Genomic DNA, 144,179 nt, shown 5'->3' with positions numbered 1-144,179 from the left:
ATGCTTCTAGTAAACGTTACTACTGTTTTTAAGCAGCATACACACATATCCTGTGAGGGCCTATGCACCAGTATTCAAACACTTGACTTTCTCAGAGATTCAGCATTGGTCTGTACGACATAAATTAAGGGCACCATTTAATAAAGCCTGGTCAGACTGGGTTTGCTTCCGTAAACCTACCTGTCTGCCTGAGATCGCAATGCCGCCCCCGGCTCATGGCATGCAAGTAGGGTCTGTCAATCACCCCGGGCAAACGTGTCCGGGTGATTTTAATCTGCCAGCTAAAAGCTGGCGTAAAGGTTTGGAAGCTTCTTAACTATGGGCTGCAGCGAAGGGCCTCCGAAGCAGCGTAATAAGATTTCACAGGCACAATACACATTTTGAGCTTGAATATTGGTGCACGTGCCCTCACCGCATATGTGTGTATGCCACTGAAAAACAGTAAGAACTTTTACTAGAAGCGTTTTTGCTAATGGAAGTATATCACAAAAATGCTTCTGTTTAGAATTGAAATGCACCTATGCACATTTCAATTTTGACTTTTTTATCCCTTTAATATATTCATGTTTACTGCGTTTGAGAGGATGGCATCAAGTAGGTAGAGGGGGGTGGGTTAGAGAGCTATTTGGGGGGGTTCAGTTCATGGAGGATTTTACAATGCAATGCAGATTATATATAAAAAATAACAGACTTTCTGCCAGTAATTAAGATGGGGATGACAATTGTGGGGTTGGGGAGGGAAGAGAGATGTTTGAGAGGTGTCAGGGAGGGATCAGGGGGTGGGATGTGTCAGATGGGAGGCTGATCTCTACACTAAAGCTAAAATTAACCCTACAAGCTCCCTAATTAACTCCTTCACTGCTGGGCAAAATACAAGTGTGGTGCGCAGCAGCACTTAGCGTCCTAATTACCAAAAAGCAATGCCAAAGCCATAAATGTCTGCTATTTCTGAATAAAGGGGATCCCAGAGAAGCATTTGCAACCATTTGTGTCAAAATTGCACAAGCTGTTTGCAAATAATTTCAGTAAGAAACCTAAAGTTTGTGAAAAAGTGAACGTTATTTTTTATTTGAGCGCATTTGGCAGTGAAATGGTGGCATGAAATATACCAAAATGGGCCTAATCAAAACTTTGGGTTGTCTACTAAAAATATATATACATGAAGGGTTATTCAGGGATTCCTGACATATATCAGTGTTGCAATGTAACTATCGCTAATTTTGAAAAAAAAAAATGCTTTGGAAATAGCAAAGTGCTACTTGTATTTATTGCCCTATAACTTTCAAAAAAGCAAAGAACATGTAAACATTGGGTATTTCTTAACTCAGGACAAAATTTAGAAACTATTTAGCATGGGTGTTTTTTGGTGGTTGTAGATGTGTAAAAGATTTTGGGTGTCAGTTAATAAAAAATATATTTTTTTCATCATATTTTATAATTTTTTTATAGTAAGTTATAAGATATGATGAAAATAATGGTATCTTTAGAAAGTCCATTTAATGGCGAGAGAAACATTATATAATATGTGTGGGTACAGTAAATAAGTAAGAGGAAAATTACAGCTAAACACAAATACTGCAGAAATTTAAAAATAACCCTGGTCGCAAACGGTAAAAAAATTGAAAAGTGCTGTGGTCACTAAGGGATTAAATAAGGTGAAAAGGAGATAACCCCTTTCCTGTTCTTTGTCAGCTAATTTACAGTATATACAAATGCCCATGTATGCATTGACCACAGTCGAAAATCCTTCTAGATGGGAATTCTAGGTATAAATATAAGTAGTTGAATTATAACATTCATTTTATTTCCAAAATGTTACCGTGCACCTTGGTTTGTGTAGCACTCTGCATAAGTGACATGAGGTGAAGATACAGATAATATATAAATAAATGAATGGCAATGTCTGGAAACATTTGCATTTGTGCAAGTTGTGTTGACGCAGAAAGAGATTTCATTGTATATTTCTGTAATTGTTTGTGACTGTGTATCAGAGCAAAGTATGATGCAGGCAAATGAGGTGATTTGTAGGGTAGTGGGTGTTAAGGGAATATGCCATTATTTCCTAGGTGCAAATATAATCTTAAAATGCTTTTTGGATTTTATTGTAGAAGGAACAGAATCTGCTGAGACAAATTGATACGGAAGAGAAAGAGGCAAAGAAACCAGAGCCCTTTATAAGGATACCTTCTCTGAAAAGGAAACAATCTGACAGAAGAGTGCTCCCCCCAAAACTGCAAGAACGGGGATCTGCAAAGAATATTCCCACGAGACCCCAGCTGGAGACCATATACTCCCCCTTTCTAAAGCCTGAAGACAACTCAGAGATTATTCATGTGTGGGACAACATAGACATAAAAACCAGCAACATAGATATGTCAAATGCGCAAGAAAATCACAGTAAAGTAGAGACACCAGCCTCCGAAACGCTTGTGGATCTTCTGATACCCTCATTAGAATCTACTTCTGCAACTTCAGATTTACCCCCTAAGACTACAGACCAAGCACCTGTCATCATTGTAACACAGTCTAAGCTGAGCCCAAATTTCCCAACTGCAGAAACGAGTGAAATCAACACATCCTTAACCGTTCAGCAGAAGACTCTTCCTCAATCTTCAAATGATCATCAGTCTCCTCCATCAACACCTTTAACTCCTACACTGTCTGAAGTGGGATCAAACATTGTTTTAGTAAGAAACTTCTATCTCTCTTTCCTATTTAGCTACTGTGACATACATATTAAAATCTAAAGTAAAACAATTACTGTGCACAGCTACCAAAGTACTATTTTGTGGCTGCAATTTCTTAAGGCCTTGAAAGCCCATAAAACCCTCTAGACCACTGGTCTTCAAACATGTCCTCAGGCCTCCCCAACAGGTCATGTTTTCAGGATTACCTTGGATAAGAGCAGGTAAAATAACCATGTTAACTAATGAGCTGATTATTTCACCTGTGCTCCAGTTCTGATATCCTCAAAATGTGGCCTGTTAGGGAGGTCTGAGGACAAGTTTGAAAACCAGTGCTCTATACCACTAAGAAGAAGGAGCAGGTAACACCTAGACACAAAGATTTTGACAGAAGTTGAAAAACCATAAGCCCAGCAAGTCTGCCCCAAAAAAGTACATTGTAAGCTGAGAGAGCTGCTATGTCATATAAACAGTAAAGTAGCATAACATACACTTAAAACCACAGAGTTTGGAGACTCACTGGGATTAAAAAGCAGCCCTTGAAAAATTTGAAGACCAGCAATGTTACTGTTTAGTTTTTTCTCTATTTATGTTAATCTATAGGGCATAATTTCTCTGAACGGGAACTTTGTCTATGGCAGAGGGTATTTACATTTAATGCTATATATAGCCATGTAGAAGGTAACATTTCATATGTTCATGCTAATAAAAAAATAACTTTATAAATTAGAACATATTGGGCTATATTACTTGTGGCAAGCTAACTGTAGTGCTCGTTACGGAAATAGCCTGTGTGCTACTAGTTAAAAGTAAATGCATTTGCTTGAGCACAATCAAATTTAATGCACATCCATTTAGTGTGACTTCAGAGCTCTGTTATGTGAGACAAATAAGTGGCACAAAAATGACATTTAACAGTACAGCTACACTCATGTTAACACTGTCTGATAAAAATTATTTAAAAATTGCATTAAAAAGTTATATGTACTCAAAGATATGGGGTCTCAAGTGTTAGAAAAAAACTAGATATACATACATATACATTTCTAAATATGTATATGTATTTATATATACGTATATGTATTTGCAGACATAAAAACACATAAATACATATGTACACACACACACACACACACATATATATGTGTGTGTGTGTGTGTGTGTGTGTGTATATAGCAATCCCACGTAGGGCTCCTCACTCATTTTTTTTAATGCAGCTGCCAAGGGTGCATTTAATGTAAACACAGTCCAGTTCAATAGAAAGCACTCACCGGGTCTTTGTAAATTATAAGCTGAATTTATTAGTAACGTTTCGGGGGTCTGTATGGTCTGAGGACGGGGCTAACACCCCCTAAACATTACTAATAAATTCAGCTTATAATTTACAAAGACCCAGTGAGTGCTTTCTATTGAACTGGACTATATGTGTATATATATATATATATATATATATATATATATATATATATATATATATAAGTATATATAGTGTTAGTCCAGAGATTTAGATATCAAAATAAAGGAAGGAATAAAGGATAAAGGAAGGAACTCTTCCGAAAGCTTGTCAACTTATAAATGTATAGTTAGTCCAATAAAAAAGTATCATTGCTCAATGCAATACTCTTGTTATTTTGATAGATAGATATGTATGTGTGTGTGTGTATATTGGAGCCCTTTGCAGTCAAGTAGCTAAAAACATAAAAATATCATATTCATGCAATATTCATATTTAATAAAGTGCTTTAATGTGTATGTACTGTAAATAGTTCACATTTCAATGTTCTTCACATAGGGGGATATGTTCTAAGTATTTTAAAATAGATTTTTCAATATATAGCTGTATATACCTATATATAATCATATATAAATATTTATTTAATAGTAAATAGGATATATTTCTATGTGAAGAACATTGGAATGTTAAATATTCATAATTCATGTCGGGTTTAGCGCACTTGAATAAACATGATCAAGTAAGCACCTGAGTATAGTTTGTGAGCTCCATTGAACTCTATGGGAGAATATGTTAACCCGGTTGTAATATTTGAAGTTACACTTTTACTTTCAACTCACAATGCGAACAAAACCCGACACAAGCAAAAAAATCTCCATCATGCGAAGTTACCGCGCAAGCAGGAGCACTAAATAGCACTCCCCTCATAATCTAACCCCTAATAGTTAAAGTAGGACTTCCTAGTGTGAACATAAAGTGCTGTATCTTGATAGAACTATTCATTTTTAAATGTAATCCTTCTTTTACTATGTGTTGAACCCCTGAAAAGGGGGGGTAACACACATAGTGAAATGTGCTGCTGTGCTATTAAGTCAGTCTCTCATACGTACATATTCTTCAGTTACCAGCCTTATCCTCGTCTGGATTGAGTTTAACTGTTTGCAGGGGCTAAACACAACACAATAGAAGTCAACGTAAATATGAAATGCTGTAAAAAAAAAAGTCAGATTGAATTAGAAGCCTTTTTTGGCATTCTATACACGTGTGATGTGTGGGAGGAGGATCTGCATTCACAGGGCACCAGCAGCAGATCACATGCATGGTAAAGGTTATCACTAAAAATTACATGCATGTCAAATTTAGCTTTTATGTCCCTTTAAAAATGTAACCTAAGAAAATAGCATTGTAAGAGTTAAAATGTGTCTTAGGGGATAGGAAAAAGCGCTGGATATTATTCAACACTATGGGGTATATTTATCATAGTGCGAGCGGGCATGATACAATGTAGCGTATCATGTCCGCTGTACATCGATAAATGCCGACAGCATACGCTGTCGGCATTTATCATTGCACAAGCAGTTCTTGTGAATTGCTGGTGCAATGCTGCCCCCTGCAGATTTTCGGCCAATGGGCCGCTAGCAACAATTTTATCTAAAAAGACAATCAGTGAATAGAATAGTCTTGCGCTCAAAAATCAAATAAACACATAAATGATTTCTTGCTTAAACAAAAATTGAGAGGATGAATGAATACAATTTAATTACTAAGTGTAAAATTTAAGAGGATGAATTAATACAATTTAATTACAAAAAAAAGATTAAAATACACTAATCCGTTCATGAACACATTATAAAACAAATCAAAACACAGATTTAAAATCAAACTAATACTCAAACAAATGCTCAGTTTCCACAGTACAATGGTGCATTATCCACACACAGGTGAATGTCCACAGACAGGTAAATGTCTCTGAGTCTGTTTTTAGGGGGAGCCAGATATTTTCAGATGTCCGTTAGATTTCCAATGGCACTGAAATCAATACAGACAAACACTTGATGATCAGCTCTATATGCTGCAACAGAAACCCATCGGCGTCCACTGTACAGCCGACCGGGTGTATTGGAAATCTAACGGACAACTGAAAATATCTGCCCCCCTTAAAAAGACTCAAAGACATTCACCTGTGTGTGGATAATGCACCATTGCACTGTGTAAACTATGAGCATTTGTTTGAGTATTAGTTTGATTTTAAATCTGTGTTTTGATTTGTTTTTAATGTGTTCATGAACGGATTAGTGTATATTAATCTTTTTTTTTAGTAATTAAATTGTATTAATTCATCCTCTTAAATTTTACACTATGTTTTAACTAGGAATCATTTATGTGTTTATTTGATTTTTGAGTGCAAGAGTATTCTATTCACTGAGTTAAAAAGTGAGCAGATACATAGATGCTACATCTAGTGTTATCTCAGCTAAATTTCCCATATGACTAATAAAGTATTCACTTTTCTTTAATTGTTTTATTATATAAATGTTCATATCTTAGATGATAGAATAAATACAAAAGCGCTGTTGAAATTTTTTAAAAAAACTTTGCCTTCAATTTGTGCCCATAAAAATATAAAGGTCATAGCTATAAGTTTAATGCAATATACTTATAGTTAAGTACTGACGATATAGTAGGCACTCCACGTCCCTTTAAATATCAAATAGATTTTTACTGAGCACATTGCTGAGTGGAGCAGGGCTCTTATATCTGAACACTGTGGTATGTTCTATTTCTGTTCAGGAGCATTCCTAAGCTTTAGTCACCTAGATCTCAAACGATAGTACAAGAAGTTAGTTTTAGTTATTCACACTGAGGCCAAGTTTCCATTAATGGTGTTAATCATTTCTGCTGGTAAAATGATGTCTGTTGATAAAACAACCATCTGGCAGTTTACAAATTGGTTGGATTCTTGTTTTGTGTAGCTGATTGAACTACTTATGTTTTACATTCTAGAGTGCATCATATGATAGACCAGTAAAGGGATTTCTGGAGACCAGACAACACCTGCTGCCTGGAGGGAAGGTTAGTACTCAGTTTGTGGCAACTTATATATTTACAACATGGGCAAACAGGTTGTCATTCCTGTATGTTATTTTTATTATACTTTTTTATAAAGCGCCATCATATTCTGCAGTGCTGTCCATGGGTACAATTGATATAAGTAAAACAATGATACAATACTTGTAAGAGACAAAACAAAATTTGAGAAACAAATACTTGAGGAATTTAGGGCCAGATTCTCCTGGGAACTTACAATCTTGTTATAGACACATTCTTCAAAGCTTTTATTTTCTTTCCATTTAATTAATATATTTAGGCCTAGATTACCAGTTAAGCACAAAAATATTAGCCCTATTCTGTGTTAACATCGCTCAGGAGCAGTGAATTGCGCTTCTATCTTTGCACTCATGTTATATATATAGTTATTGCTTGAGTGAAAGGCCCATATTTATCAAGGTCTGGTGGACCTGATCCGACACTGTGGATCAGATCCGCCAGACCTCGCTGAACACGGCGAGCAATACACTCGCCATATTCAGCATTGCACCAGCAGCTCACAAGAACTGCTGATGCAACGCCACCCCCTGCAGACTCATGACCAATGGGCCTCCAGCAGGGGGGTGTCAATCAACCCGATCGTACTCGATCGGGTTGATTTCCGGCGATGTCTGTCCGCCTGCTCAGAGCAGGCGGACAGGTTATGGAGCAGCGGTCTTTGTGACAGCTGCTTCATAACTTGTGTTTCTGGCGAGCCTGCAGGCTCGCCAGAAACACGAGGCATCAAGCTCCGTACGGAGCTTGATAAATATGCCCCATAGTCACAACAGACTTCTGTGGGGCGCACAATAGAATTAATGTCAGATATTTCTCAAATGCAAAGCCAAGGGCACGTAATTAGTAGAGTTTTTCTTGTCTTAAAAAGTGCTAACTTTTACAGCAGTATTTTGTATTGAGCAATTTATTGACCACTTGCCATACAAGTGCAATTAAATGACTAATAGCGCTCCCAGCCCTGTTCATTAAAAGTACAACGCACATTAAAAAGCATTTGGCCGCATTACGATGCTTGTAACTCCAGATGGTGCGTTATTCTTTGCTTGAGTTTGCGCACAAGATAATACCTTGTGCACTATTGATTGTGCTCCACTTGTTTTCTCGTCAAATGTTTAAGCATCACTTCCAGCATGAATATTTTATATTGCAAATTGGTTGTGTATCCAATTGTGGTTAAAAACGCATACAAGGCCATCCAACACCACCGCACTATCTGAGAATAGCAGGATTACCATGCTGTCTGTTTCCGATATTGTAAGCATAGCCGTAAATGTTATACGTAGCTTAATTATACAACGTCAGTAATATATCTAAAAAATATATATAGTAACATGTTATGCTGTAAAGAAGTGCTGCGATGGTAGTGAATCTGCAGACTATATGCAGTGGCCCCGTCTTGTTCCTAAATTCTGTTGAAGAATGAAATAACATTATTGTGTATTGGATAAAATATGATTCCTAAAAATAAAACCTTACAATGTGTCCCAAAGATAATGCCTAATGTGGTTTTTTTTGCAGGTGAATTCATCTGTTCTATGGCAGTCTTACTTTGTCACCCTGCACGGAGACACCCTGAGCTTTTACAATGCAACAAAGGATGAAGCCAAGGTATTTAACGTTTCCTCATGTTGCTGGGATGCGAGTAATCTCACATCGAGACCTCTATTCACAAATAAAATTTACCTTAGCTTTGGTGTTGATAACAAGTCTTTTAGTTTTTGTTACAATTTTACATTTTATAGTATTGTGAGACAATTTTGAGAGAAAAAATAAATTGTCTGTTTTTTTTTATTTAAAGGGACATGAAACCCATTATTCATGACTCAGATAGAGCAGGAAATATTAAACAACTTTCTAATTTACTTACATTATAGATTTTTCTTTGATCTGTTGGTATCTTTTGTTGAAAAGCAGGGACATATGCTGAGGAGCCAGCCCATTTCTGGAGCATTATATGGCAGCAGTTTTGCAAGTATGTTATTGATTTGCAAGAGCACTAGAGGGCAGCACTATTTCCTGCTATATAGTGCTCCAGATGCCTACCTAGGTTTCTCTTCAACATAGAATTTATTGGTAACAAAGCAAATGTTTGGGTTTCATATCCCTTTAAGCTTTCAAAAAGTCAGTGCCAAATGTGTGTTGATGCAAAAGGAATATACTACATGATATGAGGGAATAATGGCTTGAAATATAGGATTAGGCTTAGAATATATGGGCCCCGCTACTGATAGTGACAGGTGTCGAAGAACTATTGTGTTTTGAAGCCATCATACTCCAGCCGTTCATTAGATGGAGCTGCTATAAAAAAAAATTGTCATTGCAGATCCTTTGAAGCAATTTACATAGGGTCTAAACCTAATTATTTTTGTACAGCTCCAAGTGAATGTCGTCTCCTCTAATTTTACTTTTGGAGGCCCATTTATCAAGCTCTGCACGGAGCTTGAGGGCCGTGTTTCTGGCGAGTCTTCAGACTCGCCAGAAACACAAGTTATAACCCTGTCCGCCTGCTCTGATGAGGCGGACAGGAATCGCCACAATTCAACCCGATCGAGTACGATCGGGTTGATTGACACCTCCCTGCTTGATTGGCCGCGAATCTGCAGGGGACGGCGTTGCACCAGCAGAGCTTGTTAACTGCTGGTGCAATGCTGAATACGGAGAGCGTATTGCTCTCCGCATTCAGCGATGTCTGTCGGACCTGATCCGCACTGTCAGAACAGGTCCGACAGACACTTGATAATTCGGCCTCTTAATGTTGAATGTATTTAGGAAATATATATAAAGTTTGTGAGGTTACATACATCCCTCTTTCTCAGCAAAACTGACTCTTAAATCAGAGTCATACTTTGTTTTTATTTTTATACAAGCTGAATAAACCTGTTTTTCAATTTGATAGGATGAAAATCTGTGCATAGATATTAATAGGAAAATGTTGCACAAATAAAGAAAGCTAAAGTGATATTTTTATGCTATAATTTATTGATATTTCAGAATCAAACTGCAATACCATCCGTGAGTACCAATGATGCCACCTGTGAAAGAATGAAGGATTCCTTTAAAAATGCAAACAGTTTTATTTTGAGGTAATAATTTAAAAAGAGACTAAAATCTTAGCTCTTGCTGTATAACATTTGTTTCCTTACGTTTATGTCCCAGACGGCCTGCGGGTAACGTTGGGATGTATTATATCATGCTTGCATCAGTTCCAGAAATACATCAGTACAGACAGAAATCTTTGTTATTCATGAGGTTAAAAACATTTTTTTATTTTCTCTTACACGGTGACAGCAAATGAAGTAGAATATGGTTAATAATAATAGCAAAGAAAAAATGAGCTAGAAAAACTTTTTATTCCCACCAACTTTACTCCAGTTTTTTATTTATTTATTTTAAGCTCCTTTCAGAGGAAGCTAGTTTATCTGGATCTCTGCTTTATGTTCTGCACTTAGACTACACAGATAGGGGTCAATTTATGTAAGTGCGAGCGGACATGATCTGATATAGCATATGATGTCCGCTGCACATCGATAAATGCCGACAGCATACGCTGCAGGCATTTATCATTGCACCAGCTGTTCTTGTGAACTGCTGGTGCAATACCGCCCCCTGCAAATTTGCGGCCGATTACCAGGGGGTGTCAATCAACCCGATCATATTCGATCGGGCTGATTGCTGTCCGCCACCTCAGAGGTGGCGGATGAGTTAAGGAGCAGCGGTCTTAGGACCACTGCTCCTTAACTTCTGCTTCAGGCAGACCTGAAGCGGAGTGGGTTGGAAGCAGCATCCGCTGCTTCATAAATTGACCCCATAGTCTGTATTGGAGCCTTAGCTCTAGAGGCCCCTCTGTGCCATCCCTGAACTGTGAGGATCTGCTTTACTGACGCTCTACTCCGTCGTCCAAACTGCAACAGCCATACAATATCCCCCACCGAGCTACTTACACACTGTCACAGGAAACATGCCCTGCAGTTAAACTCCAGAGTCTGTAAATTGTTACCAATAATGATAGCTTGGCTAGGAGTGGGCTAAATTATTTAGTGGCTGCTAGGCATGAACTTTGCAATAGCCACCAGTTAGTAAACCAGCAGCTGCGTAATATTTGCTTCTTTTTTATAAATTGATATTGATGTAATACTATAGTAACCACTTTACTGCATGTACAGGCTAATTTGTATATTTTATCATACTGTTTTTGTGTTTATCGAACTCACAGACAAGCAGATTAAAAATAACAAAGTGCACTTAACATTTTTATCCAGTAGGTATTTGGAATTTCTGATATTAACACTTGTAGTTGTGTTAAACGGTCCAATACAAGACTGTAGTACTTGTTAGGTGGGAGGGGCTTTATAGAGCTCCTAGGGTTTGGGAATTTTTGCCTCCTCCTAGTAATAAGGAAGAATCCTCCTAGTAATAAGGAAGTAATGCCCAGGAGTAATGGATCATAGACTCTCACCACCTGTATGGAAAAAAACCTGTTTGTCAAACGCAATAGTGTTCTAGGGGGGAGCAAGGGGTACAAAACCCTAATCTTCTATTTTGCACCCCCATTGGGCTGAGAATTAGGGTAAAAAGGTAAAAAGGACTACTCCCTGCCCCAGTCCTTTTAGGAAACTTCCTGTCCCACAACTGCCTAATCAAAAGCCCAGACCACTTGTCTCTGCCCTCAGAACATCTGTGATTCTGCCTCCCCCTGCCCATGAAACACCTGTTACTATACCTTCACCCACACTGCCCCCACCAGTAGAATACCCATGACTCCACAAAGGGGTGTTAGTCCCCCCAATAATAAGGTTTCTGGAACTGCCACTGGTGAAACATCCATTACGTAACCATTCACTTCTCAATGCACAGAATGAGTTTCACTACGACGAATATCAGAATCGCAAAAACAGCTTCTAAACCTTACAGAAACAAGCAAAAAAAAACAAAAAAACTGTCATATAACATATGAAAAACAGGAAACTAGGAAACAAGACAGCCTTGTCAATTTTGGAATTGCGAGATATGACGGCAAGACAAGATACTTCACAAGTATGATGGACTGAGATGTAAGTGGAACATCTTCTAGAATTTCCCTGAATGTTCATGGCCAGTCCTTGGAGACACCTTTCCTCCTATCCATTGAGAATATTTTACCATAAGAAAACAGACATTCAAATTCATGTAATTATTGCTTTTCTGTGTTGCTAGTGGTTCTTATTTGATGTGTGAGGCTTTATATATTGGGCACGACACACTACTATAGATGATTATGGGAAGGACACCAACTAATGAAAGAGCTGCTCATTGAATTTCAAACATGATCTTCACGAGTGTATATGAATCTAGGCAACTTACTTTGCTCTGTTATTACTTATAGCCATCTAGTTTGCTTTCAGTAGTCAATGTTTCAATACACTACTGCTGTGGTCATTTTGTGAATAAACTGTGTGAATATACATTCATAAATTAATACAAATACATTATTACAATAGTAGGTCTTTGTCAATTGAGCCTTCTTTACTTTTGACTATGGAACTCTTTGCCCCCCCCTTGCCTCCCGTCATTTATAGTTTTTGGAGATGACATTAATCCTTGCCACTATATACCAGGAAATGAAAAGGCCAAAGCATGTGCTGAATAATCAAAGCATCTTTCCTGAGCAGTATTTAAAGCCTAACTACACCCATGTAAAACTGTGCACCCCAGGAACTTGCAACTCTTTAACATATACAACTACCTGCTTTGGAGTATTTTTGCCCCCCCCCCCCCTTCTGAATAACCTGCTTTATCACTGTTTGACCTTGGTTATATTGCCTCAATGATTTCATTTAATCAACAGGCATTTCCACTGTTCAAGGTATTGGTGCCCGAGAGCAACTCCCACCACTTTGGCTCCCACTTCTAGGGCTCTTTACCCTAGACAAATGGCATATTATTGCTACCAGTACTACAGTTGACACCCAGCCCAGACAAAATACCATTCTGTAAACAAAATTCCATGAGTGTGTCCAGTAAGTTTTATTAGTTTAACTACCAGCTGAGACCTCTGACCTTGAGAGACATGTTTTGTTTTTTAAAGAAGCGTTTGTTGAGGATTCTACTAGCCCGTAATGAGTGTTTAAGCATGATCCATGAAGGAAGTTGCGTAAGTCTGTCTTCCTTACCCTCAATCAAATAAAGGGAGTGATGTGCCTTAAATACAATCGTCAGGACATTCTAAGCCATATTAAGTAGAAGGAATGCCCCAACATTGACATTTTTTTAAAGTCATAGAAACTAACCCCTGTAGGTGATGCTGTTGGTGATGTATTATTTCAAAATTAAGCATTACCCCCTTGTTATCATCTTGGACCTTATAGATAATCTGACTGGAATATTTTCAGGAAAATGTCTTCAGCCAACAGGACCTACATGATAAACTCAAATTAATACATTCTGCAATTATTTCCATCCGTGTTGCTTCCAAATGATCTCTCAGTCCCTCTGCCAGAGGTTCTATCAGCACAAGCAAAGAGAGCATTATGGTTTAAGGCCTGATCAATAAATGGAGTATTCAAGAACAGGCTCATGCCTTTCGAATATAAGCCCCTATTTGGCTAAAACAGAATGCCAACAGATACCCTTTTGCTTCCTTGGAGCATTAAGATTTTCAATGATCATTCTCTCTCTTACAAGTCCATGTAGATGTCTTCCTGTCAATAACAATCCTCATTACGGTGCCATACAAATCCTTCCTTAATGTACTTACTAGGAAAGACTCATAATGCATAACTTGACATTGCACCCTCAGGTAAAAAACTGGTGACCATCTAACATGTTTCAAAGAAAGTAGCCTCAACTCTGCCTATAACAAATGGGTTCATACTATTACTGTGTTAAAGGGACAGTCAAGTCCAAATTTTTTTTTCATGATTTAAAAAGGGAATGTAATTTTAAACAACTTTCCAATTTACTTTTATCACCAATTTTACTTTGTTCTCTTCGTATTCTTAGTTGAAAGCTAATTGTAGGAGATTAATATGCTAATTTCTTAGACATTGAAGACTGCCTCTAATCTGAATGCATTTTGACCATTAGAGGGCATTAGTTCATGTATTTCATATAGATAACATTGAGCTCATGCACTGGAAGTTACCCTGGAGCCAGCACTGATTGGCTAAAATGCAGTGGGCAGTTTGCACCAAACCAAGTAATAATAGAGGTAAGACAAATGGTTACTCACAAACATGATGCACCCAATGGTGCTATTGAGACAGGCTGGAACTTCACAGTAGTCTAGCTTACTGGATGGGAACAAACTGTAGTCCAGAGCAGGAAGGTTCCAGAAGGATCACCACCAACACCTATATAGCGCTGCGGAATCTGTTGGCGCTCTACAAATACCTGATAATAATAATAATAATAATATAGGGATGTAAAGCAAACCACCATGGCCTAGTACAGTATAGTAAGGCAGAGTTGTGATATATAGTTACAAGATGGAAAGCACTTCCAGGTGCAATACAGGTAGACTGGGACTTCAGGTTGCACTTCAAGTCCCAAGGTATGGGGTGATACAATCCATACAGCAGCAAGTGTATATGATAAAAACAATTTCTTTATTTAAAAGCAACGTGTTTCTCAGCCTCTATAGGGTTGTTTCCTCAGGCTATTGTATTGGGTGCATCATGTTTGTGAGTAACCATTTGTCTTACCGCTATTATTACTTGGTTTGGTGGTACTAGGCCATTGTGGCACCTCTGTTTTTTCTTCCTTTTTCAATTTCACTGTTTCACTCTCCTAACTGAACTGTAACTTCTCGCAGCTGCATCTAACCATAACCACAATCTTCCCCCACTACTAAATCTAATGGCTGACCCATCATCCTCGCTGTTGTTATCCCCTACTGTAACCTATGCTCACCCCAGTAAATTGTATGGGGTATCCATACCCCCAACATGATCCCCTCCCTTCACAATCACCCCCTTTAAACCAAATTCCTCATATCAATAAACTGGCCCATAAATGGTTTCCTCTTCTATACGATCCCACCATCACAATGTACAATATAATACAATAAGACTTTGAGCTATTCTGTCCTTTTGTGTATCTATAGGACTTTTTTTTACATACCACAACTGTACAAAGTGTAAAGATTGTATAAGCAAAAACAAGTATCTCTCATTTCTACAGGTTATCAGATGGGTCCGAATTTTACTTATCCGCTCCTTCAATCCGAAAAATGGAAATATGGATACAAGCAATAGAGAAAAAGAGAGGTGGGTGTTTAGAATCTCATTAATTTGTCATTTAGAATAGTCTGGAAGTAAATAAAGATATGTTGGCCACACTGGTTTTTAAACAATTAATTTAGAATGTTTGCAAAACTGTTAATTTTGAAATCTTGGGCTTAATTTCAGAAAACAAAATATTCAAAATAGTGAAGAGTAAGAGAAAGCTGTCCATTCTCATAGATTAACATGAGAATCAACCTTGGAATGCTGATTCTTATAGAGTGATACTATGAGGATCAATATTTGAATGTTGTTGATTTTTACCTTTAACCGGATGTAACATTGAACATAATAATATTAACATTTGTTCTGTAGAATGCTTTCAATGAGAAAGAAATGTGAAGGGTAACACTGTCATTTTTAATATATATATATATATATATATATATATATATATATATATATATATATATATATATATATATATATATATATTAAATATATTTAAAATAAAAAAAAATATATATATATATATATATATATATATATATATATATATATATATATATATATATATATATATATATATATATATATATAGGTGAAACTCAAAAAATTAGAATATCATGCAAAAGTTAATTTATTTCACTAATGCAACTTAAAAGGTGAAACTAATATATGAGATAGACTCATTACATGCAAAGCAAGATAGTTCAAGCCGTGATTTGTCATAATTGTGATGATTATGGCTTACAGCTCATGAAAACCCCAAATCCACAGTCTCAGAAAATTAGAATATTGTGAAAAGGTGCAATATTCTAGGCTCAAAGTGTCCCACTCTAATCAGCTAATTAAGCCATAACACCTGCAAAGGGTTCCCGAGCCTTTAAATGGTCTCTCAGTCTGGTTCAGTACGAATCACAATCATGGGAAAGACTGCTGACCTGACAGTTGTGCAGAAAACCATCATTGACGCCCTCCATAAGGCGGAAAAGCCTCAAAAGGTAATTGCAAAAGAGGTTGGATGTTCCCAAAGTGCTGTATCAAAGCACATTAATAGAAAGTTATGTGGAAGGGAAAAGTGTGGAAGAGAAAGGTGCACAAGCAGCAGGGATGACCGCAGCCTGGAGAGGATTGTCAGGAAAAGGCCATTCAAAAGTGTTGGGGACTTTCACAAGAGCCACCACACACAGACGGATCATGGACATGGGCTTCAAATGTTGTATTCCTCTTGTCAAGCCACTCCTGAACAACAAACAACGTCAGAAGCGTTTTACCTGGGCTAAAGAAAAACAAACCTGGTCTGTTGCTCAGTGGTCCAAAGTCCTCTTTTCTGATGAGAGCAAATTTTGCATCTCATTTGGAAACCAAGGACCCAGAGTATGGAGGAAGAATGGAGAGGCACACACTGCAAGATGCTTGAAGTCCAGTGTGAAGTTTCCACAGTCTGTGTTGATTTGGGGAGCCTTGTCATCTTCTGGTGTTGGTGCACTGTGCTTCATTAAGTGCAGGGTCAACGCAGCCGTCTACCAGGAGATTTTGGAGCACTTCATGCTTCCTTCCTGTCAGGGTGCCAGGAATCAGACTGAGACGAGAAGTGCAAAAATAATCACACCTTTATTAATAGCAAAAAATAATAAAAAGTCCACAAGTCAAATAACAAGCCAGGAATCAAAACCAGAGCTGGTAGTCAGACAAGCCGGAATCAGGAACAAGGAGAACAGCAGATTAGGGGATCTGAATAAAGACATACTAGAAGTTAAATGGAGGAAATTCAATAGAGACTCTGAAGACTACAAGGGTACTTTAAATAAAGAGACAAGTGACACACAGGGTAACCACAGACCACTATTCAGAAATAAAAAACAAATAAATGAAACAGATCATTTAACACAGGCTGAACACAAAGAAACAGAAAACAGTTTGAATAATAAAATGGAAAATAGGAATCACAATAGACACCACAACCACAATAGATCTAATTATAGAGATAGATACCAAAGGTCTTATGACCAACACAGCCATAACCAACATTGGAATAAGGAACAAAATAGGGACCATAGACAGTATGAATATGGATATAACAATAGAACTAGAGAATATGGGTATAATGGGAGGCACACTAGAAACTATGGGTACCACCATGTAAACCACACACAAGACACTAGCAATGACACAATGAATTACAAAACAAATCGTGCACACAATTACACCCATCAAAAAGGTAATACTTATTGGAATAGAAATGATCAACATTGGAATAGAAGTGACCAATATAAAAATCACAACAGAGGACCACAGAATCACCTTTACTATAGAGGTCAAAACAGAGAACCCCATTTTCAAGATTCTAGACACTTTGACAAAAGAAGATTTGAGGATGATAGATATGATCATAATAATTATAATTCCACTTGGAGCAATCAATACACAGAAAACACTCACTGGGACACACCCAAAGAGCATTATAGGGAACCACATTCACCAAAAATGAAAGAATCACACATGGAGAAAAGACACGAGAAAAAACAAAGCACGACCAATCACTCACTAGAAAGAAATGCAGAATATAGAAATATAGAACATCCAAATAGATTTAGTGCACTAATTCAGGAAGATGACCATAGATCTCCCAGCACATCCAATAAAACACACAACACTGGACCTTCTTTTTTAGAAGAAGGCCCAAATCAAACCCTCGACCCACCGAAAGGAAAAAGACGATTAGAGGAAATAGAGGAAGGGGAGCTAGAACCAAAAAAAGCAATGAAAAAATCGAAATAGAATCCAAAGGTATTTTTAATCTAAGCAAACTTACATTAAATGATGAACAAAAATCAGTACTTAACAAAGGTCTATCATTTGCACCATCATGCAAAATCAATAAATTTGAGACAATAATAAATGTTAATCAATTCACAAGAAAATTAGCTCTCAAAAAATATTTTCTGAAGAATCCCTTAGAAACCACAACGAACTATACCTCAACCTACATCCACACCAATTTTAAACAAAAATCCACCTTCAATCCAACACATGAAAAAGGTAGTGCGATAGAAATATTTGAACAAAAAGTAAAAGAAGACATAGAAAAATTAGATGTGAAAAAGGACTTAAAATGGAACTTAAGTAAAAAAGAAAATGCAGTCCTAAAAGATCTCAAAGAGAACAAAAGCATCATCATAAAACAAGCAGACAAAGGAGGGGGGTGGTCATTATGGACACAGTAAATTACCTTAAAGAGGCCAACAGATTACTGGGCGACGAAGCAACATATAAAAAATTAATGAACAACCCCTTAGAACAAATGAAGAAAAATTTGGAAAAATTATTTTTTTCAGCAAAAGAGAAAGGGATAATAAATAGCCAAGAACTAAATTTTATACTTTTAGAACATCCAAGAACACCAGTTTTTTATTTTTTGCCCAAAATCCACAAGGATATCACAAATCCGCCCGGACGGCCAGTCATATCAGGAATAGACTCCCTAACTTCCAATCTATCACAATACACAGATTATTTTCTTCAGAAATACGTTAAAAATATAACATCACATCTTAAAGACACAAAACATTTTTTGAATTTGATAGAAAATATAGATTGGAAAGACAATTATATTTTAGTAACATGTGATGTGAGCTCGCTATACACATGCATAGAACACACCAAAGGACTAGAAGCCACCAATTCATTTTTAACTAGAGACACAGAAATTCCAAAACCACAACAGGAGTTCATAATTGATTGCATAGAATTCATATTAAGAAACAATTACTTTTCATTCAATGGAAATCATTATTTACAAAAAAGAGGTACAGCCATGGGCATGAGATTCGCACCCAGCTATGCAAATTTGTTTGTAGAATATTTTGAAGAAAAATTCATATCAGAAACCCCATGGGGTGCGAATCTCGTGCTCTACAAAAGATTCATAGACAACATTTTCATCATTTGGAAGGGTGCTGTAGAACTACTGGAACAATTTATATCAGATTTTAACACTAATGATTTTGGTTTAAAATTCACACATGAATTTAACAAAACAAAGATTAATTTTTTAGATATTGAAATAACAATAATAAACAATAGAATAACCACCACAACATTTTTCAAACAAGTAGATGCCAACAGTTATATAGATTACAAAAGCTGCCACCATAACAAATGGAAGAGAAACATACCCAAAGGCCAATTTTCAAGAATATGAAGAAATTGCACAGAATTATCAGACTATGATAAACAAGTTGAGATCTTACAGAATAGATTCATAGAAAAAGGTTATCACCATAAAACGCTAGCAGACACAAACAAACAAGTTAGACAAATAGATAGAAAGGTCCTTTTGAAGGATAAGAATAACAGTATAGACGATCAAGAAAAAGACCCTTATAAAATTCCTTTCATCACCACCTTCTCCAGCCAACATAAACAAATCGAAAATATAATAAAAAAAACACTGGCATATTGCCAGAAGTGACCCTATCATATGAAAAAGACTTCAACATCATCCAGACATTCTATTCAGGAAAGCCACGAACTTGAAAAACATTCTAGCTCCAAGCGAGTATAAACATAGAACAAATATAAGTCAACATAATCTTAAAAATGAAACATTATCAGGTTACTTCCCCTATCATGATTGCAAATCATGCAAATACAGTACTAAAACTAACTCAGTTAAATCTACCGTGACAAAAAAAGAAGTCAAAATAAATGATGTGATTAGGTGCACGGATAATAACATTATATATCTCATACAATGCTCATGTGAGCTTCAGTACTTAGGTCAAACAAGTAGAAAGTTGAAGGACAGAATGAGGGAACACATCCTCAGCATTGAAAAAGAGAAAGACAACACAAGACTTTTTGCACATTTTAAATTAGTACATAGAGGGAATCCAAAAGAAATGAAATTTTGGGGAATTAGAAAGGTAAAGTCTGATGGTAGAGGTGGAAATTGTGGTAAAAAACTTCTTCATCAAGAAGCAAAATTAATTTTTGAAATGGGCACTCTACATCCTAAAGGCCTAAATAGCGAGTTAGATTTAAATTCCATCCTATAATTAGAACCATACAGATGACCATATTCCGGTAACTTAGTAAAATTACTTTCACTAAACCGAAATATCCATGAAATATCCATGAGAAAATAAATAAGTTCACTTTTAAATCCATTTGACAAACAAGCCAATACAATTACAGCAAACATACCTAGGTATATAAACTAGACTCGTAGACACATTTTTTTAGACACAATAATCAACTGGAATAATTTTCATCGTAGGAAAAAACATTTCAATTATACTGACACAGAGAAGCTCAATGAAACATCTGCTCAAATAGTAGTTAGAACTTAAGATCTAATCTATAAAAAATTAAAGTGATTGACATGTATCAAACATGTATATCAGTAACTCCATCCAAAGCCCACTTCAAGTTCAAGTTGAAGTTATTCAACTTAGAAAAAGTTCACTATGTAAGCATGTGCACTGAAGGGTGACCTCACTTAATTAATTAAATTAAACTGAACATTTAATGCAATTTATAATTGAGACAAACATACTCCAAATATATATATATACTAAAACTAAAACTATAACTTTTTTTAAAAAAAGGGGACCAATTTGCGCAAAAAAACCTTCTCTTAAGAACAATGACCCATTAAAATTGATTCAACACCGGCGGAAATTTTTAGTCCTTTTTTAATAATCTTACTTCCATAATATTCAATTTTAAAATGTTTAACAATGTTGAAATTAGCCATATTTAAAGTGGTGATCTGACATTCACATGAACAACTTTAAAAATAAGCAAAGTCAAAATTGCGAATACTATACACCATGTTAAAAACATCCAGAACTTTATGAGTTAACCCCAATGGGGTATAAATAGAAGGCCAATCCATCACACAGGTATCTTGAAAAAGGCTGTATAGCCGAAACGCGTAGATACCAGAGTACCACAGATCGATTGTGTAAAGACCCAAAGGAGCGCTTCTGATCACTCATCTTAGGAAGTCATCTATCTTCACCTTTCAACAGAATTTTGCCTCCACCTGTCTGGCTAGGATTCACATTCAGCGGCATTTATTTAACCGCATCCACACATCTAGCCAAGAAAAGTTTGGTCACTGACCGAGAGGAGAGAGAGCGGAGAATAAAGGACGGCAAACACCACCACACTGGATCTCCATCGTGGAAATAACCTCCAAACCAAAGAGCGAAAACCAGTAGTCCAACTGTGAAGACTTCTGTTGGCGGCATATTGAACCGCAATAAATCATTGGAACCCAGCAACAAGAACTACAAGGATCCCCAAGCCGCAACATAGAAAGAAAGTTCGGTCACTAACCGACAGGAAACAAAATCACCCAAAGCGGCATTTACTTAACCGCAAAGAAAATCATCGACACCAAATTTCAGCAACCAAAAGGGTACACTAAGCTGCAACGGAGAAAGATTGCACGGTTACTGACCGATAAAGAAAAAAATCACCTAGAGCGGCGTTTATTTAACCGCACAACAACGGAAAATCCCAAACAGGTAACTGTCAGTCAAGCACCTAACGGGCCTGGCCAAACCACTTCATAATAGCGGTAAACAATCCGGCTAACTTTCAAACAACGGGGTTATCTGACCACTACAAATTCAGAACCGCTCTAAATAGAGCATTAGCTACTGAATACAGATACAAGGTATCTTAATAATATATCCACTATACGTTCAATAATAATATACACATATAGTGTTTGTAGTATAAAAGATACTTAAGGTCAATACCTCATATATATGCAAATGAAATCCAAACATATGCACAGTACAGCATATAACTATTGAACATTGTGTTTTAAAGAAAGTGTTTTTAATTTACTTTTACATTTGCGCATTTTATGAAAACATATATGTACATACGGCTAAAGTTAAACTGACACCGGTGTCTAATATTTAAAGTATTCATTTCAACTGTATGGAATTTTTATTTTTATTTGTATAATATGCTAAACCAACAATAAATCAACATATTTTCAAAATATAGTATTGTGGTAATTTGAAAAAGGAATATTATATCTAAGGTGTTACACAATTTTATGCTATTTTAATTTTAATTTTATCACCATCAATAACTCATACTGGGAATAGCATTTTTGCGCCACCTACCACATTTTTACAAGGAGAACAGCAGAATCAGGAACAAGCCAGGGATCAGGAACCAGGAAGAATGTCAGACAGCCAGGTAATACACAGGAGCTCTCACAAACTGGTCTGAGACAACGCAAGGACAAAGCATACTGAACAGAGGCCCTTTAAATAATAAGTGATGACATCACAATTCTGAGACTGCATCCTGTCTCACATGGATGATGTAAACCAGTCTGGCCATAAAAGGAAGTGCAGTAAGTGAGCAGCATCCCCCACAATGCACCAAGTCAGGAAGAGAGGTGAGTAAAATGGCTGCCAGCAGCACATGGCAAACAAGTCAGGAAAAAACCCTGACAGTACCCTCCCCTGAACGACCCCTCCCCCGCAGGAGGACAAAAGGCTTATTGGGGAAACGGGCATGGAAGGCACGGAGTAGGGAGCATGAACATCAGAGGAGGGAACCCATGAACGCTCCTCTGGACCGTAGCCCCTCCAATGAACCAAATACTGTACGCGGCCCCTGGACATACAAGAGTCAATAATACTGCTGACCTCATACTCCTCATGGCTGTCAACAAAGATAGGACGGGGACGAGGCAACACAGTGGTAAACCGATTACAATCCAATGGTTTCAAGAGGGAGACATGAAAAACATTGGAGATGCGCATTGCAGGAGGAAGGTCAAGAGCGTAGGCCACAGGATTGACCCGTCAGAGTATTCGAAAAGGACCAACATAACAGGGAGCCAGTTTATTGGAAGGCACCTACTCCAGTCTCAGACGCATCGACCTCAAGAACGAAAGGCAGGACAGGGTTAGGATGAGCCAGAACTGGAGCGGCAGCAAAGGCAGTCTTAAGACTATCAAAGGCCTCAATGGCAGTAGGTGACCAATGGAGTGGATCATTCTCTTTACTGGTCATGTCTGTGATAGGTTTGACCAAGGAAGAAAAGTTTTTAATACATTTTCTATAGTAATTGGCGAACCCCAAAAAACGTTGAATAGACCGAAGACCAACTGGGCGAGGCCACTGCAGAACTGCAGATAACTTGTCAGGATCCATGGAGAACCCTGCAACGGAGATAACATAACCTAGGAAGGTTACTTGAGTCTGATGGAACTCACATTTCTCAAGTTTACAAAACAGGCCGTTCTCACGTAGTCTCTGAAGAACCCGTGTAACATCAGAACGATGAGCCTCAAGTGTGGGTGAGTGTATGAGGATGTCGTCTAAGTACACCACAACACACTGTTGCAACATAACTCGTAGGACATCATTAATAAATTCCTGGAAAACAGCAGGAGCATTACATAGGCCAAAGGGCATTACAAGATACTCATAATGCCCGCTCCTGGTGTTAAATGCTGTTTTCCATTCGTGGCCCTCCTTGATCCTAACGAGATTGTACGCTCCTCTCAAATCAAGCTTAATAAAGACCGTAGCTCCCTTGAGGTGGTCAAAGAGTTCCGTAATGAGCGGAATAGGGTAAGCATTCTTAATGGTAAGACGATTAAGACCCCTATAATCGATGCATGGTCTTAACTCGCCACCCTTTTTCTTAACAAAGAAGAAGCCAGCCCCTGCAGGAGAGCAGGATTTGTGGATGATCCCCCGCAACAGAGCATCGGCAACATACTCCTCCATAGCACAATTCTCTGCAACAGACAGAGGGTAAATCCGGCCCCGAGGAGGAATGGCTCCGGGTTGCAGGTCTATGGCACAATCGTAAGACCGGTGAGGAGGCAACGTACCGGCACGCACCTTGTCAAAAACGTCTAGGAACTCTCGGTACTCCTCTGGCAATTGAGATACTGAAGAAGTGCACAAGACTTTAACTGGTTTCTGAAGACAAGTGGAAATACATTGCGGAGACCACGACAAAATTTCGGACCTGCGCCAGTCGACACTGGGATTGTGCTTTTGGAGCCAGGGATAACCCAGAACAACCGGAAAATGCGGAGAGTTTATCACCTGGAACTGGAGGGTTTCAAAATGGAGAGCCCCAACAGCCATGGACAACGGAGCAGTTTCGTGAGTAACGAGTGCGGGCTGAAGGGGCCTGCCATCAATGGCCTCAATAGCAAGCGGAACGGACCGAGGCAAAACAGGAATGGAGTGCTTCGATACAAAAGCACTGTCAATGAAATAGCCCGCAGCACCGGAGTCAACAAGAGCCTGGGTGACTATGAAGGAGTCCACCCAGGAAAGGACAACCGTGACCAAAGGTTTCTCCTTTAACGGTTCCGGGGACAAGGATAAACCACCTAAGGTCTGCCCCCGACAGGACCTTAGGTGTGAGCGTTTCCCGGCCGTGTAGGACAAGACTTCAAAAGGTGGCCCTGTAACCCACAATAGAGGCAGAGCCCCTCCCTCCTCCTAAAGGCCCTCTCCGCCGTGGAGAGATGTGTGAATCCCAACTGCATCGGCTCAGCAGTACCTGGTGACTCGGGACCAGGAGGCATGGGAGGAGAAGGAGGCATGGGTGGGAACGAACACGTAGGAGACAACGGTACAGGAGGCTTCCGCAAGCGCTCCTTGAAAGAAGGCCTCTCCCTTAGTCTGATGTAAATTAGGATCAAAAAAGCCTCGAGATCCTCTGGTAAATCTCTGGCAGCAACTTCGTCTTTAATCGCATCAGAGAGCCCATGAAAGAAGGTGGCAACAAGGGCTTCATTGTTCCAGCCTACCTCTGCTGCAAGCGTATGGAACTCAATGGCATACTGAGCAACCGATCTTGTACCTTACTGAATGGACATGAGTAGTTTAGCAGCAGAGGAGGAGCGAGCTGGAACATCAAATACCCTTCGAAAGGAGGCCACAAATTCAGGGTAATTTGAAATCATAGGTTTATTAGTCTCCCACAAGGGATTAGCCCAGGCAAGAGCAACGAGATGAGAAATCTCACCTTACCTCTGTCAGAGAGAAACGCCTGAGGTAACATCTCAAAGTAAATGCCCACCTGGTTCAAAAACCCTCTGCACTGATTAGGATCGCCTCCATATCGCTGAGGTAGAGGTGCAGAACCGGACATGCTCCTGGTAGGCATAGGTGCAGCAGCGGAAACAGGAGCAGCCATAACTTGCGGGACACTTTGGTCCAAATGTGCAGTGCGAGTCAGCAGGGTTTGCAGGTCTAGTGCAAATTGATCCAAGCGGTGATCCTGTTCATCCATCCTGGAAATTATGGCAGGTAAAAGTGGATTATTAGCACCATCAGGATTCATAGTCCTTGCGTAATGTCAGGGTGCCAGGAATCAGACTGAGACGAGAAGTCCAAAAATAATCACACCTTTATTAATAGCAAAAAATAATAAAAAGTCCACAAGTCAAATAACAAGCCAGGAATCCAAACCAGAGCTGGTAGTTAGACAAGCCAAGTCAGGAGCCAAAGCGAGTAGTCAGACGAGCCGGAATCAGGAACAAGGAGAACAGCAAATTCAGAACCGCTCTAAATAGAGCATTAGCTACTGAATACAGATACAAGGTATCTTAATAATATATCCACTATACGTTCAATAATAATATACACATATAGGCCTAGATTTAGAGTTCGGCGGTAGCCGTCAAAACCAGCGTTAGAGGCTCCTAACGCTGGTTTTGGCCGCCCGCTGGTATTTGGAGTCAGTGATTAAAGGGTCTAACGCTCACTTTACAGCCGCGACTTTTCCATACCGCAGATCAGCCATTTGCGTAGCCTATCTTTTCAATGGGATCTTTCTAACGCTGGTATTTAGAGTCGTTTCTGCAGTGAGCGTTAGAGCTCTAACGACAAGATTCCAGCCGCCTGAAAAAAGCAGGAGTTAAGAGCTTTCTGGCTAACGCCGGTTCATAAAGCTCTTAACTACTGTACCCTAAACTACACTAACACCCATAAACTACCTATGTACCCCTAAACCGAGGTCCCCCCACATCGCCGCCACTCGATTAAAATTTTTAACCCCTAATCTGCCGACCGCCACCTACGTTATACTTATGTACCCCTAATCTGCTGCCCCTAACCCCGCCGACCCCTATATTATATTTATTAACCCCTAACTTGCCCCCCACAACGTCGCCGCAAGCTACTTAAAATAATTAACCCCTAATCTTCCGACCGCAAATCGCCGCCACTTACGTTATCCCTATGTACCCCTAATCTTCTGCCCCTAACATCGCCGACCCCTATGTTATATTTATTAACCCCTAATCTGCCCCCCACAACGTCGCCGACACCTACCTACACTTATTAACCCCTAATCTGCCGACCGGACCTGAGCGCTACTATAATAAAGTTATTAACCCCTAATCCGCCTCACTAACCCTATCATAAATAGTATTAACCCCTAATCTGCCCTCCCTAACATCGCCGACACCTACCTTCAATTATTAACCCCTAATCTGCCGACCGGAGCTCACCGCTATTCTAATAAATGTATTAACCCCTAAAGCTAAGTCTAACCCTAACACTAACACCCCCCTAAGTTAAATATAATTTTTATCTAACGAAATAAATTAACTCTTATTAAATAAATGATTCCTATTTAAAGCTAAATACTTACCTGTAAAATAAATCCTAATATAGCTACAATATAAATTACATTTATATTATAGCTATTTTAGGATTAATATTTATTTTACAGGTAACTTTGTATTTATTTTAACCAGGTACAATAGCTATTAAATAGTTAAGAACTATTTAATAGTTACCTAGTTAAAATAATTACAAATTTACCTGTAAAATAAATCCTAACCTAAGATATAATTAAACCTAACACTACCCTATCAATAAAATAATTAAATAAACTACCTACAATTACCTACAATTAACCTAACACTACACTATCAATAAATTAATTAAACACAATTGCTACAAATAAATACAATTAAATAAACTATCTAAAGTACAAAAAATAAAAAAGAACTAAGTTACAGAAAATAAAAAAATATTTACAAACATAAGAAAAATATTACAACAATTTTAAACTAATTACACCTACTCTAAGCCCCCTAATAAAATAACAAAGACCCCCAAAATAAAAAATTCCCTACCCTATTCTAAAATACAAAAATTACAAGCTCTTTTACCTTACCAGCCCTGAACAGGGCCCTTTGCGGGGCATGCCCCAAGAATTTCAGCTCTTTTGCCTGTAAAAAAAAACATACAATACCCCCCCCCAACATTACAACCCACCACCCACATACCCCTAATCTAACCCAAACCCCCTTAAATAAACCTAACACTAATCCCCTGAAGATCTTCCTACCTTGTCTTCACCATCCAGGTATCACCGATCCGTCCTGGCTCCAAGATCTTCATCCAACCCAAGCGGGGGTTGGCGATCCATAATCCAGTGCTCCGAAGTCTTCCTCCTATCCGGCAAGAAGAGGACATCCGGACCGGCAAACATCTTCTCCAAGCGGCATCTTCTATGTTCTTCCATCCGATGACGACCGGCTCCATCTTGAAGACCTCCAGCGCGGATCCATCCTCTTCTTCCGACGACTAGACGACGAATGACGGTTCCTTTAAGGGACGTCATCCAAGATGGCGTCCCTCGAATTCCGATTGGATGATAGGATTCTATCAGCCAATCGGAATTAAGGTAGGAATTTTCTGATTGGCTGATGGAATCAGCCAATCAGAATCAAGTTCAATCCGATTGGCTGATCCAATCAGCCAATCAGATTGAGCTTGCATTCTATTGGCTGTTCCGATCAGCCAATAGAATGCGAGCTCAATCTGATTGGCTGATTGGATCAGCCAATCGGATTGAACTTGATTCTGATTGGCTGATTCCATCAGCCAATCAGAAAATTCCTACCTTAATTCCGATTGGCTGATAGAATCCTATCAGCCAATCGGAATTCGAGGGACGCCATCTTGGATGACGTCCCTTAAAGGAACCGTCATTCGTCGTCTAGTCGTCGGAAGAAGAGGATGGATCCGCGCTGGAGGTCTTCAAGATGGAGCCGGTCGTCATCGGATGGAAGAACATAGAAGATGCCGCTTGGAGAAGATGTTTGCCGGTCCGGATGTCCTCTTCTTGCCGGATAGGAGGAAGACTTTGGAGCACCGGATTATGGATCGCCAACCCCCGCTTGGGTTGGATGAAGATCTTGGAGCCAGGACGGATCGGTGATACCTGGATGGTGAAGACAAGGTAGGAAGATCTTCAGGGGATTAGTGTTAGGTTTATTTAAGGGGGTTTGGGTTAGATTAGGGGTATGTGGGTGGTGGGTTGTAATGTTGGGGGGGGGGGGTATTGTATGTTTTTTTTTACAGGCAAAAGAGCTGAAATTCTTGGGGCATGCCCCGCAAAGGGCCCTGTTCAGGGCTGGTAAGGTAAAAGAGCTTGTAATTTTTGTATTTTAGAATAGGGTAGGGAATTTTTTATTTTGGGGGTCTTTGTTATTTTATTAGGGGGCTTAGAGTAGGTGTAATTAGTTTAAAATTGTTGTAATATTTTTCTTATGTTTGTAAATATTTTTTTATTTTCTGTAACTTAGTTCTTTTTTATTTTTTGTACTTTAGATAGTTTATTTAATTGTATTTATTTGTAGCAATTGTGTTTAATTAATTTATTGATAGTGTAGTGTTAGGTTAATTGTAGGTAATTGTAGGTAGTTTATTTAATTATTTTATTGATAGGGTAGTGTTAGGTTTAATTATAACTTAGGTTAGGATTTATTTTACAGGTAAATTTGTAATTATTTTAACTAGGTAACTATTAAATAGTTCTTAACTATTTAATAGCTATTGTACCTGGTTAAAATAAATACAAAGTTACCTGTAAAATAAATATTAATCCTAAAATAGCTATAATATAAATGTAATTTATATAGTAGCTATATTAGGATTTATTTTACAGGTAAGTATTTAGCTTTAAATAGGAATCATTTATTTAATAAGAGTTAATTTATTTCGTTAGATAAAAATTATATTTAACTTAGGGGGGTGTTAGTGTTAGGGTTAGACTTAGCTTTAGGGGTTAATACATTTATTAGAATAGCGGTGAGCTCCGGTCGGCAGATTAGGGGTTAATAATTGAAGGTAGGTGTCGGCGATGTTAGGGAGGGCAGATTAGGGGTTAATACTATTTATGATAGGGTTAGTGAGGCGGATTAGGGGTTAATAACTTTATTATAGTAGCGCTCAGGTCCGCTCGGCAGATTAGGGGTTAATAAGTGTAGGTAGGTGTCGGCGACGTTGTGGGGGGCAGATTAGGGGTTAATAAATATAACATAGGGGTCGGCGATGTTAGGGCAGCAGATTAGGGGTACATAGGGATAACGTAGGTGGCGGCGGTTTACGGAGCGGCAGATTAGGGGTTAAAAGTGTAATGCAGGGGTCAGCGATAGCGGGGGGCGGCAGATTAGGGGTTAATAAGTGTAAGGCTAGGGGTGTTTAGACTCGGGGTACATGTTAGAGTGTTAGGTGCAGACGTAGGAAGTGTTTCCCCATAGGAAACAATGGGGCTGCGTTAGGAGCTGAACGCTGCTTTTTTGCAGGTGTTAGGTTTTTTTTCAGCTCAAACAGCCCCATTGTTTCCTATGGGAGAATCGTGCACGAGCACGTTTTTGAGGCCGGCCGCGTCCGTAAGCAACTCTGGTATCGAGAGTTGTATTTGCGGTAAAAATGCTCTACGCTCCTTTTTTGGAGCCTAACGCAGCATTTGTTTGAACTCTCGATACCAGAGTTAAATTTATGGTGCGGCCAGAAAAAAACCCGCGGAGCGTTAACAGCCCTTTTACCGCCAAACTCCAAATCTAGCCGATAGTGTTTGAAGTATAAAAGATACTTAAGGTCAATACCTCATATATATGCAAATGAAATCCAAACATATGCACAGTACAGCATATAACTATTGAACATTGTGTTTTAAAGAAAGTGTTTTTAATTTACTTTTACATTTGCGCATTTTATGAAAATATATATTTACATACGTCTAAAGTTAAACTGACACCGGTGTCTAATATTTAAAGTATTCATTTCAACTGTATGGAATTTTTATTTTTATTTGTATAATATGCTAAACCAACAATAAATCAACATATTTTAAAAATATAGTATTGTGGTAATTTGAAAAAGGAATATTATATCTAAGGTGTTACACAATTTTATGCTATTTTAATTTTAATTTTATCACCATCAATAACTCATACTGGGAACAGCATTTTTGCGCCACCTACCACATTTTTACAAGGAGAACAGCAGAGTCAGGAACAAGCCAGGGATCAGGAACCAGGAAGGACGTCAGACAGCCAGGTAATACACAGGAACTCTCACAAACTGGTCTGAGACAACGCAAGGACAAAGCATACTGAACAGAGGCCCTTTAAATAATAAGTGATGATCACAATTCTGAGACTGCATCCTGTCTCACATGGATGATGTAAACCAGTCTGGCCATAAAAGGAAGTGCAGGAAGTGAGCAGCATCCCCCACAATGCACCAAGTCAGGAAGAGAGGTGAGTAAAATTGCTGCCAGCAGCACATGGCAAACAAGTCAGGAAAAAACCCTGACACTTCCGCATACGAGCTCTATGGGGATGCTGACTTTATTTTCCAGCAGGACTTGGCACCTGCCCACACTGCCAAAAGCACCAAAACCTGGTTCAATGACTGTGGGATTACTGTGCTTGATTGACCAGCAAACTAGTCTGACCTGAACCCCATAGAGAATCTATGGGGCATTGCCAAGAGAAAGATGAGAGACATGAGACCGAACAATGCAGAAGAGCTGAAGGCCGCTATTGAAGCATCCTGGTCTTCCATAACACCTCAGCAGTGCCACAGGCTTATAGCTTTCATGCTACGCCCCATTGAGGCAGTAATTGCTGCAAAAGGGGCACAAACCAAGTACTGAGTACATACAGTATTCATGCTTATACTTTTTCAGAGGTCCGATATTGTTCTATGTACAATCCTTGTTTTATTGATTGCATGTAATATTCTAATTTTCTGAGATTGTGGATTTGGGGTTTTCATGAGCTGTAAGCCATAATAATCACAATTATGACAAATCACGGCTTGAACTATCTTGCTTTGCATGTAATTAGTCTATCTCATGTATTAGTTTCACTTCTTAAGTTGCATTAGTGAAATAAATTAACTTTTGCACGATATTCTAATTTTTCGAGTTTTACCTATATATATATATATATATGTACAGGGCTCAAAGTTTCCACTCGTCCTTTGACTTGTAATACCAGATTGCGTGCTAACCTTAGTAAGAACCTGCAGTGATAATTGTAAACAATGGAGATTGAAAGGGATAATGTATAGTGTTGTAACTTTTTGAGTGGTTCCATTTTTTTCAGAGATAAAATGAATTGTAAATTTAAATTTATTTTTTTTTACAGAATCTCCTGATCCACAGAAGAAGGAGCCATCAGCTTATACTTCCATTCATGAGATTCCAATGTAAATAGTCTAATTATATTATAATCTTAAATGTAATTTAAATTAACTCTATTACCCTGAACCTACCCATTACCATTATTAATTATTGTTGTCTTAGTGTAAAAAGAAATAATAATAATTTAAAAATCTATATAATATCCCTATGTATAGTATGCATCTGAGTGAGTGCTGGCTATAATGTGTGTTGCATTTGATATATTTGATCGTCTATACCCATTGGACCTTGGGATTAACTTCCTGACTCAGGCCAGCTTTCTGTGAGTGCCCAGCGAGTACCTAGAGCTGGGAGTTTTGTCAGTGGCATAGAGTGTGTACTTATTTTGGTCTTTGATATCAATCCACTTTTGGGTATGTTTAGGAAAAATACATATTTCTGTAAAACCCTTGTTTGTTACTCAGTGTGTTTGGTTGTATTGCTGATAAGCAGGGGCATTGACATAGCACCTGGGCCTATCACCATTGCAACAAATACTGTAACTGTTCAGTAAATACTGTTAGCCTATTATAGGCAGGGATAGGCACAGACAAAGGCTGTGGAGGACACCAAGGTACATTTGAAATGTAAAACATTATTTTATAGTGCTTGGTGTTATTATACTGATGCAGATACCTCTGATCCTATAACCAGCCATCCTCTGGCTATACCCATGAGCCAGTGTCACTACTGTGTCATTATATAGTGCTGGGTGTTATTATACTGATGCAGATACCACTGATCCTATAACCAGCCCTCCTCTGGCTATACCCATGAGCCAGTGTCACTACTGTGTCTTTGTATAGTGCTTGGTGTTATTATACTGATGCAGATACCACTGATCCTATAACCAGCCCTCCTCTGGCTATACCCATGTGCCAGTGTCACTACTGTGTCTTTGTATAGTGCTTGGTGTTATTATACTGATGCAGATACCACTGATCCTATAACCAGCCATCCTCTGGCTATACCCATGTGCCAGTGTAACTACTGTATCATTATATAGTGCTTGGTATTATTATACTGATGCAGATACCACTGATCCTATAACCAGCCCTCCTCTGGCTATACCCATGTGCCAATCTCACTACTGTGTCATTATATAGTGCTGGGTGTTATTATACTGATGCAGATACCACTGATCCTATAACCAGCCCTCCTCTGGCTATACCCATGAGCCAGTGTCACTACTGTGTCATTATATAGTGCTGGGTGTTATTATACTGATGCAGATACCACTGATCCTATAACCAGCCCTCCTCTGGCTATACCCATGTGCCAGTGTCACTACTGTGTCTTTGTATAGTGCTTGGTGTTATTATACTGATGCAGATACCACTGATCCTATAACCAGCCCTCCTCTGGCTATAACCATGTGCCAGTGTCACTACTGTGTCTTTGTATAGTGCTTGGTGTTATTATACTGATGCAGATACCACTGATCCTATAACCAGCCATCCTCTGGCTATACCCATGTGCCAGTGTAACTACTGTATCATTATATAGTGCTTGGTATTATTATACTGATGCAGATACCACTGATCCTATAACCAGCCCTCCTCTGGCTATACCCATGTGCCAATCTCACTACTGTGTCATTATATAGTGCTTGGTGTTATTATACTGATGCAGATACCACTGATCCTATAACCAGCCATCCTCTGGCTATACCCATGTGCCAGTGTAACTACTGTATCATTATATAGTGCTGGGTGTTATTATACTGATGCAGATACCACTGATCCTATAACCAGCCCTCCTCTGGCTATACCCATGTGCCAGTGTCACTACTGTGTCATTATATAGTGCTGGGTGTTATTATACTGATGCAGATACCACTGATTCTATAACCAGCCCTCCTCTGGCTATACCCATGTGCCAGTGTCACTACTGTGTCATTATATAGTGCTTGGTGTTATTATACTGATGCAGATACCACTGATTCTGTAACCAGCCCTCCTCTGGCTATACCCATGAGCCAGTGTCACTACTGTGTCTTTGTATAGTGCTTGGTGTTATTATACTGATGCAGATACCACTGATTCTATAACCAGCCCTCCTCTGGCTATACCCATGTGCCAGTGTCACTACTGTGTCATTATATAGTGCTTGGTGTTGTTATACTGATGCAGATACCACTGATTCTGTAACCAGCCCTCCTCTGGCTATACCCATGTGACAGTGTCACTACTGTGTCATTATATAGTGCTGGGTGTGATTATACTGATGCAGATACCACTGATTCTATAACCAGCCCTCCTCTGGCTATACCCATGTGCCAATCTCACTACTGTGTCATTATATAGAGCTGGGTGTTATTATACTGATGCAGATACCACTGACCCTATAACCAGCCCTTGTCTGGCTATACGCATGTGCCAGTGTTACTACTGTGTCTTTGTATAGAGCTGGGTGTTATTATACTGATGCAGATACCACTGATTCTATAAACAGCCCTCCTCTGGCTATACCCATGTGCCAGTGTTACTACTGTGTCTTTGTATAGAGCTGGGTGTTATTATACAGATGCAGATACACATCCAGTATTTCACTCAGGCTTTATTTATTCCATAACTTATCACCCAATATCTCTAGCAGTCTCTTGACAAGCCACTAACTTTATTCACACTACATATATTTTTTATTCCTATTATTTAATCAGAAAGAAAAAATATACTCAGGTTGTGGCGGACACTGCAAGGGCTAACACCAGTGTCCGTGTATGGACACCTTGCCTATCCCTGATTATAGGCCACATTACAAGTGGCGTGCTATGTAGCGCTTTTGCTTATGTGCAAACACTAGTGAAACCCAACGCACGCTTACCTGAACTTCGGATGTCGCAAGTGTGCTAACTTCTTCTCCCCATAGACTTTAATAGAGAGCGCATAGAAAAAAAAATTCTTTTAATAATTATCATCTCTACCTTCTATCTTTCTTCCCTCCATCCTCTCTTTAATCTCTCTTTTTACCCTAATCTCTCAGGCCATATCTTCTCTTTACACTCTTATTTTCTCCTCTCTCATATCTATTTACTCTTTTTTTTTTTCCTCCCCTCTCTCGTAAAACTATATTCTTCTCCACTTTTACTTTTCCTCTCCAAACTCTCTCTCTCTGTCCCCTTTTACCCTCTCAGAAGTAACAGTCTAAGCACTATAGCCCTAGAGGAATAACATATCCTTGCCCTTTCTAGGATATATAATATCCCTTCAGATAATATTTATTATTAAAATGTGTGTTTGTCAATGCTGCAATAGGAGTGTACATTTTGCAAATGTGCTAACTTTGCTACTTACAACACGCCACCAGACTTTGGACCGCGAGTGAATGTGGATTCAGCATTCACTCACAAACTTTCACTCGCAACTATTAAATTCCCACTCGCCAATGGCTAGTAGAGAGTGGGACATTTTCAGCCTTGTGTGTATATATATACAGTATATATATATATATATAATTAAATAACCTAATCTGGGTGCCCACATAACATGAAAAAATATAGTACTTACTTCACAATTAAAGGCTGGAAGAAAGGAGATTTAATCTCCAGCAACATAAACCTTTTTTTAACTATAAGAGCAATATGAGAGATTAAGTAGGAACTGTATAGGTAGGTTGAACTTGATGTAATTCTGTCTTTTTTTTTTAACCTCATCTACTATGTTACTACATTAATTTTATCACAATATACCATCGACAAAATTCTCCCTTTATCCCATCACTTTTTCTTAAACTTTAAGTTCACCAATTTCTTTTTGTACACAAAGAACTGCACTTTGTAATAGGTATCACATTAAATATTTGGTCCCCCAGAAAACAACAGTAATAAAACATCATCCAATCCCACTGCAATAAGCCCCTTACCTATCTTACCACCACTGATACTACCAGTAAAAGTAACCTAGAGCCACAGTATGTAACCCTAATCATGGCCTCCCCACCTATAACCCAAGGCATCACAACCCAACATCACGCAAGGGATTAACCCTCGCTCAGAGCAACTACCTCATAACACTCTTAGGGACTCGCCTACATTCCCCTCCCAGTGCAAACATTGTTTAACAATTGACTCCCCTAGCACACAAGGAACCCCCTGCAACCTCTAGTCTCCCCAAAAAATCTCCCCCACAGTCTCTTTCAACAACAATAACACATTCCTCCCTAAAATGCCCTCTTCTTCTCTGTAAGATTTAGCTTAGCTCGGTTTTCTTCTTTTATATTTAATTTTTCAATTATTCATAAATAGTAAAATAGTCATAGTAAAATAATAATCGTAATATATATATATATATATATATATATATATATATATATATATATATATATATATATATATATATACATACAGTATATATACAGTATCTCACAAAAGTGAATACACCCCTCACATTTTTGGAAATATTTTATTATATCTTTTCATGTGACAACACTGAAGAAATCACACTTTGCTACAATGTAAAGTAGTGAGTGTACAGCCTGTATAACAGAGTAAAATTGCTGTCCCCTCAAAAAAACTCAAAACACAGCCATTAATGTCTAAACCATTGGCAACAAAAGTGAGTACACCGCTAAGTGGAAATGTCAATATTTTGTGTGGCCACCGTTATTTTCCAGCACTGACTTAACACTCTTGGGCATGGAATTCACCAGAGCTTCAAAGGTTGCCACTGGGGTCCTCTTCCACTCCTAAATGACAACATCACAGAGCTGGTGGATTTTAGAGACTTTGCGCTCCCCCACCTTCCATTTGAGGATGCCCCACAGATGCTCAATAGGGTTTAGGTCTGGAGACATGCTTGGCCAGTCCATCACCTTTACCCTCAGCTTCTTTAGCAAGGCAGTGGTTGTCTTTGAGGTGTGTTTGGGGCCGGCCCAGTCTCCAAAGGGAGGGGATCATACTCTGCTTCAGTATGTCACAGTACATGTTGGCATTCATGGTTCCCTCAATAAACTGACACTCCCACCACCATGCTTGACTGTAGGCAAGACACACTTGTCTTTGTACTCCTCACCTGGTTGCCACCACACACGCTTGACACCATCTGAACCAAATAAGTTTATCTTGGTCTCATCGGACCACAGGACATGGTTTTAGTAATCCATGTCCTTAGTCTGCTTGTCTTCAGCAAACTGTTTGCGGGTTTTCTTGTGCATCATCTTTAGAAGAGGCTTCCTTCTGGGACGACAGCCATGCAGACCAATTTGATGCAGTGTGCGGCATATGGTCTGACCACTGACATGCTGACCCCCCCACCCCTTAAACCTCTGCAGCAATGCAGAAAACCTCTGGATATGACACTGAGCATGTGCACTCAACTTCTTTGGTCGACCATGGCGAGGCCTGTTCTGAGTGGAACCTGTCCTGTGAAACCGCTGTATGGTCTTGCCCACCGTGCTGCAGCTCAGTTTCAGGGTCTTGGCAATCTTCTTATAACCTAGGCCATCTTTATGTAGAGCAACAATTCTTTTTTTCAGAGTTCTTTGCCATGATGTGCTATGTTGAACTTCCAGTGACCAGTATGAGAGAGTGTGAGAGAGATAACACCAAATTTGACACACCTGCTCCCCATTCACACCTGAGACCTTGTAACACTAATGAGTCACATGACACCGGGGAGGAAAAATGGCTAATTGGGCCCAATTTGGACATTTCCACTTAGGGGTGTACTCACTTTTGTTGCCAACGGTTTAGACATTAATGGCTGTGTGTTGAGTTATTTTGAGGGGACAGCAAATTTACACTGTTATATAGGCTGTACACACTCTACTTTACATTGTAGCAAAGTGTTATTTCTTTAGTGTTGTCACATAAAAAGATATAATAAAATATTTACAAAAATGTGAGGGGTGTACTCACTTTTGTGAGATACTATTTATATGTTACTGCACCTAAACAAAAGAAGAATTGTGTCATTCAGAAACTGCTGGGATTTTAATAAAACTGGTAATAAAAATCTTTTGCTCTCTCTCCCCCTCTCTTTTGCTCTCTCTCCCCCTCTCTTTTGTGCTCTCTCTTACTCCCCCTCTCTTTTGTGCTCTCTCCCCCTCTCTTTTGCACTCTCTCCCCCTCTCTTTTGCGCTTTCTCTTACTCCACCTCTCTTTTGCTCTCTCTTTCCCCCCTCTCTTTTGCTCTCTCTCTCGCCCCTCTCTTTTGCTCTCTCTCTCCCCCCTCTCTTTTCCTCTCTCTCCCCCTTTCTTTTGTGCTCTCACCCCCTCTCTTTTGCACTCTCTCTCGCTCCACCTTTCTTTTGCTCCCTCTCTCCCCCTCTCTTTTGCTTTCTGTCCCCCTCTCTTTTGCTCTCTCTCCCCCTCTCTTTTGTGCTCTATCTCCCGCTCTCTTTTTCACTCTCTCCCCCTCTCTTTTGTGCTCCTTCTCTCCCCCCCTTTTGTGCGCTCTCTCTCCCCTCTCTTTTGTGCTCTCTCTCTCCCCCTCTCTTTTACGCTCTCTCCCCCTCTCTTTTGCGCTCTCTCTCTCCCCCTCTCTTTTGCGCTCTCTCTCTCCCCCTCTCTTTTGCGCTCTCTCCACCCTCTCTTTTGTGCTCTCTCTCTCCCCCCTCTCCTTTGCTCTGTCTCTCTCCCCTTTTTTTGCTCTCTCTCTCCATCCCTCTCTTTTGCTCTTTCTCTCCATCCCTCTCTTTTGCTCTCTCTCTCCCCCCTCTCTTTTGCTCTCCCCCCCTCTCTTTTGCTCTGTCTCTCTCCCCTTTCTTTTGCTCTATCTCTCCATCCCTCTCTTTTGCTCTCTCTCTCCCCCTCTCTTTTGCTCTCTCTCCCCCTCTCTTTTGTGCTCTTTCCCCCTTCTCTTTTGCTCTCTCCCCCTCTCTTTTGCTCTATCTCTCCCCTTTTTTTGCTCTCTATCTCTCTCCATCCCTCTCTTTTGCTCTTTCTCTCCATCCCTCTCTTTTACTCTCTCTCTCCCCACTATCTCCCCCCTTCTCTTTTGCTCTGTCTCTCTCCCCTCTCTTTTGCTCTTTCTCTCTCCATTCCTCTCTTTTGCTCTCTCTATCCCCCCTCTCTTTTGCTCTCTCTCTCCCCCTCTCTTTTGCTCTCTCTCCCCCTCTCTTTTGTGCTCTTTCCCCCTTCTCTTTTGCTCTCTCTCCCCCTCTCTTTTGCTCTCTCTCCTCCTCTCTTTTGTGCTCTCTCCCCCCTATCTTTTGCTCTCTCTCCCCCTCTCTTTTGTGCTCTTTCTCCCTTCTCTTTTGCTCTCTCTCTCCCCCTCTCTTTTGCTCTCTCTCCCCCTCTCTTTTGTGCTCTCTCCCCCCTATCTTTTGCACTCTCTCTCTCCCCTTCTCTTTTGCGCTCTCTCTCCCCCTCTCTTTTGCGCTCTCTCTCTCCCCCCTCTCTTTTGTGCTCTCTTTCTCCCCCTCTCTTTTGCGCTCTCTCTCTCCCCCCTCAGTTTTGCTCTGTCTCTCTCCCCTTTTTTGCTCTCTCTCTCTCCATCCCTCTCTTTTGCTCTTTCTCTCTTTTACTCTCTCTCTCCCCACTATCTCCCCCCTTCTCTTTTGCTCTGTCTCTCTCCCCTCTCTTTTGCTCTTTCTCTCTCCATCCCTCTCTTTTGCTCTCTCTCTCCCCTCTCTCTTTTGCTCTCTCTCTCCCCCTCTCTTTTGCTTTCTCTCCCCCTCTCTTTAGTGCTCTTTCCCCCATCTCTTTTGCTCTCTCTCTCCCCCTCTCTTTTGCTCTCTTTCCCCCTCTCTTTTGTGCTCTTTCCCCCTCTCTTTTTGCGCTCTTTCTCGCTCCACCTCTCTTTTGCTCTCTCTCTCTCCCTCTCTTTTGCTTTCTCTCCCCCCTCTCTTTTGCTCTCTCTCCCCCTCTCTTTTGTGCTCTCTCTCCCCCTCTATTTTGCTTTCTCTCTCTCTTTTGCGCTCTCTCTCTCCTCCCCCTCTTTTGCGTGCTCTCTCTCCCCCTCTCTTTTGTGCTCTCTCCTCTCTTTTGCTCTCTCTCTCTCCCCCCTCTCTTTTGCACTCTCTCTCCATCCCTCTCTTTTGCTCTTTCTCTCCATCCCTCTCTTTTACTCTATCTCTCCCCACTATCTCCCCCCTTCTCTTTTGCTCTGTCTCTCTCCCCTCTCTTTTGCTCTTTCTCTCTCCATCCCTCTCTTTTGCTCTCTCTCTCCCCCTCTCTTTTGCTCTCTCTCCCCCCTCTCTTTTGCTCTCTCTCCCCCTCTCTTTTTCTCTCTCTCCCCCTCTCTATTGCTCTCTCTCCTCCCTCTCTTTTGCTCTCTCTCCCCCCCTCTCTTTTTCTCTCTCTTCCCTCTATTTTGCTCTTTCCCCTCTCTTTTACTCTCTCTCCCCCCCTCTCTTTTGCTCTCTCTCCATCCCTCTCTTTTGCTCTCTCTTTTACCCTCTCTATTGCTCTCTCTCCCCCCTCTCTACCCCCCTCTCTCTCCCCCCTCTCTATTGCTCTCTCTCCTCCCTCTCTTTTGCTCTCTCTCCCCCCTCTCTTTTTCTCTCTCTTCCCTCTATTTTGCTCTTTCCCCTCTCTTTTGCTCTCTCTCCCCCCTCTCTTTTGCTCTTTCCCTTCTCTTTTGCTCTCTCTCCATCCCTCTCTTTGGCTCTCTCTTTTCCCCTCTCTTTTGCTCATTCTCTCCTCCTCTCTATTGCTTTCTCTCCCCCTCTCTTTTGCTCTCTCTCCCCCTCTCTTTTTCTCTCTCTCCCCCTCTCTATTGCTCTCTCTCCTCCCTCTCTTTTGCTCTCTCTCCCCCCTCTCTTTTTCTCTCTCTTCCCTCTATTTTGCTCTTTCCCCTCTATTTTGCTCTTTCCCCTCTCTTTTGCTCTCTCTCCCCCCTCTATTTTGCTCTTTCCCCTCTCTTTTGCTCTCTCTCCCCCCCTCTCTTTTGCTCGCTCTCTTCCCCTCTCTTTTGCTCTCTTTCCCCCTCTTATTTTCTCTCTCCCCTCTCTTTTGCTCTCTCTCTCCCCCCTCTTTTTCTCTTCCCTCTATTTTGCTTTTCCCCTCTCTTTTGCTCTTTCCCCTCTATTTTGCTCTCTCTCCCCCCTCTCTTCTGCTCTTCCCCCACTCTTTAGCTCTTTCCTATCGCTTTTTGTCTCTTCCCCGCTCTTTCTATTTCTCTCCCCTCTCTCTCGCGCTGACCACGCCCCCCACCACACCCAACCATGCTCCCGACCATGCCCAGCCACGCCCACACTCCCGTCTGGTCACGCCCACACTCCTGCCTGGCCACGCCCACTTTTGCCCCACCGCCGCAAACAGCATGTCAGGTAAGGCCAGGTGTGTTTGTCCTTGTGCTATCTCTACTGCTCATGACAGCTTCGGACAAACACACTTGGCCTTTTATATTATAGGATGATCATTTAGAAGCCCATTGATCCCAGTGGAAACATATACAGTACCTACTATTTTGTATTCATTTTATAATGTTTTTTACAGTAGATAAAATAAAATTACTATTTTTGTTGTTATTTGTCTAGGAGGACTTTATCTTTTCTGCCAGAGACTAATGGTGACACCTTTATTGCCAGCAGAGGTGAGCTGCTAAGTCGCAAAATATGTGTCATTAAACCTGATGTATCATTCTGAGTATTTAAATAACAAAATGTATAATTTTGTCTTGGCAGCATTTGTAAGCTCAGAGAAAAGTGAATTGAACGAGGCCCATACCCCAGATATAATGGATGTGAATGATGGAAAAGATAAATCAAAAAAGGAGAAAAATGTGTTCAAAAAGCTTTTCCACAAGAAATAACACTACCTCATCACATGGGACCTGCTCTGTTTAAACAAATCTATTGTTATTGACATCTGCACAAACACTGAGGCACTTGTAAACTGTGACAATTCTAAAATTTTCTGTACAGAATTACATATGTTTTTAGGTTCATTGTTTTGCCAGTCTTACTTGTAGGCCTGCTCATACGACCAGCTAGGCCTTTACATATTAAAGGGATATTACAGTCTGTTTCATTGTTGTAATGACATAAAGCGCTTTAGAAGTGGGTTATACTTAATAGAAATAATTGCAATATGTATTATTCACCATTTTTAAAGGATTTTAATTTTATTTATTTTATTTTTTTTAGCATCATTTTTGAAAGATGCGTTATTTCCTGTCACAACCACACAAAGATGTTGTGGTTTCAACAGGAAGGCAAGCTTTTCTTTTGAAGTGTTGCTAGGAGACTTCTGCTCTAGTTGCAATCAGTTTATTGCCAATGCTCAGTAGACAACTTTTACTGCAAACATCATGTGACAGTAGAACATAAGTTTGATCATGGTAGCACTCTTATCTAATTGTAGGCAGGGCCTACACTGAGAATGTCTTAAGTTCTCTTTTAGCATTAAAAGAAGTAAGTTGTTTATTTTGAACGCAATCTGTTTCTTTTTATGTTTACTGATTTAGCTTTTTCTTTCTTTCTTTTTTTAAAGGGGCACTGTTTAATATCCCTTTAATTTCATCATGGATTTTAAAAAGTAAAAAAAAAAACTGTATGTGGACTGTAATTAATTTTTCCCTTCCCGATGTCTGTCACAGGTACCTCAAAAGCCATGCTTAATGACGAGGCAACATAACTTTTCAAAATCTAAATATTTACACATATTTATTTTGAATGAATTATTGTAAGATTTTATACAGATATGCATTGAGTGCAACTCAGGACACAATAGTAATTCTTTAATTAATTGTGTTCATCTGGCTGAGTGTTACAGCAATGCTCAGTGTTATTGTTAACATAAATTAATTATCTTGAAAAAAATGACTGTAAACATTAAATGCATTCCAGTAACAATATGTATAATTGTGAAAATATGAAGCAATATTTTATTTTAATAAACAGATTTTTAATAACACAATGTCATACTCTTATAATGTAAATCATGTTTATAAATGGAAATGTTTTAGTTATGTATATAAAAGGGATACATATGGATCATGTAAATACATTTGCAGCTTGTTAAGGTTTATTGAACTCTGCAAGTTTGCCTGGACAAACAATTATTTTGCATCTTAGTAAACCTTAAACATAAAGGGGCAAATTCAAAGGGTGACTGCCCCTATTGGGACATTCTCCAGCCAGCAACTGATATTAATGAAGCAGAGGGTTAAACCTCTGTTTCCTAACCCTCACTCACTGCCATCTCAGTGAGCATCTTCTAAATTAAAAAAAAATTTAAGCCATCTATGCAATCTATGTCATGCAGTACATAGCCCATAGTACCGTATACAGCTTCAGGAAGCTCCAGCAGTCTCGGCTGTCTAGTGACAGCTGACAGCTGCGATTTCTGAGCTGCAGGCATCGTCTTCATATGGTAATGGAGCATGGTCCGTGCCCTGTTTACCGTATGAAGGCAGATTGTTACAGACTGTGATACTGTGTGTGTCACCATCTGTAGTGATCATCTGCTGGTGCTAGTGGGAGGTATGGGCAGGAAGGCAGGAGACGGGTGGATGGCCTAGCTCGGGAGGGTGGTGGGAGCCCTAGTCAAAAAGGATGATCTTCCTGGAGTCATTCTGAAGTGATTGATAACTCCAAACTAGTCATCAGAAGCCATCCTGAAGTATGCTCACAGGCTGAAATATTCAAATAAAATTACTCTAGTCATTCACTGGCTGTTCATGCTTGTGCAGTAATCAGTAAGGTCATCTGCTAAACATTTTGAAGTCATCACCCAGAATTTTTTACCTTAGCTGATAACTTAACAAGTCTGATAATGTGCAAATTACTTTTAAAATAGTTTGCTGATCATCAAATGACACCAGGATGGTCTCTAACGTAATGCTGTCTTTTAAGGGGCGGGACCCTACCTACAGGAAAATTGTTTGGGAGGGAGGGATGTCTATGAAACATAATGTCAAAGGGAGAGGGAAGGATTGGGAGGGATCGGACCTACATTTCCTCATAAAAATATAGGGGGAGGGGGATTGGAGATCCTACACTATGAAACCCTAGTTTTGAAGGTAGAGGGAGGGATGTGGCCCACATGATCATAATAAACATAGTGGCCCTACAGTGATACAGGGGTAGGTGGAAAAGGTGAGAGGGGATCACTACAGCAAAAAAATATATCTATAAGATAATATGTTTCTGGGCAGGAGGCATATATAGCATCACAAGGAACCAGTAATAGTTATTCCTTGTCATGTTATTGCTTTGATCACATGTGGTAAAATATAACAAAAATGCAAAATAACAAAATGATTCATGCCTGACAACTGCCCAGTTGCAATTTTGCTTCCAGTCAGACATTATTACTCTGTAGCAGAAAAGCTTTTTTTCATTAACTCTTCTTCTCACATATAGTCGATGATTGGACCCAAAAATGTAAAACTTGGATTAGTCACCCCATAATACTCTTTTCTGCGTGAGCTTTAGCATATCTTAACATTTTCACCCTGTTCCCCTTCCAAAAAAGTGGTTTCTTGGCTGCTACCCTTCCACAAAGACCATTCCTGATCCAGCTTCTTTAGACTGTAGAAGGATCAACTTGACATCCCGATGAAGCTGCCAGATGCTGAGCCAGGTTCTTACTGGACTTCTTCAGATTCTGAAAGTTTTCATGGCCTTCCAGTCCTTTTTTGTCCTTGACCTCTCCTGATTCTTCAAATTTCTTTATAACAGCTTGAATACCACATCTTGAGTATCCAGTTTGTTTGCTGATTTTCCTTTGTGAGTGGCCTTGCTGATGCAAAAGGATGATTTTATGTCTGTCAAATTCTGTGATCTTAAATGTGATTAAACGTTGGACTTATTAGCAAGCTTTCAGTGAATTAAACTCATACCACATGTGTATGTAATGCTCAAGCATGTCTTGCACAAGCCTGGTGTAATAGACCTTTTTTACAGCGGTCATTTGGACATGAAATAGTAGGACAAATACAGGTGTTAGCAATGACATTAATTAGGGTTCCATTTCATTTAGGTCTACGAGAGCTAGGTTCCTGCTACCACTCAAGTGTAAATACTTGCCACTTTAGCCTATAGAAGCAGTTTTTTTCTGATTTTTTTAAAACTGCATCCAAATATCCTTTATTTTCTGGTTGTATTCTAATAAAGAGACTGAGAAATAATTATATATAATTATATATGGTCATTATACCATTGCTAAAACAACAAATCTAATGGTGGCCTAAGACTTTTGCACAGTACTGCATATATGTGCCCCATTAAGAGAAGCAAAAATAATAAAAAAATGAAAAAATAAGCTTTGTAATTTTTTTTTATTTGTAAATTTTTTATCATTTTCATTGGAATTATTTTAGGGAGAGAGAGCATAGACGTAATCTGTACTACCAGATTGTTGGTTTTCTTGTGACAATATGTATATTATAGATTTGGCAAACAAAAATGTCAAAAATATTTCATAATGTTGAGGAGGCATACAATATTGTTAATGATGCAGACTCTGATATTGATCCTTCTAAATCAGAATACCATCCTAATTCAGACAGAGAGGAAACAAGTGACACTGATACAGAGCCCCATATTTCCCCCCAAAAATCAAAGGCCCAATCTCTACAAGAGAGATCTCATTTTTATAGCCCTGAAATTCCTGATTTTACTAAGTCTGCTGGTATCGATGTAGAAATAACTAATTTTAAACCAGTAGACTTTTTCAAAATATTTTTGTCAGATTAGAAGAAATGGCTCGCCAAACTCATCTTTATGCAGAGCAGTGCTTGGTCCTGAAATACATACATAAGCCAAGCATCAAATTGTATTGGTCTACCCACCCTGTATTTTCCACACCTTTGTTCCCAGCAGCAATGTCCAGAGCAAGATCTGAAATCTTACACACTTTACGGATAACACACAGGCCCTAACTTTGTCTGACCCAAATTTTGACAGATTATATAAAATAAGACCACTAATTGATTATTTTAACAAAGTATTTGCTGAAGTGTATAGCCCATCTAAACATATTTGTATTGACGAGTACCTAATGCTTTTCAAAGGTAGATTACAATTTAAACAATAAATCCCCTCTCAAAGAGCACGTTTTGATATTAAAGTTTATAAATTGTGTGAGAGTTCCGCAGGCTACATACAAAATATTAGAATATATGAAGGGAAAGACTGCCAATTAGATCCACTTGGCAGCCCACCTTACCTTACAACAAGTAAGCAAATTGTCAGAGACCTCATTCAACCCTTGTTAGGATATGGGTACCATCTTTATGTTGATAATTATTATACTAGTATCCCCATTTTCAAAATGTTATATTGCTTTGACACCATAACGGCCTGCGGAACAATCCAAAAAACTTGTAAAGATTTCCCACAGCAATAAGTCTTCAAAAAGTAAAAGGCCGGAGAAACAGCAGCGCTGCGGAGTGAAGAACTCCTAGCAGTTAAATTTAGTGACCAAAAAAATGTGTATATATTAACTATACAAAATGAGGGAACCAATGCAGTTACTTCCAGAGGTGAAAGGAGACAAAGGCAAAAACCAATTTGCATTGTAGAGTACAACAAACACATGGGTGGATAAGACCTCTCTAAGCAGATGATGGTGCCTTATTTTGCGGCAAGAAAAATAGATATGAAAAGCTTGTTGTCTATATGATTCAGATGACACTTTTTAATTTGTATATTTTGTATAAAACCTCTGCATCTGGCAAAAAGCTCCCCTTCCTAAATTACTAAATAGAGGTGATTGCAGCCTTTTATTAGAAAATAGAGAAAGGCCCCAAAACATTCAGTCTGAGAACATAGCGAGACTAACTGGCCGACATTTCCCCAGTTCTATCCCCCTACAGCAAAGAAGGCCTAGTGCAAAAAATGCAGCAAATTTTGCTTAAAAAGGGGAGTGAGGAAAAATTCAAATTTTGGCTGTATATCATGCCAATCAAAACCTGGTTTATGCACCAAAAATTGCTTTGAAATTTATCATACAATTTAAAAATACTGGTAAAAATGTTGGGTATAAATAATTTGTCAATCTCAAAATCTGTGGTGTTTTATTTTAGTTTAGTTTTTTTAAATAAATTAACATACTTGCCATAAATATGGATGGCTGGCGGCATAAAAACCATATAATTTAATACTGGCAGTTATGCCAGAGCAAAACTGTGGTGCACAGCTGCAATTAACGGCCTACTATGACCCTTTGCCCAAACATATCTAAAAAGTCCCAGATATTTTGCAACCTTCTATGACCCTTTAAAAAAAAAACTTATCTAAAAACTTCTTTCAGAATGTGAAATGTGATACCAAATGGGCCCTGGAACCTTTGCCATAACATGACCAAAATCCCCTTCAAGAACTGTTATTCACAGCTGCAATTTAGCGGCTTTCTAATTTCCAAAACCAATTAAAAACCCATACATGTCTGCTATTTCTGAACAAAGAGACCCTAAAAAAAGATTTTAAAATAATTTGAATTATCACTGCACGTTTTGTGTAAATAATGTCAGTGACAAACCCAAAGTTTGTGAAAAGAATATTTTTTTTCTAAATATTGCATTTGGCATTTATCTGACTGCTAGCCATTGGCATGAAATATGCCAAAATGGGCCTATACCAAATTAGAGTTACCCCATTGCATAATTTTTAGAACATGGTATACATAGCTGCAGATAAAAACCTTAAAATTATCAAAAATAATGCAAGCTATATTTGCAGAATTTCCCTTAGCCCCACCCATGGAACACTCAGAAACACCCACAAACTGCCCTGACACACCCACAGACCACCCACAAACACCCAGAATCCCACAGACTAACCACCCATAATCACTCCCCTCCCAACACGGCTCCACCCGCAAAATGGTGACAGGCTGCTATCAACCTCCTGTGCCCCTCATACTCAGCCACAAATGAACAAAAAAAAAATTCTACTGTTATAAAGCTACACATTTTTGGGGCCTGTCATAATTAATATTTTATATACTTTTTTTTCCCAATGACATGGAGAGATTACGAGTCCATTAAAATTACTAGTAGAAATTCAACTCCTGGCCACCAGGAGGAGGCAAAGAACACCCCAGGACAGCTTTACGTATCCCTCCTACTTCCCACAATCTCCCAGTCATTCTTTGACTTTGTACATCATGGAGGTGTGCGAAGATGGTATCTGAAGAAATGTAATCCTTTAATGGGTAGTTTCACTGCAAGCAAGAATTTGGGATAAGCCGTGTCCATGTAATCCTCTTTAGTAAGAGTTATGGTGGCTATTAGCTGTTGCAGGTCGGTAGGGTAGTCCTTGCTTCTCCTCCAACAATTTATGCTAACACCTATATAGAAAACCAGGGTTGGTTACTCTGCTTTACTTTTCTCTTCAGGTCCCTGCCAGAGGTCGTCTGAGTCTGTCATACCTGAGATGCTGTATCTGCCTTGCAGCTGAACTCCACAGGTAAATGCTTTTTGCCTTCTAGGTTGGAAGGATACAGCACTTTGGTGATTACCTTTACCAGTACCTTTACTGGTGCGAGTCTCGGGATTTCCCTTGGAGTAAAGTGAGGGTTCCCCGCATTCTGTCCTTTCTCCAGGAGGGTCTGGAGAAAGGTTTGTCAGTTATTTCCTTGAAGGGTCAGATTTCTGCCCTTTCTGTTCTGTTACATAAATGTTTGGCTGACTTACCAAATGTTCAGTCATTTGTTCAGGCCCTGGTAAGAATCTGGCCTGTGTTTGAACCTGTTGCTCATCCATGGAGTCTTAATCTTGTTCTTAGGGTTCTGCAACAGGCTGCATTTGAGCCTATGCACTCTGTTGATATTGTTATATATATAAGTTATTGTCTTGGAAAGTTTTGTTTTTGCTAGCCATCTCTTCTGCTCGTAGAGTCTTAGAGCTTTCGGCTTTACAGTGTGACCCCCCTTATCTTATTTTCCATGTGGATAAGGCGGTCCTTCGTGCCAAATTAGGATTTCTTCCTAAGATGGCTTCGGACCATAATATCAATCAGGAAATTGTCGTTCCTTCTTTCTGTCCTAATCCTGCTTCCCATAAGGAACATCTGTTACACAACTTGGATGTAGTTTGTGCATTAAAATTCTATTTGCAGGCTGCTAAGGATTTTAGTCAATCTTCTTCCCTTTTTCTTGTTTTTTTGTGTGCTAAGGATTTCGGCAATCTTCTTCCCTTTTTGTTGTTTTATTGTGGCAAACGTAAGGGCCAGAAAGCCATTTCTACTACTCTTTCTTTTGGTTAAGGAGTGTCATTTGGTTGGCTTATGAGACAGCTGGACATCAGCCTCCTGAGAGGATTACAGCTCATTCAACCAGGGCTGTCTCTTCTTCCTGGGCTTTTAAAAATGCCACTTGGTCCTCGTTACATACTTTTTCCAAATTTTACAAATTCAATGTTTTTGCCTCTGCTGAGGCTTCCTTTGGGAGGAAAGTTCTTCAAGCAGTGGTGCCTTCAGTTTAGGTTCTCCTGTCTTGTTCTCCGTCCCTTTCCATTCTGTGTTCTCTAGCTTGGGTATTGGTTCCCACTAGTAATTGGAATGGACTTGTGGACTCTCCATGACTTTGGAAAGAAAACAAAATTTATGCTTACCTGATCAATTATTTTCTTTCCTGGCATGGAGAGTCCACGACCAGCCCTTATTTCTAGATGGCTTGTTATTTTATTTTATTTTGTCAAATTCTAAACTTCAGGCACCTCTATAACCTTTGTGTCCTCTTCTCTTTCCATATTCCTTCGGCTGAGTGACTGGAGGATTATGGAAAGTAGGAGGGATACATAAAGCTGTGCTGGTGTGTTCTCTGCCTCCTTCTGGTCGCCAGGAGTTGAATTCCCAATAGTAATTGGAATAGATTTGTGGACTCTCCATTCCAGGAAAGAAAATAATTTAGTAGGTAAGCATGAATATTGTTTTTTTTAACGTTTTTTCGGTTCATTTAAAATGATTTCTTAATTAAGTGAATAAATAGCTGTTGAAACTGTTATCCACTGAAAGCTCTTTTTATGCCCAAAAATATAAATAGGTAAATAAAAAAAATAAAAAAAAAAAACTTTATTTCTGTTTAAATGGAGTAATGGCAAAAATGTTAAAAATTCTCTGGTACTTTGAGCAAGTTTTTCTCTAAGATTTCTGGTAGTGTAATTTCACATTTAAGGTTATATTATGGATCCGGGCTCTAGTAGAAAACACGCTTGGAATGTTAGCTGACTCATGCATGAACATATATTTGGGTATATTTAACAAGCTTGGTACAGAGCTTGATGCCCCGTGTTTCCGGCAAAGCTGCTCCATAACCTGTCCGTCTGCTCTGAGGAGGCGGACAGAAATCAACCCGATCGAATACGATCGGGTTGATTGATACCCCCTGCTAGCGGCCGATTGGCCGTGAATCTGCAGGGGACGGCATTGCACCAGCAGTTCACAAGAACTGCTGGTGCAATGATAAATACAGACAGCGTATGCTGTCGGCATTTATCGATGTGCAGAGGACATACTCTGCTATATCGGATCATGTCCACTCTCACAATCATAAATATGCCCCATTGTCCAGTTTTGTGGTAGCACTTCTTTCTCCGGGTTGTAGTTCTGGTCTCAAAGGGTTAATCTTGGAGAAACTAAAATACTGCAATAGTGTGATAACTTCAACAGCAAGTAAGACACAAAATGGAAAGTACTCACAGGAAGGATAAAGATCAAACTTTGTTTATTTAATCTTCATGTCAACAAACATCATCCAGACAGACAGAAATGTTAAAAAGTGTTTTTCATAAAAACCTGAAACACAGCTTTAATAAAAACATCTGTACGTGTTTCAGCAAATAAACTGACTTTCTCAAGAGCGAGTAAAAATGTACCGAAAAGCTAGATCACTGCTGTGTGTAACAAACTTACTTTTATACCACACTCTCACTGATTAACATGTATATCAGGTAAGTTAAAGTGCCATAAAACAATTTTGAGTTGTGCGCATATTATAAAAGGGTCAACTGAGGTAAAACAGTGTGTGAAAAAAATGTATTATAATAAAATTTACAAAAATCTTCAAAATTACTTACACTTTCGTGTTGCGAAGTGTAGCCTGCTCCACCCCCCTTATCAGTGTCCTATGCCAAACCTTGTGGTATCATATAGCAAAGTGTGTATGTGAGGATATTTTTTTATGCAAGCAAGGGGGGTTGAAGAGGGACAGCAGGTACTGTTATTGTTTGTTGCCAAGAGGCTTGCTTATTTCCATGGGGATAATGTCACATACTTTGTGAAAGCTTCAGCATTATACTGTGCACTGCTTTATTCAGGTGTGGCCAGTATAGCACCTTCCATATATGGAAATACCCAGGGGGAGCTTACTACAAATGTTAGTTCATACTGTTTTATGTCCCTTTAAGGTGGTTTACAGACAGTGTTACCCCCCTTGTGAAGAAAAACCTGTTTGTTAAGATTATTTACAATATCTACTAAAATTAGTACTGGGTGAGACTGAGGATGGCTGCATTCTTTTAAAGGGCAGCGCCATTTTAAGTTGTATCTATTAAGATTTTTGATAATGGAGATATTTGTGCCTATCCTACCACAAAAAGAAAGTATGAGTGAGTTTAGCAGAGGGATGATATTGGCAGCTTTTATTGCACCATAAAGTAAAATACATATTCCTTCAATACCTTGTACAAAAGAAGAACATTATCATTTTTATTTTTAAAAAAACGCACACCTTATTGTATTCTAACTAAAGTGCTATATTGAGATAGCTAATAAGGACAATGTAAAACATTTTCTTGAGAAGACAAGATTGAGCATTGGAGCAATGTGCATCCTCTAGTTAGGGCTGGACGCGTTCTGTTTCCGTACCACGGCTTCACGCAGGGCCTGTAGGATGATTGTCTCATTATTTAGAACGTTGTACTCTGTCAGATTTAAAAGTTTGTCAAAGTTTTCTTCACTATAGGCCAGCTTTAACAAGCTATATGGTGACCACATGCCTGTTAGGTCAACTATTCCTCCTTCTAATTCTTCAGGACTGCGTTTAACCCCTTGAAAAAAAATAAAACAGTTAAAATACTGCACTTAAGTAATTGCTGCATCAACAGAAAAAAAAACACATTTTACTATTTATTCTCGGCATAAAGTTGTATTTTACTAACTGATTTTATTTAAAGTCTTTTTAATTTCCTAGATACTGTATATAAAAATAAGAGATATACAAATATCTGTGTATAACAAACCTGGTGCCGTGTGATTTTTAAACGTGTTGTTAACAAGAGGAAAGTGAAGAATAGTAGGGGCTTCTGGATCGTCAGATTCTTTAAAGATGTAGCATTCTTTAGGTTCCACCTCCTCTTCTTTGTTCAATTCAATTTTGGGAAATGGGATGTTCTGGTCACAGCAGTATTTGTGTGTCTCTTCCACAGACTGCAATTAAGTAAAAACAATTCAAAAAGGTAACCAGTGTCAAATACCAAAAGCATTAGATTTACAATCACAGTTGCCCATTGGCTAACTCCTGCCCTGGCTCTAGTGTTAGGAAAATCCATTTTATTGATAAAAGGGACAGTGTAGCATGTCATTTTACACAACTTTTCAATTTACTGCTATATCATATTTGCGTCATTCTCTTTTTATCCTTTGTTGAAGAGCATACCTAGGTAGATTCAGGAACAGCAATGTGCTACTGGGAGCTAGCTGGTGGCTGTACTTGTACGCTTCCTGTCACTGGCACAGCAGATGTGTTCAACAAAAGATACCAAACGAACAAAGCAAATTTGACAATAGATGTAAATTGGAAAGATATTTAAAACTGCATGCTCATTGCATCATTTAAGTTTAATTTTGACTTTACTGTCCCTTAAATTGTGACATATTAATGCAATACTATTCCAGGTGAACTGTTACGTCTGTGTCTAGAATGCCTTAGTAGCTGCTGATTGGTGGCTGCTGCACATAGATGCGTCGTGTGATTGGCTCACCCATGTGCATTGCTATTTCTTTAACAAAGGATATCTAAAGAATGAAGCAAATTAGATAATAGAAGTAAATTGTATTCTCTATCTGAATCATGAAAGAAAAATTTGGGGTTGGAAAATACTTAGAACATATTCCCTTCTGTGAATAACATTGGAATGGGAAATATTTACAGTAAATACACTGTAAAACACTTTATTAAATATAAATATTGCATAAATATGATTTATTTTTCAGTTACTTGACTGCAAAGGGCTCCAATGCACTTATATCTATATATATATGTCTATATGTGTGTACATATGTATTTATATGGGTACATATGTAATTTCATATATTCACATATAAATACATAAGTACACATATCTTTGAGCCCTTTTTTTTTAAATAATTTTTATCAGACAGTATTATTATGAGTGTACCTTTAGTGTACAATGTATTTTTGATGTGTTTTGTGCAATTTTTTTCTCGCATAACAGTTAACCAGTGCTCTGAAGTCGCACAAACCCGAAGTGCATTAAATTCAATTGTGCTCAAGCAAACATGTTTACTTTCAACTCATAATACGCGCGCTACTTCCGACATGCACAAAACAAGAGTTTTTATTTAGTTCACTGTGTAAATTAGAAAGTTGCTTCAAATTGCTCTGTCTGAATCATGAACGTTTAAACTGTGACTTTATTGTCCCTTTAATGTATAGGAACTAAAACAGAATGCAAGTTAAACTGCACTAGTAACATTAGTAATTTCTGGTGCTCTGTGCTTGCAATCCCCTGCTATATGCTGCTTTCAATAGAGCACTATAATGTTCTATGGGACGTAGCATGCTAGGGGCTCCAGATTTCTTCAAAAATGTGCCAGTTTTAGAGAATTTAAATTACTATTATAAAGCTCAACACTAAAAAGCCAACAGTACAGTCCTTTGGTGACACAACACATTTGTTTTTCTGACATCCATGTTACATTCAAGTCAAACTATACAGAATGAGCCCTGAATATGACCACTAGGTGGCGTGTGTACAACTTAATAATTATAAGTTACATTTCTTTAGCCATCTTGTCTGATTGTATGTAACATATTAGCTGTATTTATTATTTTATATCTCTGTGTGTCTGTAGTTGATCTTTCTTATTTGTATGCACATCTCTTACTTAAGTCAACTTAATCTCTTTTTGTATATTTAGTTGCATCCACTCTTTCACAGTCAGAAATCTCTACATACTGAGTTCTATAGAATTAGTAAAGAATTTACTGCAGCAATGTCGGCACATAAATACTGCAGATCAAGGCAAGGGAACCTATACAATATTTTGCACAGAAATTCACCCAGTGATGGTTTCTGGGCAACTCAGTTTATCAGTATTGTCCATTTAGAGTATATATAATTTACTGCTACAAAGGTTAGCTCTCTATCTATAAACCGCATATCAATTAATGTGCTAACATGTAATGTGATTGTGAGTTATTTTATTTTTTATCATAATTACTTCTCACTGTGTCTCAATAATTCTATGGATATGATGTAGTTACATTTTTACTTTATGCCATATCATCTTTTATTGGGAATGAGTTTTATTTTGAGTATTGGTTTGGCAATCAAAAGGTAAAATTCCCTTAAAATACCGGTTTACTTTATTGGAATCAAAGTATCTTTTAAATACATTTTATCTCACTTTGTTCTGTACTTTAAATATTTAGTATTCATTGTGTTTTATTTTGAATGATGTAGACTGTGAGAGTTTATGCATTCCTGAGCTAGTGTCCCTCTCACAATAGATTTATACACAGTTTTTTTTTACAACTTTGGTCCTGCTTTGCATAGAAGCCCCAGTCACTATCAGTCTCGGTTACCTTGAATTTTTCAGACAGCCCGTAATCGAAAGATAAGATAACATCCACCTTACGTTCCTTACGGAGCAGGGATGGGAAGCTGGCATTAATGTAATAGGCAATATCCACCAAGCAAAGCTCATCGGTGAATGGGGTCAGCTGATTGGGCAACTTGTCCAGTTCTGTATCTGCTCAAACCAATTAATAACATTAATTTATAAAATAGTAACAAACAACCTAAAATTGCAACAGTGGCCCAACTTTTTCCCATATAACATTGAATATAGTGATCATTTTTACCAGTAAAACAGTTTTCAGGGATTCCCACTAAATATTCTAGCATGACACATAATATAAATTTATTGTTGGTAATATATTATATGCTCTGAGCAATCAAAAAAAGCCAATCAGAGCATCTGTCATTTGAGCTATTATGACACTTTGAAAATCAAAACAACCTTATTTGTCTAGAAGGGTGACATGTTGCTGTGTTTGCTTAGACCACATCAGCTATTGGCTTTTTATGTTTTGCCAATGACTGAATCACTGAGCTTACACAGGAGCACATCAGTAACCCTAGGATCCACAAAGGTCATTTGCCATAGAGAATAATATCTCACATGTATTACAACAGCATAAACAGGTTTACGGAAAAACAGAACAAGTATTTTATACATTGATATAAAAAATGCTGATTCATAAAAACTGATTTTCTGTTTTCTTATCCCTTTATTGTTTTTAACTTCTCTTCTCTCTCAACTTTAAGCAACTTTCTAATTCACTCCTATTATCAATTTTTCTTTGTTCTCTTGGTATCTTTATTTGAAAAAGCAGGAATTTAAGCTAAGAAGCCGGCCCATTTTTGGTTCAGCACCTGGGTAGTGCTTGCTGATTGGTGGTTAAATGTAGATGTAAATTATAAAGTTGTTTAAACTTGCATATTCTATGTGATTCATGTAGATGTAGAAGGAGGTGCTGAGAGCCATGGTTTCTTCAAAGACTTTGACAGGGAATAGTGATTTCTGTGTCTATGGAAAATACCACATTGGCGTAGGGCTTCCAAACACCTTATAAACAAGTGTAGATACTCACAGAATAATACTGGATAAACGGCTCCTTAACGGACAAGAAAGTATGTGCCAGCTCTCTATATGTTTAAAAAAGGTAGCTTTATTAAGCTCAATGCGTTTCAACGGTTCTACTGTCTTTCTCAAGAGCATTCAAAAGTTTGTATGGCTTACAAAAGTCATCTACAATACCGCATCGCAGGCGACTCTAAATATACAGATCATTGGCTGAGGTCAGATTTACACCCGCTGTATTAAATAAAAACAACAAACTAATTCATATTAAAAATTCAATTAGCAATAAATCATCAGTCCATAAAAATGCAAAAAATCATCAGCCAATAAAAATGTACATTTTCAAAAATATTTTAACCTATACTGAATAATTTAATAAGACACCAGAATTGCTGCTTTTGTTTAGTTTAGTCGTTTTTAATATGTTTATTTTTATTGTGTATATCTTGATGTGTTTATCTTATTTTTTAAATGTGTGCAATACACACAAATCTGTTTTTTTGCATTTTTTTTAATATTTTTATATATCTGGATCAAAAGTATGCACCAAGCATGTAAAATGTATTTTTTGTAAATTGTTGTGGGTATTTAGAAGGAAATAGAACATAACAATGCTGTTAACGATAAGCGATAGAATGTTAATGCATTTTCCTTTTGTATTCAATTGTCATTTTAGCTTGTTTCGGCAACTATGTTGCCAATGTTGTAATGGATTGATTGCATAGGACTCTGTTACCAACGTTCTATTGGACACATAAGAACACGTGATTAAGAAAAAACAGACACAGACCTGATTGGGAACTTTTACACATGGAACGGCTCAAAAGGGAACTGAATCCTGAAATAATTCAGGATAGGTTAAAATATTTTTGAAAATGTGCATTTTTATTGGCTGATGATTTTTTGCTAATTGAATTTTTAATATGAATTCTTTTTTAACAATTTTTATTTTCGATGTGTTGTATACATAACCTTATTGAATGAATGAGTTGTTAATTTAGTTTTTTCCTTCGAGGATAGGTGTGTGTCATGTTTTTAATTGTGTTTGTTGTTTTTATTTAATACAGTGGGTGTAAATCTGACCTCAGCCAATGAGGTATCAGATAGCGTAATAATCTGTATATTTAAAGTCGCCTGCGATTCGGTATTGTAGAATACTTTTGTAAGCCATACAAACTTTTGAATGCTCTTGAGAATGACGGAATAACCGATGAAATGCATTGAGCTTAATAAAGCTCCTTTTTTAAATATATTCGGCTAGATTTAGAGTTTTGTCGGTAAGGACCCGCGTAGCTAACGCTGGCTTTTTTCTGGCCGCACCATAAAAATAACTCTGGTATTGAGAGTCCACATAAAGGCTGCGTTAGGCTCCAAAAAAGGAGCGTAGAGCATATTTAACGCAACTTCAACTCTCGATACCAGAGTTGCTTACGGACGCGGCCAGCCTCAAAAACGTGCTCGTGCACGATTCCCCCATAGGAAACAATGGGGCTGTTTGAGCTGAAAAAAAACCTAACACCTGCAAAAAAGCCACGTTCAGCTCCTAACGCAGCCCCATTGTTTGCTATGCGGAAACACCTCCTAAGTGTGCACCTAACACTCTAACATGTACCCCGAGTCTAAACACCCCTAACCTTATACTTATTAACCCCTAATCTGCCGCCCCCGCTATTGCTGACCCCTGCATATTATTATTAACCCCTAATCTGCCGCTCTGAAAACCGCCGTTATTTACATTATCCCTATGTACCCCTAATCTGCTGCCCCTAACACCGCCGACCCCTATATTATATTTATTAACCCCTAATCTGCCCCCCTCAATGTCGCCTCCACCTGCCTACACTTATTAACCCCTAATCTGCCGACCGGACCTGAGCCCTACTATAATAAAGTTATTAACCCCTAATCCGCCTCACTAACCCTATAATAAATAGTATTAACCCCTAATCTGCCCTCCCTAACATCGCCGACACCTAACTTCAATTATTAACCCCTAATCTGCCGACTGGAGCTCACCGCTATTCTAATAAATGTATTAACCCCTAAAGCTAAGTCTAACCCTAACACTAACACCCCCCTAAATTAAATATAATTTTAATCTAACGAAATTAATTATCTCTTATTAAATAAATTATTCCTATTTAAAGCTAAATACTTACCTGTAAAATAAATCCTAATATAGCTACAATATAAATTATAATTATATTATAGCTATTTTAGGATTAATATTTATTTTACAGGTAACTTTGTAATTATTTTAACCAGGTACAATAGCTATTAAATAGTTAAGAACTATTTAATAGCTAAAATAGTTAAAATAATTACAAAATTACCTGTAAAATAAATCATAACCTAAGTTACAATTAAACCTAACACTATACTATCATTAAATTAATTAAATAAAATACCTACAATTACCTACAATTAAACCTAATACTACACTATCAATACATTAATTAAATACAATACCTAAAAATAACTACAATGAAATAAACTAACTAAAGTACAAAAAATAAAAAAGAACTAAGTTACAAAAAATAAAAAAATATTTACAAACATAAGAAAAATCTTACAATTTTAAACTAATTACACCTACTCTAAGCCCCCTAATAAAATAACAAAGCCCCCCAAAATAAAAAATGCCCTACCCTATTCTAAATTACTAAAGTTCAAAGCTCTTTTACCTTACCAGCCCTGAACAGGGCCCTTTGCGGGGCATGCCCCAAAGAATTCAGCTCTTTTGCCTGTAAAAAAAAACATACAATATCCCCCCAACATTACAACCCACCACCCACATACCCCTAATCTAACCCAAACCCCCCTTAAATAAACCTAACACTAAGCTCCTGAAGATCTTCCTACCTTGTCTTCACCTCACCGGGTATCACACCGATCCGTCCTGGCTCCGATATCTTCATCCAACCCAAGAGGGGGCTAGACATCCATCATCCGATGGCTGAAGAAGTCCAGAAGAGGGTCCAAAGTCTTCACCCTATCCGGGAAGAAGAGTAGATCCGGACCGGCAACCATCTTCTTCCAAGCGGCATCTTCTATCTTCATCCGATGAGGACCGGCTCCATCCTGAAGACCTCCACCGCGGACCCATCTTCATCCGGCGACGTCCAACTGAAGAATGACGGTTCCTTTAAGGGACGTCATCCAAGATGGCGTCCCTCGAATTCCGATTGGCTGATAGGATTCTATCAGCCAATCGGAATTAAGGTAGGAATATTCTGATTGGCTGATGGAATCAGCCAATCAGAATCAAGTTCAATCCGATTGGCTGATCCAATCAGCCAATCAGATTGAGCTTGCATTCTATTGGCTGTTCCGATCAGCCAATAGAATGCGAGCTCAATCTGATTGGCTGATTTTTTTATTTTTTGTAACTTAGTTCTTTTTTATTTTTTGTACTTTAGTTAGTTTATTTCATTGTAGTTATTTTTAGATATTGTATTTAATTAATGTATTGATAGTGTAGTGAGGTGAAGACAAGGTAGGAAGATCTTCAGGAGCTTAGTGTTAGGTTTATTTAAGGGGGGTTTGGGTTAGATTAGGGGTATGTGGGTGGTGGGTTGTAATGTTGGGGGGATATTGTATGTTTTTTTTTACAGGCAAAAGAGCTGAATTCTTTGGGGCATGCCCCGCAAAGGGCCCTGTTCAGGGCTGGTAAGGTAAAAGAGCTTTGAACTTTAGTAATTTAGAATAGGGTAGGGCATTTTTTATTTTGGGGGGCTTTGTTATTTTATTAGGGGGCTTAGAGTAGGTGTAATTAGTTTAAAATTGTAAGATTTTTCTTATGTTTGTAAATATTTTTTTATTTTTTGTAACTTAGTTCTTTTTTATTTTTTGTACTTTAGTTAGTTTATTTCATTGTAGTTATTTTTAGGTATTGTATTTAATTAATGTATTGATAGTGTAGTATTAGGTTTAATTGTAGGTAATTGTAGGTATTTTATTTAATTAATTTAATGATAGTATAGTGTTAGGTTTAATTGTAACTTAGGTTAGGATTTATTTTACAGGTAATTTTGTAATTATTTTAACTATTTTAGCTATTAAATAGTTCTTAACTATTTAATAGCTATTGTACCTGGTTAAAATAAATACAAAGTTACCTGTAAAATAAATATTAATCCTAAAATAGCTATAATATAATTATAATTTATATTGTAGCTATATTAGGATTTATTTTACAGGTAAGTATTTAGCTTTAAATAGGAATAATTTATTTAATAAGAGTTAATTAATTTCGTTAGATTTAAATGATATTTAAGTTAGGGGGGTGTTAGTGTTAGGGTTAGACTTAGCTTTAGGGGTTAATACATTTATTAGAATAGCAGTGAGCTCCAGTCGGCAGATTAGGGGTTAATGTTTGAAGTTAGGTGTCAGCGATGTTAGGGAGGGCAGATTAGGGGTTAATACTATTTATTATAGGGTTAGTGAGGCGGATTAGGGGTTAATAACTTTATTATGATAGCGGTGCGGTCCGCTCGGCAGATTAGGGGTTAATAAGTGTAGGCAGGTGGAGGCGACGTTGTGGGGGGCAGATTAGGGGTTAATAAATATAATATAGGGGTCGGCGGTGTTAGGGGCAGCAGATTAGGGGTACATAGCTATAATGTAGGTGGCGGCTCTTTGCGGTCGGCAGATTAGGGGTTAATTATTGTAGGTAGCTGGCTGCGACGTTGTGGGGGGCAGGTTAGGGGTTAATAAATATAATATAGGGGTCCGCAGTGTTAGGGGCAGCAGATTAGGGGTACATAAGGATAACGTAGGTGGCGGTCGGCAGATTAGGGGTTAAAAAATTAAATCGAGTGGCGGCGATGTGGGGGGGCCTCGGTTTAGGAGTACATAGGTAGTTTATGGGTGTTAGTGTACTTTAGAGTACAGTAGTTAATAGCTTTATGAACCGGCGTTAGCCCAGAAAGCTCTTAACTACTGACTTTTTTCTGCGGCTGGAGTTTTGTCGTTAGAATTCTAACACTCACTTCAGACACGACTCTAAATACCGGAGTTAGAAAAATCCCATTGAAAAGATAGGATACGCAATTGACGTAAGGGGATCTGCTGTATGGAAAAGTCGCGGCTGAAAAGTGAGCGTTAGACCCTTTTTTGAGTGACTCCAAATACCGGAGGTAGCCTAAAACCAGCGTTAGGAGCCTCTAACGCTGGTTTTCACAGCTACCGCCAAACTCCAAATCTAGGCCATAGAGAGCTGGAACATTTATCTTACACTTTCTTGACTGCTAAGGAGCCGTTTATCCAGTATTATTCTGTGAGTATCTACACTTGTTTATATGATATTTGGAAGCCCTACGCCAATGTGATATTTTCCACAGACATAGAAATCACTATTCCTTGACAAAGTCTTTGAAGAAACCGTGAACCACCTGGAACTCTCTATGAATCAGCGCCTCCGTCTACAACTACATATATCGTTTTAACTGCCTTTGGGAGAGATTGTTGGAAGGCAGCAGTTCTAATCAGAGGGGAGTGCATATCCGTATTGTATACCTTTTTTCTGTTTACTTCTATCTGAATCATGAAATAAAAAATTTAGGTTTCATATGCCTTTAACATTAAAAAATGGCTACTAAAATATTTTGTTTTTCTTTCTGCATATAATCACTCAGGCTGGTACAGGCAAATAATATACATGTTCATTGATATTATTTATACCTCAACATTCTGAAACTTCACATCAATTATAATACATCATAGCTTTAATTTCATTAAAATGTCAGTTTGTGTGTTGGACTAGTAACAGTAAATCCTTTTGTAAATAAAAGGGGCATTAAACTTAAACCTTAGGCATTTCTAAGTTCCAATAAGATATGGGCCTAGAACCAAAAGAACTGAAGACAATTCTTAATGATCCTAACCAGATTCCACTCTCCTTGGCTCCTAATGCAATCAGTTTGCCCCATTTTAAAAATTCTATAATCCTATATACCAAAAGCAGTTATATTTTATGTAATCTAGAGTAAAGATGGCTCAATTGAACATACTGTAGTTCCACATACAGAGAACAGTTATACAAGCAACCTGCAGTCACAGGCTGGCCAAAAGAGAAGAGTCGCTGGGTGTTCAAAAAATAATATACTGATATCATTTGATTGTGTTTATTGGTTACACTATGGATTATTTACCTTCAAATAAGGAGAATCCTGTTTGCTTGTGATAGTCTTTATGAAATTGAAGCCCGCTCAGGAAGTTGTGATGCTCGCCATCCAGGGGACGGTTGGTGATAATTTTCTGTATAATTTCCTTAAACATGTTTTTTGGTTGTAGGTTTAGAGTTGGAAGTTTAAAGGAGTTTCGTCTTCTCATAATAGCTTCCTCTCCATCTGCACCAAGAACAAAATAAGTAGTACAGATTACACCATCTACGTAGGATTTTAATGCTACACACCATTGGACAGCTATTGATCCTACAACTGTAGCCAGAAGATATGGTAATTTCTCCTCACACAAAAAAAGAATAATCACATCAGGCACAAATTTTCCTTTCTTTTTTTAAAAATAATTTTTATTAAGGTTCAGATCAGGCATGCAAACAATAACTGTCAATAAATAACAGATAATGAAGGTATAACTTCAAAGCATATAGCCGGTACAAGTCAGTGAATATGTACATTACATGCTTATATAAAACATTATAGATTTAGTATACACATTGTTTGCCTGTCACACTGTATATCCGCTAAATAACTCAAGAGGCCACTCTTCGACCTCCCAGTAATGTAAAAGATGCAAAGCTATAGCAGATAATCTTTAACAGAAAGAGACCACTCCTAGGTCCCAGATGGTGAACCTCCTTTTATTTAATATATAATATTCCCCTGTTGCGTGTTAAGAATATCCGATGGAAGATCACGCCCCTAGTATGAAGATGTGGCCACTTTTGGTTCTCCTAGCCAATAGAGATTTATAAACGGGGTAGAATAGGGGGAAGAGGGCTATGGTAAAACATATAGGGCCACTCATGGGCCCTTGGGAAGCTATAAGACATTATATAAGGAGCTAGGAAGAGTACACAACAAACAAGCATAAGACTTCACATAAAATATTAGAAAGAATTTAGAACTTTAACATTAAACTCTTGAATATATATTAAAGATAAATTTGGCTACGATGATCTAGTAGTGATTAAGGTATTATCAGGGCGGATTATATCCAAAATGTAAAACTATAATCCTACCTATTTGCTTAAAGTAGGCTATGGCATAGATAGGGTTAATGATATCTGAACAATGGGCTATAGTAACAAAAACCATTAATTAGGACATATGAGGGGTAACGACTTGGGACTTTGGTAGTATTCGTTCTGTAAAATTGAGGCCAATTAAAAGCACATAAGGGAAACAAAAGATACTTCTATCGAGTTAGTCAGCCAATTAGGCATCATGTAGGAAAGAAATATGACTAGTTTAGTTAAACTAAAAGTAAGCATTCAATCAGTGTGGTGTATCCACAATAGCATATAGGGTGGAGGGAGAGGAAAAATTACGGACATGAGCCATCTGAGCCGTAGCCCAAAGTCCAGTTAAACTAAATTTGCTGTGACTTTATTGCTTGTGAAGTCTGCCCTGTGCTTATGGGTGGCTTCTATTGGTTGTGGGAGAGATTAAAGATATAATATAAACTGTATGGGCCCTGTATCTGTCTGTAGTAATTAGCCAGTATTGTGTTAATGAAGTTAGCATATTATCTATAGACTCTGAAGCTCTCTAAATAAAGTAACCACACAGCTTTTAAAGTACGAGAGTTCACCATTATCAAATACAACAATTTCTGTAAGAATTAAGAATAGTTTACATATATGTAGCAATTTACTTTGGGTATCATATAAGGCAAATAAGCAGTTAATTCCTCAGCTTCTATCATACATAAGGAAGATCTAGGTATATTATATAAGGACTTAGGGAGACCATAGTATACAATTGTATAGGAGATAAACTGGAGTATGATCAACCATCATATCAGACACTTCAATGGCACCCTCAATAAAGTTGATCAATTCCCTACATGTGACACAAATGGTTCTGGTTTACATTAAGCTATCTTATACAAGATCCAGTGAGGGAACATAGGTTAATCGTTATCAAAACTATTTGCCGTAATTTGGTTTAATTATTAAGAGTCAACTAGAGAAAGAAAAGGATATATATAACCTGTTTTTCATCTATCCTCAGGGAGAAAAAGTAAAAAAGAAAAACCTCACCACACACCACATTGAAAAAAGGTACATTGATTGTTAGGCTGTTTCAACAATACTATAGTATAACATCTTCTTTGTATAGTATTCTATGAACTTATTATCATATGCAAATTAATATTTCTAATGAAAACCATGAAAGATTTGAAACCAAAGGAGAATGCAATTTTTAAGTTTCCAATTTGCTTCTATTCTCAAATTTACTTCTCATCATTCTCATAGTGTTCTTTGTTGAAAAGATGGCTATTGCACATTGCACATTTCTGGGGCGCTGCATGACAGTAAATACTACTGCAACCTAGTGTTCTTGCAAACATATAACATAGTCATAAAACTGCTGCCATATATTGCTCCAGTCAGGTGCACGCACTTAAACCTTCCTACCTGCTTTTCAACAAAGGATACCAAAAGAACAAAAACATTGTGCTAATAAGAGTAAACTGGAAAGTTTTAAAAAAAAAAAAAGTATACTCTATCATCTGAATCATGACAGAAATGTTTTGGGTTTTATGTCCCTTTAACAGTGTTTTAATGCAGTATATTTCAATAGTACCCCAGGAACACCCTTGCACAAAACCCCTAGCGCTACAAGAGAGAAAAGCCCAGTTCTTATTTATCACAAGATGTTTTTTTTTTCTGTTACTAAGATTGAAAATGCTTTGTGGCAAGTATGGCTGATAAAAAAAACCAAATGTTCGATATAATTCAGCAGAATTTTTTGGCGCATCCTCTTTTGGTTGATTTATTGTAGTTATTTGAGCTGTGGTGAAATCTATTTGCTTAGAGAGGGCAAATGTTCTCAGTTTATTACCCCAAATACTTTTTTTTACACTATTGTTAGTTTAAATGTATTAATCACTGATAATGAAACATTTTTTGACAAATAAAAAAGTCCTACCAAGATCATGGATTTCATCTTTGGTAAAACGAGTCCAAAAATTTTCAGAGCTTGTAGCTGCATACCAGGCATCCACCAGATTTACAGAGAAAACATTGCTCCACAGCCCTGCGTAAGTGTGGAGAGAACAAAATGTATATATATAATCCTAAACACACAGATAGAAACAGGACAGCACAAATGGTTAAACATCTGATCTATATTACACTAATGATTATGTTATTTAAATACAGCGATTTTTCTTTACAAATGCGCTCAAACATCAGTAGATGATAAATAATGTAGTTATTAACCATTTATTTATCATATTCTGTGCAATTTCATAGTCAATAAAAGAGGATGTTAAAAAGCAAAACAATTAAAAAAAATACATTTCATCCTGTGAAATTATAGAAGGGGGAAATTATATTACAGAGAATGTGTATGCAACAGTTACTATATATGGTTACTTAGTGCATATAATGAAATGTTAGACATTAAAGGGACATTAAACACAAACTACATTTTATTAGCATAGTACTGAAGGAGGTTATTTCCCACCTCCCTCTAGCTATGGTGCAGCCAAGTTTGGAATCTCGCTTTCCAATGTTGATGGGTTTGCACATGTGCAGCAACTCTCTTTAATCCCTTAAAGACCAGTGACGTACCCTATACATCACTGGTCTTTCTATGGAAATTACATTTTTAATAGCACAGTCTGGTGCAGTCCCTCCACTCGCAGCAGGACCAGCGCTAACCAAACCTTGATGACCGGTGACATACAGGGTATTTAGTGGTGGTTAAGGGGTTAAGATACCTGCAGTATAACTTAGGTTCCAAAATGGCAACAGCCATGATTAGAGGCAGGGGCATAAAATGTATTTAGTGTTTAGTATCCCTTTAACTAAAAAAAAAACTACTACCAATAACACTGAAAATGCTATAAAAGTAGCATCTATAGAGTGTGTAGAATAAAAGCACATAATTCACTCAGGTTACTTTTAAGAAAACTTTCACTCTGATATTTTACTATTATTTGCTATGTGGAGTTAATTTCAAAATTTAGTAGCCCTGGTATGATTTAGTTTCTGTGCTGCCCTAGGCACTGGCATTTATGCTGCCCTGGAAACACACATATTTGTCTCATATATTTCTTATAACCAGAGTGCTGAGAGGGGTCCTGCACCCTGACTAGAAACCAAGGAAGGATCATTGATTTGTAAAACAAATTATAAAAACATCTGAAGAACATAAGAGCAGGAAGGAATTTTCTTCACTTTCTTACCTTGAAGATAACAGATCCTGGACTCAGGGAGTTTCTTTGTCAGCCGCCCCATGTAAAACTTGCTGCCAAAATCCTCTGAACGTATATAAGCCCCATATTTGAGAAGCCCCACCTCATATGGAGAGAACTCGCACCACTCTGAAAAAGACAACAAGGAACTCAATCCTCACAGAAAGGGACAACCTGTTATCACATTCTCTAATAACGTTACTAGTGATTTTTATATCTGAGTTAAATAGTGACCTCTCAATTTAGCTAATCTTACATGCAAAAGGACAAGAAACCAATTCTAAAATGTAGAACTAAACATACTTGTATATTTAAAGCGATATTAAACCCAAATGTTTTATTTCATGATTCAGATAGAAACTTAGGAACCAGACCATTTTTGGTTCAGCACTATGGGTAGTGCTTGCTGATTGGTGGCTACATTTAGTCACCAATATGCCAGATACAGACTGGAAGATTCCCTCTGCTAGATCAGCTAGAAGCAGGTATATTCTTGAATCCTTGCACTTGGGTAATTAGTTGAAGAACAAACTAGAAAAGAAGCTATATTACATTAAATACCTACAAACAGTGACACGGTTTCAGATGTGTCTGTAGGTGATAATGTAGGATTTAGTGATCATCAATCTGTTTGGTTTAGTATTCATGTGCAGACACTGTTCCCCAAGACTAAAATAAAAGTTTTAGACTTTAAGAAGGCTGATTTTTCATACATGGTAGAATACCTAAACAACTATTAAAAGGGCAAACTCTTATTACAGAGGTTTAAGAACGGTGGGAATTTTTGAAGGGTGCCATTTTAGATGCAACCACACAAAGTATTAGACATGTCTGTAAAAGTAAAAGGAAACCAATATGTTTTTCCAAAGAAGTAGCACATGCTGTAAAGACAAAAAAGATAGCTTATAAAAAAAATTACAGACACACAATCAGATGATGATATGCAAATATGGAGACTCCAACAAAAAAAGACTATGCAGTTAATAAGGAAGGTTAAAGTTCATGCGGAAGAGAAGATAGCACAGTCAGTGAGACATGGGGACAAAACCTTCTTTAGATATATCAGTGAAAGAAGAAAAATTAAGGTTGGAATAGTAAAATTGAAAACAGTTGATGGTAGAATAGTAGAAGGAGATAAGCAAATTGCAGACTGTCTCAATGATTACTTCTGTTCGGTTTTCCCAAAAGATTGTGAAGATAGAATTTCTATATTAAAGAATGCTACAAAAATGCAAATGAGCTTAGCACTAATCTTTTTACAGAGGATGAGGTTTTGTTGGCATTATCAAAAATAAATGTAAAAAAGTCAGTGATCCTGATAATATTCATTTAAGGAACGTTGGTCAGTGCTCACTCCCCCATTAACTTATCGTTTTAATCAGTCACTATTAACAGGAGTTGTTCCAGATAATTGGAGAATAGTGAATGTAGTACCTCTTCATAAAACGCCAGTAGGGAAGAATCTGGTAACTACAGGCCAGTTAGTTTAAGTTCAGTAGTAGGGAAATTAATGGAAAGTTTCTTAAAAGAAAGAATTAGGACTTACATAAAGACTAACAATTTAGAGGACCAAAATCAGCATGGTTTCACTTCAGGGAGATCATGACAGACTAATCTAATTGACTTCTTTGATTATGTAACAAAAGTATTAGACCAGGGTGGAGCAGTTGATGTAAGCATACCATCCCACACAACAAACTAATTCATAAACTGTATCTCCTCAGTCTAAAATCAAAATTTGTGAACTGGGTAGAATGCTGGCTTAAGGATAGAAAGCAAAGTGTCTTAGTAAATGGAGTACATTCGGCAGAGGGGGCTGTTACTAGTGGTGTTCCTCAGGGGTCAGTTCTGGGGCCTGTTTTGTTTAACATATTTATCTGTGATATCAGCAAAGTGCTACAAGGGAAAGTATGTCTATTTGCAGATAATACAAAATTTATAATAGAGTAGATATTTCAGGGGAGTAGACTAAATGAGAAGTTGTATACAACAATTGGAGAATTAGACAAATGACTGGGATCTAAAGTTTAATACTTTTATGCATTTAAGGAAGGAAAATCAAATAGTTAATTACAGACTGAATGGCACTTTACTGGCCGTTACAACTGAGGAACAGGACTTGGGAATTATTATTTCAGATTATTTCAAATATAATAAACAATGTAGTAATGCAGCGGGTTGGGCCAATAGAACGATTGGATGTATTGGTAGAGGTATTTGCAGCAGAAAAAGCGAGGTTTTTATGCCACTTTACAGATAATTAGTTTGGCCTAATATTGATTATAATGTGCAGTTCTGGAGACCATATCTCAAGAAGGATATAAACAAACTAGAATCTGTGCAAAGAAGGGCAACCAAAATGGTACATGGTTTTAAAACTAAAATGTACCAGGAGAGGCTCAATGACCTAAATATGTATAGCTTAGAGGAGAGAAGGGAGAGAAGTGATATGATAGCAACTTTCAAGTATATTAAAGGGCTTAGTAAAGCTGAGGCTGTGAGTATATTACATAAAAAGAAAATTTCAAGAACAAGAGGTCATGATCTCCAGCTGAAGGGTAGTAGATTCAGTAGTAATTTGAGGATGCACTTCTTTACAGAAAGGGTGATTGATTCATGGAATAAGCTTCCACAAGAGGTTGTAATGACAAACACTGTGGAGGACTTTAAGAATGCCTGGGATAAGCATACAGCTATCCTACAAACTAGATAAGTTTATATTTGTAGGTAATATCAGGCAGACTTGCTGGACCTATGGCACTTATCTGCCGTCAAATTCTATGTTTCTATGTAACATGCCTGCTTTTCAAGTAAAGATACCAAGCGAACAAAGAAAAATTGATAATAGGAAATAAGAAAGTTGCTTAAAATTGCATGCTCTATCTGAATCATAAAAGAAAAAATGTGGGTTTCATATCCCTTTAACTATTCTATGGTTTGTCTAACCCTGTTACCTTCTACACACCAATAGCTTAGCACAATACAGGAGAATATTTACATCTAGGTTCTTAATGGTCACAGCACAGGAAACCAGGTAAACAAATTCTAGTATAATCACTAAATACAGTAGAATTTAATAACTGACAAATACGCAATATAAAGACAATGTAAGAGCATTAAAATAAACAGTAAAATATTTTCTGGCAAATTTGCAAGGTTATCTAATTTTCCCTCCCTAGTCATGTGAGAGCCATCAGTCAATTGCGTCAGGTTTGCCGCTCGTATTACAAGTTGAAAGTAAACGCAATCACTTAATTACCACAACCTCAGAGTTCTGGTAAACTGTTAAGATCTGGTGACTGTGGAGGCCTTTGGAGTACAGTGAACTCATTGTCATGTTCAAGAAACCAGTTTGAGATGATTTGAGCTTTGTGACATGGTGAATTATCCTGCTGGAAGTAGCCATTAGAAGATGGGTACACTGTAGTCATAAAGGGATGGACATGGTCAGCAACAGGTAGGCCGTGGCGTTTAAACAATATTCAATTTGTACTAATGGGCCCAAAGTGTGCCAAGAAAATATCCCCCATAACATTACACCACCACCAGCCTGAACCGTTGATACAAGGCAGGATGGGTCCATGCTTTTATGTTTTTTACGCCAAATTCTAACCCTACCATCTGAATGTAGCAGCTGAAATCAAGGCTCATCAGACCAGGCAACGTTTTTCCAATCTTCTATTGTCCAATGTTGGTGAGCCTGTGCGGATTGTAGCCTCAATTTCCCGTTCTTAGCTGACAGGAGTGGCACCCAGTGTGGTCTCCTGCTGCTGTAGCCTATATGCTTCAAGGATCGACGTATTATGCATTCAGAGATAGTATTCTGCATACCTTGGTTATAACAAGTGGTTATTTGAGTTACTGATGCCTTTCAATCATCTTGAACCAGTCTGCCCATTCTCCTCTGACATCAACAAGGTATTTTCGTCTACACAACTGCAATTCACTGGATATTTTCTCTTTTTCAGACCATTCTTTGTAAACCCTAGAGATGCTTTTGCGGGAAAATCCCAGTAGATCAGCAGTTTTTTAAATATTCAGACCAGCCCGTCTGGCACCAACAACAATGCCACGTTCAGAGTCACTTAAATGCCCTTTCTTCCCCATTCTGATGCTCGGTTTGAACTTCAGCAAGTCGTCTTCACCACGTCTAGATGCCTAAATGCATTGAGTTGCTGCCATGTGATTGGCTAATTAGCAATTTATGTTACCAAGCAATTGAACAGGTGTACCTAATAAAGTGGCCGGTGTGTGTGTATACACACATAATTATATATATAGGTATAGATATATATTATACCAAAAAAAACATCATATATACAGTATATATATATATATATATATATATATATATATATATATATATATATATATATATATATATATATATATATATATATATATAAATATGTATTTATGAATACATAGAACATATTCTGCTATGTGAAGAACATTCGAATGTGAAATATTCATATTTTCATGTCATGTTAGTACACTTGAGAAAATGCGCTCAAGTTTACCCACTGTTAGGTTTTTTTTCCACTTTTTTGCTCCATTGACTTTTATGGGGAAATACATGAACGAGCATGGGATATTTTAATTTTTTGCGTGCATCGGGTTAGTGCTCATGCATAAACTGTTTACTTTCATCTTGTAATACAAACGCTACCTGACTCATGCAAAAAGCTTACTTCTAGTGGAGTTTGCGCGCGAGTGGGAGTGTTAAATACCGCCCGACTTATAATCTGGCCAAAAAATGTTTAATTATGTATAGTTCAAAAAAATTAAATGCACTTTCATTATTTAATTTGCCTGCTCTTCTTGTAATTTAACTCTGAAATCTGTAGAGTTTCTAGATCAGAATGCAGAACCCTGACCATCCTACATCTTACCTGGTGACTGGCTTATTTGTGCAGATGCTCATTTATCTTTGTCCCTAATTGAGCCCAGCAAAGGGAGTAAGATGAAAAATATTCTTGTGTACTGCGATTATAATGTTTTATTTATTCTAAAAAAATGTAAGCTTATTTTATTTATACATACAGTTTAACAGTATAAAAGTAAATCAATTGAGATACATGAATACCTGTAGATTGTAAGCTCTTTGGATCAGGGCCCTCCTATTTATATTTGTTTTGTTTACTCTGTTTTAAGTATTTGTATTTCTTTTTAACATGAATCAGTGCCATTTTGTACCCCTTCTTCTGTACCCAATTACCATTAAAACCTGCAACTACAATTGCACCTCAGATGTGGCAGATTAAAAACACGCTAGACAATACCGACCAGGGGGATTGACACGCTGTGCTCTTGCGTTCTTGGTTACGAAGGAGCAGCGGGGTGGCATTGCATGAGTTACCATATATGTAGCTATAATGCTCCTTGCAACCCAAGGTGGACAGGTTGCCTGCATGGATACCTTGTCTGTCCCATAACAGATAATATATTTGTCCCATAGAAACAACAATCAGTTATCATGCATACAAAGACAACCTACCCTTAAAATCCAGAGTGGTGTGCTTGATGTTCTTGACATTCATTGCAAGACAGATAGGGAGTGGGTTCTGCCCGTCTGACAGTGCTTTCTTCTGGTCAGACAGCTTTGTCTCATTGACCTGTGTAAAAAAACAACATAACTATGATACCAGAGTAATGAGAAGAGCAATTAAATATACTGGAAAGCTATAGTTATTAATTTTTCCTGCTTCTCCTGTAATTAAATCTGAAAAACTTCTTGACATTTTTAGGACTTCATGTTACTCTTGTCATTTTAGCAATGTTGGATTCTATATCTGCACATTTAAAGGGACATGAAACTCAAATGGTTTCTTTCATTAGTCAGATAGAGCACACTATTTAAAAAAAAAAATCTAATTGGCTTCTATTATCAAATTTGCTTCATTCTCTTGTTATTCTTTGTTGAAGAGACATCTATATAGGTAGCATGCACAAAGCTGGAGCAGTACATGACAGGAAATAGTGCTGCCATCTAGTGCTTTTGCTAATGTATAGCAATGTTGCACATGTTATATTATAATCTCAAAGTATTCACTGTCTCTTTAAAGGCTTCTTCAAAAAGGGCAGGAGGTCTGATTTTAGTGTAACAGAATGGACAGCTATATGTAGAGAAATTACTGTTAAGCTGTAAGTGTGTTAGAGCTTCATGGGACATGGTACACACTATTAAAGTGATCTCCTATAGCCTCTGAATTCCTTAGTGAAACAGTAAGCGGGAGTAAAGGAAAGAAGAGAGAGACGGACCATTCAAATGAGCCAATAATCCTTGTTATAAATAGACAAACATTTTTTTAAAAGGATTGAGCTTGAATGGAAGTGTATAATGCGGGGAGGCCTAGTAATAAAGCCCTACTTCTACCCAAACATTCATTAGAACAAAATGTAGAGAATAAATGGGTCACCAATCTCTTCATAAAAATTGTGACATTAATGAAAGCCACATTGCATGCAAGCTGATTTGTGTCAGGCATATGGCACACATAATGACAGAACAACTTCTAGTATAGTCTAGCAAGTGACACACACCACATAGATAGAATTATTGAGAACTCCCTGGAAAATATTTATTTCACAAAGTGTACATAGCTTAAAGACAGAACAGATTTTATATTTAAAGCACGCCAAAGCAATTACCTACTCACATCATCATGGAACATTGATTCAATTACTAGACCCCAGATATCTGTAAAAGATGTTCTATAACCTTGTTCTGCCCTCTTATTCATTTCTTCTCGATAGAAGCGGAGTTTGTCAATTGTAAAGGCACAGCTTTTGCTTTTGGTTACATTTCTGCGAGCGTCTTCTATTGGCTCAGTCAAGTCCTTCTGTGACCAGTCAGAATCCTCATACAATTTAGAAATTGCCCTATGGAAGAAGATACAAAATATGACCCATTTAAAATTCTACATATAATGAAGGTTTATTTATGCAAAATATTAGGACAATCCATCTTACCAAGTGGAGCCAGAGGCTCCTGTGATGTAAGACACACAGTCCAACAGGTTTAGTTTCTTCAGTCCAGACAAGGTGCCGTAGAGGGAAGTCATTGCTCTTGTACCCCCGCCTGTTGTCGTGACGGCAATTGTAGGTATCTAGTAAAGAATGTATTATTACATTGCATCAGGATCTGACCACCAAGAATATTTCCTTAGTAAATCATTTTAAAGCTGTATTATTTTGAAGATCATTAGCATTTGTGTTTAGCTTATTAAGGAAACGGCAATCACTTTATAATAATATGTTTATAATTGCATCAGTTTCATTAACCCTTATTTATACCGTACAATACAATTATAATATTCATGATGCTTACTTAAAAATGACAAACTCACTGATCATCTGTATGCACTTCTGTACACATACGGTACATAGGTATTTATAAATGCCATAGACAATATTATGTTAAACACTGCCTGGTTGAGGCTTAAATTGTTAACAATGTTAAATATAATGGGGTCAATCACAATTATTTAGAAAAACGTATCAAATTATTTATGTACAAAACTCACCATAAACTTCTGTTGCTAATAATTACATACGTTTTTCTACAGGACTGAGATCAATCTCACTGTTTGAGACTATTACATATTTGGCAGTTAGAGCCAATTACCTAATCCATCAGTTCCAACAGAAACATTTCAGTGCGAGAACAGCAAAACTTTATGTACTGCTAGAAATCTCCTCCAGCAGTGCATTAGAAGAAACCTTTTGGGTTATAATTAAACAAAGTCATTACCTATTATCTCTTGAAATGTTTATTTCATTTGATTTGTCATTAGTGTGTTAGAGAGATAGAAAAAAAATAATTATAAACCAAATCATAAGTGGAGTTTTATTTTAAGTTTTCCTCCTTTGTTTTATTGGAAATGAGCTGAGCGCACAAGAGGTCATGCGCAATGTTGCTCTGAAAGGCCCGTCTGGTATTCCGGATGTGTGAATCGCAGGCCTGTCAGAGTGAGCAGTGGGGGTTTGTTTGGTAATGGGTTGCCGGCCGGCTGTTGAGAAACACGGATCATAATACTTTTTTTTACATTAATGGAGTTCTCATACAAGAAAAATGTATCAGTTAAAATTCTTCTAATATTAAAAATCAATTAATTTTAGGCACAACAGAAGTGTTGAACTTTGGCCATTTTTTTTTATAACTGAGGGGGATACACTTACTTCATGATCCTGCAAGTCTCTATCAAGTTTTAGAACCTTCTTTAACGCTGCAGCAGCCACTTGTTTCCTCTTAGTAAGGAAAATTTTCTCTTCTTCACAGAGATCGAACCCCAGGCGAACATCTAGATTATGTGTGCTAAAGAGAGACAAAACATTTACCTGTATTAAAATATAAAAAGAACAATGTGTATTGGCAGGTTGTTTTAAAAAGGTCAAATTAAAGTTGTCATTCAATGGATAGCAAAAGCAACACATATCACACGTCCTCATGTAAAGTATAATTTCTTTTATTTGTACAGAGATGTCAATATACACAATACCTTAGGGGTTTTGACACTACAACATAAAAAGTATACTGCAGTATAAATAGGATACCAGGTAGTTCTTTAACTGTGATTCCTATCAATGTCATCATAGAGAAACATCTATTTGACTCCAGCCTGCAGCTACATTTACTAATCCCTCTGCTAAGACTTACTAGATGGTCACTTTATATAAGCAGTTGACACATTTATATGAAATATAATAAGACTATTAAAAGGACATTGTACACTAGATATTTCTTTGCATAAATGTGTTGTAGATGATCCATTTGTATAGCCCATCTGGGAGTGTTTTTTAAATAATAAATAGTTTTTAACTAGAATTACTTGATTCAGAAAAAGAAAAACTCAAACCCAATTGTGCAAAAATATTTTTTTTAACCTTTTTCAAAAGTGGATGTGATAGTTTTCTTGATTAAAAAGGCATGAGGAACATGTAAGCAGCTTTTGCGCACTAGATACTAGAGATGTTTGCCTAGCCATAGACACAAATAACATAATTTATATAAGAACTTACCTGATAAATTATTTTCTTTCATATTGGCAAGAGTCCATGAGCTTGTGATGTATGGGATATACAATCCTACCAGGAGGGGCAAAGTTTCCCAAACCTCAAAATGCCTATAAATACACCCCTCACCACACCCACAATTCAGTTTTAATGAATAGCCAAGTAGTGGGGTGATAAAGAAAGGAATAGAAAGCATCAACAAAGGAATTTGGAAATAATTGTGCTTTATACAAAAAAGTCATAACCACTATAAAAAGGGTGGGCCTCATGGACTCTTGCCAATATGAAAGAAATTAATTTATCAGGTAAGTTCTTACATATATTATGTTTTCGTTCATGTAATTGGCAAGAGTCCATGAGCTAGTGACGTATGGGATATCAATACCCAAGATGTGGAACTCCACGCAAGAGTCACTAGAGAGGGAGGGATAAAAATAAACAACAGTCAAATGCTGAAAAAATAATCCACAACCCAAAATATAAGTTATTCTCATGAAGAAAAGAAAAACTTAAAACATCAGCAGAAGAATCAAACTGAAACAGCTGCCTGAAGAACTTTTCTACTAAAAACTGCTTCAGAAGAAGCAAATACATCAAAACAGTAGAATTTAGTAAATGTATGCAAAGAGGACCAAGTCGCTGCTTTGCAAATCTGATCAACTGAAGCTTCATTCTTAAAAGCCCACAAAGTGGAAACTGATCTAGTAGAATAAGCTATAATTCTCTGAGGCGGGGCTCGACCCGACTCAAAATAAGCTTGATGAATCAAAAGCTTTAATCAAGAGGCCAAGGAAATAGCCTTCTGACCTTTCCTAGGACCAGAAAATATAACAAATAGACTAGAAGTCTTCCTGAAATCTTTAGTAGCTTCAACATATTTCAAAGCTCTCACCACATCTAAAGAATGTAGGGATCTTTCCAAAGGATTTTTAGGATTAGGACACAAGGAAGGGACAACAATTTCTCTGCTAATGTTGTTAGAATTCACAACCTTAGGTAAAAATTCAAATGAAGTCTGCAAAACCACCTTATCCTGATGAAAAATCAGAAAAGGAGATTCACAAGAAAGAGCAGATAGCTCAGAAACTCTTCTAACAGAAGAGATAGCCAAAAGAAACAACACTTTCCAAGAAAGTAGTTTAATATCCAAAGAATGCATAGGCTCAAAAGAAGGAGCCTGTAACGCCTTCAAAACCAAATTAAGACTCCAAGGAGGAGAAATTGATTTAATGACCAGCTTAATACGAACTAAAGACTGTACAAAACAGTGAATATCAGGAAATTTAGCAATCTTTCTGTCAAATAAAACAGAAAGAGCAGAGATTTGTCCCTGTCAGGGTGCCAGGAATCAGACTGAGACGAGAAGTGCAAAAATAATCACACCTTTATTAATAGCAAAAAATAATAAAAAGTCCACAAGTCAAATAACAAGCAAGGAGTCAAAACCAGAGCTGGTAGTCAGACGAGCCGAGTCAGGAGCCAAAGCGAATAGTCAGACGAGCCGGAATCAGGAACATGGAAAACAGCAGAGTCAGGAACAAGCCAGGGATCAGGAACCAGGAAAGACATCAGGCAGCCAGGTAAAACACAGGAGCTCTCAAAAACAGGTCTGAGACAACGCAAGGGCAAAGCATACTGAACAGAGGCCCTTTAAATAATAAGTGATGACATAACAATTCTTAGACCGCATCCTGTCTCACATGGATGATGCACAACAGTCTGGCCATAAAAGGAAGTGCAGGCAATGAGCAGCATCCCCCACAATGCACCAAGACAGGAAGAGAGGTGAGTAAAATGGCTGCCAGCAGCACATGGCAAACACAACAGGGAAAAAACCCTGACAGTCCCTTCAAGGAACTTGCAGACAAACCCCTATCCAAACCATCCTGGAGAAATTGTAAAATTCTAGGAATTCTAAAAGAATGCCAAGAGAATTTATGAGAACGCCATGAAATGTAAGTCTTCCAAACTCGATAATAAATCTTCCTAGAGACAGATTTACGAGCTTGTAACATTGTATTAATTACTGAGTCAGAGAAACCTCTATGACTTAGTACTAAGCGTTCAATTTCCATACCTTCAAATTTAATGATTTGAGATCCTGATGGAAAAACGGACCTTGAGACAGTAGGTCCGGCCTTAACAGAAGTGGCCAAGGTTGGCAACTGGACATCCGAACAAGATCCGCATACCAAAACCTGTGTGGCCATGCTGGAGCCACCAGCAACACAAACGATTGTTCCATGATGATTTTGGATATCACTCTTGGAAGAAGAACTAGAGGCAGGAAAATGTAAGCAGGATGATAACACCAAGGAAGTGTCAGCGCATCCACTGCTTCCGCCTGAACATCCCTGGACCTGGACAGGTGTCTGGGAAGTTTCTTGTTTAGATGAGAGGCCATGAGATCAATCTCTGGAAGACCCCACATCTGAACAATCTGAGAAAACACATCCGGATGGAGAGACCACTCCCCTGGATGTAAAGTCTGACGGCTGAGATAATCTACCTCCCAATTGTCTACACCTGGGATATGAACTGCAGAAATTAGACAGGAGCTGCATTCCGCCCAAACAAGTATCCGAGATACTTCTCTCATAGCTTGGGGACTGTGAGTCCCACCCTGATGATTGACATATGCCACCTTTTTTCTCTCTTCAACAGAGGCCAAAACGGAAGAGTTCTAAAATATTGCTTGGTAATCTCGCCTCTTGAGATTTCCAAACCCCTTGTGCTGTTAGAGATCCCCAGACAGCTCCCCAACCTGAAAGACTTGCATCTGTTGTGATCACAGGTTGGCCGAACAAAAGAGGCCACTTGAACTAAACGCTGGTGATTTAACCACCACGTCAGAGGGTGTCGAACATTGGGATTTAAGGATATTAATTGTCATATCTTTGTATAATCCAGGCACCATTGATTCAGCATGCAAAGCTGGAGAGGTCTCATGTGAAAACGAGCAAAAGGAATGGCGTCTGATGCTGCAGTCATGAGGCCTAAAACATCCATGCACATAGCCACTGAAGGGAATGACTGAGACTGAAGGTGCCGACATGCTGCAACCAATTTCAAACGTCTCTTGTCTGTTAGAGACAAAGTCATGGACACTGAATCTATCTGGAAACCTAAAAAGGCGACCCTTGTCTGAGGAATCAAAAAACTTTCTGGTAAATTGATCCTTCAACCATGTGTTTGAAGAAACAACACTAGTTGATTCATGTCAGATTCTGCAGAACGTAAAGACTGAGCTAGTACCAAGATATCGTCCAAATAAGGAAACACCGCAATACCCTGTTCTCTGATTACAGAGAGTATGGCACCCAGAACCTTTGAAAAGATTCTTGGAGCTGTTGCTAGGCCAAATGGAAGAGCAACAAATTGGTAATGCTTGTCTAGAAAAGAGAATCTCAGGAATTGATAATGCTCTGGATGAATCAGAATATGAAGGTAAGCATCCTGCAAGTCTATTGTAGACATATAATGTCCTTGCTGAACAAAAGGCAGAATAGTCCTTATCTTGAAAGTTGGTACTCTTACATAACGATTCAAAATTTTCAGATCCAGAACTGGTCTGAAAGAATTTTCTTTCTTTGGGACAATGAATAGATTTGAATAAACCCCAGACCTTGTTCCTGAAAAGGAACCGGCATGATTACCCCTGAAACCTCCAGATCTGAAACACACTTCAGGAAAGCCTGAGCTTTTACTGGATTCACTGGGATGCGTGAGAGAAAAAATCTTCTCACAGGAGCTCTTACTCTGAATCCTATTCGGTACCCCTGAGAGACAATGTTCTGAATCCATTGATTTTGGACAGAATTTGCCCAAACATCCTTGAAAAACCTTAATCTGTCCCCTACCAGCTGAGCTGGAATGAGGGCCGCACCTTTATTCCAATTTGAGGAAGGCTTCCTTTTGACGAAAGGAACAAAAATGATTAGAAATCTTAGATTTACCCTTAGGTTTTTTTATCCTGAGGCAAAAAAACGCCCTTCCCCAGTAACAGTTGAAATAATAGAATCCAAATGAGAACCAAATAAATTATTACCTTGGAAAGAAAGAGATAAAAATCTAGACTTAGATGTGATATCAGCATTCCAAGATTTAAGCCACAAAGCTCTTCTAGCTAAAATAGCTAAAGACATGGATCTAACATCAATTTTGATAATATCAAAAATAGCATCACAAATAAAATGATTAGCATGTTGTAGTAAACGAACAATGCTTTATAAGTCAGAATCCAATTCTTGTTGCGCTAAATTCTCCAACCAAAAAGTTGAAGCAGCTGCAACATCAGCCAAAGAAATTGCAGGCCTAAGAAGATGACCTGAATATAAATAGGCTTTCCTTAGATAAGATTCAAGCTTCCTATCTAAAGGATATTTAAAGGAATAGTACTTCCTTTAAATATCCTTTAGATATGAAGCTTGAATCTTATCTAAGAATCTTATCCATAGAAATAGTGATTTGTTTAACAAGAGTTGAAATAGCCTCATCAACTTTGGGGAAATGCAGACAAAGCCTTCTGAATAGAAACAGTAACAAATTCTTTAAAATTCATATGTATATCATGTACATTAGAAGTTGAAGGAACTGCAACCGGCAATGTACTATTACTGATGGACACACTATCTGCATGTAAAAGTTTATCATGACAACTAATACAAATGACATTAGGAGATATAGGGGCCTATCTATCAAGCTCCGAATGGGGCTTGATGCCCGTGTTTCTGGCGAGCCTGCAGGCTCGCCAGAAACAGCAGTTATGAAGCAGCGGTCACAAAGACCGCTGCTCCATAACCTGTCTGCCTGATCTGAGCAGGCGGACAGACATCGCCGGAAATCAACCCGATCGAGTACGATCGGGTTGTTTGACAACCCCCTGCTGGCGGTCCATTGGCCGCGAGTCTGCAGGGGGCGGCGTTGCACCAGCAGCTCTTGTGAGCTGCTGGTGCAATGCTGAATATGGAGAGCGTATTGCTCTCCGTATTCAGCGAGGTCTGGTGGACCTGATCCGCACTGTCGGATCAGGTCCGCCAGACTTTCTTAAATAGAGGCCATAATCTCCACAATTTTACAACAAATGCACTTAGCTTTGGTAGAACCGATGTCAGGTAGCAAAGTTCCAACAGAATCAGGATCAGATTGAGACATCTTGCAAAATGTAAAAGAAAAAACAACATATAAAGCAAAATTATCAATTTCCTTATATAACAGTTTCAGGAATAGGAAAAAATGCAAATAGCATAGCCCTCTGACATAGAAAAAGGCAAGAGGCAAAAGCAATGGGGCAATAAATAATGAAAAAAATTTGGCGCCAAGTATGATGCACAACATAACTGAATTTTTTTTTACGCCAACCATGTCCGGAAGTGACACACTCATATCACTAACGACGCAACCCTGTGTGAAACCTCTGTGTCAATTACGACTCCGGAAATGACGAACTTGCGTCAACGGACGTGCCTTTCGTGCCAAAAAATTCTTGCGCCAAGAATGACGCAATAAAGTGTAGCATTTTGCGCACCCGCGAGCCTAAGTCAGCCCGCAATTTGAAACAAAGTAGTCAATTGAAAAAAAGACTAAACCCCAGGTAAGAAAAATATTTCTTAATATTAACTTTTCCCAAATATGAAACTGACAATCTGCAAAAGGAAATACATGAACCTGACTCATGGCAAATATATGTACAATACATATATTTAGAACTTTATATAAATGCATAAATTGCCAAACCATAGCTGAGGTGTCTTAAGAAATAAAAACATACTTACCAAAAGACACCTATCACATATAGCATATAGCCAAACCAGTACTGAAACAGTTATCAGTAGAGTTAATGGTATATGAGAGTATATCGTCGATCTGAAAAGGGAGGTAGGAGATTAATCTCTACGACCGATAACAGAGAACCTATGAAATAGACCCCCGTTAAGAAAATCATTGCATTCAATAGGTGATATTCTCCACGTCCCTCTGACATTCGCTGTACTCTAAGAGGAATCGGGCTTCAAAATGATGAGAAGCGCATGTCAACGTAGAAATCTTAGCACAAACTTACTTCACCACCTCTATAGGAGGCAAAGTTTGTAAAACTGAATTGTGGGTGTGGTGAGGGGTGTATTTATAGGCATTTTGAGGTTTGGTAAACTTTGCCCCTCCTGATAGGATTGTATATCCCATACGTCACTAGCTCATTGACTCTTGCCAATTACATGAAAGAAAATATAGAATGACAGACAAAATGCTTATATATGTATGCATGTAAAAAACATATAAAATTGATATTCAATATAAAGATTAAATTCTTTACCATTCGTTTGCTTTCACTTTCAACTCCAATGGCTTAACCTGAAAACAAGAGAGATGGTTTGAAGAGAAATTAATGCCTTATAAACACACATTTCATGTTTGCATATTAGACAGATCCCAAGAGCGTTCAGCCCTAAATATAAATATATATATATATATATATATATATATATATATATATATATATATATACAGTATATGAATGTTCTACTGCCATTTACTGGTTTGGAGGACAGCATGGGAAGAAACACCACTGGTTAATTTGTCATCTGAGTCAAGTTTGCACATACTATCAAAACAAGGCAATAACTTATCAGCAGGAAAATATCATCAGATTTATGCTATAGGAGAAAATACCAACTTCTCTCTGAGAGAGAGAGAGAGAGAGAGAGAGAGAGAGAGAGAGAGAGAGAGAGAGAGAGAGAGAGAGAGAGAGAGAGAGAGAGAGAAGATACCCCTGTTAAATCTACTACCACCTCCTTTTGGGGTTAGTTCATGTGTATCCAAGCAAAGAAGTGAGAAGGGGTTTTAACCCCAAAACAACACTGACACATAAGCGCCAAGCCTGGAATAACCTCATATGATTCTACTTTTAGTGTGAAGAGATAGATTCTTTATAAAAGGGACACTGAACCCAATTTTTTTCTTTCGTGATTCAGATAGAGCATGCAATTTTAAGGAACTTTCTAATTTACTCCTGTTATCAAATTTTCTTCATTATCTTGGTATCTTTATTTGAAAAACAAGAATGTAAGTTTAGATGCCGATCCATTTTTGGTGAACAACCTGGGTTGTTCTTGCTGATTGGTGGATAAATTCACCCACCAACAAACAAGTGCTGTCCAGGGTCTGAAACAAAAATTGGCTGGCTCCTTAGCTTAGATTTCTTCTTTTTCAAATAAAGATAGCAAGAGAATGAAGAAAAATTGATAATATTAGTAAATTTGAAAGTTGCTTAAAATTGCATGCGCTATCTGAACCGCGAAAGAAAAAATTTGGGGTCAGTGTCCCTTTAAGTATAAATCTGGTTTTCTTTCAAATTATTGTAGGACCATTTTGGTGGGTCTATGCCAAAGTTGCACCATTTAAAGGTAAATGTGGAGGGGGACTCTGAAAAAGGTCTGAGGAAGCTTAAACTGTAAGAAGTTTCTACTAAATGCTGCCTGGGCTGATGTAAAAACAATAAATTGTTAGAATTTGCTGAACAAGAACGACTATATGGGTGTCTTGCTCAGCGATAACAGTGAAACTTCATGATCACAGAAGAAAAAATCGACCTTTGAAATAAATGAAGAGGAAGTTTTAAAAACCAGTGTATCCTGCTGTAAAATGAGATGGAGATGCAAAAAAAGCACCCAGGTCAGAAGCATATCTAGCCAGCAGCAGAATAATCTTACAAAATAATATCATTACAGATTCTGTGTAAAGAATAAAAAACAATTATACTGAAGAACCCGCAGTCAAGGCCCATAAATAAATAGAACATTTAAAGACTGGACAAACGGTTTGCATGTCCTGAAACATACATAAACTACATGATAAATGCAAATCTTCTGAATGAAAGGGAAAAAAAGAAACTTCAATTTGATGGATATCCATACCATTTTGGGGACTTTCCAAAATCACTTCCAAAGGTATCCAAAACTGTGTAATATACCTTAGCAGCTTTACAAGTTTTCAGATAAATAGAAGTTCTTTGGGAAATATTTACCATTTAATTAAGCAGGATGTTATTGCAACCTTTATTTTTTTTTGTGGGGGGTATTGGCAAAAGCAATGGCCCAGGAGACAGTTTGGAATCTGAGGTAGAATCCAGTAAAACTGTCCCACATGAAGAATGAGAGGCAAATATCAAGTTCTTATGGACCAGAAAGGAGTCCAAATAATCACCCCCTCTTTACCCCTCAATTTAGATCAAAACTGCTATGGGAAAAATCTAAACTAGTCTAAACCTCCAAAGCAATTTACAACAATTCTGTTGTTCAGTTGCAGTTTCTGTTGCAATATCTGATAATCTCTCAGTTTTCTCTTTTTTCCATCTGTTTCCAGAATTTCCTATCTGGAAAAAAAACCCCATTTCCTACGATGAATCAATTAATGGATCATGAAATCTACATGAAAATTGAAAAGAATTTAAGTTGCAGGAAAAAAGATTGTTTTCTGCAGCATCTTGCACTTCAAGTTTCATGCAAGCACCACCTGGTGGTTGATATATGCAGCCACTGTTACATTGTCCAACTCAATACAAACATGACACTGATATAAAAAGGGTGCCCAGATGTACAGAGTTGTTGGCATTACTCTGAGAGATAAACTATTTATGAGAAGGGTGATACCTGAGGGTTCCCTAAGCCTTCAACAGGTCCCAAACCTCACCCTTACCAAAAGTACACAAATTTGTTGAGATGACAATCCTTTTGGCTATAATAAACTCCTTCACTTTCTCTACTTGAGCCATAACAGCTGATGAAAGAATACAATTCTATGAGACATGATTCTGTAATAAGTATTTTATTTTTACAGGAATCTTGACTAGCTCTACAGTCTCAGGCAAAGCCATGCAATAGTGTACATCCAGTGAGACTACTATAAATCCCAGTACAGGCATGCACTCCTTTGTACATGTGCTAGAGAGCTCTGATTGCTAATAAAGTTTTGGAAACCTTGGAAGAAATATTCTCATTAAATCTGTGTCCACAATAATTCTCATAAAATTATTTTGGTTTCAAAGCACTGGACAGCTTTTGTCTGCAGACAAGCCACCAACTCTGCTAATGAGGCTTTAACAAGGATATCGTCCAGATAAGGGATCACAGATAGAGCCTGTGACTTAACCTTTACCCTATGAACCTTTAGAACCTTAATAAAAATCCTTGGAGTGATCAACTGAAGGATATTGTGATGTCATATCTTTGGGAAAATAATTTATCCCTGACATTTTTACATTGCCACTTCTTAAAGCAAACTTTTTAAAACCATTCATGTAAGAAATGCCTTTTACCCAGATAGATCTTCGTAGTTTAGACAAAGCGTTTGGCCTAGTCTAAAGACAGTCCTAAATAACTTTTGAAAAGCATATAAAATAATATAATAAAATTGAAAAATATTAGTAACTAGTCTCTTACTCTTTTCTTCTGCCTGGAAAATTGCTGATTTTGGACAGACAGAATGCATAGCAGAGAATTTGGGTGAGTATTCTACCATGCAATTAATTCCCTGTAGACTGTATGTATGTATTTTGGTGTTTGCTTCTTGGAAGCTTATTTTAATACTTTTTGTCTGTGCAATATTCCCAGATAGGTAACCTGTGTGCTGTAATATTACATTGCAAACACTCATTCAACCCTGCAGTCTTCTCTCATGCAACTAATTGCACAAGTCCAGGGCTGTTATCTCTGATGAATGATTCTAGTATGTTTTAGATCTGCACTGCAACCACTAAGGCTGCAGACAGGTTACGATGCAGCCTGCACTACAATATCTCCTAAATGGGAGAACAATACATTTAGAGATATTATCAGCAGTCCAGGAATTTAACAATACAGACCTACCACCATGTGTAGCATCTAAGAAAGATAATTTTAACAAAACCAACAAAAGAGAACAAATTACTGTCTTAATCTAAGTAATTAAATGTTAAATGTTGTCTGAAACATATTCACTCTGACATTTGTATAATCTCTGGCAATGATTCTAAAATACTCAAATTTGTCTCCAACCTGAAAGAAAGTAATCTTTGAGAACTTGCCAAAATAATTAACTTAATTGTCACTGACTCTATTAGTAAGATCTCCAAGCTTTCAGAAGAAGAAATCTCTACTAATATACTATTGTACCACATATCATTTCATCATTTCATTTGAAGGAATACAAATTTTGCAAAAGATAAAATTGGACCAACCAGTGCTTTTACCAATAGGTTAATTATTTTGAGGGACTTTAATAAAAACACAATTTATGCTTACCAAATGTATTTATTTCATGGTGGTGAGAGTCCGCAATCCATTACTACTGGGTATAACTCTTCCTTACCCCTAGGAGGAAACAAATATTCCCAAACCCCAATAGTTCTATAAAACCCCTCCCACTTTACATGTACCTCAGCCGAATGTATAGTCAAACAAAATAAGGTAAAAAAAAGGAATCAGGGCCATAAAAGGGAGCAGGGAAAAAGATGTATTAAAAAAAAAAAATAACCCTTAACAAACATAGGGTGGGGTCTTGTGGACTCTAACCACCATGAAATAAATCATGAAATAAATTAATTTACTAGGTAACCATAAATGATGGTTTCTTTCATACAGGTGGTGAGAGCCCACAATCCATTACTCCTTGGAACTAATACCCAAGGTGTGGAGTCCACGAGTAATAACATAAAGGGAGGGATGTAAAAAAACATATTTCTTCACTGAGAAATTAAATCCACAACCCCACAAAACCCAACAATAAAGTATATAAACCCAAAATATATACTTTTTCTTTTTTAACTTAATGCATTTAAAAAATAAATCAATTGGGCAAGAAAAAAATAAGCTGAGACAACTGCCTGAAGGACCTATCTACCAAAGTCTGCCTCGGAAGAAGTAAAAACATAAACATAATAGAATTTAGTAAAAGTATGCAAAGAAGACCAAGTAGCTGCCTTGCAAATTTGGTCAACTGAAGTCTTATTCTTGAAAGCCCAAGAAGTGGCAACTGACCTAGTAGAATGAGCAGTAATCCGTTACTGTGGAGGCTAACCTGCCTCCAAGTAAGTGAATCAATAGTTTCAACTAAGGGGTCAAAGAAACAGCAGAAACTCTCTGTCATTTTCTATCACCAGAAAAGTGAACAAACAAACTAGAAGTCTGTCTAAAATCTTTAGTAGCAACACCAATAATATTGTAATGCTCTAACAACATCCAAAATATGCAAAGATCTTTCAGAACATTCTTAGGATCAGGATACAAAGAAAAGACAACAATTTATCTGCTAAAGTTTGAATAAACAACTTTAGGCAACAAGTCAAAAGATGTCCATAAAACAGCCTTATCCTGATGAAGATAAAGAGGATCACAATAAAGAGCAACAAACTTTGAAACTCTTCTTGCATAAGAGATATCCAAAATAAATACATTTTCCATGAAAGCAGTTCAATATCCACATTATGCATGGGCTCAAAAGAAGGAGCATGCAAGACCCTTAACACCAGGTTAATATTCCATGGAGGAGAAATTGGCTTGATTGCAGTCTTAATACCAAATCCGGCAAGGTCAAGCTGGGGCAATAAGGATTATTCAAGATTTCTCTAGACTTATCTTGGAGATCACTCTGGGAAGAAGTACCATAGGAGGAAACAGATAAGCAAGCTGAAATGACCAAGGCGCTACAAGAGCATCCCCTGAAAGACTTGTCAGTAGGGATTGCAGTCCAAGTAGGATGAGCAAAATAAGTTCCTTGAATAATGAACTGATGATCCAGCCACCAAGTCAGTGACTGACTTATGCTGGGATCCAGAAAAATATTTTGAAAAAAAAAATACACAGCTGAAGAGGTCTCATGGGAAAATGAACAAATGGGAGTGCATCTGAAGCTGCAATCATGAGACCCAGAACTTCCATACAAAGAGCAACCAAGGCAAAACAGAGAGACTGAAGGTTCAGACAAGCTGACACCAATTTTAATGTTCTCTGCTCTATTAGAGAAAGACTCATGGAGACTGAAACTATTTGAAATTTTAAAAAAGTAATGTTTCAAGAAATAAATAACTCTTCAGAAAATTGATCCTCCAACCATGCTGTTAAAGAAACAGTTGTTGGTGCGAGATTCTGCTACAGGAAAAGATGGAGCTTGAACTAAGATATTGTCCAGGAAGGGAAACACTGCAATACCCTGAACTCTGATCACAGACAATCAATAGGGCACCCAGAACCTTTGTGAATATTATTGGAGCTGTAGCCAGACCAAATAGTAGAGCAACAAATTGAAAAAGCTTGTCTAGAAAGGTAAACCTCACAAACTGGTAATGTTTCCTGGGAATTACAACATGAATATGAGCATCCTTTAAATCTATTGTGGTCATAAACTGACAATGCTGAACAAAAGGCAGAATAGTCCTAATAGTTTCCATTTTGAAAGAAGGAATTCTTACAAACTTGTTCAGAGCTTTCAGATCCAGGACTGGTCTGAAAGTACCTTAATTTTTTGGAACAATAAAGAGATTTGAATAGAGAACCCATCCCCTGTTCCTGCAAATGAACTGCTACAATCACTCCCACAGTTTACAGATCTGAAACTGACTGGAAAAAAAGCTTGAGCTTTTAAGGGATTTCTTGGAACATTGGACAGAAAAACCTTCCTTCTGGAGGCCTTATTCTGAAATCTATCTGATAACCCTGGGAAACTATAATCAGAACCCAATGATCTGGAATGAACTGAAACCAAGTCTCCTGATAAAGGCATAACCTTCCCCCTACCCAAACCACTGGATCGGGGGCTGTACTGTCATACAGATTTGGTAGTAGTAGTAAGTGTCTTAGCCTGCTTTGACTTGTTCCAGTTAGCACTAGGCCTCCAGACTGGGCCAGAGATGCCTTGCTTCTGAGCAGAGGAGACAACCTTGTGTTCCTTATTCTGATGAAAGGAATGAAAATTATTGGAATCTTTAGATTTCTCCTTAAACTTATTGTCTTGAGGAAGAAAAACCCATTTACCTGCAGTAAAAGTAAATGTTATAGAATTTAAATCAGAACCAAACAGTTTATTTCCCTGAAAAGAACTGGGCAATAGTGAGGATTTTGACACCATGTCAGCAGACCAGGATACAAGCCATAAGGTTTGCTTAGCAAGGACTGCCAAATGCATACTTTTGATATAGATCTTCATAATATAAAACATAGTGTCACAAATAAAGGAATTGCCATTTTTGAGTAAATCGAAAAGATTCTCACAAGCAGAGTCATCAGAACGCTGTTCAGAATAACTAGATAAACAGATAGATGAAGCAGCAGCCACATCAGCAATATAAATTGCCAGCCCAAGCAAATACCATGCTTGTGAAAAGGCCCTTCTATGAAAAGACTCTAATTTTTTATCCAAAGGGTCTTTAAAAGAAGTACTATCTTCCAAAGAGAAAATAATACACTTAGCCAGAGTGGAAATAGCCCCTTTAACTGAAGTTACAGTTTCCACAAATCAACATTAGCAGCAGGTAAACAATATAACTTTTTAAACCTTGCAGAAGGATTAAATTACCTGGCTTAGACCATTCCCTAGAAATCTTGCCATAGACAGCATCAGGGATAGGAAAAACATCAGGGAGCTTAATAACAGTCTTAAAAACTAAATTTAAATGATTACAAGACTTATCCTCTGAAACCTTAGAATCTTAAACCCCTAAAGTAAGCAAAATCTCTTTCAAAGGAGAAAGAATATTTTAAATTTAAACAAAAAAGAGGAAGAATCAGGTCCAAAATCAGAGGAAGACTCCTCATCACCAGAGGAAACTTCCCCTTCTGAAGACATAAAAGTATCCCTGACTTCAGGAGACATAGCATAAGCAGAAGGTAAAACCTTAACTGACATTTTATGCTTACTTGAAGGCGGCAGAGCAGCCAGCACCTCAGAAACTGCTGCTTTGACACCAGGTGATATGTCAGTAGCCTTCTCCAGAAATGAAGAGACAGAAGGAGCAGCAATACTCATAGAAGCAGCATTAGGTTGGTTTGAATGCATTAACATTTTTAAACATGAGTCACATAAATAAGCTGGAGGAGAGACCTCAGCATCTTTACAATAAACACACTTAATTGTAGTAGGAAGGTGTTCAGGGGACTCTGCTTCTAAACACTATAAATCTCTTAAAAAGCTCTTGAGAACTGACAACTTACCCCCTCCTAAAGTAGCTTTTAAAAACCCTACAGGTGCAATGCATACTAAGCCAAAATGCAAAATATAGCAGGAGACATATAAACTTCCCATCTGAAAAATAAATTACGCATAGCAATATGAAATAATGTGCACAAAACAACTGACTGTGATAAGGGAATTTGGTGCAACAAAACCCGATGAGCGCAAGACCAAGGACATATGTGTGCTAACCCAACATGCGTAATCCTGCCAAAGGCGTGAAAAAGTATAACGTCAGAACTAAAAAGATGCGTGCAATCCAAGCGGGTGTAAAAGGTGCGCTATCCTGCCGAGCGTAGAACAGAAGGCCGACCCGCAAAAATCAAACTAAGTGTGAAATGACGATAATAAGGCTAAAGAGTCTCTAAAAGTAAAAAAATATATACTTACCAATAGACACTCATCCACCAGCAAACAACCAGTAGATAGCCAAAGCAGTACTGAAACATATCAGCAGAGGTTATGGAATAGGAGTATATTGTAGATCGATAGAAGGAGGCAAAAGACAAGTCTCTGCAACCAATTATGGAGGGTCTGTGACAGATTTACCATGAGGGGAAAAAGGTGAAACAAACCATACCCTATATATGTCCCTCTGACAAGCACTGTACTCTGAGGGGAAACCAGGCTTCAATATAGACTGAGAACCCTTCTCACTGAAGAATCAAATGCACATCATTCTTCGACCACCTCAAAGTAAAGACTGAGGTACATGTGAGGTGGGAGGGGGTTTAAAGAGCTCTTGGGGTTTGGGAATCTTTGCTTAATCCTAGTGGCAAGGAAGAGTAATTATCAGGAGTAAAAGATCGTGGACTCTTACCACCTGTATGAAAGAAAACGCCATTGCATTTATATATTTTACCTAAAGGTTTTTAGGGAAGGAAGGCCTTTTTCTGGGTAATTTCAACTATTAATAAAAAGGCTATTGGGTGATAGTGTGGGTTCTACTTGCAGCTCTTATGACACATTTGACCAATAAGCTATTTAATTTCTGTCTGTAAAAAGTTAGCCAGGTTAGAACTAAGCTATTTTATAACGGCTAGATTTAGAGTTTTGTCGGTAAGGACCCGCGTAGCTAACGCCGGCTTTTTTCTGGCTGCACCATAAAAATAACTCTGGTATTGAGAGTCCACATAAAGGCTGCGTTAGGCTCCAAAAAAGGAGCGTAGAGCATATTTAACGCAGCTTCAACTCTCGATACCAGAGTTGCTTACGGACACGGCCAGCCTCAAAAACGTGCTCGTGCACGATTCCCCCATAGGAAACAATGGGGCTGTTTGAGCTGAAATAAAACCTAACACCTGCAAAAAAGCCGCGTTCAGCTCCTAACGCAGCCCCATTGTTTGCTATGGGGAAACACTTCCTACGTCTGCACCTAACACCTTAACATGTACCCCGAGTCTAAACACCCCTAGCCTTACACTTATTAACCCCTAATCTGCCGCCCCACTATCGCTGACCCCTGCATATTATTTTTAACCCCTAATCTGCCGCTCTGTAAACCGCCGCTACTTACATTATCCTTATGTACCCCTAATCTGCTGCCCCTAACACCGCTGACCCCTATATTATATTTATTAACCCCTAATCTGCCCCCCACAACGTCGCCTCCACCTGCCTACACTTATTAACCCCTAATCTGCCGAGCGGACCGCACCGCTATCATAATAAAGTTATTAACCCCTAATCCGCCTCACTAACCCTATAATAAATAGTATTAACCCCTAATCTGCCCTCCCTAACATCACCGACACCTAAATTCAATTATTAACCCCTAATCTGCCGACCGGAGCTCACCGCTATTCTAATAAATGTATTAACCCCTAAAGCTAAGTCTAACCCTAACACTAACACCCCCCTAACTTAAATATAATTTAAATCTAACGAAATTAATTAACTCTTATTAAATAAATTATTCCTATTTAAAGCTAAATACTTACCTGTAAAATAAATCCTAATATAGCTACACTATAAATTATAATTATATTATAGCTATTTTAGGATTAATATTTATTTTACAGGTAACTTTGTATTTATTTTAACCAGGTACAATAGCTATTAAATAGTTAAGAACTATTTAATAGCTAAAATAGTTAAAATAATTACAAAATTACCTGTAAAATAAATCCTAACCTAAGTTACAATTAAACCTAACACTACACTATCATTAAATTAATTAAATAAAATACCTACAATTACCTACAATTAAACCTAACACTACAGTATCAATACATTAATTAAATACAATACCTACAAATAACTACAATGAAATAAACTAACTAAAGTACAAAAAATAAAAAAGAACTAAGTTACAAAAAAAAAAAAAAAAAATTACAAACATAAGAAAAATATTACAACAATTTTAAACTAATTACACCTACTCTAAGCCCCCTAATAAAATAACAAAGACCCCCAAAATAAAAAATGCCCTACCCTATTCTAAATTACTAAAGTTCAAAGCTCTTTTACCTTACCAGCCCTGAACAGGGCCCTTTGCGGGGCATGCCCCAAGAAGTTCAGCTCTTTTGCCTGTAAAAAAAAACACATACAATACCCCCCCAACATTACAACCCACCACCCACATACCCCTAATCTAACCCAAACCCCCCTTAAATAAACCTAACACTAAGCCCCTGAAGATCATCCTACCTTGTCTTCACCTCACCGGGTATCACCGATCGGTCCTGGCTCCAAAATCTTCATCCAACCCAAGCGGGGGCTGGCGATCCATCATCCGGTGGCTGAAGAGGTCCAGAAGAGGCTCCAAAGTCTTCATCCTATCCGGGAAGAAGAGTAGATCCGGACCGGCAACCATCATCTTCCAAGCGGCATCTTCTATCTTCATCCGATGAGGACCGGCTCCATCCTGAAGACCTCGGAACAGCCAATAGAATGCGAGCTCAATCTGATTGGCTGATTGGATCAGCCAATCGGATTGAACTTGATTCTGATTGGCTGATTCCATCAGCCAATCAGAATATTCCTACCTTAATTCCGATTGGCTGATAGAATCCTATCAGCCAACCGGAATTCGAGGGACGCCATCTTGGATGATGTCCCTTAAAGGAACCGTCATTCTTCAGTTGGACGTCGCCGGATGAAGATGGGTCTGCGGTGGAGGTCTTCAGGATGGAGCCGGTCCTCATCGGATGAAGATAGAAGATGAGTTAGAAAGATCCCATTGAAAAGATAGGATACGCAATTGACGTAAGGGGATCTGCGGTATGGAAAAGTCGCGGCTGAAAAGTGAGCGTTAGACCCTTTTTTGAGTGAGGTAGCCTAAAACCAGCGCTAGGAGCCTCTAACGCTGGTTTTCATGGCTACCGCCAAACTCTAAATCTAGGCCTAAGTGTTTCTCCAGGTAAGTAACCATTGACTAAATAGCAACATCTGCAGATCTAAGGTCTAGAGAGTTGGCTTTCATATGTCCACAATGATGCTCAAATTTATATTCCCTAAAAGGTAAAAAAAAGTCAGCTTTTTGTACCCATTTATGAAGAAAGTGTAAACCTATTTAATTATTCAGATTTCTTGAGTTGAAAACAATCTTAGCAATAATAATTTTGAAATTTCCAAGACTGCTACCAGTTTGGAGGAAATTTTTAGCATTTTAAAGTACATATAAAACATTAAACAAGTTTTTAAGGGAATACTTGACTTGAGCACCCATCTCTCAATTAATTTTATGTCTGTTTGCAAAGTGTTTGCAAAGGTCTTCCCAGAAACATGATGATGCTGTATCTTCTAATAGTAAAATATCTTCATAAGAGCTTATAATAACAGTAGATCTAATGTCTCAATAGCTTCCCAAGTTAAGTAAACTCCTGGACGTGGTAGTTTATGCCCATTTTCATGCATCTCTGAGAACATGGGTTCTTTTCAAAATATAATTTCCTTTATTAAGCAAATATTGAGAGCTTTATAGAGAACAAATATGTGGTCAAGATAATCTAAAAGGTAAGTTTAAGAATGTGTGGGCAGACAAGTTTACAGATACCAGCCAACGCAGCACTCTTGTGAAATTCCGCCAACTGCTCTTGCTCAACCAACCAACGCTGAAAAGCAGGGTTTGTCAGTCAACCCAGTCTTATCAGTCCAGGATGATTTTAATCCACCACCTCTGAATTGGTGTAGCGGTTAAGAAGCAGCAACTCTGCACTGCAAGGGCTCTGACGTTCCAAATGCAGCTTCATAATTGAGCCCTTAAAAGGCCACTAAAAACCCTTTAAAGTCTTTCCAGATTCACAAACAGCTATTTTATTGATAACAGCTGATTTAACAAGGAATAGTTAAATAGGTCAGTTCCATTATTTAGAAGTCACCAATCATCTGGCAGGTTCAATAAACCACCCCTGTATTTCTATACAGGTAGGCGGAATGAGTCAGCAGTCAAAATATCAGAATCATTATAGCACAACCACAACTAAAAATTGTTAGTTTGATATTTATTTTCAGTTCCCCATTTTTTTCACCATATCAGTATAATATTTTCATAAGTATTAGTAATTTCATTAATTATCAAGTGACAAGTCAATGCATAAATCTATTTTGAAAGACTTTAAAGAGACATGTAATCTTAATTTTGTTTTATGATTAAACAGAGGATACAATTAAAATTGTCTTTTGTCAAAACATTTTCATTCTCTTAGTACCCTTTTTGAAAAGCAGGTAGGTAGGCTCAGTAGTGTGAATGTGTCTGGAGTTCTATATGGCAGCAATTTTGCAAGAAGACATTAGATGACACAAGTGTTTGCTGCTATGTAGCGTTCCAGACGGGCAAAAACAGAATAATTACATTTATATAAAAAAATACAAATTTTACAGCAAAAGTTATTACTAAATAGACCCACAGGTAGTCCATGCACTCTCTGTCTTTTTTTCCAGCGCTCACAGAATTTTTGCCTTTATATTTTAGATACTGGGGCATATTTATCAAGCTCTGTACAGAGCTTGATCCCCCGTGTTTCCGGCGACCCTTCAGGCTCACCGGAAACAGAAGTTATGAAGCAGCGGTCTAAAACCTCTGCTCCATAACCTGTCCGCCTGCTCTAAGGCCGCAGACAGAAATCGCCAGAAATCAACCCGATCGAATACGATCGGGTTGATTGACACCCCCTGCTAGCGGTCGATTGGCCATGAATCTGCAGGGGGTGGCATTGCACCATAAGTTCACAAAAACTGCTGGTGTAATGATAAATGCCGACAGCGTATGCTGTCGGCATTTATTGGTGTGCAGCGGACATGACTTGCTATATCGGATCATATCCGCTTGCACAATCATAAATATGCCCCACTGACTAAATAGCAACCAATGATATTTATAGCTAATTTTGCATTGAGGAAAAGTGTACTTAAATTGTCTAAATTGGATTTTTCATATTTATACAGAAACTAAATACTATATTATTTATAGTATTCTTCGATTGATGCAAGCATCACTCACTAGTAAAACTAATAAATATATATATATATATATATATATATATATACATTTACTGTATATATATATATATATATATATATATATATATATATATATATATATATATATATATACTGTGTATATATATATATATATATACATACTGTATATACACAGTATATATGTACATATATATTTATTCATTTTTATATTTAGAGGATACTTATTTTGTGTAAAATATATAAATACATTTAAATATTTTATTTCAAAATTTGTCCAAAAGACACATTAGTAGTCGATCCCTTGTTATTTTTAGATAGGGGAAGAAAATATTTTAATTAAATTGATTTTTTTATTTTTCTCCAGTTTGAGTAAAAGAGATTTTTAGTGCAATATACTAGACCAGCATAATTACAACTTTAGTATTAGCATTCCAGTAATAATTGTATAAGGGTGTATGAATTACATTATATTCATGCATTTATTTTATATTCAGTGAGTCAAACTGTTCATGCGTTTATTCAAATGTGAAATGCTCATGTTGCAAGAACTCTGAATCTAAAGAGAGAAGAATAAAAACAAAATTGAAGTAAGTTTGAGAACATGAATACTTCATGTATTTCTATATAATAATTCCACTGTGTGTGTATTTCTGATTTATTGCACAGCAAGTGACTAAAGAGTCAAAGTAAAACATCTATAGATTAAATAAAGATTAACTAAACACCTTTAGTTTTATTCTTTACTTTAAAAGAAGCAGAAATTATATCTTACATTTTGTATTCTACTAAAAATAAAATAAAAAAATGCAAGTGCATTTTTAGTTTTTGGTATTAAAACAAATTGCTCATGCCTTATTGTAAAGGTAAATTTGTCATGGGAATAAATTATATTAGAAAGTAAAATGTAATGAATAGCTCTTAAGGTACTTAGTTTCAAAGTGGACTTACCATGATTTTGGATGCTTATACTCATTTCACAATAATTGCAAAAAATTGTTTAATTTTCAGTTTACTCAATAAATAAATTGCAGACTGAAGACTTTATGCTGAATTGAGTATTATTAGAATTGAGTTAATCACAAACACTCACTAGAGTACTGATGTGATGCATATGGAAAAATTTATAATTTTCATCCTTGGTGCTGAATAGAGAAATTTGATATAATTAGAATATAATGTTGATTAAAAAAAAGTATTATATAATATTTAAAAGTGCAAACTGACATTGACATGTTGATAAAGAATGTTTTGCATTTTTATGTGACATTTTAATTTTATTGACATACCAACATGTAAAGTTGAAAAAAAAAACATTTTTTTATAATGAAATTCTTATTGTGGAAGTGTATTATTTTAATGCTAAAAGGGCATTCTGATATTACAATTATAAATAGCAAAATTTAAATTTTAATGCTGAATAGGAAACCAGACATCTGAAGTTAGACAATGCTGTCTGATATACACACGTGCTTTGCTCCTGATATCACACATAGCGTTACTGTAAAATACTTTTAACAAAATGTAAACCGAATCAATGGTAACACATTTAAGGGCAGACTATTTTACAGTACCAGGTCCCTTTAAATAATTCCTTATCTGATCAAATCATGTTCACAAATCCCAGTTGTGTTTGGTTTGGTTGTCAACACTGATAATTATATAAATATAATAATAATTAGATTGATCACAGATAAGATTGAACCTGGTTAATGTGTCATATCAAGGATTAGAAGTCACTTTAACAATGTAGAAAATCTGATTTGCTACAGAAGTATAGAAATAAATATAAGCAACAACCAAGATTAGAATTGTGCTTATAATTCTGTAACCTATTGCAGCTGATTATATTTTTTGCAACAGATTTTGGAATATATGTTTAATTGCACTCAAACCTTCCATTTCTAACTATAAATTATGTTAATGCAGAAAAACATTAATTATCACCTGGTTTAATAAAGATACCTAACATTATATATTTATTTTCTCATTAACAATGTTTTTTATCAAATGATTGCCCTTTGATTTTGGTAATTTAATTTAGCTATAGGAATGTGAAAGACAATGCTCTTATGGTCCCTGTATTAATAACATGGAGCTTTTAAAAAGCAGTTTTTGTACTGAATTTCTATGAGCACTGGAAAAGAACTATAGTAACAGCGAGACAGCACGGACTAACCTTGCTCCTCCATAGTAGCCAGTTTTTTCGAGCCCCTCTACTCAGAGCTGTCCAGCAGCCAGGAATACTTTTAGTCTGAGAAAAAAAAATAGAGAGCCCTTCTGATTCTAAGCTAGATGGAAATGGAGCTATAACTGTGTGAGATGATCATTGCTGAGCTTCTAACAAAATGGATGGACTGTCCACTATAGTTAGCATTGATCACACTGACAATGATAAAATAGATTATTAACACAATTAAAGAAAAATTGCATTCAAATATGTAGTAATATAGTATATATAATATATATATATATTTTTATATATATATATATATATATAGTCCACATTCTGATAAACTTAAAGGGTCAATGAATGGACATTCCTTGACCACTTTAGGGCAGCAGAGTTTACAATAATGTTTCTAATAATGTTATACATATAGTGCTGAAGATATGTGCACAGTCTTGAGCCTACTTAGATCAGTGGTTGTTCTAGCGGGGGAGCAAGGGGTGCAAAATCCCCCCAATTTTCTATTTATTGGTGGAGGAGCCTAGAAATGAATACTGCCTGCTTTTGTACTTTCAGCCTGGCCACGTTCCACAACTGCATAACCACACCCCTGGACCACCTGGTTCTGCCCTAAGAACACCTGGGACTTCCCCTTGCCCTGAACTTGCCCATGGAACACCTGAACTATGCCCCACCCACACCTGTGACTCCACCCAGAGGTGTCTCCCCCCTTATAATAAGGTTTCTGGCCCTGTCACTGATACTCTTCAGAAAAAGATACTAAAATAACAAAGAATGATTTGTAAATGAAGAAAACTAAATAGTTTGAAGGGGGTGAAGGTTTATTTGGACTTTCTTGTTCCTTTATTGCTTTAAATTATGTTAATTGATGTCATAATAATGTCATACACATGCCCACTCCTTACACAGTCTCTCTATCTCTCTTGCTAGTGGAGCAACAAAGCCCATAATATGTATCTAGAACAGTCAATTATTGTGTAACTTTTTCCCCCTGTTTTATGGCCTTTATTTATCTTTAACGTTTACTCAAATCTCCCACAACAGATTTTAGGTGGCTGATTTTTTTCTGTAAAGTTCTTATTTCTTTATTGTTTTTTTTTTTTTATTTGTAACTTAAAGGGACATTAAAGCCCCCCCCCCTTTTTTTGCTTCATGGCATGTTTAAAGTGATACAAATCTATTTGTTTGTTTTTTTGCCTTTATGCTTTCAGAGAGTGTCACAGACCATCAAGAAAACTGTGGAGGATGCACTGATCAGCAAGTGAGCTATCTCAGATATGCTCAACTTGTGTTTTTTAGTTTAATATACCATTAAAGGGGTATAACGGCGCAAAAATAAAATCCTGTAATATATTAGAGCATTTTATTAGTGCACTAAGGCTTGCATGTAACTATGTTTAACCTTGGCAAAAAAGTTAAACACATAGTTAAGCTTCACAGAAGCAATGCACTACTGAGAGCTAGCTGAACACATTTTGTGAAACAATAGCAATAGACAATTGTGCGTAGCCACAAATCACTAGCTAGCTCTCAGTAGTGCATTGCTGATCCTGAACATATGTGCACATATGCCTTTCAACATAAAAAACAATATTTGTGCTCCACTGAGTAATACCAGCGCACGCTATTGTGCGCTGGTATTACAAGTTGACAGCAATGCAAACTTGAGCTTTTGTTTGCATTATTGGGAAGCATTGCGCTCACGAGAGCGCGCTTCCATCGACTCTTCGGCGCTTCCATGGGATGGCAGCAAATTGTAAATATATATGTATAGGACTATATGTAAATACACATATTAACACATACATATATAAGTATATAAGCATATATATATATACTGTATATATTTACTGAGAACACACAGTTCCCATAGACCGCAATGTAAAGGCACTTTTCAGTGCCATTTTTTCCCCCACCAAATTTAGTCCCCAGCTCCCAAAAACTCCATGGTGCAGTTATTTTATTAAAAAATAAAAATGCTACAATTTAAATGTTTTAATAAAATACACACCACTGTATTTTGGGACATTTGGGCAAATTTATCAAATTAACCAGAGATCTGTTCTCTGTTTAATTTTATAATCACTTATTGCTATTAGCTTGCAGGCACAATAAATTAGCGCTCCACTTGTAATCTAGCCCTTTCAGAGTATAATGCCCCATTAATACTTACACAACTACAACAAAGTAACCCAAAAAATATACTTTTATGAAGAGTAATAAAATGTTCTATATATTTTTAAGTTGTGAAATACTTTTTTTGTCAGTTCACAAGAACAAGAGGTCATACATTTACAGATTATATAAAATTAAAGGGACAGTAAAGTCAAAATGAAATGTTCATGATTCAGATAGAGCATACAATGTCCCAATTTACTTCTATTACCAATATGCTTTGTTCTCTTGGTATCCTTTGCTGAAGAGTAAACCTAGGTAGGATGACAGGAGCTTAGGAGTGTACATGTGTCTTTAGCCTTCTATGGCAGTAGTGTTTGCAACAGTGTATAACATTGTTATAAACATAGTTGGAAACTGCTTCTTAAATGGCTTAAAACATGCGCATGCTCCAGAGCTCACCTACGATTACTATTAAACCCCTTTGATGTGCATGACAAGCTATAGCTCGTCATGCACATGGCAGCCTACAGGCGCATGACGAGCCATATTTATTATGCAGGGGGATCGCCATTAAAACGCTGATTTCAGCGATCCCCTGCACTACAGGCTGGGGATTGTTGGTGGCCTAGTGGGAGGCAGTCCTAGGCTTCATGGGAATCCCAGTAACATCCCCACGTAAGCATGTGGTGATGTCACAAAGGGGCTGAACCAAGTAGCTGCAAGGGAGCTGGATGTGGGGAGGTAATTCAAAGAACTCAATCTCAGCTCTCTACTAACCTCCAATTTGTCTGCTCTTTCAAATGGTGGTGGTCTTGGAGCAAGCAGATATTTTTTTAAAGTAAAAAGAAACAGTTGGGGATTTGCTTGAGGATGTTACATTATATACACAATAAAAAGGGGTATGTGTAGAGACCACAAATGAAGTTTATTTTCTAGTAGACAAGTCGCTCTCTTTAAAAAATATAAATTGTGTCTGTATAGTCAGGTGATCACAGTGAATACCTTGCAAGAAAATAAGTGTATTTATTTCTGTACTGCACAATGGGGCCTGTCGAATCTATATTATAACCCCCAAAGGCCCATATATCAATCATTTTTAGTTTGTCTTATTGCTTTTTTTTTTTTCAAGTATTAAATTCATAGCAAGTATTCCTTTTGTAGGTAAAAAAAAAAGCTGGAACCTGGAACATTAGTAGTTGGTCCAACATGCTAAATAATTTAGACACAATGTAATGGACTACATGCACATACATACATTTAAAAACTTACCTGAATTATATTGCACAACAAAATATAAAATTACAATAAAAATCACAAGCATGTATTGTTTTGGAAAGCAAAGAATCACATAAAAAGATGCATGATTACAGAGTGTTTAGTGAAAATTAGTAATAATTATATGTTTAGCTAAGCCAGTATAAAAAGTAAAACATAAACAGCAACATATACAGTATCTAGAGCAGCTTAGGTCCCTGTGTGGTTTCTCAACTAGTTCTTTATATTGGGGGGAATAGATATAGATATAGCAGAACAAACCCCACACGAATCAACGCTTAACAAAAAAAAATGGCTTTCAATGTAAAGAGATTTACTTTTTGATTTTATTCCTTTAATGCAGTTATTAACTTTTTAGTTTTTACTACTAGGTGTCTTCTTAGTATGCCTGACCTCTGTTCGTCAAACAGAATATTCTTATTCACTCACACATATATAAAACAGTTAATTAATGGTAAAAATAAATTATTAACAGCAAAAAAAAAAGATCAGTCTAAATAAAGACTTTTTTTTACGAATAAGCATTAACATCAGATACGAAAGATGTGCAAATGTCCCTCCCTGTTCATAGAGAAATGTTTTGTACTTTTCTGTAGATCTTCTCTTCAAAGGGATATAAATAACATAACAAATAAGCAAACAGGGGTTCTTAAATAATCTGAAGCTAAAAAAAAATCAAGAATGATGTAATAATTTACAGGGGTAATTAAGTGAAACAATTTAGTTTATTTAAATATTTGGTGTAGTTAATAAGGGAATTGTATTTCAGTAAATGTCAGTGAGGATATAACTGGGCATATCTGTCCCCACCAATATGTTTTTAACAACTCTATTTTGTCTTTCTGGAGCTGCCAAGTATATAAGGAATATGGAATCCAAGTTAATCTTTTGAAGTTATAAGATAACTAAATGTTAATTACTTTTCTACAGAGATAATATATTTAGTAATGTAATTGATAGGAAATTACACCAGTCTATATATATACATTTCTTTCAACTTTATTCTTTTTTTTTTAGCTCAAGTAAACGACTGTTTCCTTTACAAAAAATGTCACATATTCTGTATTATGTCATATCAAACAAACTCCTATGCAGATTAAAGCGCCATTGCACTCTTAAAAAATCTATCAACTAAATTAGATTTTTTTTGGCCGTGAAGTGAAATTTGTTTAAATTTAATTTGAAACTAAAAGAGCGGTATCAGTTATGCACTTCCTTTTGATGTTCATTGGCTGATTATAACTTTTTGCTACTGTCAATAAGCATGAGTATGAAAAAAACTATAAGCCAGGGAACATTAGTAGTCTGTGGACATTAAAGGAAGAACCTATGAGCCAAGTAAATTCAGGAGAAGTTACAAAATTGATACTTCCGCATTAATCACAATTTTATTTTAAACAGTATTTACTTCCAGGAAAAAAACAAAAAAAACATAATTTATGCTTACCTGATAAATTCCTTTCTTCTGTTGTGTGATCAGTCCACGGGTCATCATTACTTCTGGGATATAACTCCTCCCCAACAGGAAATGCAAGAGGATTCACCCAGCAGAGCTGCATATAGCTCCTCCCCTCTACGTCACTCCCAGTCATTCGACCAAGAATCAACGAGAAAGGAGAAACCAAGGGTGAAGTGGTGACTGGAGTATAATTTAAAAAATATTTACCTGCCTTAAAAAACAGGGCGGGCCGTGGACTGATCACACAACAGAAGAAAGGAATTTATCAGGTAAGCATAAATTATGTTTTCTTCTGTTATGTGTGATCAGTCCACGGGTCATCATTACTTCTGGGATACCAATACCAAAGCAAAAGTACACGGATGACGGGAGGGATAGGCAGGCTCATTATACAGAAGGAACCACTGCCTGAAGAACCTTTCTCCCAAAAATAGCCTCCGAAGAAGCAAAAGTGTCAAATTTGTAAAATTTGGAAAAAGTATGAAGCGAAGACCAAGTTGCAGCCTTGCAAATCTGTTCAACAGAGGCCTCATTCTTAAAGGCCCAAGTGGAAGCCACAGCTCTAGTAGAGTGAGCTGTAATTCTTTCAGGAGGCTGCTGTCCAGCAGTCTCATAGGCTAAACGAATTATGCTACGAAGCCAGAAGGAGAGAGAGGTAGCCGAAGCCTTATGACCTCTCCTCTGACCAGAGTACACGACAAACAGGGAAGACGTTTGTCGAAAATCCTTAGTTGCCTGCAAGTAGAACTTGAGGGCACGAACTACATCCAGATTGTGTAGAAGACGTTCCTTCTTTGAAGAAGGATTCGGGCACAGGGAAGGAACCACGATCTCTTGATTGATGTTCCTGTTAGTGACTACCTTAGGTAAGAACCCAGGTTTAGTACGCAGAACTACCTTATCTGAATGAAAAATCAAATAAGGAGAATCACAATGTAAAGCTGATAACTCAGAGACTCTCCGAGCCGAAGAAATAGCCATTAAAAATAACACTTTCCAAGATAACAACTTTATATCAATGGAATGAAGGGGTTCAAACGGAACTCCTTGTAGAACGTTAAGAACAAGGTTTAGACTCCATGGCGGAGCAACAGTTTTAAACACAGGCTTGATTCTAGCTAAAGCCTGACAAAAGGCCTGGACGTCTGGATTTTCTGACAGACGCCTGTGCAACAAGATGGACAGAGCTGAGATCTGTCCCTTTAATGAACTAGCCGATAAACCCTTTTCTAAACCTTCTTGTAGAAAGGACAATATCCTAGGAATCCTAACCTTACTCCAGGAGTAACCTTTGGATTCGCACCAGTATAGGTATTTACGCCATATCTTATGGTAAATCCTTCTGGTAACAGGCTTCCTAGCCTGTATCAGGGTATCAATAACCGACTCAGAAAAACCACGTTTTGATAAAATCAAGCGTTCAATTTCCAAGCAGTCAGCTTCAGAGAAGTTAGATTTTGATGTTTGAATGGACCCTGTATCAGAAGGTCCTGTCTTAGAGGTAGAGACCAAGGCGGACAGGATGACATGTCCACTAGATCTGCATACCAAGTCCTGCGTGGCCATGCAGGCGCTATTAGAATCACTGATGCTCTCTCCTGTTTGATTTTGGCAATCAATCGAGGAAGCAGCGGGAAGGGTGGAAACACATAAGCCATCCCGAAGTTCCAAGGTGCTGTCAAAGCATCTATCAGAACCGCTCCCGGATCCCTGGATCTGGACCCGTAGCGAGGAAGTTTGGCGTTCTGGCGAGACGCCATGAGATCTATCTCTGGTTTGCCCCAACGTCGAAGTATTTGGGCAAAGACCTCCGGATGAAGTTCCCACTCCCCCGGATGAAAAGTCTGGCGACTCAAGAAATCCGCCTCCCAGTTCTCCACTCCCGGGATGTGGATTGCTGACAGGTGGCAAGAGTGAGACTCTGCCCAGCGAATTATCTTTGATACTTCCATCATTGCTAGGGAGCTTCTTGTCCCTCCTTGATGGTTGATGTAAGCTACAGTCGTGATGTTGTCCGACTGAAACCTGATGAACCCCCGAGTTTTTAACTGGGGCCAAGCCAGAAGGGCATTGAGAACTGCTCTCAATTCCAGAATGTTTATTGGTAGGAGACTTTCCTCCTGATTCCATTGTCCCTGAGCCTTCAGAGAATTCCAGACAGCGCCCCAACCTAGTAGGCTGGCGTCTGTTGTTACAATTGTCCAGTCCGGCCTGCTGAATGGCATCCCCCTGGACAGATGTGGCCGAGAAAGCCACCATAGAAGAGAGTTTCTGGTCTCTTGATTAGTCCTCTCACACATCCTATCTAGTCGTTGGGTGCAAGAGAATGACTGAGAGTGACGTAGAGGGGAGGAGCTATATGCAGCTCTGCTGGGTGAATCCTCTTGCATTTCCTGTTGGGGAGGAGTTATATCCCAGAAGTAATGATGACCCGTGGACTGATCACACATAACAGAAGAAAACTACTGCTCTTTTTGAGTACAATGTCTTTTAAGTTATCATTTTTGGACCTCTGTTTTAGAAAGAGCTGCCGGATTAAATTTCCAGTATGAAAAAAAAAAAATATTCTTGATTTCCAAAGACACCAAAGCAGCCAACGTTTAATTTAAGCATGATTGTATTTGCACAGAAAAAGCCAATTAGATTTGTTAGTTCTTTACAAAATGTTGTTTTTGGGGGGTCTACAAGGTATTGCACCATTAAAGATAAATTACCTTTTTCCTCCACTATAAAAAATAAATTTGTGTTGGAATGTTTAGTTAAATAATAAAATCTAAAGAATAAATTCAATAAAGAAGGTTGCTTTTTTTTGTTTTGTTTTTTAAAGATTTTAGATTTTCACAACATGTTGCAAAGTGAATAGTTAATTTCAGATAATTTCAGATTAGATATTAAGTAATTTGATCTAGACGTAATTTCATTTGAATTAATGATTTACCTTCATTTGGTTAATTAAAAAAATAAATGTGAAAATAATACCTTGTTCCATTGTAGTGGAAGTAGGCACTTGAAGCACCAGATATTTTTATACACCTAGTTGTCAAATTTTCAAAAGGTAAAATTTAGTTTACGGGTGAATATTAAGCACATAAAATTCCCTTTGTTATTTAGGACATATTCTATATATTATGTAGTATAATTCCTTCACAAGGTTAGGTTTACAGACTTAAAGAAAGGGTAATAAAAACCTTCAGCTTTCATTTTGCAAGTTTCAATAAAGTTTTGTTAAAACAATTGTAATCAATCTGGCTATCACTCCTGAATTCTATAAAACTAATCTAAATTTAACACTAGCCTTCTATTGAGGACTGTTGAGCAACTTTAGTAAATTTGAGTAATATAGAAATTTTTAAAAGTTATTTTAATGTTATTATAAAAATGATACCAAGTAACAAAACAAATGATTAAAAGTCTGTTAACATAACTTGTTTTATATACTACTATTTCTGTTTGTCATGCAGTGTATTTAAATTCATGCTGCAAAATGTTTGCTTTCCCATCTAAGCAGAAAATGCCAACATTTTGTATTGTGTCCTTTATAACAAAATATTTCTGGTGAATTTGACATCAGCATTGTGCCATTTCAGTTTATCAAGATAAACATAAACATTCAGTGTTTGCCGCTTTAATCAAAAATTAATAAATTAATGAATGCTATTGCTTGGAAGTTAATTTACAACTTCTATTACATGACATTACAATGGCACATGGCTGTCAAGTAATAAAGAGAAATCAAATAAATGTTTGTTAAGATTGTAGGTGCAAATGCACTATATTTTTTTGGATGACTTGGTATTTTTGAAAATCAATTTTTATTGATATTTACAATTTCGAAGCTCATAGAAAAATAAACAGCAATAAAACAAGAAGGAAAGATAGATACACAAAAGATAATAATAGAATAAACAGAATAGATATTAAAGCTGACTTTCAATACATATTATTATTATTAGTATAATAATATTTTTATCATATTAATATGCAATATACATAACACTTCTCCCATATCAGGTTCTCACATTAAGCTTGATTGTACACTGGTATAGCTTTCGTTGAATTCCACATTAAAACGTGTGTACATATTGTTGAGAATGTTTACTAAAGAATTTACCATCATACAGAAGTCAGTGAGGTTGAAACATCTATCACAGTTATGTCACAGTGCTAGCGCAATATAATTTGTCATATATATATTTTCTGTGCTTAACAATGGGTATTTTTAAAAGTATTGCAGGTTTTTGTTATGTTGTTGTTTTTTTTTATAAAGCAGATGTTCTTCTATAGATGTTCTATTTCCGTTGGCTCTTATGATTGTTAGGTGTGTCAGTATTCACCAATAGAGAGTAGGAGTCTTACTTCTTAGCCAGTGAGCTATCAGATCTTAAAGGGACATTAAAGTCATTTTTCATATATGTATTCAAAATTAATTACTGGATTGCTAATGATATTCATGTTTTACAAGCATTTTAAACTGTTAGTTTGTTAGGAAAACATGTATTTTTGCAGACCAGGGACACACCCCTTAAGAAACCTCTTTAGTTTTGAAAAAAAGTATTTTCTTTGCTGTGATCAATTAAGGACAAACTATAAATGAGCTCCTGTATATATCAACCAATCAACATGCAGCATATAGAAAGGATAGGATTCTGTATTCCACAGAATGACCTCCAGCCTTTCTCAGGAAAGTGGAAAACCTACAATGGTCTGATTGAAATAGCATGAAAAGCAAGCCAAATAACTGCATGTAAATTGTTTCAAGGTGCATAATTGAATATTTTCTAAAGAAATTCAATCTTAAGTTTACTGTCCTTTTAAAGAACTGTAGAACATCTTTACAAATGGTAGCAGAGTAGTAGAGTGGGGGGTGTTCAGGCCTTCAAGCTTTAGACGGGTCACACAAGGATAGGGTTAAAGCTCCCCTTTATCTCAAATACATGACATTTAACCATCCTATCTCTTGGGCATTGGAGTTGGAAACCCTACAGTAACACTATCTTATATGTCATAAACATTAAATTACATTCATTGTTTAATAATACTATTTAGAATCCTCGGGTTAATAAAATTCAATAGCAAAGCAAAGTCTTTTTTATTGAATACTAAGATGTAATTGATTTTAAGTTGGGATGATTCTGGAGTAGTTTCTTGCAGCTTGTTTGTCATATGCAGAAATTCCTTAAAGGGACATTAAACACTAAATACATTTTATAAACAATTATTGATGTTTTCCTTCCTGTGTGCCACCATATTGAAATCTAGACCTATTTGCACATGTGCAGCAACTCTCCTTCAGATACATAACCTAGTTCCCTCATAATTAGAGGGGATGCATGAAATAAAATGTATTTAGTGTTCAATGTTGTGTTAAACCATATTAGTCTGAACACTTAAAAAGTTACAGCAGAGCTTTAAAATATAAATTCTCTTCTAAACAAGAAAAACGTTTTAACCCAGACATATGTTTTGACATTTTTGTGTTTAAATGTAAAATAAACAAGAAATCTGGGTACATAATCACCTGAACCTATATGTCTATGTCAGAGGGAACTGCTTAGCATCGTCTGTATTTTTTGATGTATTAGACATTTTCTAGGCAAACAAAGCTTGGCATGAAGTGTAATCCAGAATACCACCAGATGCCAATCAGATTATAAATTCAGCATGTGATTTCCAAAATTCTATCAATAATCTTTTACTACATTGTAATCATGTCCAACCAGTTCCCTTGGGAGGTATTAAGGTAAATATTTGTACAATTTTTCTCATACAAGAGGTTAAAAGATCAGCACAACCTACCTGGTCGTGCTAAAGCATTTTTAAGACTGTGTCATTTGCCTGACACAGGAACATTACATACATTTTACATACATTACTTGATTAGCGAGCTGTACTAAAATATCACTTTTTACCATTTTTACTATAAAGGAAAACACTGTGAGTTTATTTGCAATAAGCTCAGTTATACTTTCTTATTATTAATTCAGAAACAAAAGAATTTGATAAAAAGCTTTAGTTAGTGCAGATTTGTGACAAAAAACAACAACAAAAAACAACATAATTTTGCAAGAAAATGCAACACCCAATGATTTTAATATCTTCCATTTTTTTAATAACTGCCCACTGCTAAATGGTTGTAACAATTTTTTTCTTGTAAATTAATTTTTAATAAAAACATATGATCCTATTTCTAGTGTTTTGAAAAAGTAAACTGATGTTGAATGTAAAAGCTATAAAGAGTTTAAATTACATATTCAGGACATAATGACTTCCATGTTGTTTTTATTATGTACACCAGGGATGGCCAACTGGTGGCTCACAGGGCACATGTGGCCCTCTGCATTTGTTTTTTTGGCCCCTGAGAGAAAAACAAAACTAAGAAAGCATTGCTTAGATTTTGTGGCCCAAGAAAAAAGTGAAACTAAAAATGTTAGCTTTAGGGAATTCTGGTTGTGGGCAAAGTGACTACAACTCAAAAGACCCCTCTAGAGGGAAGGACATCAGATAGAGAGCACCTTCAACCTTACCTAAATCAGGCCCTAGGCCATGGAACATTTTTAGGACATATTTTATTATTTGTGTGTAGCTACAAGTTTATATGCTACTTTTAATGCTTCTAAAATACTGATGTGCGGCCCCATGTGTTCGCAAGTTGCATACTATAGAAAGTAAGACAAAAAATAATCTTTTAAATATTTCTGAAAACTGAAATTATTTTCTAAATGTACTTAGCCCACTAGAAAAAAACACACACCATATGGGCCTAGTTTCTGCTGCTGTTGTAAACTGTGTAGTATATCTATTACAGTCTAAAGATATGTTTTCTGCTACCACCAGTTTACATAGTTTACAACAACAATGAAAGCTTGGCAATAATTCTGCAAGTGACAGTGAAACTGTTGTTTAAATGAAATGAGTCCAAAATACTAAAAAACGCTTAAGCATAAGGGTATTAAATGACACAGCTTTAAACCCCTCACGCGCAGCATGTGAAATGTTACCTTCAACAACATACTCAATTAGAACGTTCATTCTGAATGCTTTTCAATGCATAGTTAGTATAGTATCATCATCTCAAACAAAAGGATTAAGTTAGATAATATTACATTAAGTGCACTCACTTGATTTGAGTGAAATTCTACTTTCTCTTCTTTTCCAAAAGAAAATGTCTTCACTGGAACTGTTAGAAGTCCATCATAGTCATCTTTATTCAGGCCTGCACCCTGGAGCAGGAAGGAACCATTTATTTTTTATAAGAACAGTCACACAATTAAATAATTTATCATTTACCTAAACCTAATACCCATCACCAGATTCACATGTATACAACAGGCAGGTTACCTCTTTTCATTGTCAGGAACCAAGCACTAAATGTATATTATTTATAGGAAGAGACTACTTCTCATTCCCTAACTATGAATTCTTTATTTGTAATATTTTTTAATTAATAACACAGATTGCATCCTGTCCATATGCATACCTCTATATAAGAATACGTTATAAACCTAAGTATTAGTAAACACTAGCTCATTTACTAATAGAGGCACCTACCTCACTGACCTAAAGGTTTATAGTCTATGTTGTCCAAACAAAAGCTGGTTCTGTATATCTCAAACTGTTACAACAATGTAAGGATAAACACGGTACCTCTAATTTCACGGTTAAATCCGGATCCCACTTCTTAATATAGTGAAAACAATGAACATGTTCGTGGTTAGGGCCCGTGTTTGCATTTAGGAGAACTTTATGATGTTTTTCACAGGAATCTTCCATTTCTAATATAAGGTCCTTTCCTAGAGAAATTGTAAAGAAAATCTGTAAAATCTTTGTGTTACAAATAATTTTAAAAGAGGCATAGAAGCCATGATTAAACTGTCATGATTCAGATAGAGTATACAATTCAAAACCAACTATTCCAATGTTCTTCTATTATCAAATATATTTTTTCTTGGTATACTTTGTTGAAAAGTGTCTCCTTTTCATATGAGCATACTAAAGTAGGTTAGGAAAGTGCATGTGTCATCCACAATGTTTGTAATAATGTTATATACATAGTGCTGAAAATCTAAACTCTACTGAGCCTGCCTCAGTTTACCCTCATGCAAAAAGCTAAGTTTCATAGTGACACAAAGAAGTGTCTGAAAATATAACTACATTGATTTTGTGTACACCTTTTCTGGATCATGAATGTTTAGTTTTGACTATCATGCCCCTTTAATTTACTGATTGTAAAATCTTTGAATTTGAACTTATAGAACTAGTAAAGATCTTTTGAATGCAGTGCTTAAAAGGACAGTAAATATAGGAATTGTTTTTATAGATTTAAAAATCCAATCTGTACGTGATATATGCAGTACAGAAAATTGCAATTAAAGGATCATTAAACAGATGGGTACAACTACTGTAAGGAAATTCGGAAAATTCAGCAAATTCGGAGATTCGGATCGAACCGAATTTCCGAATTAAAATACTGCCGAATTTACAGAATAAATCCGAATTAGTTCGGATTTATTCAGTAAATTTGGATGGCCATGGATTACACTAGTATTGTACAGTAAATTAGGTTATATCACTCTGCTATGGTTTACACCAAATATACAGTACATAATACTAGTTTAATCCCTAACACTTACCGAAATTCCGAAATTTCCAAATCGAACCGAATCCAGACGAATTTCTTCGAATCCGAATGAATCCGAAACTAATCCGAACCGAATCGATTCAAAATTTTCCGAATTCAATCGAACCGAAATTCGAAAAATTCAGAATCAATCCGAACCGAATTTTTTCGCCATGCACATATCTACTACTCACCATGCTACTGTTTTCTCTCCCGTACCTGCACGTTCTCTTATTTTAGCTTATTACAGAATCCAGCTAGTAAAGCTTTGCATTTTATACTTGGCGCTGCCATCTTGTGTGTATATATCTATATATATATATATATATATATATATATATATATATATATATATATATATATATATATATATATATATATATATTGTTCCATTTAAACTATTTTAATACACAAGTTGTGTAGGAACTAAATTTAATCCTGATAACAGTTAGGGATTTATTTTAGATAACAGTATATAACAGGTACGCCAATATGTATATGATACAGTATGCAAGTATATACTTTATAAGGCAACCCACCTTTTAAATTGTCAGGGATCTTCTGTTTGTCTATGCACACATCTAGACAGCACATTTCTCGTGACTGCAGTGAAAACAAAAATTGTAATCGTTTTCACACAGAAACAAACAAAATGCAGTTGATTTTATTTCATATAACTGTTCTTGTTTCTAAACTCTTTCTTTTTTCAACAAACCAAACAAACATTTTTTAGATATATAGATTTATTTTGGTTAATATTGTAAAATGCCTACATATGGTATTTTTCATACATTTATAGTACGTATTTCTGTGTAGCAAGAAGTTACACCCACTTATTGTGCCTACAAATGTTGAGCCTTTTTTATTGTACTAACATATTTATTTAAAGGCAGATAGATTAATATAGATTTTAGAGATTATTTCCCTGCAATATCATATACAACTCTCTTACTGGACAAGGAGAACTCTAAGGATTAAAACCTTATTTATACAATCAGAAAATCACAAAACCCTCAAGTTTCTCCTGTAAAAAACAAAAACAAAACACATGTAGACCTTTTTCTCAGTTTAAGCGTTCAAAAAGAAACAGAAAATATTTACCACAAGCACTTTGTTTGTCAAAAGTTTCTCTGGCTTTGCTGCTCTGTAGTTAACAAAGTAGAAAAAGACATTAGTTATCCAAAGTAAATCATATAATTGTATATCTTACATATTCTGCTACAAGGGACACTAGACACAAATTGTAAATTTAATTATAAGGTAACCTTCATATCTGTAAAGAATTGTGCAATGAATAATGCATTTTTATTTTGTCAAATGAGCATATTGTTTTATTTTTTTCTTTTCACTCATATCTCTATATTCCAGATAAGAAGGACCATTGCAAACCAGTCATAAATGAATACACATATAGAGGGTTCAGCATGAATTGTTGTTTCCACATGTGCAGTTAAAGAAAGAGATTAGGGTAGCCCCGCCCTCTTCTCTTCCCTTAACCTCTTAACGACTGACATACCCTGTACATCCATGGTCATTAAGGGTTTAACTAGTGCATCTTCGCCAACAGCGGTGAAGCTGTGCTAAAACTTACTTCTGGAGGTATGCAGTTATAGTGCGGTCTTGCTTACATTGGCAAGATCTGCACTATATCTGGTGCATGTATGTGCGCATCTGAACGACCGCCGATGTTGGTTGTCTTTAAGGTGTTAAGGTAGTTTGGCACTAACTCAGCTTAGCTAGTTAATTTATTAAACGTGTATTTAAACAAATATACATATATAATCTTCACACCTAAACTATCTAGTATACCTTCTGCTATTGTAAAGAAAGCTTTTTTCGTATTATGATTGATGATACAAACTAATTATCCACCTTAAAAGAGCAAATTACTAGAGAAACAAGGTGAGGGAAAAGGGAAGACACTAATTCCCAGAATCTTTTCTTTTTTAGACTAATATTAGTAATCACTGCACAACGGAAAATATTATTAAAGAGCATAATAAATGAATGCTTGTTTGCACATGTACTAATTACCTCAAATTGATTGAGGTCTTACTTACTAATCACATTCCCTTAGAACTGCTTTTACTATAATAATAATAATAGCAACTAAATGATATAGCTCTCTCTGTCTGGTGCATATCTATGCGTGCCCCCCCCCCTCCTCTTTACATAGGAGATAACATTTGCACTAAAATACTCCCTTATAGTTCATCTTTGTATCATGTATGTTTTTGGAGAAGTGATAGCATTGTATTCTTTGGCAGCATTCAATGTTTCAAAGTCAGTGTCCTCCACATAATTATTTGCCAGTCATGTGGCATTATGAAGTAGCCAGCTGGAGGCAGTGTAATACTTTGTAATATCATAATATTTTCTGTGGTTTATAAATGTTACTTAAGCTATCTAAAGTATAAATGAATTGCATAATTTATTATAAATTGATTTATTGATAATTTGTGCTACAGAAAAAAAAATGAATATCAACTAATTTTAGCTTAATGTTGGCTTACAGTATAGCCATTTGGCCAATATTAACCTATAATGTAAGTGTTTCAAAGTGATTAATGCTTACATATAATAAACGAGATAATATCACCATCACAATGTGTTATATATTAGATAGCTTGATAGATAGATACTGTAGATAGATAGATAGATAGATAGATAGATAGATAGATAGATAGATAGATAGATAGATAGATAGATAGATAGATAGATAGATGGATAGATAGATAAATCATATACATATAAAAGAGAACATGTTTCATATTGTTTATTTATTTGACATTGATTTAAAGTATTCCAGTAATTTACTCACATTTTCTCCACTCTAAATTCCATTTCAAGAGTCTCAATCCCCTGCAGAGACAAAAGGGAGATATCAAAGTCCCCATTAGTACTGTTCACATTGTAGACAGGGCAGTGAATGTTTAGTGTATGTTATCAAGCAAAATATGGAATATTTAATTACTATATTTGGTATAAATTTTATATATAATACACAGTGTTGCTTCTGCTTGAGAACACTTGGGTAAGGTGTGCTTACTAAACACACTGTGGATCTGTATTTAAAGACCCTTATAGTATAGAAATTACGTGCTCTAATTCTTCACAGTTTTCGCTCAGTGCCAGCAGTTCTTTATAGCTCATAAGGGGAACTTTACCAAAACTTTTAATAAATGTCATGATATCTCTCCTGACATTCAAGGACCTTAATAATACTCCCCCTCCTGTCCCGGTCACTCACGATCTCCTCCTCTCTTGTTACCTTCTCACATTCCCTTCAAAAGACATCTCCAGAATGGCCCCTATTTTGTGGTACTCTCTGCCTCGTTCAACAAGACTCTCCCCTAGTGTTGAAAGTTTCAAGCACTCTTTAAAGAATCTACTGTTAAGAGACGCATACAATATATGCATGGGCATCCGGACGGGGGGGGGGGGGGGGGGGCACAGGGGATGCTTGCCCCACATTGGAATTTTGCTCCTTGTAAAAAGTCAGACACTCTCTTGCAAGCACAGAGCTAGATTAAAACTAACTCTTTATTTGCATGTTGCTGTTAATCTAGCTGTGTGCTTGCAAAAGAGTGTCAGACTTTCTATCTGCTGACATGTTTTGTTTTTTTAATTTACCCTATGGGCTTTGCACCAAGGCTGGCCTGGAGTTAACTGCCTGAGTCACTGAGAGCTGTGCAGCTGTCTGTGAGTACTGATAAGTACTCAGGACTTTTAGTTTTGTAGTGACATGGCCCTGGGATGTGCACCCATTCCAGCTTGAGAGTACAATCCATTTCCATTTTTTGTATGCATTTAGGAAATTACAAAAGTCCTGTGTCACTCTTATTTGTATCTCAGTTTGTTTGGTTGAAGGCTTGCATTGTATGCCTTCTTATTTTTGTTTTTTTTCTTGGGCTGGCTCCTGCATTTTCAAATCAAAATTATGTTCAGCTCCTGCTTTCCATGTTGCCACTGAAATTATTATGCTTGGGGTATTTAATTTTTTTGACTCTCCCTGGAAAAAATTCTGTGGTGCCAATAAATATACGCTAACCTATTCATACCTCAGTTCCTCTCCTCCTTTTGTCATACCCCCATACACATACACATATTACTTTGCATAACATACCTACAGTATGTTTAACGAGCTGTGAAATCTGTTAGCGCTTTACAAATAACTGACCTTGGAGGAGTAACAATATATAGGTACTCTCCAGATGCTTTTTATCAGAAGTTATTATCCTAGAATGGGTTAAAAGCATAGTTATATTGTGTACTAATGCACATAGATAGGCAACCATTGTCCTGACCTAAAGTTTTAAATTATCCAGACAGAGAGCTGTAACTCCCTCCCTGTGTATCTTGTATGGCAAACTTTCTGGCACTAACTTGGACTACTATTTTAAACATATTTAGATCTAATATACTACAGGGAATTTATATTTTATGTATGGCACAAATGAGCTAAAATAGCCTGCAAGTCTCTATCACACAGGACAAGAGCTATTACTGAGAAAATATGCAACATAAATGTATTTATTCATTTTAAATTCCTAATTAAATAACAATAAAAAAAGTGGTCTCCAAGATTTTTACCTCAGGTTTAAGAGAAAAGGTTCTCTGTAATTTTTGTCCTGGTGGAATTTTCCCCACATCAAAAAATATTGTATAGAGCAGATCATTTTTTGATACACTATCTTCATCCTGAAGTGATATCTGAATAATATTCTACAAAAGAAAAAAGAAATCACACAAACATTACAATGAAAAACATAAAATATTTAATAACTATTGTTCTGGTCTTCAATTTTCCTTGCTGGTCACCATTAAGACTATTCTCATTTGTAACTGTGCACTCTTAGATTCATTTCATCGGCTGAATTTCCTGATCTTGCTTAGAAGATGCTTAGACAGACATTTTTTTACTTTCATAATTTAATGCTCAGTGTACCTGGTTTTCTGTGCTGCCAATGCACAGAATGAAATATCATTTTAAAAAAAAAAACATAGCTTTGTGAATTGGTAAAGGGATTCAATAAAATGTAAATGATGGATATTGTAGAGAAGCTAAATGACACCCACATTTCTTTGTTTATCTCAGAACTACAAATGCCCAATCTTCTGCAATACAAGCAAGGCATTAACCACACAAGAATCATTTTTTGGCTATGATAGGGACATTAAAGGGACACTCAAGTCAAAATAAACTTTTATGATTTAGGTAGAGCATGTCGTTTTAAGACACTTTCCAATTTATTTCCATTATTAAATTTTGCTCAGTCGTTTTATATTCAAGATCCTACTAAGATCCTACTTAGCATGTGCACAAACTCACAGGGTATACGTATACTAGTCTGTGATTGGCTGATGTTTGTCACATGATACAGGGGGCCGGATAACTGTACATCTACTGCTTATTTGAAATTCAGAGTAAGTGCTATTGCATTGTCATTTTATTAAGTACTTGTTAATTATGTAATTCTACTGCATTGAGTGATCCTTTAAACACTAAACAAATGCTAACTAGAATGGCATATTCAAAGCAAAGATTAACCAGTGAATAACTTGCAAATATATTGTCTAAAAATATGTTAGTTGCAACCTAAGTTTTCTTCTATGCTGCGGCCTATGAAGGACAGTTAAAATGGGTGTGTAATCAATGAGTGAATATATAGCAGTGTTGCATTTGGAGTGTGTACTTCTAATAGCTACAAATGCTCCTCTAGAGGAGAATCAAGAGGTAAAAAGCACCCCCAATCTTCTATTTTACACCCCCCATTGTGCTGATCACTTGTATCTGCATGATGCTCTGTGGTTTTTATTCTATAACAAGACAAGTGAGGCAAAATGCTCTCTATTTTTTAATAAAAATACATATTTCTATAATTAAAAAAAATGTATTAACTTTTTAAAAGATGTGCTGAATTCCCTGTCATTTTTAAGACATTGGTTACTTTGTGCTCAAAGGTCTCAGCATCTGCTTGAGAACTATTTATGAGATATTTTATAGTTCAATCTCAAGGTTTTTAATGTCCCTTCATCATCTTTACACTAGCGGCTAAAAGTATACAGGTGATTTATTGGTAGATAGAACCATATAGCAGAGTTTTTGTTAAATGAGAAATAACATAACTGCCTAACGCTCCAATATATCATCTTGACACAAGTGCTATTGTAACAACTGGATTATGTTCCTAATTGCACATTTATAGCACAAATTAGAATATAGTAAAAAAAAAAATATATATATATAAAATGCTATATAGCTTTTTTATTATTATTTTAAACAACAAATGCAGCACACACAAAATAATTCTCAACTGATTGACAGTTCATGGGTTAAAAATAGCAACTATTTTTGGTATGGGTTGTTAAAAATATAGTATTTAATATTTTTCCCACAATTTAGATTATTGAATGTAGTATGTCTTTTTCACTGCTACTTTTTTTAATTTATGTTCTGCTACCAAACATTTTAGTACAAAATAGTACATTACTATATCAGTCCTTGAGAAATGTAATTAAAGAGGCAGTATACAAATTAATTTAACTGCATGTAATAGACACTACTATAAAGAAGAATATGCAAAGATAATGATATAAAAATCCAGTATAAAAACTTACTTAGAAGCTCCCAATTTAGCACTGTTGACGAGACTAGCCTGGGACACCCACTGAAAAGGGCTGAGAGCTCCAACCCCCCCGTCCCCCGTCCCATCTCCCCTGCATATGAAAAGGCCCATTATATAAACAGAAGCAATCTGAAGTCTGTATACATCAGTATACATCTAAAACTTTGGGGCTTGGTTTGGAGTCTGAAAATCAGCACAATGCTATTTAAAAATAAGCAAAACTATACATTTTTACAAAAACACACCCAGATGGGCTATATAAATGGATCATCTACAAAACATGTATGCAAAGAAAAATCTAGTGTACAAGGACACTTAGGTATTATACACACTTTCTATATCCCAAAACAATATTATAAGAGCCACTACATACACATAATCCTCTTTATTTTGTTAAATAAATGAAAACAATATAGCAAATGTATTCTTTTTTTTTTTAAATGGATAGATATTAAAAGACCATTCAACTGCTATTTACAACCACAGACTATTTTGATTAGATTAAGTCATCAAAATTGCCAAACCAATACTGTGAATGACTGCAAGTATTTATTTTATTTCAGTGTCTATATACAACCAAACAAATGACCAAGATGATGGTCAGATTATTAAATACATGTTGATGCAGTCTTGGTTCCTACCTGGATATTGCTGCAGATCTGAAATGTAAAGGATTCGTTCCATTCAGGTTTACTGGTATTTGCAGCAGTCTTGGTTCGGAATCGTTCATTTTTACACGTCGGAAGCCTTAGCTCTACATAACAATCAGCGTTGCTCACTGTATGGACAGTTAAAACATTCATTAGACTTTATATTGTACTTTAACTGAAATATTGACTAATATCAGCATTTATATTTCAGTATATTAGTATAAAGAATCTGTGTCCCATTGTCAACTAATGAATCTGTCTCTGGTGTAATTTATTACTCATTTTGAGAACATTCCCATCCAGTCAGACACATGGATTATTTAATCATATTATTTCATCTAGTGCTTTTTGATTGTTTAAATGTACATTTTAGTGTAACATTTTCTTCCCTTTAATGTGTTTCTTGTGCTCCAGTTTATCAGCTAGAGCATATTAAATTGTTCACCAATGTAATTAAATAAAGAAATTATCAAAATTATTTGCATACAATTCAGATAATGGCAGATAACAGATAGTGTGGATACATTGAGAAGAGGGGTGACATAGAACTAATATTAAAGCAAAAAGAGGTACATTGGATATATAAATTAGAAACAATGGAACCTAAATGGTTAAATAGGGAGCATGATATGCCAGTGTTTTCATGAATTATATGTAAAACAAATCAATAATTTCTTGCTCTAAAGAAAAGTTATTTGGTGGAAAACATAAGTAGAATGTATATTTGTATAAGACAAAAATTGTAACATTGGAGGGTGCTTAAATGCTGTATACTGTGATCTATTTTTTATAAGCCACTAGGCGGCGCATGGTTTTAATTTGGTTTAAATTTGAATTTTGTACACAAGGGGTTAAATTAGGTATAAAAGGGATCACACAAGTGTAAACATGAAGCACGATTAAGGACGAGTGAGCTTGAAACACCTCTTACTCCCTATGTAACAATATTGCTTAAATAAATGGTTTTGAAGATTTAAAAGAAGAAGAATGGTGCTGTGAATTATGTATGGGATATATTGGAGGGCATTGCAGCTGCCTGGTAAAGTTTCACTTGCATCTAACATACACCTAGATTACAAGTTTTGAGTTTCTGAAAAACCTCCTTGTGCTGTGCGTTATGGTGCGTTAAGCCCCATACCGCACAAAAGCCAAGGGCTGAGTTTACATAGACATCAATGGGGGGAGAGAGTTAGAAAAAAACTAACACCTGCGATCGTGGAACGGCAAAACGCCGTAACGCAACCCCATCAATGTCTATGGGGGAAAGAAATCTACGTTTAAACCTAACACCCTAACATAAACCCCTAGTCTAAATACCACTAATCTGCCGCTCCCAGACATCGCAGACACTAAATACAGTTATTAAACCTAATCCTCCGCTCCCCAACGTTAAATAAAATGATTAACCCCTAAACCGCCGCCCCCGCATCCCTAACACCTAAATAAACCTATTAACCCCTAAACCGCCGCCCCCCTCACATCGCTACTACTATAATAAAACTATTAACCCCTAAACTGCCGCCACTGACATCGCAACATCTAAATAAAGTTATTAACCCGTAATCCGCTGCTCCCCAACATCGCCAAAACTAAATAAACCTATTAACCCCATAACCGCCTCCCCCAATCACAAATAATAAATAAAACTATTAACCCTTAAACCACCAGCCCCCCACATCTTAACTAAAAACCTAAACCTAGTAACCGCTAAACCACCAGACCCCCACATCGCAAAACACTAAATTTAACTATTAACCCCAAAACCTAACACCCCCTAACTTTAAATTAAAAGTTACAATATATTTAAATAAATAAAAACTTACCTGTGAAATAAAAAAAAACTAACATTACTATTCTAATAAAATTAAAAAAACTACCAATTAAAAAACCTAAATTACAAATTTAAATAAACCTAATACTACGAAAAAAATAAAAAAAATCTAACATTACAAAAAATAATAAACACTAAAAATATGAAAAATAAAAAACTCAGATTACAAAAAATAATAAATGAAATGATCAAAAATAAAAACAATTACACCTGATCAAATAGCCCTATAAAAATAAAAAGCCCCCCAAAATAAAAAACCCCCTAACCTAACAATAAACTACCAATAGCCCTTAAAAGTTAAACAGCTCTTTTACATTAAAATATTACAAAGTCCCCCTAAAAATACACCCCCCACCCAACCAACCCCCCAACATAAAAAACCTAAGTCTAAAAAATTCCTAAGATACCCATTGACCCTAAAGGGGCATTTATATCAGCATTGCCCTTAAAAGGGCATTCAGCTCTTTTGCTGCCCTTAAAAGGGCATTCAGCTCTTTTACACTGCCCATAGCCCAAATCTAAAAAATAATCACCCCAAAAAATGAAGAAAAAAAACCTAACACTAACCCCAGAATATCTACTCACGGTTCCTGAAGTCCTGTCATCCATCCTCATCTAGGCGGGGATAAGTCTTCATCCAGGTGGCGAGAAGTCTTCATCCAGGCAGCGACATCTTCCTCCATCACGGGACCATCTTCTATTTTCATCCCGGTGTTGCGGAGCTGTGGAGGCGCGGATGCCGGCGATGTGGACATCCAGCGTGAAGGATCCTCTTCATATGGTCACCGCCGTTCAATTAAGCTTTAATGTAAAGTACCTGTTTAAATATGGGGTACCTTGCATTCCTATTGGCTGACATTTTCAAATCAGTCAATAAGATGAGAGCTACTGAAATTGGCTGATTTGAACAGCCAATAGGATTTCATTAGCTCTCATTCTATTGACTGATTTGAAAATGTCAGCCAATAGAAAAGCAAGGTACCCCATTTTTAAACGGGTAGTTTACATTCAAGCTTCAGTGTACGGTAGTGACCATATGAAGAGGATCCTCCACGCTGGATGTCCACGCTGCCGGCAAAGAAGCTCCGCGCCTCTACAGCACCGCGACTGCAACATGAAGAAAGAAGATGGCCCCGCGATGGATGAAGATGTCGCCACCTGGATGAAGACTTCTCACCGCCTGGATGAAGATGGATGTTTGGACTTTAGGAATCGTGAGTAGATTTTATGAAGTAAGTGTTAGTTGTTTTTTTTTAGATTAGGGATGGGCACTGTAAAAGAGCTGAATGTCCTTGCAGTAAAAGAGCTGAATGCCCCTTTAAGGGCAATCCTTTAAGGGCAATGCCCATACAAATGCCCCTTTAGGGGCAATGGTTAGCTTAAGTTCTATTTAAACTTAGGTTTTTTATTTTGGTTGGGTGGTGGGTTTTACTGTTGGTGCAATTTTTTAATATAAAAGAGCTGTTAAACTTAGGGCAATGCCCTACAAAAGGGCTTTTTAACGGCTATTGGTAGTTTATTGTAGGTTAAGGGGTGTTTTTATTTTGGGGGGCTTTTTTTATTTTTATAGGGCTATTAGATTAGGTGTAATTGTTTTTATTTTTGATAATTTTGTTTATTATTTCTTGTAATCTTAAGAGTTTTTTTATTTTTCGTAATTTTAGTGTTTACTATTTTTTTTAATGTTAGATTTTTTTATTTTTTTCGTAGTATTAGGTTTTTAAAATATGTAATATAGGTTTTTTATTTTTTTCGTAGTAGGTTTTTCTAACCATGTAATTTAAGTTTTTAAATTGGTATTATTTTATTTTATTAGAATAGTTATGCTAGGTTAATTTATAGTTTAATCTTAGTTTTTTTATTTCACAGGTAAGTTTTTATTTATTTTAAGATAGTAGTTATATTGTAACTTTTAATTTAAAGTTAGGGGGTGTTAGGTTTAGGGGTTAATAGTTTAATGTAGTGTTTTGAGATGTAGGGTGGCGGTTTTAGGGGTTAATAGGAAGTTTATGAGTGTTAGTGTACTTTGTAACATTTTAGTTATGAGTTTTTGTGAAACATTTTCATTTCGCAAAATCCATAACTACTGGTCTCAGATTGCGGAATGGATCGTGTCGGTATAGCAAGCATTTTATCCGGACTGCGCAATCTGTAATATGGAGCTTTGGAAAATCCCGCACTCAAACATCATTTTTTGAGTGCAGAATGGAGGGTTGCATTAAGGCTAAAATGCTTGCGTCAAAGCCTATACCGCTGCGACTCATAATATGCGTTACCGGCCATTCCACGCGCAATGGCCAATTTTTCAGCAGTATAGCCGTACCGCAAAACTTGTAATCTAGGTGATAGTGAATAAAGTGCAGGTTTCTAAATATTGGACTGCCTATAATCTAAGGTATTCTGCATTATGCACAACACCAATATTGCCAGGTTGGCTACATCAAAAGCCATACACTAAGGGCTGTGGAATGGTTACTATTAGCAATAATTGTCAGCCTCGTCCATTTGTCAGATTGACAATAACTTCTCATGGCAGTAGTGCAATGTCAAATGATTGTTAGGCTTCCTTTCCAATGCACTATATGATACACACAGTAATAGAACTACTTACTCCAGTCAGCCCATGGGATATTTGAGGCTCGTATCACTTTGACATGCAACAAATTTAGCTCAGTCTCCTCCTGTAGAAGAAGAAACAAAAACAGAAATGAAAATTAGAAATCTTCAGATCCTCAAGGAAGCTGGATGCTGTATAGCAATCTATAATTGGCTAGATTCACTCTGCAACATATAGATAGATAGATAGATAGATAGATAGATAGATAGATAGATAGATAGATAGATAAATACCAAAATACCCGGAACTGACTTAAAATAAATATTAAATGGAACTACATCAGAACATATGATAAGGTTATAAATGTATACAAATTACAAATTACAATCTCTTACATCAAATATTTTATAGGTGGTTTGCTTTTAAATACAATTTTAAGCCACTTCATATTTTATTTTATTTTTAAAGAGGTACTGAGTGCTGTTATGAAAGCAAAATGGAAACTTAGATGGAGAGCACAATTGAAAATGGAAATATAATTTTCTTGTGTTATCAAACTGACCTCTTTTTCTTTGTATCCTTTGTTGAAACTTGTCTCCTTTGGTAAGAGCATGCCAAGGTAGGCTCAAGAGCATGCACGTGCCTTGAGCTCAATAGGCTCCATTGATCAAGCTGCAAATGTAGCTTGGGAGCCCATGGGGTGCAAGGTCACTCATGCAAGCTCAAAACTGCAACTTAAAGGGACAGTCAACACCAGAATTTCTGTTGTTTTAAAAGATAGATAATCCCTTTATTACCCATTCCCCAGTTTTGCATAACGAACACTGTTATATTAATACACTTTTTACCTCTGTGATTAACTTGTATCTAAACATCTTCTGACAGCCCCCTGATCACATGACATTTTATTTATTATCTTTTGACTTTCATTTTAGCCATCATTAGTGCAGTGTCTGCCACAATCCACGGGCGTGCTCACAATGTTATCTATAGGGTTTACCTGAACTAGCTCTCCCCTGCTGTGAAAAGCAAATACAAAAGCATGTGATTAGAGGCGGCCTTCAAGGGCTTATAAATTATCATATGAGCCTTCCTAGGTCTAGCTTTCAACTAAGAATACCAAAAGAACAAAGCAAAATTGGTGATAAAAGTAAATTGGAAAGTTGTTTAAAATTACATGCCCTATTTGAAACATGAAAGTTTTTTTTGGACTTGACTGTCCCTTTAAGAAGGTGGTTTGTCCAGGATATTTGACAAATCCTGCTCTCATTCAGCAAGGGGTAAGACTGCACAAGCAAATGCTTGTGCAATGTTAAATGTGGCAACATATGCTGCCTCTCTAATCCCAAATGCAATAGGACAGGTTGACAGGTTCCCTGGCTGGAAACATTGTCCTCCTGCAGCTTGTTAAATGGGGCTATATACTGTATATATATATATATATATAATATTGCTAAAAGAGACTTTGTTTCAAATATTGCTGCCCTATGGTGCTCACGGTATGTGCATACTCCTGAATCTACCTCAGTATGCTCTAATGGAAAGGGGCTACGTTTTAACAAACAACACCAATAAAAATAGATTATTTTGAAGTAAATCAGAATTTTCTAATTGAATACTCTGTCTGACTGATGAAAGTTTAATTTGGACTTCTATGTATCTTTAAAGGTTCAACAATACAAGACCTATTGTTTTCTAAGGGACCGAGATCACAACTCAAACACACTCCCAGTGCCAGGGGCTTCTCTTTAGGAATATCAGAGTATAAATGACTTGCTATACTTAACTATGACACCTCATAGTTGAATTCTTCAAGCAATCAAATAAGTTATGTTGTAAAATGTGCATGGTATACTGAGCACTTACAGAACCTCTGAAATAGGATAATTATTTCAAAGTGAAGAAATAAAATAAGAGACCATGACAATATCCATAGTAATACACATATATCAAGCTAGTATTCTCCCAATGACACATGCAGACATTTGTTGTTTTAAACAAACATTACATTTCAAATGTTAGGTTTAGTTTACAATACAGCTTGATTCCCACTTGTCTGTTGTCCTCCTTCTAGATTTAGAGCTCTTTCCTCTTCTTCACTTTAAAGGGACATGCCACCCACATTTTTTCTTTTATGATTTAGAAAGAGAATGCAATTTTAAACATCTTTCTAATTTACTTATATTATCTAATTTGTTTTATTCTCTTGATATTCTTTGATGAAAAGCATATCTAGATATGCTCACTAGCTGCTGATTGGTTGCTGCACATAGAAGCCTTGTGTGATTGGCTCACCATGTGCATTGCTTTTTCTTCAACTAAGGATATTTAAAAAATGAAGCAAAATAAATAATGGAAGTAAATTGTAATGTTGTTTAAATTTCTATTCTCTATCTGAATCATGAAAGAAAGATTTTGGGTTTAGTGGCCCTTTAAGTGTAATTATCGATTATAATTTTACTACTGTATAAAAATAAAACCCTTATAGTATTCTGGATGTCTTTTCATTGTTCAAAGAAGAACTGTCCAACCTAAAGTTCAGAACCACAATACAACCCTCCAGGGCTTTTTTTAAAAAAATGTTTGTGTTTGTTTTAAGAAGTTACAATAAAGCATTTGGTTGTGATCTCATGCTGTACCACTTCCTGTTTGCCACACACACAGATGAAACTCTACCTCAAGGCAGTGACAAACTTGCTACAAAGCTGGTTCTGTGTTCTGCTTCCTGGGTTGACCCAAATTAGGTTTCTGGGTTTGTGTAAGGCAATCCACCTCAAACTTTGTGTAACAAGTATCCCTACATGCATATTTTTTTTTGTTTGCCATAAAAGACCAGCTGCAACATGTATCTATTAGGTAAAAAAAATAAAAGGCAAGTGTGCATATCCCATAATGGGACAAATTGGTATCAGATATAGAATTCTGTTTTAATGAATGTATTTTAAAATCCAGTTTTACTGACTGCAATTTAGAAGTGAGAAACACTGATTTCTGTGATCATTAGCTACTCCAGGACAAAAAAATAATGAAAGTGCTAGAGTACCCCCTGCCAATGCTTCAGGTACCCTGATGGGTACATTTACAAGAGGGTGAGAAACAAGGGTGAAAGGTAAATTTTTGATAATTATGTGAGCACATGCAAAATTGATACAGCACAGCCCACCTGAGGTTTATGTATATAGAAATACCAATTTAGTGTTGATTCATTTCTAAAAAATGTTCATTATGCCTACAAAGTGAATAAACAAATATAACTTGAGGGGCGTGTCCTAGTAGCGATCCATAGAGGTCGCATTTCTATGAGCTCCAAAAGTAACATTAATAACTGTTGATTATTATATTAAAAGTATAGTATCGAAAAAGGAGAACATTTATATCTAACTTTTCACAAACAGGGGGTCAGATAAATACCCAAATTGGTGTGTTTATGATACTGGATTAATAGTTTGTAGAATCTGGGTCTTAAGTGGTGACTACCTTCTGCAACTCCCCCTCCGGGAATCCAGGCTACTTTTACACCTCTGACCTGTTGTATTTGGCTATTCTGCACCTTTAGTTTACCAATTTTCTCTATTTTTTTCTTACTAATTCTCACTGAACATTTTCGCCTACAACTATAACCATGAGGGATTTACTCCAGCGAATAAATGAGTGTTTCCCAAAACTTGAAGCCTGTCTGCAATCCTTGTTCAAGAGATTGCTCATTAAATATCACTCAGTCATACTAAAACAGGAAGCTATTGAAACTGCAGATAATATCACTATCTTGGACACCCAGCTTGAAATTCGTAAACTGGATTTTGGAATCACAGAGTTACTATATACAGTCAGTAGAGGACTACAATCAAATAACACTCACTCTGTAATGGCAGACATTCTGCTAAAAAATCGAGCATGCATTAAATCAACTACTAATGCCACAGATACTCACCAGGACCTTATTAAAGGACCTTTGCTATGGAACCAACATGGGAGATGTCCTCAACCGAGAGAGCTGTTGTATACGTATAAATATATATATAAATATTATTTATTTCCGTTTTTTAATGTGCCCCTCTGATTAAACACTAGCCCCACCTTGCCCCCCCCCCCCCCCAGTAAAATTTGTCTAGAACAGCCACTGGTGGGGACTCATAGCTTTGCACATTCTCCTGATAGTGATGGAACTAAGAAACAAATTCAATGTCCATGTGTTGGAACTGTGGTGAGCCGAACAGCTAATTACCAATGGCCTTATAATTACATTTCTCCTTTATCTTCTCTAAGGCACATGAAACCTATGTGGACATTGTAGACTGGCAAGTTAACAATCAGTACAAAGCAGATTGTGCCAATATTAAGTTTTCCCTGAAATAATTTAATGCATGTTTTTTTGAATCTCAGTCAAATTTAACTGTTTAAAGAGTCAGTAAACCTTAAAATGAATGTTATATAATTCTGCACATAGTGCAGAATTATATAACATTATATTAGCCAACCATTATTTAACATAATATTGCCTTTTTATTTTTAGCAAAAAACCCTGTTTTACAGACCCGCTCTCTGGGCTCTGCTGAGTGGGTCTGTTTTTTTTCCTCAGTGCATCGGGCCAGCTGTATAGTCACAGCCCGGCCCGACCTCGCCATAAGACTAAGTGCAGCTCGCTCCCGCTATGTCTGACAGCAGGAGCGAGCTGCACTTAGTCTTATGGCGCATTCATTTTAAGGTTTACTGTCCCTTTAAGTTTAGGTAAGAGTCATTTTTATAAAGGTTACAGGGGACCATTTTTGCACTCTGGCACCTATAATGCACATGTCTGTATCTGTTTTACTATTTAGGGAACTAATTAATAAATATGCTTTTCTACTAGGTTAGTAAGAGTTTGCCTATTAATAGTCTGTATTTTTAAGGCACTCATTATATAACCTTGCGGCCAGTGGACGAGACCACAAGCAAAAGTCTTCCTTCATCTTATTGGGCACATGCTAATTTCTAGTTCCCATATTATTACCAGGCTTTAGTTATCTAGGAGTTTATATTTCCTGCCTGTGTGAATATAGACAAGACTTGAAATATTGAAATCTCTTTAATTATATAGTATTAATAACTATAGATCTTCTATATCCAGCATTTAGTTATTGAAACTATATATATATATATATATATATATATATATATATATATATATACAAATCCAATAGGTAAGTCCAGCACCTTTCTTTGTACTGTTATTCCAGCATATTATACATTTCTTAAAAAAAAACAGCAACGTTTCGAGTCAACACAGTCTAAGGGTCTGTGTTGACTCGAAACATTGCTGTTTTTATTTGTTTGTTACTTAAATAAAGAATGGATACTTTTATCAAAAAGTGCTGACGCTAACAGTTTGTTTCACTATATATATATATATATATATATATATATATATATATATATATATATATATATATATACACACACCGTGTAAGGGTGTTCCTTACAATCTCTGGCTATGCGTATCCAGTGATCTCTTTTTCCAGCTGCTCTTGCTGCTGTCTTTAGCTGTTTGTTGCCTGTTGACAACATAGGGGCTTGTCTCCTCTAACCAATTAACTTTCACATAGCGATAGCCTTAGGGGCGTTGCGTAATTGCGATACGCATGTGCAGTACTCCAAGCTTATTGTATCTCCGGTAACACACACACAACTCTCCGCGGAGCTATATCCCTCTAAACCCATCAGGTATTAATCTTCTCCTTATCTGTATGCATAGAGTGTTTTACTGGTTACTCCATGTTCATGTGCCTTGATAGCCCCTCTTCCTGCCAGCGCTACATTGATACTAATGAGATAAGTCCCAATACATATACCTTGGACACCCCCTGCTAATATATGCCTGCAGTGTGATTTCTACTTATAGTCGTTCCGCTATCTTGTCTACCTGCCTGTATGATGGGGATAGTATGCCCTGTATATGTATATATTGCTTGCTCAGTATAAGCCTGTAATGAAATGTTTAATCTAAGCATTGCTCATTGGTCCTGTTAACTGCTGCCCATCCATAACATCTATCTAAGCTGAATACTTTTTTCTATTGATATTCTGTTTGATCTTTAATTGTATCTACCGTTTGCATTATGATTCCCACTTGCTCTGTATATGTACATGGTTGCAATGTTCACTTATTTGGTATACTGTGGTATATTTTGTTTTTTTAATTAATTTGTTTTTCATTTGTATGGGGTTTGTTGACGCTTGGTGGTTGCCATGGCAACAATTTTGGCACAATTTCACACTGGGGGAGGGTCTTCTGGAACAGTATAAATGTTTGCTTCATTCTATGTACTCTGGTCTGATGAAGGGGTGTATTCCCCGAAACGTCACTGAATAAATCCAGTATTGTCAAGACCAGTGAGTGCTGTCTCCTGATTTCCATATTCTACACCATATTCTAGCACCCTGGCATTTGGAACTAAAGTGTTAGTGAGAGTGCACCTGCCAATACCTGCTATATATATATATATATATATATATATATATATATATATATATATATATATATATATATATATATATATATATATATATATATATATATATATATATATATAGCTATAGATATATATATAGAAATAGCTGTTTATAAATACATATTCTACTATGTGCAGAACATTGGAATATTAAATATTTACATTAAATACATAGTTAAAACCATTATTAAATATGAATATTGCATAAATATGTTTTTCATGTTTTCATCTACTTACTCTTTAGAGATGTAGAAGTATGTATCTCTAACTTTGAGCCCTATATTTTGAGCCAATATTTTTTTTGACTAATTTTTATTAGATGGTGGTATTATGAATGTAACTGTACTTTGTAATTTATTTATTTTTTGTGTTTTGTGACACCTTTTTATTTTGCAAAACAGTTAACCAGAACTCTGAGGTTGCGCTAAGGGTTAGACACACCTGGTTCAAATAATAGAATCAATCAGAATCCTTTAAAGAGACAGTCTACTCCAAAATTGTTATTGGTAAAAATATAGATAATGCATTTACTACCCATTCCCCAGCTTTAAACCTCTAAATGTCTGCCTGTTTTTAAGCCCCTGCAGACCACCTTTATCATAGGGCATTTTTATAGCATTTTACAGCAAGACTCTGTTATTCATGAGTCAGCACTAATTAACTTAAATGCAAGTCTGTAAATAGTATTGAGATTATTATTATTATCAGTTATTTGTAGAGCACCAACATATTCCGCAGCTCTAAAGATAAGGAGACAGTCTGCAGAGGCTTAGATACAAGGTAATCACAGAGGTAGAAAGTATATTAATATAATAGTGTTGGTTGGGCAAAAGTAGGCAATGGGTAATAAAGGGATAATCTGTCTTTTTAAACAATAAACATTTTGGAGTAGACTGTCCCTTTCAGAATGTTTATGTAATGATTTTTCAACAATGTAGCCATTAAACTTTATGTGAATTGTAGATAAATAATTTGATCAAGCCCAATATGTGTTAAATACATTTTTAAAATGATCTTTATGTTTCTTTAACCAAAAAAATATTACTAAAATATATTATTTATTAGATCCCCTAACGGGCTCTCTATTAAAATAAAAAGTATTAGAGTAAAAAACACTTTTTCTAATTTGAGTATTTTGTCCAGATACTTGAGAACAATTTTGTTAATGAAAGGTAACTATTTCATAGCATACTTTTTAAGGAAATAAAATGATAAATATAAATTATGAAATAATCCAAGATTAATTATTTATTTGATTTTCACAACAACATACGTAAATGTTGTGCATTTATGATTTGCATAGTTCTCTTAAATAACTTGGGAGTAGCCATTACTAGTACTTAGGCTTTTTCTCGTATTTAATTTCCTTGATCCATTAAAGGGACAGTGTAGTCAAAATTAAACTTTCATGATTCAGATAGGGCATGCAATTTTAAACAACTTTCCAATTTATCATCAATTTATCATCAAATTTGCTTTGTTCTGTTTGTATTTTTTGTTGAAAGCTATACCTAGGTAGGATCATATGCTAATTTCTAAGACTTTGAAGGCTGCTTCTTATCTCAAGTCATTTTGACAGTTTTTACAGTTAGACATCGCTAGTTCATGTGTGCCATATAGATAACATTGTGCTTACTCCCGTATTGTTACCTAGGAGTCAGCACTAACTGGCAAAACTGCAAGTCTGTCAAAAGAACTGAAATAAGGGGGCAGTTTGCAGAGGCTTAGATACAACCACAGAGGTCGTTGGTTGTGTAAAACTGGGGAATGGGTAATAAAGGGATTATCTATCTTCTTAGACAATACAAATTCGGGAGTAGACTGTCCCTTTAAATGCTGTGATCCAAGTTTAAAGAGATATGAAACCCAACATTTCTTTCTCAAGATTGAGATAAAACAGACAATTTAAAACAACTTTCCAGTTTTACTTCTATTATCAATTTTGCTTCATTTTCTTGGAATAATTGATTGAAGGAAAAGCAATCCATTACTGGGAGCTAGCTAAGGCTAACACATCTGTAAGCCAATGAGCACAGACATATATGAGCAGCCACCAATCAGTAGCTAGATCCCAGTTCCTGAGCCTACCTAGGTAATCTCTTCAACAAAGGATACCATGGAAACAAAGCAAATTAGATAATAGAAGTAAATCTTAATTCTTAATCACTTTAACCATTCCCTTAGAATTAAGTGGTGCCAGCAGCAGCTCTTGTTATCAAAAAGGTTAGGGATATGGTTCTCATCTTGTTTGTTAGATGTATTCCTGTTCCACAAGTTGTTATGTTACGTGCCTTACTTTTTGGTTGAATTACTTTGTTATATTATTTGTTATCACATTTACTCTATCCAATTCTGTCTCTTTTTGCCCGCTTTTAGGCATATACTGACCATGTGACCACGGCACACCTCAGGTCACTTTACCTTTACTTTAGTGCTTGTTTATTGTTACATTACGGTAGGACCCCGAGTACCAATACATATAAACATATATATGACTGAACTAAGGAAAATGATTTATGAAAAGCTTGGATTTCATAAAACACTAATTAAATGTTAATAAACATGTTCTATGAAACAATATTCTATATCAGATAGACAAACTGCTATCCCAAAACAACAAATGAGATACAACATTGTTGTCAGTCACTAGTATTTATTATCCAAAAGATTTAGATAAAGCAATCTTTCTTCTACCTGGTTTTAGTGAGCTACATATATGAGTGCATTAAAACATCTGTTCAATGAAAGAGTCAACTATATTATTTTATATATTCTTTGAATTAAAGGGACATGAAACACAATTTTTTTTTTCTTTCAACGTTTAGAAAGAGCCTGCAATTTTAAATAACTTTCCAATTTACTATTTTCTAATTTGCTTCATTCTTTTGATTTCCTTTGTTGAAAAACATATCTAAATAGGGTTAGTAGCTGCTCATTGGTGGCTGCACATAGATCTCTTGTGTTATTGGATCACCCATGTACATTGCTATTTCTACAACAAAGGATATCTGAAGAATGAAGCAAATTAAATAATAGTAAATTGGAATGTTGTTTAAAATTGAATTCTCTGTCTGAATCATGAAATAAATATTTTGGGTTTAATGTCCCTTTAAGTCATAAATGTAACAGAAGAATATATTGAATTTTATGTGAGAAAATGCTGATGAGTGCAACTATGTTGCAAGATCTTCACAAAACTAAAGTGAAGCAAACATGGAATAAGAATGTTGTTTAGGAAGTAAATGAAAGTGGCAACTAGAGATGTGCATTTGTTTAGTTATGAATACACATTTGTGATGAAACAAATATCTGAATGAATGCACCAACAAAAATGAAAGAAAACAAATAAATAATGACAAAATTAATTTAATTATTTTTTTGAGGGTTAAAGGGAAATCAGAATCAAAATTATTCTTTCATGATTCAGATAGAGAATACAATTTTAAACAACATTCCAATTTAATTCTATTATTTCATTTGCTTTATTCTTTAGGTATCCTTTATTGAAGAAATAGAAATACACATGAGTTAACCACGAGGCTTCTATGTGCAGCCACCAATCCAGCAGCTATATTTGGATCTGTTTTTCAATAAAGGATATCAAGAGCCTAAAGCAAATTATATAATAAAAGTAAATTGGAAAGTTAAAAGGGAACTTTAAGTATACCGTCCATATGAGATATATATGTATAAAATAGTCCCAGTGCTCCTTTAAATAAAATGGAGCTTCCCGGAAAGGTGCAGGTAAAAAGGTATATATTTAAAGCCCAGCTTTCTTGCTGCTCCTCTCAGTGAATGTTCCAAACGACATTCATAGGAAAACTGCAAAAAATACAAAACGAGAGAAGCGCAACACCGGATATATATGCAGTTCTAAAAACAACTTTAATAAAATCCCTAAAAATAGACAGCTACTCACAAGATAGCAGATACAAATAAGCAATCAGATACACAAAACTATCACTGGGACCCAATTACTCCACAAAACTCAAAATTCGACGTATGTTTCATTCCATATACGACGGAACTTTAAAACTTTACTCTTGATAAAGTTCCATCGTATATGGAACAAAACGTACGTCGAGTTTTGAGTTTTGTGGAGTAATTGGGTCCCAGTGATAGTTTTGTGTATCTGATTGCTTATTTGTATCTGCTATCTTGTGAGTAGCTGTCTATTTTTAGGGATTTTATTAAAGTTGTTTTTAGAACTGCATATATATCCGGTGTTGCGCTTCTCTCGTTTTGTCTTTTTTGCAGTTTTCCTATGAATGTCGTTTATATGTTATTGGTTAATTGTTGTGTTTCTATCTACTAACTGACAGGACGTGGTTAGCCTGACTAACCAGATTTCTGGACAGTAACAATCAAGGAAAAATACTTGGACTCTTCCAACAGTCTAGAGTACCACTGGGTGAGACCGCATCTGGTTATTGGATGTGGGATTGTCTGTTGATTGATACTGTTGTCCATCTAGTTGCTTATATGTCCTTTCCTCAAGGACAAGCTTTGGACACTCACTTTTGGTTTGCTATTTTGCTGTGATTGGTTCACAGCTCTCTGATTTCTGCCGTAATCTGCACTACATCAATTGACTCACATATATTACTCAAACTTCAAACGACTGAGAAGAAAAACATTTGTAAGTATATGATTTCAATTCTCAGCTGGGCTTATCATATTGAGTTTTCCAGCCTAAAAGATCTCCACATCCACAGCTCACTAAGGCCCTCTCTTCGTTTGTAACACACAGTGTCTGCTCTTCTATACAGTTGGCTCATTCCTGATCGCTCACAGTGAATCCAATATATTGGTTTCTGGGTCAGTATATCTATATGAAACATGTTGGCCTTTATGTTGGTAAATAAAATAATGCAGTATATTTGTTTGATGTTAGTGTGAGCCTTTGTTTGAAAAGTTAGACACACCTGAATTAGCTTTGTGCAATCTATTTCTGCAATGGAAACAAGGAAACTAATTAATGCTAAATCTTTCATTTTAGAATCTTTGAATTAAATAATGAGAATTTCCAGGTAACAATTATTGTAATTTACAACAACATAAGGAAAACAGGGTGGCTGTACATTTAATGTGCCGGTTGGATGGCTACATGCTAATATTATTACAAAAAAAACATGCAGATCAGCTGGTAAGTCCAAGTTCTTGGGTGAGTTCAATCAAGCAAATCTTTCTAGCTGAGACACCAAGCTGCCCATGTGTTAACAAAAATTACAGAAAAAATACAAAGTTAGGGCCCAGCTATCTTTAGTTTAACAGTTTGATGTTTAAAAACCTTAACTTAGAAGAATCTGAGAATACCTAGGTACGTTCGTAGCAGCAATGCATTACTGGCAGCTAGCTGCTGATTGGTGGCTGCATATACATATATATATATATATATATATATATATATATATATATATATATATACAGTATCCCACAAAAGTTAGTACACCCCTCACATTTTTGTAAAATGTTGATTATATCTTTTCATGTGACAACACTGAAGAAATTACACTTTGCTACAATGTAAAGTAGTGAGTGTACAGCCTGTATAACAGTGTAAATTTGCTGTCCCCTCAAAATAATTCAACACACAGCCATTAATGTCTAAACCATTGACAACAAAAGTGAGTACACCCCTAAGTGGACATGTCCAAATTGGGCCCAATTAGCCATTTTCCCTCCCCGGTTTCATATGACTCGTTAGTGTTACAAGGTCTCAGGTGTGAATGGGGAGCAGGTGTGTTAAATTTGGTGTTATCGTTCTCACACTCTCTCATACTGGTCACTGGAAGTTCAACATGGCACCTCATGGCAAAGAACTCTCTGAGGAACGGTTTAGACATTAATGGCTGTGTGTTGATTTATTTTGAGGGGACAGCAAATTTACACTGTTATACGGGCTGTACACTCACTATTTTGCATTGTAGCAAAGTGTCATTTCTTCAGTGTTGTCACATGAAAAATATATCATAACATTTTTACAAAAATGTGAGGGGTGTACTCACTCTTGTGAAATACTGTACATGTATGTGTATATATATATATATATATATATATATATATATATATACACACAACAACATTTAAAATTAGGGGGAGGTAAAATGTGAGTTTAAAATCCTCCACTCCGCACAAAATATATAACTTATTGTGTAGTTCATTAACAAATCTAGACAGGCCAGGCTTTGGCGTAAAGGGAATCTGCTGAAAAGCAGAACTGAAGTATAAAGGTGTGGCATTGCGAACCTAATTTGCATATCTTACCCAGAATCCTTTGCTGCATTGGAAACACTGTAATTCAGAGGTTTTCACTGTAATTCAGAGGTTTTCTGTGGGAAAAACAAGCCTTCTGGCATGTCTAGATTTGTTAATGAACTACACAATGAGTTATTTTCTCTATATTTTGTGCGTAGAGGAGGATTTTAAACTCACCTTTTACCTCCCCCCTAATTTTAAATATTGTTGTATTTTGCCCCGAAATCAACTTCACCAAGCAGTGATTTAAACCTTCTCCCAGCTGATGAGTAGCAAATCTACGAAGCAGTCTGTCCTGGGATGGTTATGAATTACTGCACTAACCTTAGCTAAGCTTATAAGCTGTGTGAACAGCGATGCTTTGGTGTAAAGGGAATCTATATATATTCCTCTTACCACTGGCTCATCTGATGTGTTCCCTACAGTATTTATATTGTATTATATTAGTTACATTGTAAAAAGTTTGTATGCTTAGGCAGCATTATAGAACAGAAACTAACTATGCAAATTATTGCTGTTTTAGTTCACAATTACAGTCTACACCCATGATAACACAGTGACATCTTTCCATGTCAACAAATGCTGTTAAATAATTTATATATTGCTACGTTGAAAGACAGGTCCTCGCATGTCTTCCATGCAAAACAAAAGAAGATAACTCACAACACAAGAACAACAGGAATTAAAATATCACGGTTCCTTTACCAGCATTTTTTTATCTTAACAAAGATAGATAAATAAATATTTGTTTTTATAAGAAGGAAAACTAGACAGGACTTTAATCAAATAAGAATCTTCACCAAATTGCATAGTTTAGGAAATAATGGACACAGTAGCTTGGTTAGTTCAAAGTCTACAAAAATAACAATCAATGGAAGAGCTTACAAATATTAAATTAAAGAAAGTTTGCAAATGTTAACATTATAACAGTGTTTTGCAAATGTTAACATTAAAAAACAGATTGAGTCACATTATGAGTCATACATTTTCCAGTTTTCATTTATATTTTAAGGAACCTGGAGCTTTAAAACCTTAAATATCAAATCAAGAATAACTTGTTTAAATGAATAGTTTGGAAAAGAGAATGAAGAGGGGCTATGTGAGAGAAGGTATTAAACACAATTATGGACTGAAGTCAATACAAAGTAGATAATTATTCTTCAGAATATGATGCATACTGTAACAAATGGATCATAAACTGAAGTTAAAGGGACAGTCTTGTCAAAATTAAAAAGTGTCATGATTCAGATATGGCATGCAATTTTAAACAACTTTCCATTTTACCTTTTTCAACAAATTCGCTTTGTTCTCTTGGTATTCTTTGTTGAAAGCTAAATCTAGGTAGGCACACGTGCTAATTTCTAAGCCCTTGAAGGCCATCCCTTTGACAATTTTGTTCACAACCAGACTTCACTAGTTCACATGTACCATATAGATAACATTGTGCTTATTCCTATTGAGTTATTTATGAGACAGTCTGTCAAAAGAACTGAAATAAGGGGGCAGTCTGAAGAGGCTTATAGATACAAGATAATCCCAGAGGTAAAAAAAAAAAAAAAGGGGAATGGGTAATAAAGGGATTATCTATGTTTTAAACAAAACATGTTCTGGAGTAGATTGTCTTTTTAAACAAGAGAATATACTGTTTAAAAGGACATTAAACACTAAATAAATGCTAGATAGAATGATGAATTAAAAAAAAAGATTAGTCTGAGAATAACATGTAGATGTATTTCTTAAAGTTTCATTAGCTGTTTAAATATTGACAAAATAAGTGTAAAGTTTTAGTGTCTATAAAACAATGTGAGTTGCCATGTTGTAGCTTAGGTTACCTTGTCTGCTGTGGCCAATTAGGGACAGTTATAAAGAAGTCACTAGAGTATGCAGCCAATGGCTGTGTGGAATATAACAGTGTTCTGCACTTCCATTTCTAACAGGAAATGAAAAGCTCATAATTTCAGAATAGAATTACAGGAAAAGGGGAAAAATAAATAATTAAAGTATATTACATATTTTTATTTAAATATATATATATATACAATATATATATATATATATATATATATATATATATATATATATATATATATATATATATATATTAGTGTTTAATGTCCCTTTAAACTTAGCTTTGTATACCATTTCTATAGAAAAACTTAAGTACACAAACAGGTAAACAGGACTATGCTGAAATGTTGGAATAATTAAGGTCTTCACTCTTCACATAGGTATTAACCTTGGCAATGGATTTTATTATTTTCCTAACATACCTACTTAAAGGGACATGAAGTCCAAAGTTTTTTTTCTGTCATGATTCGGATAGAGCATACTATTTTAAACAACTTTCCAATTTACTTCTATCAAATTTGATTCTCTTGGTATTTCTTTGTTGAAGGAGCAGAAATGCACTATTGAAAGTTTGCTGAACAAATCAGGCAAACCAATGAGAAGAGGTATAAATGTGTAGCAACAAATCAGCAGCTAGCTCCCAACATTGCATCGCTGCCTACCTAGTTATGGTCTTTAACAAAGGATGCCAAAAGAAAGAAGCAAATAAGATAATAGAAGTAAATTGGAAATTTGTTTAAAATTAGATGCTCTATCTAAATAATGTAAGAAGAATTTTGACCTTACTGGTTTAATGCTACGCGTCAGGAGGGGCACCACCAGGCTGATGTACGCAGTATCTTGCCCTTAGGAGGACATTCTGCCAAGAGATATATCTATGAGGCTATGTGGTCATCTTATTCATTTGTTATACAGGTTTCAGCACCATTAGTCTCTATAACATGCGTACATATCATGATAAGTTGCTAACCTAATTGTGCCATATTCTTTCTGTTATAGCACTTAGTGTGATGTTAAAGGGACAGGAAACCCCTACATTTTCTTTCATGATTCAAATAGAACATACAAACAATTTTTCAACTTACTTTTATTATCAAATTAGCTTTATTCTCTTATCATTTGCTGAAGGAACAGCATTGCACTACTGGCAGCTTTCTGAACACATCTAGTTAGCCAATCACAAGAGATAAATGTGTGCAGGCACCAATCAGCAGCTAGCTCTCACTAGTGTGTGATATGTGTTTAATCTTTTTGAACAAGGGATACCAAGAGAATGAATCACATTTGAAAATAGAAGTGAATTTAAAAGTGTCTTAAGATAACATGCTCTATCTGAATCATGCACGTTTCATTTTGACTTTTTTATCCCTTAAAGGCTAATTATTTTGGACTATGATAGATTTGGTTACATTTTGTATACACTGCAATGAATGATCAGATTGAAAATCAGACACATCCTGTTCGATAGAATGCTACTGAATCCTGCTATTTATCATTTTATCTTTGCACTTTTGTGTTGTCTTTGAAAAGTGCAATAAGAATATTATACTAAAAAAGGAGAGAAGATACAGAAATAAAGTTCACAGTTTACATATATTTATACTGTATGGCTATTTATGTACATTAATGAGCTTAAATAAATTGCAAGACAGAAATGAAAGAACATTGAGATGTTGTTTATTTTCTGAGATATAATTAAACCAGACACTTTTAGACTAAATTATGTACTGTAAGAACTTAAAAAAACAAGAAGTTTGCAAACATCTGTCTTTCTATTGCCTGAATTAAACTTTCATGATTCAGATAGGATATGCAATTTTAAATAACTTTCCAATTTACTTTTATTATCAAATTTGCTTTGCTCTCTTGGTATTCTTTGTTGAAAGCTAAACCTAGGTAGGCTCACATGCTAATTTCTAAGGCCTTAAAGGCTGTTTCTTATCTCTGGGGATTTTTACAGTATTTTACAGCTAGAGGGCATTAGTTCATGTGTGCCATATAGATAACATTGTGCCTACGCTGGTGAGATTACCTAGGAGTCAGCACTAAATTTGCTAAAATGCAAGTCTGTCAAAAGAACTGAGATAAGGGGGCAGTCTACATAGGCTTAGATACCAGGTAATAAGAGAGGCAAAAAGTATATTAATATAACTGTGTTTGTTATACAAAAGTGCATAATGGAAAATAGAAGGATAATCTATCTTTTTAAAAAATAAAAATAAACTGTCCCTTTAATGTATCACAAACATATATAAATATCGAAACAAAGTGAAATAACAAGTATATACAGACCATATTAATCAACGTCTGTCACTAAAGTAATTACAAGGAAGAGTACACGATTGCTTATTAAGCAATGTTTGTCAGTTCAGGAATTTCAGGAAAGTGGATATGATGGCACATTAAGCAATGTTTGTCAGTTCAGGAATTTCAGGGAAGATGATATGACTGCACATTAAGCAATGTTTGTAAATATAGGATATTTAGAGAAGAGGATATGACTGTGGAGAAATACCATGTGACACCATAGTTGGGAATTACTTCTTTAGAGATATTTTCTTTACTACTTTGAGATTTTACAGTATTAAATATGTTTTCATGTTGGCTGAGTTTCGATCAGTGATTTAATCAAATCTGATTATCTATAAAGGCCAGCAGGCAGGTATGGTTCTAAAGCAAATTTGGCGATGAATAAAAGTTGATAAAAAAAAAAATATGAAGAGGAAGTGGACAGTTGGGGGAAATCATTGCACTTATTTTTTACACCCTATCTCCTCAAGACTTATTCTTGTTCTGTGTGGCTACCTGGTATGGTTCTCACTTTCTGCTTATCACTACAGATGTAAATCCACATCCACGTTCACAGCACCTTTTTAGCTTAACTCCCCCCCACTTTATTTAGACCATTGGCACATAAAATACAACAGTGATGTTTCAGACTCAATCATGAAGCATGATTAAGGGCAACTGAGCCTGAAATGTTGCTGTTATATTTTATGCGCCAATGGTCTAAATAAAGTGGGGGGTTTTAAGCTTTAAAGGTGCTGCAAACGTGGATTTACTACTTGTGAGGAGAAAGCAAAGTTTCCTGTTTGCACCGGCACCATAAATTCTGTTGCTGCTGTGGGCAGCCAGGGCCATAACTATAATGCGGGTGCTCCTAGGTGCAGTTATAAAGTGCCTTTAATAATGACTGGCACAAACATACCGTCCTGTATAGTAAGTAACTGGCCAAACTAGGCAAAACACAAAATAACTTTGTGTTATGGTCAGCCAGGGCTCTTAGGTAGCGGCAAATATATCCTTATTAAAAAAATCAAGTTCTGTGGACAAAGATTGATCAAATAGACAGAGTAGGAATTAGATCAGAGTTTTCAGGTGACTGAAGATTCTACTAATAAAAAATATGTGCATTCGTTTTCATAAAAATGATCAGAATAGCTTTTTTTTTGTTAAATGTTGTTTTTGAATGGTACGTTTAACTATTCAACTAAGTAGCAAATAAACAAAACTAGTTGATTCATTTATTTATTAAAGGGATCATCAGATACTTTAAAAGTATGTATCTTTATAATTTGATTATCCCTTTAAGGTATGAATCAACTAATTTTGTTTGTTTTGTCAAATAGTTCAATTAGTTCAAAGGGACATTTGTTATTCCAGTGCAAAGAAAAATCCCAAATAACGAGAAAAAAAACAGTTATTTGGATTATTTATCCGAAAATAAATGCACATCTAGTCTGAGATACTCGGTGGCTTGTGCATGCTGCATAAATGTCCAACTAAGATATACTCCCATGTGAGCACATTAAGCTCATTAAAAAAACACTAAGCATTATATACATTACCAAGTGGGATGTTCTTACATTATTTTTAGGCTGTTACCCTGTCCTATAACAACGTAACCTTTTCTTATTAAAATGCATGGCACTTGCATACAGTTCATAAACAGCATACACACATAAGAACTTAGATCACAATCCAGTTGCAAACTAAACTGGATTTAACACCAAAATTCTTCATTAATGTCCACAAAGATCTTTGCTTCTACTGGAATTAAGAAAATAAATCTTGGCTATCACATTCTCAAATTGGGTGGTTTCATTAAAAAAATAATATATATATATATATATATATATATATATATATATATATATATATATATATATATATATATATATATATATATATATATATATACTGTATATATATTTATATATTATAAAGTAAAAACAAAAATATATATAACAAATGTAGGAGTATGATCCTAATAAAAAAAAATTGCCTTTACCTGGTATGAGCCAGATGGGTACTCAGCAGCCATCTGTGTGAATCCAAGTGCATTCACGTTAGGTCTGTTAATGACAAATGGTTTCTCTAGCTATTACAGATGAAAATGTAATCCAAAGTGTCAATGGTTAAGCTTACAACAGGTGTATGTATAAATTCTTCACCCCACCCATTTTACAATTATAGGCACCATTAAATGAGAACGCCCCATTCTCATTTGCTTATTATTATTATTGTTTTTCCTTTTAAGATCATTATCATCATTGTGGAATGGCTAAAATGAAGCACATAGAAGCCTTAGGTTATCTGTTGTATGATAAGAAACAGCTAAGTATTTACTGCAATGATGCATGATACATACTTTTATAGTGACTTTGCATAAATGATAATAACAAGCTTATAAAATGATGCATCTAGCCACTGCAAATCATGTCATCTCAGGAATTACTGTGCAGGACATGTGTATTTGCAGATTACCTAATATCACTTAGTTTAAAAGAACATATTAATGGTGAGATCCTATAAAAACCCCTACTGGTTTGTCAGGTATGAACTAGAAGAAAATATAGCTTTCCCATACTCAGCAAAAAATATTTCCCATATTTCTTGGAATACACTCCCAGTGGAAATTAAGAGAATGGAAACACTTTTTCACCCAATTAGAACTAGGCAAAAGTTATGTAAAAAATAGAAAATCTAATTTGGAATATCTAATCATCTCACGCTACAAAAAAAATCCAGATTTCCCAGAAGGCATCAATTCAGCTGTATTTAAAAATTGGAGTATTAAGGGCTTGAAATATATACATCAAATTATAAATAAGGAGGAAAAAAAAGTCAAGACATTTAAAATGTTAAAACAAGAATATCAACGCCACAATAAAGATGTTTTTTGCTTTTTTACAAGCCAGGCACTATGCGGGTGAAATTATTAGGAGAAATGATTTTGACTGGGGATGGGGAAAAAATCAACCCAATAATAAAATTAGCTAACCAATTATTTTTTGCTATCTCTCCTTGGTACAAACTTACCCTGACCCAAGAAGGCCAGACAAATTTAGAACTTAAATTGGGAAAGTGGTCATCTGATATTACAAATAAAAAAGTAAGGGTAGTAAGAAAAGTATCTCTGAAGAGGGTTGAAAAAGTTACACTTTCTGCAACTTGGAGGGAAATACATTTGCAACTCCTATACAGAATATATTATACCCCTAAAAGGGGAGTGGCCCGGGGGAATACACAATTCATAAAGTGTCCAAAATGTAGTTTTTATGCAGCAGATTTGATTCACTCTATCTGGTCCTGTCCAGTAATTAGACAATTCTGGTCTAAACTTGAGCTTTGGTTAAGCAAATTGTTAGATAGAAGTTTTAAATTTGAGCTAGATCAAATTGTATTTCTAGATGAGTATAAAGAGATAGGATAGGAATGGAAATTCATAAAAATGGCCATTCTTTCTACTAGAAATATAATATTTAGAAATTGGAAAAATAAACAGAAAATTAACTTTGGAGAATAGAAGAATTATATTATTAATCAAATATTTATAGAACAATATTTTACAGGGAATTTGAAGTACAGTTTTTAAAAAATGGTTAATATTTAGCCCTGAATCTTCTCGAAATCAATTATTACACCCTTTCAGAAATATGGATATTATTATTCATTTAAATTTATAGGATGCAACAATTTAAGGATTTGTTTTTGTTTGCTGGCTCCTTATGTAAAGATGTGTAAATGATTACTGGAAAATATGTTATGTAAATGTATTTTATATTTTCATTTGATATATAATTCTTCTTTGTGTTTTTCTTTTTCTTTAAAATCTCGGAAAATATGACATGTACATTTATTTTATATTTATATATTTGATGTAATAAATGTCTCAATAAAAAGATAAATAAAAAAAAAAAACTACTGGTAAAGACAGTTGTACAACAATGTGGCATACTCCAGGGGGTACCTGGAGCATTGGTAAGGGGCACTCAGGGGCTTGCCCTTTAACTATTTTTTGCCCATATTCCGCATGCTTTGCTCTTATTTTTTTTCACCTAATAATATTCACATGTTGCAGTTGGGGGTACTTAGGAAACAAATATATGCCTTTAGGGGTGCTTGCTAAAAAAGGGTGAAAAACACTGCTTTAAAGGGCCATAATACCCAAATGTTTAAACACTTGAAATTGATGCAGTATAGCTGTAAAAAGCTGACTAGAAAATTTCACCTGAACATCTCTATGTAAAAAAAAAAGATATTTTACCTCAAAAGTTTCTCAGTAGCCACCTCCCATTGTAAAGGATTTCTAAGCAGCATATTAGTATGTCTGTCCTGGGACAGCTTAGGCGTTGAGCCTCGTGCACTCTCATATTATTTCCCTATTCAGATGAAAGGAAGTTTACAATGAAATCTCATGAGAGTTAAGTCAAATCTCATGAGATCACAGTAAAAGAGTTCATGACCTCAGCACTGCTGATGCTGATTGGCTGCTGTTCATTTCATTTATTTATTTATTTTACCAGCAGCTGGGAGCAGCTGAGTATAAGTTTTTACACAGAACTTACTCTGCTGAGCTGAGGAGATTGTGAGGTAAAATATCTTCCTTTTTTACATAGAGATGCTCAGGTGATATTTTCCTGTCAGCTTTTTACAGTTATACTGCATCAGTTTCAAGTGATTTAGCATATGAGTATTATGTCCCTTTAAGGAATCAACATGTTGCAAGCCATCCTGCTCAAGTTGGGCAGCTCAAGAAGTACAGCATCTCCCGTATAATAGAGAAGGGTGTTACTTTCTTAATAAAAAAAACCCATGTATGAGATGAACACACAAAAAGGAACACCTGACTCTATACAGAGTTATAATATTTCATAAAAAGTAAGGTAATGCAGAGTAGACACTGTGGATAGAAGTAAATAATCCCTTAAAGACAACATTTTTTCCCAGTTTCCATTTTTAAATGACACAGGCAATTTTGATTAGTATTGGTTTCACCATAAGTATCCGCTCTCTTGTTGTTACCGTTTTGTCAACAGGCAAACAAGGCTTTCTTGTAATACTCTATATGGGTACTTTAAAATAACAATAACATTGAATTTAACACTGAAAAATTCTGCACAAAATGAAAAAAAGCATATTTTTTTTGCAGTTTTCTTTAGAACCATTTCTACAAAAGTAGTGTTACTAAAGAAAAATACCTCCTAATAGATTCAATACTTTGCCCTGATTTTAGCAATACCTCATATGTCTAGGGTTCAAAGTAATTTGTAGCAAATATACACCAAGATTACAAGTTTTGCGTTATACCGGGTGAGTAAATAACACAAAAAAATAGCGTTATCGCACTTTCCATAGCGCTGCCATTACAATTTACACAAAAACCTTCTCTTGTTGTGCGGTATAGTGTGTTAAGCACCATACCGCACAAAACCCAAGGCCTGACTTTACGTACTTGTGCACGCTTTCCCCCCATAGACGTCAATG

The 144,179-nt window shown here is 36.6% G+C and overlaps 2 protein-coding genes across 2 annotated transcripts in view; one reads left to right on the top strand and one right to left on the bottom strand.

Annotated features, from left to right (window-relative positions):
• SPTBN5 (spectrin beta, non-erythrocytic 5) overlaps positions 1 to 42,541 on the top strand; it is a 391,859-nt gene extending 349,318 nt beyond the window's left edge. Inside the window, exons 57-64 of the mRNA XM_053697828.1 lie at positions 2,109 to 2,687; positions 6,922 to 6,990; positions 8,542 to 8,631; positions 10,015 to 10,106; positions 15,181 to 15,266; positions 31,703 to 31,763; positions 41,161 to 41,216; positions 41,308 to 42,541. Of these exons, the coding sequence (XP_053553803.1) occupies positions 2,109 to 2,687; positions 6,922 to 6,990; positions 8,542 to 8,631; positions 10,015 to 10,106; positions 15,181 to 15,266; positions 31,703 to 31,763; positions 41,161 to 41,216; positions 41,308 to 41,435 (1,161 nt within the window). The 3' untranslated portion in view covers positions 41,436 to 42,541. The remainder of the gene's footprint in view (positions 1 to 2,108; positions 2,688 to 6,921; positions 6,991 to 8,541; positions 8,632 to 10,014; positions 10,107 to 15,180; positions 15,267 to 31,702; positions 31,764 to 41,160; positions 41,217 to 41,307) is intronic.
• Positions 42,542 to 50,886: 8,345 nt separating this feature from the next.
• On the bottom strand, positions 50,887 to 140,737 carry LOC128645070 (cytosolic phospholipase A2 delta-like). The gene is made up of 20 exons (XM_053697827.1): positions 140,701 to 140,737; positions 121,870 to 121,939; positions 117,419 to 117,555; positions 114,742 to 114,873; positions 112,970 to 113,010; positions 111,250 to 111,292; positions 110,688 to 110,751; positions 109,176 to 109,321; positions 108,650 to 108,751; positions 81,182 to 81,219; positions 74,035 to 74,170; positions 72,826 to 72,962; positions 72,513 to 72,735; positions 71,351 to 71,468; positions 65,845 to 65,982; positions 64,581 to 64,688; positions 61,614 to 61,811; positions 54,401 to 54,567; positions 51,813 to 51,999; positions 50,887 to 51,620 (listed from the first exon to the last, which is right to left on the bottom strand). The coding sequence occupies exons 1-20, from the start codon at positions 140,731 to 140,733 to the stop codon at positions 51,406 to 51,408; spliced, it is 2,433 nt and encodes an 810-aa protein (XP_053553802.1). The 5' UTR covers positions 140,734 to 140,737; the 3' UTR covers positions 50,887 to 51,405.
• Positions 140,738 to 144,179: the final 3,442 nt, after the last annotated feature.

Source organism: Bombina bombina, chromosome 1 (assembly GCF_027579735.1).
Source record: "Bombina bombina isolate aBomBom1 chromosome 1, aBomBom1.pri, whole genome shotgun sequence".
NCBI lineage: Eukaryota > Metazoa > Chordata > Amphibia > Anura > Bombinatoridae > Bombina > Bombina bombina.
Note: the sequence above shows the minus strand (reverse complement) of the source record. Positions and strands in the feature narration are given on the sequence as shown.

Bases quoted from the DNA above. Each gene is read 5' to 3' on its own strand.
- LOC128645070 (XM_053697827.1), bottom strand. From the start codon at position 140,733: ATGGCTGCTGAGTACCCATCTGGCTCATACCAG. The intron at 117,556-121,869 runs GTAAGTAGTTCT...CTGTCCATACAG, and splicing joins TATCCCATGGGCTGACTGGA to TGAGCAACGCTGATTGTTAT. The intron at 81,220-108,649 runs GTGAGTGCACTT...TCTTGTTTTCAG, and splicing joins TAGAATTTCACTCAAATCAA to GTTAAGCCATTGGAGTTGAA.